Genomic DNA, 144,179 nt, shown 5'->3' with positions numbered 1-144,179 from the left:
CTTAGATTCCTTTCAAGAAGTCAGAGTTGCTGACCTGGCAGTAAGTCTCCTTGGTGGAGTCACTATGTCGATGGCCATGACCTGTTGTGGACGTACATAGAAATGCTGCACCGCAGGTAAGTAGTTGGACTGTAAGCAAACTCTAACCAGACCACATAATAGCATTACTAGTACCACCGCAATATAGATATAGAGCTACAGATACATATAGGCAGATTCAAAGATCAATTTGTCAGCCCTATGCTTGGCATACATTAGAAAAGTCAATTAGCAGAGTTGATGATTTCCTGTCAATGATCCCTCCAGCAATTGTGACTTACTGATTCACTCATCCGGTTCTGCTGACTGGCACATTGACTTTCCCCAAACAGTACAAGGTCATGTTGAGCATACTGCCCTATGTGCACAGCAGCATGTTGTAGAACAGGAGAAGCTGAGCAGATTCATATGTGGTATCCCACCATGGGTGTTATTAGTTTTTACACCCCTCGTGAAAGTCTGTACTTCAAGTAAACGTGGTAATGAAGTAGCACCTAAGTTTTAACACAAGATGTTGCTGTTATCTGTATATGCTCTTATGTATTGCACAGCTGTAGTGAACAAGGGGTTATTGTTTGTTGTGATCTGCACACCAATGAGAGCTGTTTTTTTTTCTTCACCTATGCTCCTTTTCTCTTTACACTTTCTTCTCCACCACTCGCAGGGGACATTACACCTCCTGTAGGAAGTTGTCACATGGGGAGAGGAAGTGCACGCCCACACGTGGCAAGTGTTACCCAAGTCTTGGTGGAGAGAGGACGCACAAGACGGTCCCTGCTGTAGTCCAGCTGGGCCCTGGCTCTGCCGGGTCCCCCCCTCCAGTCAGTCCAGTGTAGTCTAGTCTAGTGGATAGATGCACATGGGAGATGCAGACACCAGTTTCTTGAAAGCAGTACTTCTACTCCCTATGCAGTGTTAAGCTACTCGGGAGAGGACACCAGAGAACACCCCGGCCCATACTGTCAGCACTTCTGGAGGAGCGGGACAGTATCATGAGACAAGAGGAACTGGTCCGCATGGAGCAGGGTTTCTACAAGCCTGCATGCTCTATCTTACAGCGCAGGTGTAACCAGGTAAAATTGGCCACCTTGCTTAACTCAGGTAGCAAGGTCTGACGCTTGTGTCACCCTAATAGGACGGGTCACCCGACACTGTAGGGCAACAGGTGGTACAGCGACAGCAAAGGTCGATACACAGGCACAAGTATCTTTCTACTTTTAAGTATTCTTCAGTATTCTACTTCTTCTTCTTCTAAAGTTCTGGCAGAGCACATTTCTACCCTGGATTGGGACTCTCAGCACAAACTCCTCTCCACTACTCTGAACTTGCAGCACAAGCTCCTTACTACTGTTCTCAGCTCATTCTACTTCTTAGCACACAACCAAGTCCGCTGAGCTCTTCTACTCTAAAGGCTTTTAGCGCAGATTCTGTCCTGTCACGTCTACAGTCTATGATCAGCTATTGTACAAAGTATTCTCACAGTAAAGAAGATTTTATTTATGGTAACAGGACTCAGTGATCATTGTTCCGACATCTACATAGTCACTACTCTATCCTTGGGTCATCTCCCCTTACTGTGGGTACCGGAGTCCGGAGTGGGTCATAACTCCACTCCGGACTCCGCTAGCAGTGTCACAGACTAACTGCAGTGATAGACAGATAAACACAGACTACAGCATGTATAGATTAATAAATGTGCGGTTAGTTTCCCTTTAATGGATTCATTTATGGCTAGTAATGTGTTCATGTTATAAGAACAGCAAAAGCTTCAAGAGAATATCACTGCATTAGAATAAATATAATAATAGGTAAAAATACAAACAAAGCTATCTTTTCAGCCACTTCTAAAGGGGGCCATCCACCTAGAAGGATGTAACCCTACTGCCGTTTGTCCTAACCCTCCAATGGCTTTGCTGAAACACAGAGCACAGTGCTCTCCATGTTCGGGGTCCCTCTCCCTCACAGCAAACAAATTCCGTACAACATAAATGGAGAACTAGACCAAATGCTTTATAGAAATGTTTAGGCAAAACATCCATCAACACTGACACTTTGCATCAGAGAGTAAAAAAGTCTTTCTATGTTCTGGAAGTACAGACAGATATATGAAAGGCGCTGTGTGTCTCCCTGACCTAACAGCAATTACAATAATTTAAGATGACAGATTCCTTTTAACCCCATGCCGCAAAATGACGTCCCTGCATCATGATGTTCCCAGAACACAAGCGCACAGCTGCCCCTTATTAACCCCTACAATGTTGTGAGCTGCGCTATGGTAGCTGTCACTGTGTTTTTGGAGTTCCCGATTAGTTTGTGTGACTGCGGGAGGCCATTTACTTATCTCCCTCTGGTCCGATCAGTGATCTAATAGAGTCTGCCTTGGGCAGACACTATGGGATTACTGATCAATGCTATGCAATGGCAGTATATGCAATCCAATGAATGCAGGTAACAGTCCCCCTTTTTTAGGGCTTCTAAAGTGTAAAAAAACAAACAACGTTTTCAAACATATGACATGGACACTCCCCCAATAAAAGTTAAATCACCCCCCTCCTTTTAAAAAAAAAATAAAACACCTTAAAATAATTAAATAAATATATAAATAAACATATTATATATTGTAACTTGCGTAATTGAGAGATCTAGTAAAATATAACAATATTATTACCAATATTAATACAGCGAACGCTGTAAACAAAAAAAAAGGGGGGGGGGAGGCAAAGATTGCTGATTTATTCTTTTTTTGTCACATCATCCATCAGAAAAAATAAGCGATCAAAAATTCCCATCTACACAAATATGAAATTAATAAAAAACTAGAGATCTTGGTGCAAAAATGAAACCCTGTAGGTTGAAAATGGAAAGGAATGGAGGCGAAGAGGATGAGGCCTGGTCCTTAAGGCCAAAATAGGCGGCAGAGACGAAGGGGTTAAAGTAGCAGGGCAGATTATAATGTAATCCTATAGTAATTGCTGTATAAAAATGATCTTATTTCTATAACACATAATATAAATCGATGATTGTAGTTAATACGAGTTTGTTTTGATGTTGCAGGAAGCAAAAAGGACACTTCAAGCCACCCGGATATTGTTACCTGAGCTATAACATTTCTATAACCTGTTGTCATCCATGTATCTCCTTATAGATTCCATATTTTAAAACATATAAACACTGTGTGCATTTGATCTTTATGTATTTCTTATATTATTATTTTGCTAATAAATGGAAAAAATTGTAATACAAAAATACAAACAATTATAATACAGGATAGTGTTACTGATGTGTGTCTGCATGCACCATTAGGCCAGGTTCACACTATGTAAAAACAACGTCTGTATTTTATAACAATGGGCGTAGTTGTGCAAACAACAGACGTTATTTCACAAATTGATTCACCGTTTTTTTGAAATATGGCCGTTGTTTTTACATAGTGTGAACCTGGCCTTACAGTAAATATCCAGCCATAAAAAAACGGAAGGCTCATTCTCAGGCCAGGTCTACAGTTTTCGTTCATTGGGCTTCCATTCTTGGTACTACCACTGATAAGCCATGTCACTCCTGCTAGTTTATAATTGTCAAGGTGGTTATTATTTTCAGATAAATTTACTGTGGATTATTTCCATAGTTTAGTTTGGATTGTTTAAAAACTTTATGCGCTGGTGGAAAGGATGGGGGGGTGTGTGTGTGTGTAGGGATTGTGCGGCATTAAAATGTGTATAGTTCCCATTGACCTCAGTAATACACCTGTCTTCAATAAGCTTTTACATACCCCCTAGTGGTGGGTGTAGTTGTATTTGCCCCCCCCCCCCTACACTTGGTCTCTTCCTTGCCCCCACCCTCACCCTGGTCAGCACTAGTAATCATAGTGGTATGTCCACAGGTGGAGCTACTTAGCATATAAGGCACCAGGAAGCGTTTTTGGCACCTTTTGACCCTCTGCACTTGGTTCCTGCAGAGCACTTGTTTTCTCATATGTTTTTTGTAGACTATTTATGATTTTTTTTTTAGGTTTAGTGTATTGTTGTTCCAGCTGGCAGAAGGGAGGACCTTGCAGAGAAGGGAGAACATTTGTTGAGCTACTGTACCTTATTGGAACAACTATGACATGCAGGAGCGGTGGCTTTGGCATTCGGGTGACCTCTTGGAGCGGTGGCTTTGGCATTCGGGTGACCTCTTGGAGCGGTGGCTTTGGCATTAGGGTGACCTCTTGGAGTGGTGGCTTTGGCATTCAGGTGACCTCTTGGAGCGGTGGCTTTGGCATTCGGGTGACCTCTTGGAGCGGTGGCTTTGGCATTAGGGTGACCTCTTGGAGTGGTGGCTTTGGCATTCGGGTGACCTCTTGGAGCGGTGGCTTTGGCATTTGGGTGAACTCTTGGAGCGGTGGCTTTGGCATTTGGGTGAACTCTTCAAGAGGATCAAGATGCAGATTAGAATGCAAGGTCCCTCCTCCCCCATTTTGGTTAAAAATTGTTTAAAATAAAAGCGGTGGCCTAGCCCACACATACAAGTTTACATGGTCTTATTTTTATTTACTCAAATTCAATAAAAGTTTACAAGGTCTTGTCTTTATTTACTCAAGTTCAATAAATCTTGTTTAAGAGAAGGGTAATTTTCTGGGAGGTATCGGCAGTCTTGTAAACTACTGTAACTTAATCAGCTTTATCAGATGGATATGACTGGGCTCAGCCGTGCCACCTATGGGGGTTAGAAGTTAATGTGTATGAGAGAGCTGAAAAGCAATGCAGCACCTAGTCTAGTGATTTGATCACAAACAGCAGTGAGTTCAATAAACTTACGCACAGTCTCCCACCCACCCATGGGCTGTCTAGGTCCTGACTAACCAATATTTGCCAGGATTGTGAACACTTTAAAGATCAGTTCTTTTGGAAGGGATCATTCACAAGCTACCCGTCCCTGCACTAGAGCCGCACTGCTATACCCAGAGACTGGAGATCACCACCATGAGGAGCTGTTTACTATCCGGTAACTATATTGAACTATATATATATACGTGACTTGTATATTGGAGGTGAGCCTGTGTCTTATTATGACTGTTATTGTAATCTGGTTACTGCTGTCATATCCTGACTCACAATCACAAGATTAGGAAGTACCAGGCAGCGATCTGTAGAGGTCCAGTTGTGTGGACACTACACACCCCACTACCACTGGTCTTACAACGCCTCAATAGTGTTCCTCTGATACTACTTTCCCTGGATCCTGACTGTCTGCCTTGTTTTCTAACCTTGCCTGCTAAGCTGGACCTGATAGAAACTACTGGCTTGATATTTTTGTTTGTTTATTGCCATAGCTTTTGGAGTCGGATTTTGGACTATTATTGCTCTCCCAGTTATGACCGCCTGGCTTGTTTTCTGACTACAATCTTTGGACTCTGTCAGGGCCGCTTCAACCAGAGGGCACATGGGGCACGTGCACCGGGCCCACTGGTTAAAGGGCCCCCCCAGCAGGCCGGCCGTTGCTATGTGCGACCAATGCGGTCGCACAGGGCTCCAGCCACCAGCCTGTCAGGGGGGAGCGCCATGGATGGGTAATCTACTTACCCCTCCATGGCGCCCCCTGCAGGGCCCCCCCGGCGTTCGCCGCTGCCCCCGCCCTCTGCCCCCGCCCGCTGCCCCCGCCCGCTGCTGCTGCGGCGCTTCAGCGCTGCAGCAGCAGCGACACTGACAGAGAGAGAACTCCCCAAAAAGACAAAAGCATATGCACAAAAAGGTAGCACATCATAATGAAACTTTATTGAGACAGAATATACAGAAAAATACCATAAACTATGCAGGGGTAAAGCAATAAGGGAGACAAACCCCAAACACTACCCTACATTAAAAACACTTAAAATGTCAACATAGGACCCGCCGGCGTACCAGCAAGGTCTAACAACCACTCTGACCCCGGACCATATGGGTTTAACAAAGCTGCCTAAGCAGTATCCCTATGACATATGACATCAAGAAAAATAATTAATATGAACAAAGGGTAGATTAATGAAACGATCACCATGTGTAGTCCAAAAAATAATAAGAAGCGGGTCAGATAGGCAACAGTCACCCCACGCGTTCCGCCGCCCAGCGGCTTCCTCAGGGATGTGGGTAATGAGATAGGGACATATTATATATACATGTGGAACATGTGAAAACAATTCCCAACCTTGATGAGACCATGTGCAGGAGAATCCGGCGTCCTGTAATGAGGGGCGCCATCTTGGGGAGGCCGCGCATGCGCCGTAGGAACAAACAAATAAAGAAAAGAAAAAAAAAATTTTTTTTTTCTTTCCTTTTCTTCTCCTTCCCTTCCCTCTTTTTTCTTTGCGCAATATAGAAATGGGCAACCAAGGACATGTACAGATAGCTGAAGACAATGGTGGGCGCCATCTTGGAGAGGCTGCACACGCGCAGTGGGTATAGACATCTAAGGACAGTGGATATGACCAAATAAAGAATTACAAAGATAAAAAATAATAAAGTGCAAACAGTCAATGAAGACCATATAATAGAAGAACATGTACATATCATGATATGCATATGATAGAATAAGTGCGCATCACAGTATACAGAAATTATAAAGTGGGAAATGCTATTCCCACTTTATAATTTCTGTATATGCATTTCCCACTTTATAATTTCTGTATACTGTGATGCGCACTTATTCTATCATATGCATATCATGATATGTACATGTTCTTCTATTATATGGTCTTCATTGACTGTTTGCACTTTATTATTTTTTATCTTTGTAATTCTTTATTTGGTCATATCCACTGTCCTTAGATGTCTATACCCATTGCGCGTGTGCAGCCTCTCCAAGATGGCGCCCACCATTGTCTTCAGCTATCTGTACATGTCCTTGGTTGCCCATTTCTCTATTGCGCAAAGAAAAAAGAGGGAAGGGAAGGAGAAGAAAAGGAAAGAAAAAAAAAAAAAAGAAAAAAAATTTTTTTTCTTTTTTTTTTCTTTATTTGTTTGTTCCTACGGCGCATGCGCGGCCTCCCCAAGATGGCGCCCGTCATTACAGGACGCCGGATTCTCCTGCACATGGTCTCATCAAGGTTGGGAATTGTTTTCACATGTTCCACATGTATATATAATATGTCCCTATCTCATTACCCACATCCCTGAGGAAGCCGCTGGGCGGCGGAACGCGTGGGGTGACTGTTGCCTATCTGACCCGCTTCTTATTATTTTTTGGACTACACATGGTGATCGTTTCATTAATCTACCCTTTGTTCATATTAATTATTTTTCTTGATGTCATATGTCATAGGGATACTGCTTAGGCAGCTTTGTTAAACCCATATGGTCCGGGGTCAGAGTGGTTGTTAGACCTTGCTGGTACGCCGGCGGGTCCTATGTTGACATTTTAAGTGTTTTTAATGTAGGGTAGTGTTTGGGGTTTGTCTCCCTTATTGCTTTACCCCTGCATAGTTTATGGTATTTTTCTGTATATTCTGTTATTGTCTCAATAAAGTTTCATTATGATGTGCTACCTTTTTGTGCATATGCTTTTGTCTTTTTGGGGAGTTGTCTGTTACTTATATGCATTGGTTTAGCACTCCTTACTTTTAGCGGTGCCCACTATTCCTATATATATTACTGACAGAGAGAGAGCCATTGGCTCCCTCCCTGTCAGTCACTCTTGTGGCCGCACTCTCCCTCTAGCGCCCGACGTCACTGGAGCGTCGGCGCGAGGGTGAGGGGAGTGTAGCCTCTTGTGACCGCAGGAAGTGCGGCCACAAGAGGGAAGAGAAGAGGAACGCGTGGACCTAGGTGAGTAACAGTGTTTGTTTTTTTCAATGTTATATGGGAGGGGGAGCTATATACTATGGGGGGGCACAGGGGGCTATATACTATGGGGGTGCACAGGGGAGCTATATACTATGGGGGAGCACAGGGGGCTATATACTATGGGGGAGCACAGAGGGCTATATACTATGGGGGAGCACATGGGGCTATATACTATTGGGGAGCACAGGGGAGCTATATACTATGGGGGGGGCACAGGGGGCTATATACTATGGGGGGGCACAGGGGGCTATATACTACTGGGGAGCACAGGGAGCTATATACTATGGGGGAGCACAGGGGAGCTATATACTATGGGGGAGCACAGGGGGCTATATACTACTGGGGAGCACAAGGGAGCTATATACTACTGGGGAGCACAGGGGAGCTATATACTACTGGGGAGCACAGGGGGCTATATACTACTGGGGAGCACAGGGGGCTATATACTATGGGGATCACAGGGGAGCTATATACTATTGGGGAGCACAGGGGGCTATATACTATTGGGGAGCACAGGGGGCTATATACTATGGGGGAGCACAGGGGAGCTATATACTATTGGGGAGCACAGGGGGCTATATACTGTTGGGGAGCACAGGGGAGCTATATACTATTGGGGAGCACAGGGAGCTATATACTATTGGGGAGCACAGGGAGCTATATACTATTGAGGAGCACAGGGGTCTATATACTATGGGGGAGAGCACAGGGGGGCTATATATTATGGAGAGCACAGGGGGGCTATATACTATTGGGGAGAGCACAGGGGGCTATATACTATTGGGGGAGAGCACAGGGGGGCTATATACTATTGTGGGAGAGCATAGGGGTCTATATACTATTGGAGAGCACAGGGGGGCTATATACTATTGTGGGAGAGCACAGGGGGGCTATATACTATTGTGGGAGAGCACAGGGGTCTATATACTATGGGGGAGAGCACAGGGGGGCTATATATTATGGAGAGCACAGGGGGGCTATATACTATTGGGGAGAGCACAGGGGGCTATATACTATTGGGGGGAGCACAGGGGGGCTATATACTATTGGGGGAGAGCACAGGGGGGCTATATACTATTGTGGGAGAGCATAGGGGTCTATATACTATTGGAGAGCACAGGGGGGCTATATACTATTGGGGGAGAGCACAGGGGGGCTATATACTATTGTGGGAGAGCACAGGGGGGCTATATACTATTGTGGGAGAGCACAGGGGGGGCTATATACTACTGGGGAGAGTGCACAGGGGGGCTATAAACTAATGGGGGAGCGCACAGGAGGGCTGTATATAACTGGAGGAGCACATGAGGGGCTATATACTACAGGGACACCTTAAAACTATGGAGGCACAGAGGGGTGTAACTATGTAGGGGTACAGAGGGGTGTAACTACTGTATAGGGGTACAAGGGACCTAACTACTGTATGTGTTGGAGCCTAAAATATTTGTCTGGCAGATTCTGGAGAGAAGATTCACAGCCAGGAGAAGACTTCAAGGTGGCCCAGGCTGGATGGAGAGAAAAAGAAAAGGTGACAGACTCTGATCGGAGAAGACGCCTCCGGTGAGTCACTGGATGTAACTGCACTCTGTTATAGGCTTGTACTGATAGGGGTCATGATGTGGCGGTATTATGTAATGGTATCATTGGTGATATCTTTCTGTTTTGTTCAGTGCAGTTTTTATGCAATATGTAATCACTGAATGGTGGAAATAGTGTTATAAGGTAACTACTGTATGTATTGGGGCTCTTGATACAGTGTGGGGGTAAATTTAGTACATTATACCATGTGCCGAAAGGGAAGAGGGGGGCCCACTCTTGAGGGCTGTGCACTGGGCCCACCAATGTATTAAAACGGCTCTGTTAATGGTGTCTGTCTGGTTTGAACTAATTTGTGTGACTCTTATTGTAGTGTAATCCCTGTACACTTGGTCAGTGTAGGGTGCTTCGCCTAGTTGGGAGGGGTGCCAGATGGGGCGGATTGTCAAAGACAGCAATTGGAAAGAGAGCAGGACTGCACTGTTCCCTATGTAACATCCTAACATGACATTGTAAACAGTAAGCCATCAACTTTCAATAGTTCGCTGGCTCTATTATATGGGGGGCAGATACAGTTAGGCTCGAGCATCAAAAATGAGACTTGGGGCCTGAGTGTTGACAGGCTAGCATTATTAGGTTGGGAAGGACCACAATTAATAGCCATACCCAATGTGCTAATACTAGACTGTTGCTTGGTTTTGTACCTGGCTGGTTATGCCATTGCAGAGGGATGCCATGTTTTATTTAATTTTTTTCCTTTGAAATAAAAAAATTAAAACAAAAAAGGTAAGCGTTGTCCCCCTGCTTTTTAGGCAGCCTTCCTCTCTATAAAGTAAGCAGTAGTGTTCTGTGCACTGTGGTTTAATGTATAGCCTGTGGTGATGTTCTTTACACTTTAGGACCCGGGCACCCTGCCCCTGGCCCATGGAATTTAGTGGCAAAACCAAATAGAATCAATGGAGCCGCATCATACAGGGGAAGGAATTCCCTCCCATTGGGGGCGGACCGGCCTGCCTCCAGTGCTTGAGCATCGGCCCGGGACTCGTGGATAGAACGGTGCTGTACATGGGAACCGGGCCGCGGATCGAAAAACGGACAGCGGCACTGGCTTGCCCATGACGGTGCTGTTCTATCCCTGTGTCAGATTAAAGAGGATGTACCTGGTGGTACATCCTCTTTAAGTGACAGGTTTATTCTAATGGAGCCACGTCACGGACGTGGTTTTATCACACTGTGGGCCAGCGGGCCTGTCCCAAAGTACTTCATGACGGGCCAGTGCTCAGGAATAGATCGGCACCATGCGCTGGAACTGTGTGGCGGTTCAAAATCAGGCATCTCAGCACCGGCACCGCTCTGTTCATGTAAAAAACACAAAGCGATGTACCTAGTGGTACATTCGCTTTAAGCGGTTAAAGTGAATGTACCATCATGTACATTCCCTTTAACATGACCCACTGGGATGAATCCCCCGTCGCTCTATGACACGGCTCTGTTAGAACCAATGGAGCCACGTCATAGAGGGGCGGGAGATTCCTCCCACTGGGGGCGGCCCGGCCTGCCTCCAGTGCTTCAGCTCCAGCCCGGTACCCGTGGATAAAACGGCGCCATACACAGGAAGCGGGCCGCGGTTCAAAAAACGGACCGCGGCACTGGCTTCCCTGCACCAGCGCCGATCTATCTGTGGGTCATTTTAAAGCGAATGTATCTTAAGATACATTTGCTTTAAGTCTGCCTAAGGCAAACTTTAGAGAAAGACTAGCTTGGATCCAGCAAACACAAAATCTCCCTTTTAGCAAGAATAACGCGGTTGGCCATATCATGTATTGTCACCTCTACAGCAGAGGTCGTGCAGAAGCCACAATGTTGTTGTTGTTTTCTTTTCAAAGCAAGCCGGATCGGGGAGCAGGTGATGTATGCTCCGGATGGCGGGGAGTTAAGGGGGCTGTCACTTACATACTCACAGCGGGATGTAAATCCTGCTGCGAGTATGTATTCTCATAGGAAAGAACTAGCAATAGATCTGGAGCGGATTTCGCTGTGAATTCGCAGCGTAAAATCAGCTGTGAATCCGGTGTGGGTGAGATCACCCTAAAGGACTTACCCTATTCTTATTGCCTATCATTCCTAAAAACAACCTGCCCCCACAGCAATAATCTAATGTCTTGGGCCTGGCTGCTAAATCCACTAGGGATTGATTGTTGTAGAGGCTTATATCCCTCTATGTGGGCGTAGTATGTCCAACACTGAGCCTGTATATGCCTATGGAGGAGTCTGGGGGTAGGACATGGTCACATGCTCCTCCATGCCAGCCATCTCATGGACAGAATCACCACAGAGCAGGACAGCACAGCCTGGAGGAGGGGAGCCTGCTTTTAGCTCATGAGGTACACAGGGAGCTGCTGTCAGTATATACAGTATACTTACTGTACTAATACTATACACTGAACAATTTTACTATAAAGTGGTCAATCCCTTTAAGATTATAGACAGCCTCAGATTGTGAGCATATCCACCATCCACAATGGTATCTCTGCATAAAACTCACTATAACCATTTCTTTTATTGTGCTTTTCTCATCTGCAGTTCTCGTGGCTTCATGGATGTCTTCAGTCTTAGGAATTTCCATTGAAATCTATCCTCCTAATCCTACGGTAAACCAGACTGTTATTCTAAATGTCCTTGGTATAACCGGAACGGTCAGATACATAGAATGGTACACAGGACAGGACACATACGCTACAAACCAGATTATAAGGATCAATCAGGCTGGGAGGATAACTACAGGAAACAAGTTTTTCCCAGAAGCCAGCCTGTTTCCTAATGGCTCCTTACAGATCAGCAATGCCCAGAGGTCCCGTGCAGGCTATTACACTGTCAGTGTACAAGCCGATCAGCTATTACAGAACACAGTGCTTCTGACGTTATCTGGTAAGTGTGCTCCATGGGCTTCATGCATTAAACTGATTAAGGCTAGGTTCACACTGCGTTTTCAGCATCCGTTTAACGCATCCGTTTTTTGCAAAAAACGCATGAAAAACGGATTGCAAAAAAAGGATTCATTTGTGTGCATCCGTTTTTCCATTGACTTCCATTATAAAAAAAAACGGATCCGTTTTTTTTGGCGGACCAAAACGGACCAAAAAACGTTGCTGACCCTATTTTTCTGGACGTTAAAAAAAACGGATCCGTTAAACGGATGCTGAAAACGCAGTGTGAACCTAGCCTTAAATGAAAGAAAATAGCTCAAGGGTAGGAAACCTTCGCTCTCCAGCTGTTGTAAAACTACAACTCCCAAAGTTAAAAGTTTAAAGTTTTCATGTTTCTAAGGGAATCAAAATCTGATTGGATTATATGGACTCATCCACTGCTTGCCTATGCCAGGTTTTATTAGGCCTTATGGGAGGACATTTTAAAATCCTGTACAAAGGGAGAGTGAAGCAGTTGCCCATAGCAACCAATCAGATTCAAGATTTCAGAGGCCTTTTTAAGAATGAAAGAGGCAATCTGATTGGTTGCTGTGGTCACCTGCTCCTCCTTTGCAAAAGGGTGGATAAATATAAAGTATTTAGGGTGACTGCTCTATTCTCCTGATGAAGCCTAGATATTTTTTTTTTACAGCTAGATCTTATATACGGTGTTGTCTATCATGCCTATACATAAGCACAAAGCTTTCCCCAATGTACACTTCAAATGATGAACAGGGGGTTAAAGTTTGATATGTCAAAAGTTATTGTTCATGACAGGTACTTTTTAAATAGAATAAATACTGTACTGTTCTTTACCCACATGGTTCTGATCACTTCCTGGTTTTCTCTGTGAAAATGGCTGCTTATTATTAAAGCTACACCACAGTGTGAACCCAGCGTCATCCAGGCAGGAGATGATGACCAGCTTTGTCCACCCTTTTATGAACTGATTCTCCACTTGTTTATGTCTCTTCTTAGATTCCTCGAAAAACATGGGTTTTATTGAAAGAGGGTGGAATCTCCTTAACAGATTGGCTGGTTCCATTGAGCTCGCAATCTCACGGAGTTAGTTTCTGTAGAATTGCTGCACAGCAGGTAAGTAGAGGGACTGTAAGAAAACTGAAACTACTAGTCAGGTAAAAGTATTCCTAGTACCGCCACTAAACAGAAGAAGAGATACATAAATCATAGGCAGATTCGGAGATCAGTTTGTCACATGCATAGCATAGATCGGACAAGTGGATTTGCTACGTTCATGATTTAAAGGAGAAGTCTGATAAAAACTAAAAATCCAGTGCGGGCAGGGGGTGGTGTGACATAATAAAGAAGTTATACTTACCTGTCCATGTGCCCCTGCAGCGCCACATTATAACCCTGTTATTCTCCTGGGTTCCAGTGCTGTCATAACCCAGCGGAAAGGGCCCACTCAGCGAGTGTCCTCCCCCAGTCACTGATTGCCCGAGCAGGCATTCCTGAGCTGGGTCATGATGTTACAGAAAAAGAAGCTTCAGGAGGCCGGCGGGGGTCAATGAATGGTGCTGAAGGGGAACAGGGAAAGGTAAGTATAGATTCTTCATTATATTCCTGCATCCCCCTGCCTGCCCTGGATTTTCATTTTTTTTTCTGGTCTTGTCCTTTAACTCCTTAACTCCTTTACGCCCCCGCTGCCTCGGCCTTAACGCAGAAGGGCGTAAATGTACGCCCTGGCGCGGTCCCGGGCTATGAAGTGGGCTCACGAGCTTAGCTCTCCCCATAGCGAGTGAGGACAGGCTGCTATCTGCAGCCAGGCCCTCACCCTCAATGGCCATTAACCCCTTAAACGCCGCGGCGTTTACCTGTAAGTGACCGCAGCATCTTACCGATCGGGACCCCCGCAGCGTGTTTGTGGGAGTCTCGATCGCATAGCCTGACTGCCGGAGGTCCCTTACCTCCCTCCGTGCAGTCAGGTCTTTAATCTTTTGATAGAGTCTGCCACAGGCCACAGGCAGGTTGTATCAGAAGATCACAGATAACACTGATCCCTGCTATGCTATGGCATAGCAGTGATCACTGTTACTGACCTAATGTAGTAATGTAAAAGTCCCCTAAGGGGACTCAAAAAGTGTAAAAAGTAAATCAATAAAAGTTTTAATAAATGTCCCACAGCCCCTCCCCCAATAAAAGTGAAAATGCCCCCCCTTCCCATTTTATACATAAAACACATAAAAATAATAACGTTAATCAACATATAATATATCGTAGCGCGCGTAATCGTCCGATCTATTAAAAAAAAAAATATTGTTCCTGCACAGTGAACAGCGTGAACAAAAAGCGTTAAAAAACGCAAGGATTGCTTTTTTTAAATTACATTTTATGTATAAAAAAATTAACAAAAAGCGATCAATACGTTTGATCTAGAAAAAAATGTTACTAATAAAAGCTAAAGGTCATGACGCAAAAAATGACACCCCACCCCGTAGGTGAAAAAATAAAAGTGCTGTAAAAGTCACAATACAGCCATTTTAAATACACCTATTTGCAAAAAAAAAAGTTTTACTGCTAATAAAAATAGTAAAACGTTAGAAAAACTAGAAAACCTGCATATTGCTGTGTTCAGACTGACCTAAAGAAAAAATGCCAGTTTTACCGTAAAGTGCATTACGTAAACATGGAAGCCCCCCAAAATCTCATTTTTTGACCCAAATTCCCCTTTAATGATATTTTGGGGGTTCCGTTATTTATTTTATGGAAGATTGAAAGAAGCAATTACAAAGTACACCTGTTCCTGAAAAAAAACAAGGCCTCACATAGCCCTGTAGGTGGAAAAATGAAAGAGTTATGGGTCTTAGAAGGGGAGGAGGAAAAAATGAAAATGCAGAAGTGACAATTGGCACGGTCCTTAAGGGGTTAAAGGTAATAATGAATAAACAAACGTTACTTGTACAATGTATGCTAAGCATGTGACTGACAAACTGCTCCATGAATCTGCCTGTGATTTGTGTATGTTTTGGCTGGAATTCCTAAAGTGAATTCTCCAATTCTGATGGCTGACTGACTGCTCATAACATTACAGGGTCATAGTACGCATGCTGCCCTATCTGTGAGCTAAGCAGATTGATATATAGATTCATGGGAGAAGATTCAGTAAAAAGTCCAGTGGGAGTTCCTACTGGTGAGTGACAGCTGTCAGTGAGACCACCCATTTCTTACCCCCACAAACTTTACAGCTTCACTTGCTTTCACATTCTGCTCACATTAAACATGGCAGATGAAATTTACTTTAGAGAACAAATAAAACCAAATCTGATAAAACCAACCAAATCTAAAAGACAGTAAAGGGATGTGCCAACAGGGGAACCCCTTTCCATGTGAATTTAAAGCCTGACTCCCTGTAATCAACTGGTTATCCCCTATCCTATGCTCTATGTAATGCTACGTTTACACGAAACGATAATTCGCCCGATCGTATGATTATAATTATCGATGTCGGAGTAACAATTTTTTTTCATAACGATCAGCATTTAGACGGCACGATAAATCGTACGGAAATTCGTTTTGGGATCGTTTTGCGATCTCTTAAAGCATGGGTCTCCAAACTGCGGCCCTCCAGCTGTTGTAAAACTACATTTCCCATCATGCCTGGACAGCCAAATCCAAAGCTTTAGCTGGCCAGGCATGATGGGAGTTGTGGTTTCGCAACAGCTGGAGGGCCGCAGTTTGGAGACCCATGGCTTAAAGGAGAAGTCCGGCCAAAATAAATTTTTGATATTTTATTACTTATGGAAAGTTATACAAATTTCTAATGTACATTAATTATAGGAAATGCACATATACTGCTATTTCCCTTAATTTAGTGGATCAGGAAGTGTTAGAATTCTCTTAGATACAGTGACGTCACAACGAAAGGTGTAATTCCTATGGAGTGTCCAGCAGGGGGCGCTCTATATGTAGAAGTCTATGGGACTTTATTGTTTCTATGGATGTCTATGTAAAGTAATGTAATGTAGTGTACAGTATGCTTTATTGAATGAATACATCTATGGAATACTTTGGGGAGCAAGTGTCCTTGCTCCCCAAAGTATTGCATAAATGTATTCAATCAGTACATTAGGATATCACAGTAAGCCCGCCAATCCGCCGCACTCCCGCCGCCCGCCGATCCGCCACATGCCAATCCGCCGCACTCCCATCGATCCGGACTATATACACTGAACTACTGCTCCCATCATCTGCTCATAGTATGAGGAGGTGATGGGAGTAGTAGCTGGGTTATGGCTATCACTTGCCTGCCGCCGGGCGCAGGGGGGAGCCGCTTATCACACAGGAGCGCTCCCCCCTCCTCCTCCTTTCGGGATCCGGGGAACCTCCCCCTTATCCCATGGCTGACTCCCCGCCTGGCCTGGCCAGGAGGTGGAGGGTGGAGCACTCCTGTGTGATGAGGGGCTCCCCCCTGCGCCCAGAGGCAGGCAAGTGATAGCCATAACCCAGCTACTACTCCCATCACCTGCTCATGCTATGAGCAGATGATGGGAGCAGTAGTTCAGTCTATATAGTCCGGATCTGTGGGGGTGTGGCAGATCGGCGGGCGGCAGATCGGCGGGCTTACTGTGATATCCTAATGTACTGATTGAATACATTTATGCAATACTTTGGGGAGCAAGGACACTTGCTCCCCAAAGTATTCCATAGATGTATTCATTCAAAAATTCGTTGTGACGTCACTGTTTCTGAGAGAATTCTAACCCTGATCTACTAAATTAAGGGAAATAGCAGTATATGTGCATTTCCCATAATTAATGTACATTAGAAATTTGTATAACTTTCCATAAGTAATAACATATCATAAATTAATTATGGCTGGACTTCTCCTTTAAAGCCTATCTCACACATTGGTTAAATTGGCGAACGACTGTTCACACGGAACGATCTGCAATTTTTTTGCGAACGATCAACAACGATTTGAGAGGTTGTTGAAAGATCAAAATGATTGATTTCTCGCTCGTCGTTTGATCGTTCGCTGCGTTTACACGTACGATTATCATTCGAATTCGATCGTTGACGTGCGAATTTGCACGATAATTGTTCCGTGTAAACGCAGCATTACTCCTACCTACAGTATATAATCATTGCATTGTCCTTAACAGCTAACTGATCACAGCTGGCAGGAAACATCTTTGCCAATCACACCTCTCTGGGAGTGCCAGCTCTCTGCGACGGCCCCTCTGTGACGTGCAGCAGGCTCCCTATAGTAGATTACCCCTGTTTAGTCCTCCATTTAGTAGATGACCCCCAGTGTAGTCACCCCTTTAGTAGATTGCCCCTGTGTAGACCCTCCTTTGGTAGATGGCCCCCTGTGTAGTCCAATTTTAGTAGATGACCCCCCTGTGTAGTCCTCCGTTTAGTAGATGGCCCCTGTGTAGTCCCTCCTTTGGTACATGGCCCCCTGTACAGTCCTATTTTAGTAGATGGCCCCATGTGTAGCCCCCCTTTAGTAGATGGCCCCCTATGTGGTCCCTCCTTAGGTAGATGGACCCCTCCTGTGTAGTCCCCCTTTTGGTAGATGAGGATACTAAAAGATGATAAAAAGGGGAAAAAAAAATCACCTCTAACACACTCCCCCATTGCTGCTGCTGTCCTGGGGTGGGCATGGCTCTCCTCTTCTATCTACCGGCACAGACAGCATGTGTGACAGATGCTGCCTGCGCCAAAAGTCCCAGCCACTCATCAGCATTCGGCGCATGCACAATTCAATAGTGCATGCACTCAGGTAAGGCCATGCAACTGCATATCACTTGGGGACCTTGCAAAATAAGAATATTCTCATTTCTTTACAATACGATATAAAATGATAATTATAATTAATATAGATTTATTTTGACAGGTTTCAGAAGGAACACTTCAAGACACCTGGACATACTTTTACCTGAGCTCTAACATTTGTGTAACCTGTTCATCCATCTCCCACAATATTTCAGATCTGTCATATATTAAACATGAGCTTTTCCTCCCTGGTATCAGCACTGTGTGCATTTTATTCCAATGTGTTTTTTGCATTTTATTTTGTTATTACATGGAAACAATTATTTTATTGTATTGTAGTGTTGCTGATTAGTGATGAGCGAACATCCTAATGTTCAGTTCAGATACCAAACATGAACATAAATAAAAAGATCTTGATTGGTCCGTGTTTACCGAACACTCACGAATGAATAACGAACGCACAGTAGAAGAGTACGTTTCGGTCCTATGCACATGCATACAGATTATCAGGTGCAAAGCACAAAATACATAATATTGGAGCAAATACGAGGTGCGTAGCTTTAGCTTATCTTTTATTTGCCCATGCCTATATACTGGCAATCACTGGCACACAGCAGAGCCAGATAAAAACATTAACCCCTTCCCGCATAAGGACGTGCTGGTGCGTCCTGGTGCAGGTTGGGGAGTTCCGAGGGGGGGGGGGGGGCGGGCGGCGACGCCGCTCTAAACCACTGTGCTGCTGGCTAATTAGCCATTTAGATACAGCTATCAAAGCTGACAGCTGTATTGAAATGGCTGTAAACATCTCCCCGTGATGCTATCGTGGTGGGGAGATGCCTTCTTTTTACTTTGGAAGGGCCTCAACGTCAGAATAACACTAATCCCGCCTCAGTAATCCATAGACCTGGGCTGCTGCAGCCCAGAGTAATACAGCACTGATCTAATCGATCAGTGCTGTATTAAGTATACTGCACTGATCTCTATGAGAGATCAGCGCATTAATAAAAAAAAAAAGGTCCCCAAGGGGAACAAAATTTAAAGTGGGGGGATTTTTTTTTTTTTTTATAAAAAATCTCCTCCCCTAATAAAAGTTTAAATCACCCTCCTTTTCCCATTTTATAAATAAAAATAAATAAATAAACATATTTGGTATCGCCGCGTGTGTAATTGCCCAAACTATTAAATTATCACATTCCTGATCTTGCATGGTAAATGGTGTAAGCGCAAAATGACACCTCACACAGCCTCATAGACTAAACAATAAAAGCGTTATAAGGATAGAAATGGAGTAATTTTAAACACATTTAGTTTTTTTTTTTTTTTTTACAGATAAAATTTTTTTAAAAGCCATCAAATAAAATAAAAGTTATACAAGTTACATATCGTTGTAATCGTAACGACTTGTGAAATGTAGATAAGGTGTCAGTTTTACCACAGGGCAAATGGTGTAAACGCGAACCCCCCCAAAATAAAAACAAATAGCTTTTTTTTTTTTTTTTTCAATTTCACCACGTAAACAAGGTGGTAACAGACTGTTTAGTGAGCAACGGCACCTGTACAGACCTCCATAGACCCGCACTTGCGCGTGAAAGAGTCTGTCACCATCTTGTTTGTCTAGCGTCTGCTATGTCCATTTTATTTTATCTTCTGAGATGAAGAAATAAAGGTCATAAAGACATCTCCGGTAAGTGCAACTCCTTTCTTCTATTAGTGCTCTGTTGTATTGGACGTTGCTTGATGTTCTGAAGTTGGCACCACCTTTGGTCTGTCTCAGTAGCAAGTTGCCACTGGACACCGCACTTGCATATACACCTGAAGTGCCGCTATTCTCTCTTTACGTGCTAGTAAAATGTAAATGTTGGGTAGGCAAATAAGATGGGAATAACTATATCATAACTATATATATACTAACTATATATGTCAGGAGAGTCTCCAAGGCAAATTATATGCTGTGGCTACTTGCGTTTTAACTGCAACAATAGAGGGAATTTTTCACAGTAAAATTTTCTGTATGTTTGTACAACAGCCATAGAAACCATTATTCTTCCGCTAATAAAAACTAATGGAGCTTTAGTAAAGTTTGTCTGACTATCGCACGTGTAACTGTATTAGTGGTTTTGTTGAGTTTGAGCTGTCAATGCTGTGAATACACTCCGTAATACTTACTGATCGCCTTTTACTGGAGATGGCCACAAATCAGCGTGACAGCTAGATGCAGACTGAACTAGTTCTCTAGGAATCCAGCTCCTTCTGCTCTCCCCCCTTAGGAGACAAATATTCCAGGCCTCTGTCTAACATTGTGTGTGTTTGCTGAGCACAGGCTGTTGATGCAGATGGGGGCAGGGCGTGATGTCACAGGAGGCGGGATATATCCCCCAATCCCCTGAGTGATTCATCATCTCTGACCGGCCAGAAGCAGCTGCTGCAACTTCACTGATTGCGCAAAACCCTGCAGTGAAATTCGGGCTATGTTCACACATGTCACACATAAGCCGCACCAGGGCGCAAAGTCTAAGGGGCCGCTGGTCTTTACCAGTGCCCACTGCAAGGCGGGATGGATGCTACCCCTGGCTTGACTTGCTAGCGGCGGCGGCGGGGGAGGTGCAGCTGGAGACACGTAAGCAGGTAGGAACACAACAGGATGCTTGGCTGGAACCACAGGCAGCAGGAACATGGCAAGACTTGCAGCTGGAACCGCAGGCAGGAATCACGGGCAGCTGGAACCACACGCTACGGGAAGCATGCAGAGGCACAAATACTAGGATCAGGGCAGGATGAGATTTATATGTGGGAGCACATTAGCCATTGAAACAGATAGCAGGCGGTATTCAGCGTGGAGTCTGCGGGGGGGGGGGGGGGGGTTCTGATAAAATTTCATCCCCAACTCCATAGTGTGAACTGGCCCTTACACTGGAATTTTACAGTAAAGAACACCGCACGCCAAATATTTACATCTTTATTAAAAATAGTTTAACAAATGACCAAAAACAAATATGTGAACCCAAATATTTAGGAAATAGGAGAATGTCCTGTACTGCGGCCATAGCCTCATACCAGCTTTCTTTATTCCCAGTGATCAGGTCTGCGCAGTAGTTGGGCTCAGTTCACATTTTGTTGCAGTTTGATGTCTGTGTCTGTTATGTGTACTGTTATTCAGTGATACTAAGGCTAGGTTCACACTGCGTTTTCAGCATCCGTTTAACGCATCCGTTTTTTTGAAAAAACGCATGAAAAACGGATTGCAAAAAACGGATTCATTTGTGTGCATCCGTTTTTCCATTGACTTCCATTATAAAAAAAAAACGGATCCGTTTTTTTTTTGGCGGACCAAAACGGACCAAAAAACGTTGCTGACCCTATTTTTCTGGACGTTTAAAAAAAACGGATCCGTTAAACGGATGCTGAAAACGCAGTGTGAACCTAGCCTAAGAAGACTAATACTAATAATAACAATGTGTCCAGCAGGATATTGGACGAGGTAATAATGATTCATAAGTATCCAGAACCAGGCCTGGGTCTGTAACATATAATAACATATTATAGACCTGTGTGATCTCCCCCTGGTATACTGTATTCCTATAGCTTTACTGTACAGGTTATTTCAGCCTAGTGTTATATGCTCTTTACTGCCCGCCCCTATACAACAATTTGGAAGATGCCTATAAATAAGAAGGCTTGTGTATAGAGATGAGCGCAACTGGAGCATGCTGCAGTCTGATTGTTCGGCGTTTGAATCCTATTGGCTTAAGAAGTTGGATGCAGCCTGAAAAACATTGATACAGCCTATGCAGGACTGGCTCTGGGTTTTTGCGGTCCCTTGAGCGACAGAGCCTCAGCGGGCCCCTCATTCATCCATCAATCCATCCATCTACTATGCACAATCACTTGAGACACCACTAACATGCACAAACATACACTTACTGACACAGACACTTTCTGACACACACTGACTGACACACACACACACACTTACTGACACACTGTCACACAGACATTACTGACAGACACTTACTGACACAGACACTGACATTAACAGACACACACAAACACTTACTGACACACAGACATTACTGGCAGACACTGACAAAGACACTAACACACAGTGTCGGACTGGGGTATCTGGGGCCCACCAGGGGAAATGATTCTGGGGGCCCACCAATGAAGAACCAGTAGGAAACGACATGTCAGTGTTTTTACAGGTTCTAAATCTGGGGGCCCACCGGAGGATCCTCTGGTTCTCTGGTGGGCCAGTCCGACACTGCTAACACCACACCTACTGACATAGACACACACACACACACGCACCTACTGACACATTACTGACTGATTCACATAGCACTTACAGATCAGTCTTCTCCCTCTTCCTCTCTCTGATCTCCACACTGTAAAGTTCACGACTTGCAGGTCATGTGATCAGGTGCTTCACCCCCCCCCCTCTCGCTCTCTCTCTCTCTCTCTCTCTCTCTCTCCAGGACGCTCCTTCTCTGTCTTCTGATGTTCAGCGCTCACCCTGCACTACAGTGAGTGGGCTGATCATCGAGCCCCTCTCCCTTGCTGGCCCCCCTTGAAGGAGCTTTTGGCCCCGGCACTTGCCCAGGTAAGCCCTGTGCTGGCCCCAGCCCTAAGTTTATGGGTGTATTGATGTTTTTCCGGACTCCTCTGGGCTGTATCCAGGTTTTGCTGCAAGTTCTCAGTGTTTCAGCAGTAAAATTTACACCTGCAAATTTACAAATACAATATGTATATATATATATATATATATATATATATATATATATATATATATAATATATATATACATATCCCCCCCCCCCCAGGGCAGAAAACTTATGTAGTTGCACTGTGTGTGTCTGAGTATGTTTAAGTAACAGAGCTGTGTGTGCGTGTGTTTTAATGTAGCAGAGCTGGGTGTGCATGTGTTTTGATGTAGCAGAGCTTGGTGTGTATTGTGCATGCTGCAGTACTCCATGTACTGTCATGGAGTGTTAAAGGGCCCTGTAATTTCAATATATTTCGACCCCTTCACTGCCTTAGACCACCAAGGAAATTTAATCAGCATGAAATATGTTTTTCCTGTTTTCAGCTGTCTAAACCAGGGGTGCGTGCGTCTTATGAAGCAAAATATATGGTAGATGTACAAAGAGTGGGGTGTCCAATCATTAGTGAGGAGATAGGGACATTTTGGTGGGCAGCTCTCGTCATCCCATAAATATTCCAATAAATAATATTTCTTCAGGGTCTTCATCCCATTGTTTGGCTTGGTAGGGGGAGATCAGGAATACTTTTTGTTATCGGGTCATGAAGATGAAGCAGAGTTCTGAGTATTTTTCTCACTATAGGAAGTTACTGTTGAAAATAAGAAGCAAATCATTTATTTGGGCGAGGACCGTGCCGACACCCTGCAAATTATAGAGGGAAGACACCTCCTCGCTGTCATTGAGCTCTGCCATATGAATCATTACGTTCCTTAAATCCTGCAAGATATGTCCTGAGGGAAGAAAAGACAATATATCACAATGACATCTATAATTGTATCTGTAATCAGACATTTTCAGGAGATGTAGCAGAGCCAAGAATCATGTAGTGCAACTCGTTGTAGGAGCTTCTATAGCATGAGCCAGGGCTACTACTATTGCATTATCTAACCTCAAAGAGTAACCTCTGGTATACTTTATGTTTAAAGGGTTTATCCAGGCATAAAAAACATGGTTGCTTTCTTCTAGAAACAGCACCACTCTTGTCCCCAGATCAGGTGTGGTTTTGTAGCTCTGTTCCATTGAAGCGAATGGCGCTGAACTGAAATACCACACACAACCTCAGGACCTCAGGTGGTGCTGTTTTGCTGTGCTTTTTGTAATCTTGAATAACCCCTTTAAATTCCTTGCTATTCTCAAGTTCTCTGCTTGCTGTCAGTGATTGCAAGTCTCTCCTTTTAAATTTAAAGTGTAACTGTCATTTTAATATTTAATAGTACAAGCGATCTTAAACTCTGTACTCAAAAAGCTGTTTCACAGACCCCCACCCCCACCCCCCCACACACACACATACACTTACTTCTTATCTGCTCATTATCAGGCAAAGCAGTCTTCATACCATAGAAGCATAGTGAAGGCTTTGCTGTGTTTATTCTAACCTATGGAGGAGGGAGAAGCCGAGGGGGATGAGTGAGCAGGAAGAGGAGACAAGCAGCTGTGCAGTTTGGACACTTTCTGGGCACATAAAACACTGGATTTACAGGTCAGAAAGGTCAATGCAGATTACAGATTAGAGATTACAGGACATAGTGTTGTGCAGGGCTGCCTTTTCTCCTCTCTGTGCTCACTCAACTCCCCTTGGCCCCTTAGCTTGACATGAATGAGAGAAGAACACTTCTTTAAATTTTAGCTAGAAACCCCTCCACAAAACTATGGCTCCCCAATTACAGCAGACTTGAATGCAAGTTTAAAGGCGTCAATTTCATGGGTGTGCAATCCAATAAAGTGTTCGTCTGTCCCTTGTGTCAAGCTTTGACTTTCAACCACAGCTACTTCTGTCTGCAGATATTGTGCCAGTCTTTGTATACTGAGATGTGATCATGGAAAGAGTAGACGTCAAGACACCCGTAAACTCAGTAGCTTGGGTCATAGCCGCCCCTTCAATAACCATTCTCCATGGAACTCTGTCAGGTCTGATATATAATAAGTCCTTTAGAAAATAAATTCCTGCAGGAGTTATAGGGGGAGATTTATCAAACATGGTGTAAAGTGAAACTGGCTCAGTTGCCCCTAGCAACCAATCAGATTCCACTTCTCATTCCTCACAGACTCTTTGGAAAATGAAAGGTGGAATCTGATTGGTTGCTAGGGGCAACTGAGCCAGTTTCACTTTACACCACGTTTGATAAATCTCCCCCATAGAGTTTATCAACAGTAAAATAAGTTACATGACTAAGAGAAAAAGGGGGTGATGGCGGGTGGGTCAGCAAGAGCTCAACTTATATAAAAATACTGCTGGATATTTGGTCTAACCCCTATTGAAAAAGATATAGCAAACAGGCAATGCTCACACACAGTATATGCCTCACTATTATGCTCAGTATTTTTTCAACCACAACCAGGAGTGGGTTAAAAACACAGAAACTGTGCAGATCTTTCCATTATAATTTTTTTTTCAGTTGGTTCCGCGCCTGATCTTGGCCGCAAATACTGACCCTAATACTGACTAAATCTACTGACTAAATATTGACTATCATGTGTGAACATAGCCTCAAAGTAGAAATCTATATAATTGCTATGTTCCCGCACAGTATTTTGCTCAGTATTTCTCAACCAAAACTCAGGAGTGGATTGAAAACACAGAAAGGCCAAAGCTAAAATTATATGGATTAAAAATAAAGACCTATACTTCTACTCCCTACTGGATCCATATCTGGCCTTGACTCAAAACCTGCCGTGCGTGAAAGCAGCTTTAGGGCTCAGTCTTTTTTATTTGAATCTTTATTCTAATGTGTAAACCTTTCGGGTTTTCGAGATGCTGTAGGGTAGATTTGTCACTCACCTCTTGCTGTCTTACTGATGTCTTTCAGAGGAGTCCCAGGGATGAGAACAGGGCTGAGGCCAAGAGGAGGAGACTGAAGGATATTGTTGATGACATGTTGCCTAGAAAAGGATGAAGACCGGATGTTATTCAGATTCCATCAGAACGTGCTCCTAGATGTTCTAACCCCATAGCGGATCATTTGTCAATCATACAATAAATTCACAATTAAAGAAAAGGAAAAAAAGAAGAGGGTTGCTCTCATAAAAGCTTAATGGCATGACCACAACCCCTGTCTGTACGCCTCATTAGGACATACGGACTGAATACAGAGCTCCAAACCCCCTCCATAGACGCACACTGAATGACACCTTTATAATTCTGGACTTGTCTGTATGGAAATAAGACCTGGGGCCCTGGGGTGCAACATAAAATCCAATGATTGATTTTCTGCGGATCAGTCTTGGTATAAATCCACATGTTGATCTGACATACATGGAACGAGACCTGGTTATGGGTATTAGACTAGGTGGGGCTAGGATCTCACTGTCAACCTTGTGAGGTAAAATAGTGTGGAGAGTATATGGAGAATGGTGTGATCAACTGAAAAGAATCAGTAAAAGGTAAAAGTAAGAAAAAGTAAAAGGGGGATCCTGTGCTTAAAGGGGAATATCCAAAATAAGCCTGATGAGCAGGAGGGGTACAATGTAGCGGATTACAGGCGATACACAATGCTGGTGCTCCAACTAATGTGCCAGAATGTACAACTCAGCATTCCTTAGCATGGATTGGCTATAAACGCAAAGGACCAATCCGAATACCATCACTGCCTAAGGAAATCAGAAAAGCAAGGCTCTAATGTGAAAGAGTCCAGGAATGGTAAAACTGAGCAGTATAGAAGCACAACCTACTCAGATGGATCCAGATCTATGTTGCGTCATGGTGATGGTGGGGTCAGGACTCAGCACAAGCAGAGCTATCTCTCCAGTCCGGATTTTTCCTCTCTGCTATCCAGAATCCTAGAATGTCTATCGGCTATTCTGGACATAACAGGATTCATAATCTTTCCCCCATGTCACTCCATCCCCCACCTTACCTGTCAATTACAATAAATGGCTGCCTTCTGTCCCCTGTCCCACAAGTCCGCTGCCTTGGAGGAGTTAGCATTGAGTCTGCCCTTTCATTCAAAACGCACATTCAGACCCCGACCACCTCCTTCTCCCTCCATCTCAAAAATCTCAATTTCCCGAATATTTCTCAACCCTGACTTCACAAAACTGCTGGTCCATGCTCTCAATATCTCACTCTTGGACTACTATAACATCTTCCTCTCTGGCCTTCCATCTAACACCCTCGCTAACCAACAGTCTATCCTCAACTCTGCTTCCCGACTAATCCACCTTTTACCTCGCTCTGCCTCTTCCTTTCCCCTCTGCCGATCCCTTCATTGGCTCTCCATTACCCGAAAAATTCTATGTAAATTGTTATTCGTCACATACAAGGCTGCCTACACCCTGTTTCCTTTATACATCTCTGACTTAAAGAGGTACTCTGGGCTGGGGTCATTTTTATTGTACGGCCGGGGACGGGGTGGATATAGAAGCTGCCGGTCACTTACCTCTCCGGTTCCAGCTCCGGGTCCCGGATCGCTCCGCCCTGTTCTCCCGTCCCGCTTGGCCACTTCCTGGTCTGAGCTGCAGCTTGAGACCTGACATCTCAAGGCAGCTCAGCTTTCAGCGGCCGAGGCGGGACCTTGATACGATCTCTGAATGGCTGAGCTACCTTTAGACGTCAGGTCTCAAGCTGCAGCTCAGACCAGGAAGCGGCCAAGCGGGACAAGAAAACAGGGCGGAGCGATCCGGGACCCGGAGCTGGAACCGGGAAGGTAAGTGACCGGCAGCTTCTATATCCACTCTCTCTAAGGCCGTACAATAAAAATGACCCCAGCCCAGAGTACCTTTTAATATCCCGATACTGTCCCTTACACAACCTCCAATCCTCAAAAGACCTAATTTTTTTGCTCCCTCTTGTTCGTACCTCACACAACCACCTCCAAGATTTTTCCCGAGCCTCCCCCATACTCTGGAACTCGCTACCCAGACACTTTACCTTCTGTCTCCCTCCCCGTACCTTGTAGACTGAAAGCCCTCGCAGGCAGGGTCTTCTATCCCTACATTCCATTTTGTTATCTCTTGATCTTATGTTACGTTCTGCATACGTAAATTCTGTATGTCACCCCTGGACGCAATCTGGAATCAGGGGTGCTTTAAATATACCTAATAATAATGAATCACTGAGCTCTTCCTGTCAGGTGTGAACAGTACAGACAGGTTGGGGTGGCGTAACTGTAAGGGCATTGTCTTCTTGCCACACCCTGGCTCCTCTGATACCTGTGGATGGATATTTGGATTGTAGGCTGCATCTATTCATGGCAGCCATTTACTCTATGGCAGAAGGACAAATCAGTGGGGCAATGTACCATACGCAAAGGTTCTATAGTCATGGATTGGTTCCAAAAATAACAGTGCTTAATGTTCACATTCCTTAGACCCTAATCCTACACAACATCTTTGGGAAGAAGTAGAACAGGCTGTTCACGTGTCAGGAGCTTCGTCTAATGTTAAAGGGTTACCTGGCTATGTTTCTTTGCAGGGTCAGGATGAGTTGAACAGACACTAGTATGTGACAGAGACCAGTAAGTGGGGGGAAGCAGGGCCTGTGGTGGATCAGGCAGATAACTGCCCCCTAGTGGAAGTTTCAAGCAACCAGAATGTTGATTTTCGCTTTGTGTCTATGCAGAGAACTTGCAGCTCTGTACCAGGAAATAAATTTAAAGGGGTAATTCACCACCCCAAATTTTTCTTTCAAATTAATTGGTGTGAGAAAGTGCCAGAGATTTGTATTTTTCTTCTATTGAAAAAAATCTCCAGTCTTCCAGTACTTATCAGCTGCTGTATGTCCTGCAGGAAGTGGTGTATTCTTTTCCAGTCGGACACAGCACTCTCTGCTGCCACCTCTGTCTATGTAAGGAACTCTCAAGAACAGTAGCAAATCATAGAAAACCTCTACTGCTCTCCAAGCTGGAAAGAATACAGCACTTCCTGCAGGACATGCAGCAGCCGATACGTACGGTAAGACTTAAGATTTTAAAATAGAAATAACAAATCTCTGGCACTTTCTTGATCCAGTTGATTTAAAAGATTTTTTTTTTTTGCTAATCTACCATTTTAAACACTAGAATTATAGATAAGGAAATTCAGTCTATATAGAGTATACAGATATAGATAGTGCCCAATGTATAAATCATAAATGCATGACCTCATAGTGACCTATAGTTCTGCATACTCACCAGTCAATATGGTAGTGACTTGTTCCAAGGTGGCGTTTTGCAAGGTTGGCCCGTGTAACAGCAGGAGTGTGTAAAAATCGACTAAATTTCTATTAAATTTGTTGAACGTCAAAGTGCAGTTGTCTAGTATGGTGACATTACCAACATTCAGTGTCCCATTGACTACTTGACTAGTTTGACTAGTATCTCTTAAACGTCCAATAATAAATCTGCTCGAATCGGCGGTTCTTGCTCTGTACCAGTTACAAAAATGAATGGGGAGGTTTGCGCCTGTCACATTTAGTGAAACTGGTCCATTGATGGCAGGTCGAGCTGGATTCTGTGTTATCGATACTGCCTGTTCTGTTGGGGTCACCCAAACATAAAGGAGACCTGAAAAAAAGGAACAATCATATTATGTTATATAGATAACTCTGGATAATCTGTGACGAGACCTGCCCTATTCAATCTCAGTTTACCTTGGGTCATACTTACTGCTGCCCATGCTCTAACAGCTCAATGCAGATTTAAAGGGTTTGTGCCATCTACACCTTTTCAGCTCGGGGATTGTAGCGGTGCCGAGCTGAATCAGCTTGGCACTGCTGTGTCTCCCTCTGACATTAAAGGGGTTATCCAGCGCAAAAAAAAAAAAAAATCTTTTCAATCAACTGGTTTCAGAAAGTTATATAGATTTTTAATTTAGTTCTATTTAAAAATCTCAAGTCTCCCAATACTTATCAGCTGCTGTATGTCCTGAAGGAAGTGGTGTCCTCTTTTCTGTTTGACACAATACTCTCTGCTGCCATCTCTGTCCATGATAGGAACTGTCCAGAACAGGAAAGGTTTTCTATGGGGATTTGTTACTGCTCTGGACAGTTCCTGACACGGACAGAGGTGGCAGCAGAGAGCACTGTGCCAGACTGGAGAGAAAACAACATTTCCTACAGGACATACAGCAGCTGCTAACTATGGGAAAAAATTTAGATTTTTTTCAAAATTGCAAATCTTTATAACTTTTTTAAACCAGTTGATAGGAATACTCCTTTAATGAGGGATAGACAAAATTCATTACTTATTTTTAACCCCTTCATAATGCAGCTAATTTTAGTTCTTTTTTCCTCGTGTTTGAGAAGCCGCAGCTCTCAAATTTTTTCATCTACAGAACCATATAGGCTCTTTTGCTGCAACACCAATTGTACTATGTAATGACCCTTGTAATTTTTCCATATAATATGCTACAAAAATAAAATGTGCTTAAAAATCTAACACTTCGGGTGATTCAGAGTTTTTACATATTTTATTTGGAAAAATAAGAAAAGTTTGGTGACTTATTTTTATCTTAAAAAAAAACAAACAAACATTTTTACACACTTTTGAAATCCTCCTAGGGGACTTCTATAAGCAACGCCTTGGTTGCTCATAGACACCAGTGCAGTAGCTATGTACTGTATTGATCAATGATCTCAGCACTTAAAGTGAATCTGTACCCACAATCTGACTCCCCCCCAAACCACTTGTACCTTCGGATAGCTGCTTTTAATCCAAGATCTGTCCTGGGGTCCGTTCGGCAGGGGATGCAGTTATTGTAATAAAAACATTTTTTAAACTTGCAGCCGGGGCTTACATTAGTATATGCATTAGGCTGGCACAACCTCTCCTTCCCTCCTCCCCACCCTTCACATAATTAGGAATTAGGAATTAGGAATACTCCAGGCAGATTGCTTCCTATTCCCCACCTGTGTGCATAATGAACATCGGCTGGATCATTAAGACACCTGTGCAAAGCTGAAACAGCAGTAAATGTTCCTGGATCATTCCTAATGCTGAGGAGGGAAGGAGAGGTGGTGCCAGCCTAATGCATATACAAGTGTAAGCCCCAGCCGTTAGACACAGCGCTGTAGGATTAAAAATAGTTTTTAAAACAATAACTGCATCCCCTGCCGAACGGACCCCAGGACAGATCTTGGATTAAAAGCAGCTATCTGACGGTACAAGGGGTTTGGGGGGTCAGATTGTGGGTACAGAGTCACTTTAACCCCTTAGCGACCCATGACGTATCTGATACGTCATGGTGCCGCAGGGGGTGTTCAGAGCGTTGCCGCGCCGGCTAATTAAGCCCTTCAATGCAGCTGTCAAACCTGACAGCTGCATTGAAGTGCTTTATGCACACTATCCCTGGTGTCTAGTGGCACGGATCTCCCCCCCCGCGATGCGATCGCGGGGGGGAGATCCGTTCTTCTGCCCGTGCCGGGCCTCAGCGTCGGAATGACGCTGATTCCGGCTCGGCAATAGATTGCTATGGCCTGCAGCAGGCCATAGCAATCTATGACCGATCTCATGGATCTTTGCTGTGTATATACACAGCATTGATCTCTATGAGAGATCAGTGCTGTCTATATACAAGCCCCCCAGGGGGGCTTCTAGTGTATGTAAAAAAGTGTTTTTATTAATAAAAAATCCCCTCCCCTAATAAAAGTCCAAATCACCCCCCTTTTCCCATTTTATAAATATAAATTAATAAATAAATAAACATATTTAGTATCGCCGCGCGCGTAATAGGCCGAACTATTAATTAATCACATTCCTGATCTCGCACGGTAAACGGCGTAAGCACAAAAAAATCCCAAAGTGCAAAATTGCGCATTTTTGGTCGGATCAAATCCAGAAAAAATGTAATAAAAAGCGATCAAAAAGTCGTATATGCGCAATCAAGGTACCGGTAGAAAGAACGCATCATGGCGCAAAAACTGACACCTCACACAGCCCCATAGACCAAAGGATAAAAGCGCTATAAGCCTGGGAATGGAGCGATTTTAAGTGACATATATTTGTTAACAATGGTTTGAATTTTTTACAGGCCATCCGATACAATATAAGTTATACATGTTATATATCATAGTAATCGTAATGACTTGAGGAACATGCATAACAAGTCAGTTTTACCATAGGGCGAACGGCGTAAATGCAAAACTCCCCGAAATCAAAACAAATTCGTTTTTTTTTCAATTTGACAGTGCAAATGATTTTTTTCCGGTTTCACAACATATTTTATGGAAAAATTATGCCTGTCATTACAAAGTACAATTGGTTTCGCAAAAAATAAGTGCTCATATACGTCTCTAGGTGAAAAAATGCAAGCGCTATGGACTTTTAAACATAAAATGGAAAAAGCAAAAGCGCAAAAACGAAAATTGGCTTTGACCTTAAGGGGTTAATGCCTACAGGCTGCGGAAGGGGGCAGAGCTCTTGGGCTGCCTAATCCGACCACTGTGGCCAATTGGCTTAACCGGCCAATGTGCCACCAATGACCGGCATTTATAATGTTTAAAGAGTACCTGCCATTAAAAATTACTTTGGGCATGCCATCAGGCATGTCAAAAGTTATTGATCGCAACGAACCTCACTGCCAAGACCCACTTCAAGCAGGAGATATAGCTGGTGAGAGAGCAACGCCATCCCCTTCCTGTCCGTACCTCCTGATCGGCTAATTCCAACAAAGTCTATGACGCTACATAGACAGAATTAACGAGCAGCAGGGTTATACTTATTTGTTACTTGTATTTAAGAAAAACTCAAGCCTTCTGGTACTTATTAGCTGCTGACATGGACAGAGATGGCAGCATAGAGCACTGTGTCAGACTGGAAAGAATACACCACTTCTTGCAGGACATACAGCAGCTGATAAGTACTGGAAGACTTGAGTTTTTTTTTTTTTGTTTAACAAATCTGTTAAAGTTATTTACAAATCTATATACAGTGGATTAAACTTTTTTTTTTCTCTGGTGTACCCCAGTCAATTGAGAGGGAGTCATCAGTAGAAGAAGCATAGTGGGGTTGGGAAAGGAGTCTGATAAGAGCACGAAGAAGAATATTTGTCTAATAAGTATAGACTAATATAGTCTAATATAATATATTTAAACATTTGAAATCATGGCTTGTTCTAAGTAACAAAAACAATTGTTGCACATTAAATTAGTATTGTGATATTACTGTAGGTATCATGTTTAGGTTCACATCTAGGTGATGCAGTGTCTTCATATTTTACTCACCTAGCAGGACAAATCCTTTGAAGAAAGGCATTTTGGACATTTTGGAGACAGACGTTAATTTGTAGGGGTCTGAAATATCAAACTATAAGCGGGAAAAAAAGAAAAAACATAAATAGTACATGCCCTCACTCATACCTTCTGTCACCATACAGTGCTGAACCCAAAAATACAGTATATCACTAGGACTCTTGAGGACATGGCCTATAATATAGGTTATATAAAGGGTATATCTCACCAAGTTAATGTCTTGTGACAGTTATCCTTCGAATGTGTTGTTCCACCTTTAAAATCTCCTATTCCTAGGATAGGGGATATATGTATGTTTGTTGAAGGTATGTGACCACCTGGACCCCCATAATTTTGGGTATGACATCTCTAGCCTTCCATTGGAATGGAGTGTTGGTCATGTATGTGTGGACTGCCATGTATTGTCTATGGAAGCTTCCAGATAAACTGTAGGTAAGTCTTATTAATAGGTAAGTCTTAATAATAGGAGAATGACTTTAAAGGCATATGGCAGCAGCATTGTCATTTTTAAACAACAGCCGCAAGGGTATTTTAGAAATTCACATCCTATAAATCTCAGATTAAGCCTGTAAAATTAGCTGAGGTTTATTGCGTATTATGTTTCATATGAGAATACTTGTGGTAGGATCCCTTTAAAGAGGATGTACCACCAGGTACATCCTCTTTAACCTGAACCCACTGATCGAACGGTGCCGGCACGGGGAAGCCGATGCCGCGGTCCGTTTTTCGGACCGAGGCCCGGTTCCCGTTCTATGCACCGGAACCGGCCAGTGCTCAAGCACTGGAGGCCGGCCGGGCCGCCCCCAGTGGGCGGGAATTCCCTCCCCTGTATGACGCGGCTCCCTTAGAATGAATGGAGCCGCGTCATAGAGGGGAGGGAATTCACCCCCACTGGGGGCGGCCCGGCTGGCCTCCAGTGCTTGAGCACTGGCCGGTTCCGATGCATAGAACGGCGCCATGCATGGGAACCGGCCCTCGGTCAGAAAAACGGACCGCGGCACCGGCTTTCCCATGCCAGCGCCGTTCGATCAGTGGGTTCAGGTTAAAGAGGATGTACCTGGTGGTACATCCTCTTTGAGTCAGGATGCAGCTATTTTATTGTTTCCTGCATTCCAAAAGTTTTCTTTTTAATGTTGCCATAAAGGGGACTTTTGGCCTACATTTGCAGTCATGTCCTAAGGTTTCTCATCACCGCCAAATGATTAATGTTTACGCTTTTTTTTTTTTGGGGGGGGGGGGGGGGTTAGTTAACACAAAAATAGGGTCTATTATGTTTATGTGCATGGCAGAGCTTACATGGGCTCTTTGTAAAACCAATTAGATGGCACAGTGACTACTGACCAAGGCATCTTAGGGGTAAATCTGCAAATAGGCCGGATTAAAAATCTATAGTTTTAAAGTGAATTTATCACTGGTACATCACTTTTCTGATATTTACACGGATAGAGTGGTGCCGGCGCGGGGATGCTGGTGCTGTGGCCCGTGGCTCAGTTCCCGCATGCGGCGCTGTTCTATTCCTGGGCACTGGCCTGGGCTGTAGCACTGGAGGCCGGCTGGCTTACCCCCAGTGGGAGGAAACCCCAATGGAGCTGCGTCATAGGGGGGGGGGGGGGGTGTAGGTTTTCTCCCACTGAGGGTGAGCCAGCCTGCCTCCAGTGCTTCCACAGGCCACAGCATCAGCATCCCCACACAGGCGCCACTCTATCCATGTAAATATTAAAAACAAACTATGTACCAGTGGTAAATTCGCTTTCATATATGCCTATGCAGATCTGTGTGCCCTTATGGTTACAGACTACAAATAAACCCTATGGGCGAGATTTATCAAACATGGTGTAAAGTGAAACTGGCTCAGTTGCCCCTAGCAACCAATCAGATTCCACCTTTCATTTTCCAAAGAGTCTGTGAGGAATGAAAGGTGGAATCTGATTGGTTGCTAGGGGCAACTGAGCCAGTTTTACTTTACACCATGTTTGATAAATCTTCCCTATGTACTTAAACACAACAGTCCCACCGGACAGCAGTTTATATCACCCCATTGTGTTCGCATCATCAATGTAAATATCCACAGTCTTCCACAAACAATAATTTCACCATAATACCACAATAAAATCAATCAAATTTATTCATATAGCTTAAAAGTAACATAAATTATTGCTAACTAGGTCGAGAATAAGATGCCAAAACAGAGCAAATCCCAGAAACAACTAGATTAGACATAAAGTACAAGACTGAGTAATGATCAGCTAATAGTAATACCACATGTGACCACAAGGGGCTCCCTGTACAGTGATCCTAGCATTCATTACTCCCTTGCCAACCCTCTATTGCACAATGCCCAGTTACGCCTCATAAAAAAGCAATTAGTGCCAACGCAGTCGATGCCCATGTCAATCCACAACAGCAAAAGAAAGCATTGAATCATATACCCATAATGAGAGGTAATTGCCTTTTTATGGGGCATTGTGCAATAGAGGGTTGGTAGGGGAGTGATGAATGCTAGGATGACTATGCAGAGAGCCCCTTGCCCTATTGCTTTTGGGATCTCCACTGATCCTGAGCATAAAGAGATTCTGCTTAGTGCTTCTTCTTTTTCAATGCCTGGCAATGCTCCTGGTCCCTATTTAAATATAGGGATCTACAATACTGTTAGAGTGGGATTCTGGCACATAAAATTTTTTTTATTCAACTTTGCCATATAACTTTATAAAAGAAAATGTAATTTTAGCTTATATACATCGTCAGCAATATAGGGCAAGGCGGCCTCTTTGCTTACACCAATGGCAGTGCTGGAAACTGCAGGGTTGCACAAGCCCTGTATCCCAGCAGTTATATAATCGCTGCAATTAGCATATATAAATTTTTTTTTTTTTACATTTTCCTTAGTGAAGTTATATTACAAACTTACAATTTGAAAAAAAATGTAAAAATAAATAAATAAATTAATTAATGAAAAAAAAATAATTATATTTTATATATATATATACACACACACACACACACACACACACACACACACACACACACACACACACACACACACACACACACACACACACACACACACACACACATATATATAGTATATATATTAGTTCTCCCCTCTAGAATACCTCTTATAATTCAGGTCATTAGAAATGTGATTACCACGGGGCTCAGGGGTGCTCCATATTAGCCTTGTGTGACATTGGCTTCAAGGTGATGTAGCAATTAGTTTGTAGTCTTAAGAGTTAATTGAAGTTTCCAGTAGCTTTACCTGTACTAGTGATACAGCGACAGGTGTCAGATTACAAACTCAGCTCTGCTACATGAACATCCATTCACAGCGGATCAATGATCTCCAATGCTAACAATCCATATCAGACATTGTACTGAGGGATAAAACCACCGCGCCAGTGTCCCAGCATTGCGTATAAGGAGAAATTTAGACTTACCGTGATGAGAAGGCTTGTACGGAGGAGAAGGAAACTGATGTAATGTCACCGGAGATCATCCCACAGGCAGATTTATACCCAGGAAACATCAGTATTGGAGGCTGTACCACTCCGACACCCGAACAGGGCGTAATCGATGATGCCCGTCCTCATCTCTCTACATTCCTGATAAATGATATATAGTAATTACAGCCGCTGAACCATATTATTATAGATGCAAATTTTTTATTAGAATCCTTAACCCTCACTTGTTTTTTTTTGGGAGTTGTAGTTTTTATTGACGCCAAACTTTATTTTCGTGGTAAATAAACTACAATCTGCCATTGTTTACGTGTAAACAAAGTATAAGCAGTCGGTATGATTATCACATGACTTTTATGCTTTAGTACTTTTACTGTATAAAAGCAAATGTAATAATAATAATAATAATAATATTAAGAAGAAGAAGAATTCAGCACTTTTTTTTCCAGTGCTGTATTCTTGTGTCATATGAGGGATTGATTTTTGAGGTTGTAGATTTTAGAGCACCAAACAATTACACGGAGCCACTTTTAACGATTAACGACTAATGATAAACGATCGCTAACCTGAAACATTCACCATATTACACAGAACGATGGTTGTTACTATGATCGTTATTGCGATTGTTACTACTATCGTTTATTCCTTCTAACCCCAGGAAAACAATGAACAATGTGCAATTACACTGAACGATTAGTGAACAAACTTGAGTGAACGAATGTGGAATTACAGCGAACGATTAGCGATAATTTTAGGTTCAGATCTAAATCAACGATTAACGAGATGCAAACGATTTCGCGAATGATCATTGCCTGCAATTACACAGGATGATTATAGTTTAAATTCTTACGATATAACAATTTTTCACACAATAATCGTCTCGTGTAATAGGGCCCTTACATGCATGTTGTTTTTGAGAAGAATAGGAAAGCCCACCATACTCTTTTCAGTTTTTTTCCCCCCTATGTTATACACAAAGCAGCCAATGTTACAATATGTCTATTCTATTAATAGTCCCTCTAAGGGCCCTATTCCATGGGACGATTATTGTTTAGATTATCGTTAAGTCGTTTGAATCTAAGTGATAATTGTACGGTTGAATAGCAGTTAACGATTAACGACCGAACAAGAAGTCGTTGATCGTTTAATAAGACCTGGACCTATTTTTATCGTTGCTAGTTCGCAAATCGTTCGCATTGAATAAGACGTCGATTGGTCGTTCGCAGTAGTGACGAACGCAATAGCGACGACAAGACGACCACAAGAACGATCATAAGTAACGATTATCGTTCCATGTAAATGGATGAACGATTTCAGGTCTTTCGCAATAGCGGCCGTTTGGATTGTTCATCGTTAACGATTATTTGAACGGTAATCGTCCCGTGGAATAGGGCCCTAATAGTTTCTGCAAATAAAGGAAAGGGAAGCGGTTTCTCATCTGTAGGAAATGTTCCTATGTTAACCCTTACAATCTTAAAGGGGAACTATCGGCAAGTTAGACAAATCTAACCTGCTGATATCCCTCTATAGCGTTGGGCCTCTGAGGAGGAACGTATGTGTGTTACTTACCTCCTTGGCGCATGTTCCACGCTATTAGACGGGGTAAACTCTGCTCCAGTGCACCACCGCGTCATCCAGCCTGCCCCCTCCATTGAGATATATCATTAGAATGGGAGGACCTGATGACGAGGCAGTGCTCCCAACAGAGCAGAGTTTGCCCTGACTAACAGCGCAGGACTGGCACCGAGGAGGAAGGTAAGACACATACATTCCTCCTCATCGTCCTCCTCATTCCTCTAACCTGCTGATAGTTCCCCCTTTAAAATGAGAAAAATATAGCTGCCTTCTTCTAGCAAGAGCGCCACTCCTGTCCTCAGGTTTTGTTTAGTATTGCAGCTTATAGTTCCCAATGAACCCAAAGTCTTTGAGACCTGTCATCTCTAAAGGGAAAGTCTCAGCTACAAAAGACGTCCCAGACTACTTACATAGCTAGATAAGCATCATGATTATCCATACTTTGTACTTGCCCAGGGCGGCAATCACACACAAAATGCTTTTATTGCTGTTCTGAGGTGTCAAACGTGGTCACTGCCAGAGCAGTAATAAAAAGCAGCCAACTACAATAAAGATATGGACGGATAGTCCCCCTGCCTATATAGCCATGTAGCAGAGTTTGTGACGTCTTCTCTAGCTGACACTTTCCCTACATTTCATATTGTATCCCCTTCACATTATGTACGCTCTATACCTGGTGATGTATACAGTATATACATTAGGAAAGACAAGGTCCTAGTTTGTCCAGTAAAATTCTTGCCCGCAATATTAATTTTCACTCATCGCATACACGACTGTAATGTAATCAACGTATCATTAGATGACCTGAGAACAAGTACATGATACATTCCTGGAACATGGAATGTTTTATGTGACAGGGTTCATTAATACATTGGTATCTATCTATCTATCTATCTATCTATCTATCTATCTATCTATCTATCTATCTCCTATCTATCTATCTATCTATCTATCTATCTATCTATCTATCTCCTATCTATCTATCTATCTATCTATCTATCTATCTATCTATCTATCTATCTATCTCCTATCTATCTATCTATCTATCTATCTATCTATCTCCTATCTATCTATCTATCTTATCTATCTATCTCCTATCTATCTATCTATCTATCTATCTATCTATCTATCTATCTATCTATCTATCTATCTATCTCCTATCTATCTATCTATCTATCTATCTATCTCCTATTTCCTATCTATCTATCTATCTATCTATCTATCTATCTATCTATCTATCTCCTATCTATCTATCTATCTATCTATCTATCTATCTATCTATCTCCTATCTATCTATCTATCTATCTATCTATCTCCTATCTATCTATCTATCTATCTATCTCCTATCTATCTATCTATCTATCTATCTTATCTATCGCTGCGTTTACACGAAACAATAATTGGCCCGATCATACGAATAACGATGTAGGAGTAACTTTTTTTTTTCATAACGGTCAGCGCTTAGACGGTACGATATATTGTACGGAAAATTAGTTTTGCGATCGTCTTGCGATCGCTTAAGCCTATCTCACACATTGGTTAAATCGGCGAACGACTGTTAACACGGAACGATCTGCGAATTTTTTGCAAACGATCAACAACGATTTGAGAACACGTTCAAAGATCAAAATAAACAATTTCTCGCTCGTCGTTTGATCATTCGCTGCGTTTACACGTACGATTATCGTTTGAATTCGATCGTTATCGCGCAAATTCACACGATAATCGTTTCGTGTAAACGCAGCATATCTCCTATCTATTATCAATCTATCTGTCTGTCTGTCTATCTCAGGGTCTGTGTCAGTCCACTGCAATACCCCTGGAGAAGCTGAGAGTTCTGGCCTGGAAGGAGAAGATGGTTCTGCCCTCCCTCCCTCCCGTGAAAATGAATTTTTATGGTTTGGCCAGGACTTTTTATAGGGTAATGCTATTCAAAGTTGAGTGGACACTTTTATGTGCTGGTATATTGTAATTTACAGTTGTATTTACCTGGAGGTTTGGTGAGGCCAGTTAAAGGGATTTCATTACAATGTTAAAAGTTAATGTTTTATGTGGATAAATAAAGAGCACAATAAGAAATAGATATATAAAACTTAGCTTTTAATATCGCACTAAAAACAACCAGTTGGTCAAAACACTCCCAAACACGAGATAAACAGTAGGAGACTAGAGGATAGGTAAGGGAGGGACGAGCACTCACTAACCTGATGGCTCCTTCCTGGCCCTGCCTTTTGACTTGACCCATCTCCTTAGAAGGGTGGTCCCAACCATGGTGTCGCCCGCCTGTAAACCTGCCTGAGAGAACCATATGTCTATCCAAAGATTACAAGAAAGGAAACAACATAAGGCGGAATAGATGGACCAGGTGGTCTTTTTAAAGTTTTTAAGGCTAAATGGAGAACAGGTTTTGTATAAAGGAAGGACACAAGCCAGGTTCTGGTCTTCAGTTACAGTGCCGGCCAGACCACTGCCACAATAGACAGAGTCTGACCAACTTTATTGACCTTAAAGGGGTCTATTGAGTCTTCCACTTTTTATTTTTAATTTATGTCTGAACTGAGCCACTGACACAGTGTGAACCTGGCCTCGGACTTGGTATGGGGTCCTCCCCACTCTCCTTTGACAGATAATGTCTGGATAAATAACAGGCTTTCCGGATTTTAGCTGCCCGTTTTGTTCGCTGAGATATAGGCTGCCACAAGAGGGGTCTCACAGTAGCAATTTCATCTCTCCCCGTTTAGAACGCATGCGTGCCCGGTCAATCGGAGGATGCAGGTACACGCAAGTAGAAGCCAACAGCTAATTAAAGTCGCCCCCTCTTACTCTATGTGCAGTTCTCTGCACCAGCCACAATTTAAGATATACCTGTATAAAACTTGTCTGGTGTCTTTTTTCTGCTCTAAGGGTGCGTTCACACCTACAGGATCCACAGCAGATCTGCAGCAGATTTGATGGTGCAGATTTGATGCTGTGTTCAGTTATTTAAATGAAATCTGCTGCGGATCCGGTAAGTGTGAATGTACCCTAAAAGCGCTTTATTTTATCAGTGGACAGTGTCACCTAGGCGGGGCTTTCCAGCAGTTGATGAGGCCCAACTGCCATGAAGCCCCGCCTCAAATTAAGCAAGAATAAGTAGGGGGACTGTATCACTTTAAAGGGAATCTGTCACTAGGTTTATGCTTCCTTAAATGAGGGCAGCTTAAACTAGTGATATAAATGCTGAACAGATCGGTGTATTACTTACATCATTCTGTTCAGTTGTTTTCCTAATATGCAGGAGAATAGGATTCTTGACATACCCCTCCCCCCGCCCTCCAGCTGCTGATTGACAGGTGACTGCCTATACACAGCATGGATAGATAACTGCCAATCAGCAGTTGGTGGGCGTTCTTTTTTTTGTGCTCATGAATATCCAGGACTACTGGGCTCATGCACATAATGGAGAGGACTCATTATTGTCCATGTTATTTAGGAGGATATCTCTGAATTAGCTGCACAGAATAATGTAAGTGATACCTCATTCTGTTCAGCCTCTCTGTCACTAGTTTATACTACCCTTAGATAGGACACCAAACCTACTGACAGAGTCTCTTTAATGTATAGCCACCGACCGACCTAATCTAAAGCCAGACATGGCTCACTCAGCTGCAATGTCTTTTAGTTCTAACACCATACCCCCACCCCCACCCACCCAGTAGGGGATATGAGGTGAGCGTACGCTGAGCTTTCCATTAAAAACAGCCAAAACATGAGCCAAGATCAGAGGAGCTGCAGAGCCAGACTCCTGATATACATCCCTTCTAGCATTATTATATAGGTGCAACACTTGTACAAATTACTCTTATCTGCCATCTTTTACTTCGCTTATCTAGTCAGTCAGATAAAGTCAGCGGGAACCATTTATGAAAGCAGCTAATCCCTTGGCAACAAGACAGCAAGTCATTCTCAAAATCCGCTATAAAGAAAACGGTGGACAAATCATTTCAGAGGGAGACCCTGACAGCGTGCACCCTACTGGAGTATTAGCTATCATCAAATGGTGTGATACAGAAAAGTATTATTGAAGGGTTATCCGGAGAGAAGAAAAGGTCCTACCCCTTCTGGTCCCCGGCGCTCCACTTCCTCCATCTGCCCATCTGTCCTGTTAAAGGAAAACAAAGGGTCGAATCTCTGTACCTCCTGCTAATCTCTGTATCGGGCCCCAGCTTCTGTATTATGTATAGAACTTTTCCTGGAATACCCCTTTTAACTTCTGCAGACAAGTTGTGGACAATGACCTATAGCTGTCCGAGTTACCAGTGTTTTGCCGACATCAGGCAGCTACTGGACATTGCTTGTGGGAGTGGTTTTGCCTTCATGCAGTGCCCGCAGCGCCTGAAATATGCTCCTCCTTCCTCTCTTGTCTGTGTACATTATCAGCACAGACGAGCAGAGGGCAAAAGTGGAGCACCGGAGACCAGAAGGGGTAGGACCTGTTCTGCGCTCCGGATAACCCCTGTAACTTTAATTAATTGCAATCAGCCACGTGTTACCCTGTGTAACAATAATGTACGGCCAATAATGTACGAAGATGTCACTAGGGGAAACCGAAAAGTTCACTTTTTAGGCATCTATTGAGTACAGTGGCAGGGACCAGACAGGTGTGCCGTATGTTTTTCCCATGGGACTCTGGTATTTGCCCTGGGACTCTAATCACAGAATTTTTTTGCGCAACTCCACTCAATGAGTGACATACATACCACATGTCAGAAAAATGCAGGAGTGTAATATCAGGGATTACATTTTGGACCTAGTTAAAAAATGTAAATGAGTCGTGGCTGCACAATAAGATTCAGTGTTCACAGTTTCAGGTGTTCTAGTCACACCCATAGCGAAGAGGTGCAAAACATTGACACATAGCGTATCAACACCTAACTATGCCGTCCTCCTAGAAAAACATTGGCAGTAGTATGGGTCATACAGAAAAGCTCGTCTCTGTCCCATTACTCTTTGACACAGGCCAATATGCGGGTAAATGAGTTAGATACATTTAAATTTGATGATATTGCTCTTCTTTATTTTATCATATTCATTATGAACCTTACACGGTTTTGGCTTCTAAAATTTGCCGCAAAAGTGCACTTTGTAAGAGTACCCTAAGGCTATCGTTTTACATAAATCATGTCCGGGTACATAGATACCTTAGATTCCAGCCATTTATCTGCCATGGCAAATAGCAAGAGCCAGACCCCCCCCCCCACCACCACCACCACCAATACCTATAACCTTCTTGTAAGAATATGATCAAGATATTTTACATTCGTAGAGAGACTAACACAGCACCCAACTATGAGAGGCTGACAGTGCCAAGATATGTGCCAATCCAATATATAAAATATATTCCAAATCTAGGGTGGAGCATTGCATTGTGTTCTACCCAGTTTTTGTCTAACCAACCCTATAATTTAAAGGGTTGATTAGTTGTATTTCCTGACACATCACTGACACAGGACATGTCAGAAAATATTATTGTTCAGTGTCTAGAAACTGGGAACCCCTGAGCCCCGATACTCTGAAAAACCGGATCTGCCAGTTAGTGTGGAATCCCTTTAGCTCTTTGGCTCTTTATTCTGGCACTGACTATAAGCTTTACTAAGATTCTAAGATTTCACAAGTAGTCAGGTTCAATAGTGAAGGGATACAGTTCAAGACAACAATAGAATATTATTAAAGATAATAATATCAATACTAATAATATTAATGATACTCAAGGCCATATTCTCCACTAGGTACCCATGGTCCTAGTGGCAAGGGGGGGGGGGGGGGCAGCACCAGGGAGCAGGGGGAAGGAAACAACTTTTTTTTTTTTTTTTTTAAAGTCTCCCACCTCTCATTCAGACTTGTGTGGAATTGTCCATGTCTGGTATGGTGGTGTTATCCAGTCACAGTATGGCGGTATTGGTCAGGTCTGGTATGGTGGTGTTATCCAGTCACAGTATGGTGGTATTGGTCAGGTCTGGTATGATGGTGTTATCCAGTCACAGTATGGTGGTATTGGTCAGGTCTGGTATGGCAGTGTTGTCCAGTAACAGTATGGCGATATTAGTCAGGTCTGGTATGGCGGTGTTATCCAGTCATAGTATGGTGGTATTGGTCAAGTTTGGTGTGGTGGTGTTATCTAGTCACAGTATGGTGGTATTGGTCAGGTCTGGTATGGAAGTGTTATCCAGTCAAGGTATGGGGGTTGTGGTTAAGTCTGGTATGGCAGTGATATCCAGTCAGGTGTGGCGGTGGTAAATGTGACGCCTGGAGCTATTACCTACCAATCTACCAATCCTGTGGTGACGATTCCTTCAGACAATATGCAGACGGCTCCAATCATTGATTCAATTTGGAAATTTATTTATGTTTTTGTGGTGCAGCCCAGGTGTGAGGCTTGACCAGTCACTTGCTAGATGGTAAAGTGTGACTCCACTACAGTGGTGGTTGGTCGTTGGAGTATAGCTCAGCCAGGTGTTAGGTTGTCGTGACGCCAGTGCCGGTTGGGCACACCGGGTATGATGGCGCACCTACTTATATTTTAGGTAGGCTGGCTATACCCACCCGTACTATTGGTACCGCAACCCACAGAAAGGGGAGATAACCCAAGGAAGGTGCCGTTATTATGTAGGTGCTTGGATAACAATCACTGAGTCCTGTTACAATAAATAAACTTTTTTTTACTGTAGAAATACTTGATACAGTGGTATACAATAGACTTCTGACTTGATAATAAACTTTGGACCTGACTGACAAGACTTGAGAGCTTGAGAGGTAGAATAGCCGTGGTGGCTGGGTTGCGTCCCAAGAAGTAGAGTAGGTTCAGAGAAGTAGAGAGGAGAATGTCGAGAGAGTCCCAACCCAATGTAGTACTGTGCTCTGCCGGAACTTTAGAGTTAGAATAAGTAGACTTGAGAGTAAAGAGAATACTTGTGACTGTGGTTTGACTCTTTGGTCTTTGTACCCCTTATTGCCCACCAGTGTTGGGTGACTCGTCCTAGAGGGTGACACAAGCCCCTGACCTTGTTACCTGAGTTGAGCAGAGTGGTCAGAGTTTTCTGGTTACACCCGTGCTGCGAGATAAAGTACGAAGGCTTCTAGCAACTTTGCTCAATCTGGATCAGTTCTTCTTTCTTCAGGATACTGTTCTGCACCTTTAGACTTATTCACAGCGTGGACTGGGGTGATCCCTGACTTGTCCTCTCTGAGTGTTTAATATGGCATAGTGTATAGAAGTGCTGCTTTCAAGAAAAGAGTGTCCTTGCTTCCCACGTCTGCTCAATACCACACCTTTGGCTACACTGGACTCAGGGCCGGCTCCAGGTTTTTGTGGGCCCTTGGGTGAGAAAGCCTCAGCGGGCCCCTTTGTATAGCACACCTCGGGGCACACCTACCAAATAAAGTTTGACAAAATACCGAAAAAAAACGTAATTCCGTAACTCACAGGTGACGTCTTCTTTGATCTGAGGCGATCGCTCTCCGTTTCCTCCCCATCTGGCCCAGACCACCATGATGATTTCTTCCAGCTACAATTCATCTCTTCAGGACCTGTCAGACAAACATATTAGACTCCGCACATTTCCAGCAACTTCCTTCCCTTTTTCCCACCCATAGGCTCTTATACAGTAGTAACTCCACTGTTTGGTGTCATGTGCAGTAAAGTAAGGAGGTTTGTGGGTCCCGTGCTGTGCCCCCATATAGTAATAATGTCCCCATGCTGTGCCCTCCATATAGTAATAATGTTCCCATGCTGTGCCCTCCATATAGTAATAATGTTCCCATGTTGTGCCCTCCATATAGTAATAATGCCCTCTGTCCCCATAGTAATGCCCCCTGCTCTGCCCCATAGGAATGCCCCTGCTCTGCCCCCATAGAAATGCCCCATGCTCTCCCTCAACACAAGAAAATAAAAAAATAAAATCATACTCACTAATCCGGGCGGGGGACGGGTCCACCAGCAGGCGTGATGACGTCATCGCTCTGCGCCTGTTGGTGAGAGCGCATCCATGCTAGAATGGACTAGAATGGAGTTGCTAGAAGGAGGTCCTCCCCCTGGAGTCTGTATTCTAGCTTGTTCGCCATAGAGCAGGCTAGAATGGAGTTACAATCAGGAGGCATTACATGAGGTATACCAGGGGGAACTACAACTCCCAGCATGGACAGCCTGTTATTATGGGAGATCAGAGGACATCACAGGAGGAGATATAATAGGACTACAACTCCCAGCATGTCCAGCCTGTTATTATGGGAGATCAGAGGACATCACAGGAGGAGGTATAAAAGGACTACAACTCCCAGCATGTCCAGCCTGTTATTATGGGAGATCAGAGGACATCACATGAGGAGGTATAATAGGACTACAACTCCCAGCATGTCCAGCCTGTTATTATGGGAGATCAGAGGACATCCCAGGAGGAGGTATAAGAGGAGGACTACAACTCCCAGCATGGCCAGCCTGTTATTATGGGAGATCAGAGGACATTACAGGAGGAGGTATAAGAGGAGTACTACAACTCTTAGCATGTCCAGCCTGTTATTATGGGAGATCAGAGGCCATTACAGGAGGAGATATAAGAGGAGAACTACAACTCCCAGCATGGACAGCCTGTTATTATGGGAGATCAGAGGACATTACAGGAGGAGGTATAAGAGGACTACAACTCCCAGCATGTTCAGCCTGTTATTATGGGAGATCAGAGACCATTACAGAAGGAGGTATAAGAGGAGGACTACAACTCACAGCATACAGAAAGAAGGTATAAGTGAGCCCCAACCCCTCATGTCACATGACAATGATCACAGGTCCTTCATCCACCTGCATCCTCTCCCGTTCTCAGCCCCGCCCCCTTATGACGTCACCACAGGTCCTTTCCCAGTGCAGCAAACACGGCAGGTCCTTCCCCAGCCCCTCCAGCCCTCCCCTGGACTTGGGGTCGGCAGCACCCGCCCCCCCCCCCCCCCGGGTGTCTGGGGGGTCGGTGATACGCGGGCGTCTGACTCACTGCTCGGGCAAGTGTCGGGGGCCCCTTGGGTGGCCGTGGGCCCCGGGACTTGCCCGAGTATGTCGGGTGCTGACGCCGGCACTGACTGGACTTGTCCAATAACAGGGGACCTGGCATAAGGCAGGGCCCAACATGACTACTGCAGGGACCGTTCTGTCTTGCGTCTTCTCTGCTCAACAACGTGACTAAGACTCACTAACACTTCCTCTCCCCATGTGACTATCTCCTACAGGGTCCGTAATACATGCTGTAAGTGTCAGAGAAGAAAGGAGGAAAGAGATTGGTAGAGAAGAGCAAAGAGCTCTCATTGGTGCACAAATCACGAACAACAATAACCCCTGGAGTACTACAGCTGTGCAATACATAGGTACAAGATATACATACTAGTGCCATCTAGTGGCGAAACTACAAAAGTACGACTACATCACCACTTATACTTGGAGTACAGGCTTTTGCAAAGGGTGTATCTACTAGCAACACCCGTGGTGGGACACCACATTTAAAGCAGTTAAAAACCATGAAAAATGTGATTCAGACAAGTTTCTACATGTAGAGAAATGCATGTGGCCGAAAACCACTCTCCCCCATGCTCCCCAAGATGGGGCCACCTCAGGTTTAGTGCCTAGGGCAGCAGCAGCTGTTAATACGGCCCTGATGAAAAAAAAAAAGATCACTGACACATATAGTCAAAATGCCAGAAAAAAAAACGCAAATGCACGTGGGAAAAAAGCATTGGCAATTTTTCTAAAGTTTCTTTTGGAGGCTTGAAAAACATCACGCAAAAAGGATGTGTGAGGGCACCCCCAGTTATCATACCCTGTATAGGCCCACACATGGAAACAGTGGGATCCCCATAAATATAGGCTTGTGCCACTGTCTCTATCTGTTGTGTCCGCTTCTCCGCCCGCTGCCAAAGAAATGGGAACTAAAAACTCTTCTCAGCTGCTGTACAGTATACAGTCTAGTCATTACCTGCAGCAAACATCCACCTCCTATCCTGACAGTATATTGCAATGTATTAGTCTAATGCTGCGTTTACACGGAACGTTTATCGTTCGAATTTTTGCGATAACGATTGCATTTGAGCGATAATCGGCTTGTGTAAACACAGCGAACGATCAACTACCAGCGGGAAATCGTTCATTTTGATCTTTCAACATGTTCTCAAATCGTCGTTCGCTAAAAATTTGCAGATCACTTTGTTTGATCATGGGCGAAAAAAAAAAAAAAAATTTCAATAATTAGATTAGAATTGTTATTTTATTAATATTTTTAATTAGAATTCATTACTTTTATGGCCGCATTTTCGCAATATACACATTTTCTTTTCCTGTCTCGCGCCGCCTCTTTTCAAAAGAGCCGGCGCGCGACAGGAAGCTCCCGGCATGCCGAGCGGTGGGAAGGGCTCCCATGAGCCTTTGCCACCGCTCTGTAAATACACAGTGATCCCACGCTATACAGCACAAAATCGCTGTGTATGTCTATCCTATCTGAGCCTTTTAGTCTGTTCCTGAAGATACAGGCTGCCTGTAGCAGTCTGTATCTTATGCTTTTACCTAATCCTGTATAGCGGAGCAGTAAGGGTGGGGGCGGCAGGGACGCAAGGGACGTAATCAAGATGGCGCCCGGCTTTACTGCACCGCTACAGAGGAGTGGGTAAAGTCTGGCAGTCTGTATCTTCAGAAATAAACTTCATGAAGATACAGACTGTCTTTGCAGTCTGTATCTTATACTTTACCCAGTCCTCTGTAGCGGTGCAGTAAAGCCGGCAGTCTGTATCTTCAGGGACAGACTTAGGGTACAAACACACACGGCATATACGCTGCGTATTTACTAGTGCGATACGCAGCTGATACGCAGCAGATTAGATCTAAATAACTGAACACAGCATCAAATCTGCTGCGTATCTGCTGCGTATCTGCTGCGTATCTGCTGCGTATACGCTGTGTGTGTTTGTACCCTAAGGGAGAGAGAATCTTTTATAATAGGGACAGTTAATTTCAGGTGAATGGTTCTCTTTAAGTTATCAGTGTATCAATGTATTTTTGATGTCTGGATTCAAATCAAAGTTTCTATTCACTTTAAGTTATCAGTGTATCAATGTATTTTTGATGTCTGGATTCAAATCAAAGTTTCTATTCACTGACAGCAAGCAAAGATTCTAAAAACAGTGATAAGTTTAGCTTAAGTATATATATATATATATATATATATATATATGTCACAAAGTATGTCTAAACTTTTGATCAGTCTCGGTGGTTTTCAGATCACCGCTGGTTACTGATACCTCTAATACAGTGGTGCCTTGGATTATGAGCATAATTCGTTCCGGGACGGCGCTTGTAATTCAAATCCACTCTTAAACCAAAGCAAATTTTCCCATAAGAAATCATAGAAATGCAGACAATTGGTTCCACACTCCAATATAATGATTTATTATTCTGAACAACTTGTAAAAGAGATGAAACAAACATTCAGAAACAGAATATGTGATATTATAAGTTACTGTACAGCAGGCATGTCCAAAGTCCGGCCGGAGGGCCATTTGCGGCCCGCGTTCCGAACTTTTACGGCCCCCCAGGTATCCAGCTTGCTATTATCTGCCTGTGTTATAAAGCATATAGCATGTAGCATGTAAAATGGTCGGCCCTCGCACATGTTCACTTCATCAAATTTGGCACTCTTCGAAAAAAGTTTGGACATGCCTGCTGTACAGTAATGGAGAGGATGGGAAACACAAGGACTGACAGAGACTGCAGGGAGCATGAAGCAATGAGCAGGGCAGATGTGGACACATACATGCAGCACTCTCTGTCTGGGGAGAGAGGGGTTACAGCTATGGAGAGATTACCTCCACAGTCCTGTCCCCTGATGCAAGCCCCAGCCTGAAGTGGATCTGCTATGATTTGGAAGGTGAGGGAGACTTCCTGGGTGAGAGTACAGTGCTGTAGACCCCTCTATGCAGGCCATGCCCCTCCCCCACTCCCCCTCCCACCAAGTACAGGGAGCTCTTAAACCAAAGCAATGCTCTTACACCAAGTCACAATTTTGAAAAACTGTGAGCTCTTAAACCAAAACGCTCTTAATCCAAGTTACTCTTAAACCAAGGTACCACTGTACTTCTCTTCTGGGCTCAATTGCCTAAATGAATGAACTCCAGACAGAGCCCCAATGAACCCTATTAGAAACAGTGCGATCTTTTGGGAGGGGATCCGTCACTGTTCACTGTGTAACATCCTGCTCCATTTTTCGGAATGTGTGACAGAAGCTCAAGAAGTGAACGAGGCTCCTTGTCCAACCAACCAAGAGAGTGTGTAACTATCCAACACCATCACCTACATGTAGGAGTACAGGTGGCCCCTGACTGGGTATAACAGCACCCATCGTGTTTATTAGATCACCTAGAATACTCCTCCACCCAGTAGTGGCTTATCATTTCCTCATCATTTATCATAGTCATTCATCATTATAAAAACTTCCCTAGCGAGTGATTACTGTGATCTGCAATGCGGAGCGTCACTGTCATAACAACTGATTGGCAACCTTGTTGTTACAATCCGTACATGGAATGGGTGGATTGCTTATTTTACCTTTATGGAAATCAGTATCGCAACTCTCCTAGTATCTGCTGGCAGGGCTGGAATTCACGATCCTGAATAATTCATATCAATGTGCATTAGATTACTCATTGTTTGCTCGGCTCATACTAGATTGATCCTGGTCAAATATACGCAGAGCTACTTTTAGTCTGTTAATGAAGACAGCGCTATGAAGCTCTATATGGAACCGGCTATGGAGATTTCAGCTCTGTAACCTGCAGTATTATGAATGCTGCTCTGTACTTTATTCTTTTATATATGTCTATTGTTTTTTTTATTTTAAACAATAATGTAACATAGTCGCAGCATGATTCCACTGTTATGTTGGTTAAAGGGGTATTCCCCTCAAACGTAACTTTTGATATGTTGCTGCCCATGGTGGGACTAACAATTCCTTCCATACTTGTTATTATTTATTCAGTCTCCTTCCCCCAGTTCTGAGATGCTGCTTTCTGTTAAAGTGAGGAGGAGGAGGAGCTAGTTAGTTGGGAAACCAGATCCCATTAGTTGGGAAACCAGATCCCATGTGCGCTTTGAAAAAGTTTGGTCCCTTTAGAGGGAGTTTAGAAAGCTACCTTAGGGTATGTGCACACTGAGTAATTTAGACGGAAAGTCCGTCGCGTAATCCGTCCCTTGCGCCCCCCCTTGCGGACAGAGACGTGCGCGCAGCTCTCCGCCTGTGTCATAGACTCCATTCTATGCACTGATGGATTCCTTTCTCTGTCCAAAGAATGATCAAGTTCATTCTATGGATGGAGGAAGGGATCCGATGGATTACGCGACGGACTTTACCCTAACTCCAAATGACAAACTACTCTGTCTTTCATTGGCTCCCCCTCGTATGCTTAGCTTAAAGGGGTATTCCCCTGAAACATAACTTTTGATATGTTGCTGCCCATGATGAGACTAGCAATTCCTTCCATACTTGTTATTATTATCTATTCAGTCTCCTTGTGTCTTCAGCAGAGAGCAGCAGCTCAGAACTGGGGAAAGAAGACTGAATAGATAATAACAAATATGGAATGAATTTTTAGTCTCACCATGGGAAGCAATATATCAAAAGTTATGTTTGAGGGGGAATACCCCTATATTTCTATATTTAAGATGCACTATACTATTGCACCACAAAACACACTAATTCTCACACCTTTTGCAAGCTGTTGCTCTCAGTACATATTTGAGCTTAGCTAAAGTGATTATTGGGTCCATATCAAGGCCTTTCTACTCCAAAAACTTTTTGGTAGGATGAAGAGTCCAGGTTGTTGGAAACTTCTTCCTTTATTTGGAGTCACTGTCATAAAGAATAACATGTTAAAAGATATAAAGATATTGATTGCAATGGGTTTCACTGCTAAGACCAGCTGTGATCAGGAGATGCAGCCACTTCCCAGCTGTATGTCCTGAACGGATAATTCCGACTATGTAAGTAAGTGAAGCTACATTGTTGAAATTAGTAGGGATCGAGCTTCAGGGGCACTTTCTTCCCCGGCATATCTCCTGATCACAGCAGGTTTCAGCAGAGACCCACGGCGAACAATATCTTTTGACATAACTGATGACAAATCAAATCAAGTTATTTTTAATGACAATTACTTTTTAAGAACCATGGAGGCCGCTGTGCTCTGAGGAGCCTTCAAGGCAGCAGAATTATTTCTGTCCCCTACTATGTACCTACACAATGCTGTCTCTGCACTCTACTGGCAGTTCTTTCCTCCTCATGACTAGCTGTTTTCTCTAATATACATAGTCACCTGTGACTCCAATCCAGAAACATCTCAGAGATGATCAAGACAGATATCAAGTGTCATGAACTCTATTGTTCTATTGTTGATAATCGTTCCGTAGAATAGGGCCTTAAGCAGAGCCCATCATAATCCGTTAAGTAATTGCATTGGCCGATTGGTCATTATCATATAAATTGAATTACAGATAATTCCATCTCAATTAGGATTTCACATAAGAATTAGGAAGAACAACTTCTCAGAAATGTCATAATCCTGACCTTCTCTAAAAGTATGATCATGACTGGATGCAAATGTATCTCTAATTCTTCTGAGAAAGTTGAGGAAGTGTGAGTCACATGTTAAAGGGGTAGTTCAGCATAAGAAAAAAAATTCTTTCAAATGAACTGGTGCCAGAAAGTGCCAGAGATTTGTAATTTACTTCTATTAAAAAAAATCTCCAGTCTTCCAGTACTTATCAGCTGCTGTATGTCCTGCAGGAAGTGGTGTATTCTTTTCAGTCTGACACAGTGCTCTCTGCTGACACCTCTGTCCGAGACAGGAACTGTTCAGAGCAGTAGCAAATCCCCCATAGAAAACTGAACTACCCCTTTAATTTTCGCAGTGCAAGTATAGAAATGATGGGATTTTGGGATAAATCTTTTGGATAGGATATTAAAAAAAAAAAAGTGTGTTATTTCTAACAATAATTTTCATCATTTGTAGGATTCTGATGGTTGTAAAGGCAAAATAAAAAATACAAAAATAAACAATTGACGATGAATTAGCATTGATGAAAAATAACCCGTTCTTACAGTAACAGAACACATAATACACATACCCTATTATATCAACAGTGAGTAACAATGATTATCTGTCAAGGAATAAGATATATACTGGGCAGCAGTCCAGTGAGCAGTCACCTCTTCATGTTGATGAGTCGGAAGCAGGGTGTCGCTTTGGCTGTCCAGGCATGATAGGAATTGTAGTTTTGCAACAGCCGAGAGGGACGAAAGGTTCCTGATCCCTGCCTTATACTAAAGTTGGCCAAACCCACTGGTATTATTTCCAGTCTGACATAGTGCTCTCTGCTGCCACCTATGTCCATGTCAGGAACTGTCCAGAGCAGGAGAGGATTTGCTACTGCTCTGTACAGTTCCTGACACGGACAGAGATGGCAGCAGAGAGAACTATGTCAGACTGAAATAAAAAAAAAAAAAAGTTCCTGCAGGACATACAGCAGTTGAAAGGTATGGGAAGACTTAAGATTTTTAAACAGAAATATATTATAAGTCTAAATAACTTTCTTACACCAGCTGATTTAATAGAAAAAGTTTTTCACTAAAGGACCCTTTTAACCTATACCAGCACGAGGGTGTAATTGAACGTCCTCACGCGGGTGGGGGAGTTCGAAGCGGGGCCGTGCTGCATGTAGCCCGGGACCGCGGCTATTAGTGGGCACGGTCCGATCGCCGTGCCAGTTAATCAAGTCTTCAGATGCAGCTGTCAAAGTTGACAGCTGCATCTGAAGACTTACTGCAGCCCATACCTGGTGGTCTATGGCGGAGCGTTCCCCGTGTCTGGTGCTGGCCGGGGTCTGCGCCGTAATGGTGCTGATCCCGGCTCGGCATTCTATTGCTTTTGGCTGCAGCAGCCAAAAGCAATAGAACACTGATCTTATCGATCTATGCAGTATAACTATACAGCATAGATCTCTATGAGAGATCAGTGTGCATATACTAGAAGTCCCCCAGGGGGAATAACCCTAACCGCAGGGGGAATAACCCTAACCCCAGGGGGAATAACCCTAACCCCAGGGGGAATAACCCTAACCCCAGGGGGAATAAACATAACTCCAGGGGAAATAACCCTAACCCCAGGGGGCTTCTAGTATAAGTGTAAAAAATAAAAAGTTGTATTATTATTAATTATTCCCCATCCCTAATAAAAGTTTGAATCACCCCCCTTTTTTAAATATAAATAAATAAAGAAATAAACATGTTTGTTATCGCCGCGTGCGTAATCTCCAAAAATATAGATTAATCCCATTCCTGATTTCGCACAGTAAACGGCCTAAGTTAAAAAAATCCAAGTGCAAAATTGCGCATTTTTGGTCGCATCAAATCCAGAAAAATTGTAATAAAAAGCGATCAAAAAATTGTATATGCGCAATCAAGGTACTGATAAAAAGTAAAGATCATGGCGTAATCACATAGACCTCAAACAGCCCCATAGACCAAAGGATAAAAGCGCTATAAACATGGGAATAAAGCGATTTTAAGGAATGTATATTTGTTAATAATGGTTTGAATTTTTTACAGGCCATCAAATAAAATAAAAGTTATGCATTGCATATCATTTTAATTGTACCGACTTGAGGAACATATATAACATGTCAGTTTTCCCATAGGACACACGGCGTTAAAACGAAGCCCCCCCCCCCCCCCCCCCCAAGAAAAAGAATTGCATTTTTTTTTTCAATTTCACCGCAGATATAATTTTTTTTCTGGTTTCGCAGCATATTTTATGCAAAAATTCAGCCTGTCATTGCAAAGGACAATTAGTGACGCAAAAAATGTGGGTTTCTAGGTGTATATCCAAGGAGGAAAAAACGAAAATTAGCCCGGTCCAGAAGGGGTTAAGGAAGGACAACCAGTAACCTCAAGATAGGGTCATGGACAACCAAGAGTCATTGATGTGTAATGGACTGATCCCAAAGAAGAACTACTTTAGAGAAAACTGCACTCAAATGAAATCACTATCTTACCATTATAGGGGGAAACTATCAGCAGGTTAGACGAATCTATATAGTACCATTATAGGGGGAAACTATCAGCAGGTTAGACAAATCTATATAGTACCATTATAGGGTGAAACTATCAGCAGGCTAGACAAATCTATATAGTACCATTATAGGGGGAAACTATCGGCAGGCTAGACAAATCTATATAATACCATTATAGGGGGAAACTATCAGCAGGCTAGACAAATCTATATAGTACCATTATAGGGGGAAACTACCAGCAGGTTAGACGAATCTTTATAGTACCATTATAGGGAGAAACTATCAGCAGGTTAGACAAATCTATTTAGTACCATTAGAGGGGGAAACTATCAGCAGGTTAGGTGAATCTATCACAAATCTGTCAGGTTATATGAATTCATCCTCTGTGCCATTTCTGTATAGTTTGCGGTTCAGGGAAGAAACAGAGTGCTGCACCTCACACCTATGGCTGATACTAGTGCCGCTAGGCTAAATAAAAAACACATCAGAATTTTGTGTATGAATTGATCAAGCCATACTGCCCCATGTACCTCGTGCCGGTATCTGATACACATGGGTCCCTACACTAAGTCCACACCGTGCCAGTCAGTGGCCACCAACCCCGCAGGCGTGCACAGTCAGGGAACGGGGGCCATGGGACGGCCCTGCGACCCCCATGTCACAGGACCAGACCCAAAAACACCACACCAGAACCCGGCCAGCACCGCCGGCGGAGAAGGTCGCCCCCAAGCAGCACAAGTCTGGATAAGGAATTACACTCACCATAGCTGCAGCAAACAGAATGGGAAAAAACAGGAGGGATTAAAACCATGTGCACTCAGGTGTCTCCTGCTAATTGCGGTCATGTGGGTCTCACCAGGAGGAGTGCAATACACGGAGAAAAGAGAGAAACAAAATGCGGTTCAGGGAAGAAACAGAGTGCTGCACCTCACCCCTATGGCTGATACTAGTGCCGCTAGGCTAAATAAAAAACACATCAGAATTTTGTGTATGAATTGATCAAGCCATACTGCCCCATGTACCTCGTGCCGGTACCTGATACACATGGGTCCCTACACTAAGTCCACACCGTGCCAGTCAGTGGCCACCAACCCCGCAAGACCCACATGACCAAAATTGGCAGGATATGTCTGTGCTCACATGTCTGGACCCTATGTCTTCCCCATTCTGTGAGAGCAGCAATGGTAAGTGTATTACCATATCCATACTTGTGTCGTTTGGGGGCAGCCTTGGGTTTTGGTGGGGCTTTTTGGGTCTGGTCCTGTGACATTGGGGTTGCAGGGCCGTTCCATGGCCTCCCTTCCCAGCACGTGCACGCCTTGCGGGGTTGGCGGTCGCTGACCGACACGGTGTGGAGTTAGCGTAGGGACCCGTGTGGACCAGAGGACCTGCGCGGTGGTACACGGGGCAATATGGCTTGATCAATTCATATACAGACACTCTGGTGTTGATTTTTAATATAGGCCTAGCGGCATTAGTATCAGCCATAGATGGGATGTGCAGCCGTTCCATTCTCTCCAGTTCGTATTTCTGTATAGTTTGTAGTTATATTCACAGGCTATTCGGGAGTTTTGGAATACCGCCCCCAGAGCACTGATTCACCCCGGGTGGCTGGCCGACCCCTCCAACGAATATCGCAGTGTGGGCTGTCCAGAACCGGGCCAGATCGGTGGTGTGGGGGTGGAAGCTTCGCCCCCAGTGCTCCAAACTGCCCAATTATCCTAAGGATATAACTACAAACTACGCAAATACCTTCATCCTCAGCGCTGCACAAAAAGGACATATCAGCAGGTTAAATGTGTCTAACCTGCTGACAGTTTCCCTTTAAAACTCAACCAAAAAGAAATGGAAGAAGGTAGATGGATCTGATGAAATATATGTACACAATGGATGGATGTCCATCACTTACATGGGGGACAGATGGCAGGATGCACTATGGGAAGAAGACAAGCTGGGGGCAGTGTGATGGGTAATGTTCTACTGAGAAGCCTTGGATCCTGGCATCCTGTGGATTTCACACCTGCCTAACCATTCTGCCCCCCCCCCCCCCCCTTATTTTTTTTTAAAGAAATCCGAGTTTATCAGTGTTATAGAGGGGACGGGCCATGGTGATATACTGGTTTAGCTGGATCTATGCACAGAACAAGCATTCAGGGAGATTTCACAATCCGTACAACAAACAGTTAAATGTCTAGATAATTTCTTTCTATATTTGTTCATATTTAGCGAATCTTACAAAGAAACTGAGTCACTAAACAGGAGAGAGTCTAAAAATAGGCAATAACATCCATTGGATAACTCACTCCGACATGTTTTTTTATGGATTTGTTTCATCTGTGCATAATTCCTCTGATAATTCCTACTCAGAACCAACTACTGTAGCACAAGCCAATGTTGGTGTGGCCTGCCTCCCAGTGGCAGAAAGAGGTAATGCACTGCTCTAACAGTTTTACCTGGCTCTTGAAGCTCGATAGTGATACCTGTATCATTATCATTGTATCATTTTGGGAACTGATATCTGCAGGAGGATCTGAGAAAGATAAAAAAAAGTATTAAAAAAACCCCTCTGTCATGGCAAATTGAACGTGTCACTATCATAGAGAAATATCAAACGTTTTGATGGATCAGGGTCTGGGTCTGAGACGCTGCTGAAGATCGGTCCTATAGTCTGAGCCCATCCTCCATGTGCGAGGAGACAAGAGGAAGAAACTGTCTCTATGACATGTCAAAAGTTTGAAAATAACACTTTAAGGCCATGTTCACACTGTGTACGGCCGCTGTTTTTAAAGGTTCCTGCGGCTGATACTGCCATATCGGCCGTAGGAACATCATTTTATTCTATTTGGATTGTGGGACATTAGGGTGTGCCTGCAATCCAATTAACCATAGAATGGCCATAAAGTGTGTGCACAGAGCAGGAACAACGGCCATTGTTGGTGCAATAGTGGCCGCAAATAACTGACAAGTCAATTATTTGTTCAGCTGTAGCCAGCAACGGCCGTTGTTCAATACATTGTGTGAAAACGGGCAAAGGCTATAAAGTCTATGGACAAAGGTCTAAAATAATTGACATTATGCGAAACAACGGCCCTTGTTTGCACTGACTTCAATGCAAATCATTGCATTATGATAAGAATGTCCATTGTGTAAATTGAAATCGACGGCCGTTCTTTTCATAAAGAGTGCGTTGTGTGAACATAGGCTGTGTTTAAACGTCCGTTCCACATTGCATTCCTGACGCAGTATTGCAGTGTTCTTATTAAAATGATGCAGTGTTGTGACAGTAACTGCACAGTGTGAACACAGCTTTATCCTGAGCAGCCACATTCTGTTACACTGCGGTGTACCTGACCTTGCCTCAGTTCATTGCACTGTGTGAAATCTGTGATCTTTGATCTTTAGTTTCAGTATAGTTGGAGGAGGTGCACACCCAGACACCAACTTCCTGATTGCCCAATTTAGTATGAATAGTTCAGTTTAGGTTTATTTTATCTTGTTCACATCCACAAAGGAATAAATATTTTTTTTTTAAGTTTTCACAGAAGCCAATAGAAGCACACAAATACTGACAGATCTCTTCCTTAAAGGGGAACTCCGGACAGCTTTATTCCAAACAGAGTATGGTTCCCCCCCCCCTTTACACTCTTTATGTGATTGTACAGTAGTCTGATGCCCCCACACCAGGGCCGGGACAAGGAGTTTTGGTGCCCTAGGCAGAGAGGGGGGAAAACACTGTAGTTTAATGTGACATGTAAGGACTTTTTAATACTTTATTTTAAAGAAATGTTTGTCTTTTTTTTCTTAGGGATTAAGAGACCTAAATATAGATGTAATATATTTATTATTATTATTATTATTATTATTATTATCACGCTGCGTTTATGCCGTGCATCATAGCTATTCATCAAATCCCACCAAAAGGAGGTTAGGGTATAATGTGACATAGTGCAGCAGGAACCATTAAGTTACCATCAGCTGGTGACTATGCTCACACTGCTTCCTGCTGGTTTACACTATAATTATGGTGCGTTTACACACACAGATTTATCTGACAGATTTTGGAAGCCAAAGCCAGGAATGGATTTGAAAACAGGAGAAATCTCAGTCTTTATGATCTGATCCATGTTTATAGTCTGTTCCTGGCTTTGGCTTCCAAAATCTGTCAGATAAATCTCTCTGTGTAAACACACCATTACACAGGACACAATAATTCAGTATACCACACTAATGAGTCCAGGTAAATGAATTGAAGTGGCTGGGACAATCTCTAGGTGACTGTGCTGCAGTCTATGGGGGATGTCCATGCTGATGGATAGCTGTGAGGTACTGCCCTAGCTGCACTCACATGTGTGGTGTGTGTCAGGGACCCCCAGTACAGATCCCTGTCCCTCCTCTGGCTGCTCCTGTCTCCTTATCTGTGACTTAGATTGCAGCAAGTCAGGTTTAACCCTTTCACTACTTTCCTTCAGATATTCCTCTAACAGTAGCTACAGAAGAGCAGTGTAGGGGTTAAACCTGACTGCTCCAACAAATCAAGATAAGGAGACAGCAAGAAAATGGAGCCCCTCACCCTTCCTATCCCAAGTGTGACAGGACTGCTGCCCCCACCTCAGAGTCCATCTGTCACAGCCCTCACACATGTACAAGGAATGGTGCTGTATAAGAGAAGGTAGCAGAGAGATTACACACACACAGGACGGGTCGGCCGGGGGAGGGGCGCTTCATCTCTGCTCTGGCTGCTGTGTATGTGCACAGAGCAGCTGAGCTCATTGGTGGATCAGACGGCAGGGGGCGCTCCTGTCATCCCACCGATCAGCAGCAACAGATGTACTTCCAGCAGGAGGGAGGGGAGTTCATGGCCCCCCAGCTGAGTGTCAGAGCGGCCTCAATGACATCCGGCCCCTGCAGCCTGCCCCTGTCTGTCTCCGTGGGGAGGGGGGGGTTGCTGGCTGGGAGAGGCTGTGGGGGGCGGGGGATGGTGCCAGGCTACAGGGACTGGAGGATAGGAGCTCACTCCTTGCTGTGTCTAACTCCTTGCAGCGCCCCCTGTAATTAACCACCAGATGGCGCCCTAGGCCATCGCCTATCCCTGCCTACCCTTTGTCCCGGCCCTGCCCCACACCTCGTCCCTTTCCAGGTGTCACATCGATGCCCCACCCCTTTCTGCCCACACCATACCCCCTCTCCGTCGGACGCCTGACCCCTCTCATGTTTCCATCACCAGTCTATGCTCAGCAAACAAACTTAGTGAGGTCACATGATTCCTGTCTCCGGGGGTGGGGGGGGGGCAGGGAGACAGAGTGGATTGCACAGAGGCCAGTTTTCTTCACTTCCTGGATGTCAATCAACTGCTAGTGCGGCAGAACTCGAGGCCGGAGCCGCTCGCTCCATTGTGTGCATTGACAGGGTTTTCTGCGGCCGCTATTCACTGAATAGCGGCCGCAGAAAACTGACATGTCAGTTGTTTTTTGGCAACGTTAAGGGTCCCGGACGGAGTGTATACGATGTGTATACACTCCAGCCTGGATCCCATAGACATCCGGTATATTAGAGCCTGTCTATAGAGTTCATCCCTCTGGGTTTATTTGCCGAAATAATCAGTTGATTTCTCCAGGGGAAACTTCAGATGACTGATCTCTGTAGTGACCTCTATTGGAGAAATGCGGTATTACATGGCATCTATACCAAATTAGGCACCCATGTAGTACATGGTCACCCTGAGTCCTCCAGAGTGGGAGCTGCTCTTTACTCGAATAGTAGGAGCAGAGGTCCCCGATCATATCACTCTGCAGGTAAAGCATGCATTATAGAATAGTGGTTTATACACCTGCCTAATATATAGATCCTTTAATTGTCGTACAGCAATTGTGTTTTTTTTTTTTTTTTTTTTTTTTTTCATAAAAATAACATTGGATAGTTAAATATTTGATCAGGACCTTCCACCTTCCCCCTCCTTAATGGAAGTTTTGGAGTGAGATTATTTGTGTATCGGTGCTGGCTAGTTAAACATTACAGCATGGACTATCAATGCATGACGTACCTGAGATCTATGGCTTTACCTGCGGGAGACGGACACCAGCCAGAACCACTGACATGAGGGGCTTCACTTTAGCAGGTAAGGATGGACCCTCCTTGTGTATTATAATTCCCTATACAATGGAGCTTTTTATTTAACATCTCACTTACTGGACAGAATAAACATATAGTAAAACTCCTATAATACAGAGGAAATGGGAGATAATACATACAGAGGTAATGGGACTTAATAATCAAATAGGAGGAATTTTTACATGAATTTGATTTCACATTATGATTTATTATTATTATTATTATTATTATTATTATACTCTCATACTATTATTTTACTCAGGTGTCTTCTGTCTTTGGATCGATTTGACTATTGGAATCCTCATAGAGCTGATCCCGTCTCTTCCCCTGGTCAACCATTCAGTTCTTCTCAGGGTTTCTCAGATCAATGGCACAGTCTGGAGTTTTTCCTGGTTTAAAGGAGAACTGGCCAGGTCACAGAATCAGATCCTGGCTTATAGTAAAAGGAATGGCCCACCGGAGTCTCCCGGGCCTTTGTATTCTCCTCGATTCGGTAGTTACTCAAATGCATCCTTGGAGATTGTGAATCTTTATTTTGAAGACCAAGGGACTTACACGGTACAGGTCACGACTGATCGCCAAGTGCGCAATGCCACCCAACTCCATGTGTATGGTGAGTATGACAGTGTGTATCAAATGCATTTAAAGGGATTATCCAGCATTAGAAAAAGGGCAACCCTTTCTGTGGGACGTCCCAACCTAGATATGTCCCTTGACTAAAGAATGCTGAATAACTTTCCATAAAGTTTTTTTTTGGTGAGTGCCACTGCTTTTAATCTTCTAATTCAGCAAGTATCTTATGCTTACCTCTCCGCGCTCCACCAGTGTCCCCGCTGGAGGAAGCCACCACCATATTGGAGACAAACTCACCTCAAGAGTGACAGCCCGCTCAGCCAATCAGTGAGTGAGAAGGGACAGTAACACAGCCAGTGATTGGCCGAGCAGGCTGTCACTCCAGACGAGTTTACTTTGGAAGTGGCGGTGACTCCAGTCAACAGGGAACACCGGAGGCGCTGCAGGAGAACACCGGGGGAGCCCGAAAGTAAGCATAAGATGTTTGTTATGTTTTTCAACATGGCAGCGTTATATACAAAAAATTCTAATGCTGGATAACCCCTTTAATAGCAAAGAAATATACACATTCCATAAAAAATGGTTCCAACCCTTTGTTACTAAATGTCACCAAAACTTTTTTATTTAACCCAAAGTTTGTTCACTTTTCCTGACACTTGAAGCTTATGCATTTGCGGATGTTGTGCCTGTGAAATGGGATTGGGACAATCCTAGCTAGCCCCTCATTACCATGAATCTAAAAAGCACCTTCTTAATGGTATGTCATTGTAAAACTGAACAGAAATGCCTTTGTAAAATGTAAAGGCTCTATTATGATTGGTTGCTAGCGCCAACTGAGCCAGTTTCACTTTACACCATGTTTGATAAATCTCTCCCTTGGTGTAATAGGCCATGTTAAAAGGCAACGATTGTCCGACATGCACAATGTTCGGTAGTCGTTTTTTTTTAACATGTTGTAACAGGAGCGTCAACAGCAGACTCTTTAATGGGCCACCTGAACAATCTAAAGATTGTTGGGGCTGCCCCTTCCTCAGCTCCTTGCATTTAATAGAACTGACATCGAGCGGAGAACAAGGAAGCAAGCTCTGACCTGACAGGCCCCATTCCTTATAATTATGTAGCTTTCCCCCCACAGATCCCATAATCCTGTATACAGCTGGATGGCTTCTCCATCTATAGAATTACGCTGAGGAATTCCATCTCTTTTACTCAGTGTGAACATATTCTTACTAATCTGCAAATCCTAACCCAACAGTTTAATGAGCAAGATCCCAACAAGCAAAATGTTCTCTGCAAGATTTAGTCATGTAGACTGTGCTGTATTTTATCCATTTTTTTCTCCTTTTTTCTTCAGCGTTAGTTACAAAGCCCATAATCAGGTCATCCGCTTTGTACGCGGTTGGAAATCAGACTGTCACACTGACTTGTGACACAAAGAATTTTGAGAAAATCCACTGGGGAAGAATCGGAAAAACACTTCCTACTGCGGTGATTTGGTCTTATAATTACTCCGCCATGACTTTCCCCAATATAAAGTCTTTGGATGCGGGGCAGTATTGGTGTGAGGCGGTAAACGCTGTAAGCAAGATGACCAGTGACATCTACACATTCAATGTATATTGTGAGTATCAAGAGACATTTGGCAAAGGGTGGTTGTTATTAGCATTTGTATATATGGGTATACAGGGAGTCCCCTATGCTGCATAAAAAAGACCAGTGTTACAGGCCCCATATAGTAGGTGGGGGGGGGGCACTGTTACAAGTACGGCAGCTACAGGATATACCTTACTTATTACTGTAATCAGCAATGTCACTGCTAATAATTGCCACCAAGCTGTCATACTGTACACTTAACTGATTAACTAATGCCACCATACAGTACACATACATATCACTATTATACTGCACAAATAATGTCACCAAGCTGCCATACCGTACACAGAACTAATGCCACCATACAGTACACATAAATATCACCACTATACTGCACAAATAATGTCACCAAGTTGCCATACCGTACACAGAACTAATGCCACCATACAGTACACATAAATATCACCACTATACTGCACAAATAATGTCACCAAGTTGCCATACCGTACACAGAACTAATGCCACCATACAGTACACATAAATATCACCACTATACTGCACAAATAATGTCACCAAGTTGCCATACCGTACACAGAACTAATGCCACCATACAGTACACATAAATATCACCACTATACTGCACAAATAATTAATGTCACTAACATACTGTACACATAACTAATGCCACCATACAGTACACATAAATATCACTACTCTACTGCACAAATAATTAATGTCACTAAGCTGACATACTGTACATATAAATAACACCACTATGCTGCATAAATAATTTCACAAAGCTGCCATACTGTACACATAACTAATGCCACCATACAGTACACATAAATACCTCTACTATACTGCACAAATAATGTCACCAAGCTGCCATACTGTACACATAACTAATGCCACCATACAGCACACATAAGTAACAACACTATACTGCACAACTAATTCATGTCAGAATTGGGATCATGACTGTGCATATAACAACAGTGGGAATGAGATCGATCATAGCTACCAGCATTGTGCTTCCAGTAAAAAATACTTCCTAAGTGCCGCCTGTATATTACAGTAGAGCAACAGTGCTAGCAGGGAGCCCCCATAAACAGTTCCAACTGAGTGTCATCCATACCCAGTATCAGCCAGAGGCACTATATGGCAGTATAGTGAGTTTATTTTGAGCAATAAACTGGGTAATGGGTACATTCATAGCTATGGGGTAAGGAAGTGGTTATTGCCACTGCCAATTTGTTTATTCAAATAGATCAGCTCAGAAGGAATAAACTATCACATACTAACCAAAGAAGCGTCTCCTTAAAAAAGATGGGTTGCCCAGCTGTAGACAGTTTTTTCAGGGCTCTACCCCTCACCAGGCTAATGGTTATCTAGGGAGACTTGGGTCATAGCCTCAACAGTACCACCATACTGAATAATAACCACTATACAAAGACCAATATTACCACCAAACACATATAGACATATAGTGGTAGACACAAGCTCTACACAGGAACTCTGCAGATTGTATAAGTGCAGTTACATCCAGTGACTCATAATGTATCTTCTCTGATCAGTCCATCAGGCTTAGACCACTCTGGAGATTTCTTCAAACACGACTCATCTCTACAGATATTTCCCCTTAGACTATTCTCTTGCCTCACCTCTACAAAAATTCAACATCCATAGTACCCAATAGTAATATAGGCTGCATAGAGTGATAGGATCCTCTTTGTTCTCTCACAGTAGTTAGGTGTTAGTCCGCTGTAATCAACTCCTCTGTTATGTTTCTGCAGTGTAATCAGGACCCTTTTGTGTCTCTGTTGCTAGGACCCCCTTTGAACCTTCATACTGTAGTTAGCCCTCCCTTTGTCGTCCTATACTGTAGTAAGGGCCCGCTCTCTGCACCCAAACTGTATTAAGGCCTCTCTTTGTGCCTCTACACTGTAGTTAGGTTTTCTTTTGTACCTCCATGGTAAAGTTAGACCCCATTTGTGCCTCCACACTGTAGTTAGGTTTTTATTTGTACCTCCATGGTATAGTTAGACCCCATCTGTGTCTCCACTCTATATTTAGGACCTTCTTTGTGCTTACACACTATAGTTAGGCCCATTATTTGTTACCCCACACTGTATTTAGTTGTGCTCCCACTCCATGCACTCATACAGTAATTAGGACCCCTCTTTGTACCTTTAGGCTATGTTCACACTACGTAAGTTTCCGGCCGTATTGCGTTCCGTGAATAAGCGGCCGGAGACTTACGTAGTTTGCGTATAATGGAAAGTATACGAAGTACGGCTGCACAGTTCACACTACGTACGAACTTACGCCCGGATCGTACGCGGCGGCGTAAAAAATGAACCAGACCATTGTTTGCGGACGAAAATGCCGTAACTTACGCCCGTCTGGACGGAGTTTACCGCGTATATGTCCGGCCGCGAAAATATGCGCCATGGTTTTGGTTAATTCCTTTCTTAGTGCCCACCATGGTTGAGGTTAATTCCTTTCTTAGTGCCCCCATGTCTGTTTCCCAGGCTGTTTCCTCACAATATGACATACAGCAGGTCATTTCCCTGAGGATGAAGGCTCCTGGTACATAACATGTTGCAGTTATAGGTATCTCTCCCTTTTGCAGGAGATTTTAGTTTGGTTAGTATGAGATAGTTTTCTTCCTTAAGAACTATATGACTATATATGCATTTGGCTCCCCTTAGTGATGGCTATGGGCAAATTAGAGACAAGGTATTGTTAGGAATACATCCACCATCTGGACATTGGAAGAGACATTTAACTGATTCTTAATTATATGTATCTGGTGTTTTTTTTTTATACCTCTGCATTGGTAATTTAGGCGTCTGTGGATCTGAATCCGGACTAAGTGCTGGAGAGATAGCTGGAATTATCGTTGGGATTATACTAGGACTTGTCCTACTGGTTGGTGGAGCATTTCTTTATCTTTTCTTAAAAAGACGCAGGCCTCCTGTGATAGAAGAGCCGAGAGGTAAGCGGAGAGCAACGCAAACTATCAATCTAGTGATCCTAATCTGCTGATAGGATTAGCGTTGGAGACAAAGACTGTGATGACTGTATATTGGGCGCTCTGCAGTGACTTCATCTTAGGCTACTGTTAACTGTAATGTGGGCTGCTGCCGAGCCTTGGAGGATGAAAATGTATTAATAATAGAGATGAGCGAACCGGGATCGGGTTTGAGTCGATCCGAACCCAAACGTTCGGCATTTGATTAGCGGTGGCTGCTGAACTTGGATAAAGCTCTAAGGTTGTCTGGAAAACATGGATACAGCCAATGACTATATCCATGATTTCCACATAGCCTTAGGGCTTTATCCAAGTTCAGCAGCCACCGCTAATTAAATGCCGAAAGTTCGGGTTCGGATCGACTCCAGCATGCTCCAGGTTCGCTCATCTCTAATTAATAAGCATTCTGCAAGTAAATTGATGTACTTAGGGCTAAAGTGCACTGAACACCAAAGGGGAACTCTGGTGGCTGGTGCCAATAACCCACAGCTCCGGCCCCTATGTCCACCGGCCACTTTTAGATCTGAGTGATGACCTGGGACATGACGTGTTAGGCCTATTCAGCCAGTCAGCAGCCGTAGTTGAGTCCTGCCTTGCCCGCTAACTGGCTGAGCGGGCCTAACACATCACGTTCCAGGTCCCCACTCAGACCCAAAAACAGCCGTGGGACCGGAGCTGTGGAATACCGGCACCAGGGCTTGAACAGTGGAGTTGAGAACATATATAGACATATACATATGCACATACATATACATATGTATATACATATAATATATTTATATAATATATATTATTAATGATCCGCTTCTCCTATATCTGATCAGATTGTGACACATAGCGTGTTTGGTATTCCAGGAACTCGATTCTATAGAACATTATATTCTATATAAGATCCATGAAGAGGATCTAACCTAACACTGTGTCAAAAGGTTTATTGTTCATAGAAGAAATTAATCTATTTTGTTTTCTGATTAACTTACAGAAGAAACAAGGAAGAGTCATGGCCCTCCGATTGACTATTACAATGTGCAAGCAATGGCGGAGGTAAGGCACCTAATGACCATTATGCTCAATGCACTATTAGCTTACTTCTTCTAGGTTCAGTGTATAGTGTTCCCGCTCTCATTATCGTATTATATTTCGTTTTATTTCCTGTATTCCAGGGGCTGGGTTCATGTGTGGCTTTATATTCTCCAGCATTTGTACTGTAGAGTGTCAAACCAGAGTACTGATAGGAGCAGGGTGTCTGGAAACAGTACATTCTGTAGTGTCCTATGCTTCTTACCATCATATAGGTGCAATATAGACAAATGTACATATGAGATTGGCAATGCATACATAGTACGGTAAGCATTGATGCTCATTACTGTACATTTGCTGGGTGCCCTTCCAGGTGCTATACCGTCCACTCCCTACAGTGCTCTATCTAGTGGAGCATATGCCCCTATATGCCCCTCTCTCTCTCTCTGTCTATCTCTATGTCTCATGGGAATTTAGGCAGATACCTAATCAATACCTAATAATTTTCTTGCAGCCTAACCCTGCCAACCGTGAGCCTGCGTACATGGTAAGAGTCTTTCTGCAGATGACCATCAGAGTCAGCCTCACAAAAATATTTGTTCGCCCTTTTAAAGGTGCCCATACATATTAGGCTGGGTTCACACGTTTTTGCAATCCCTTTTTTGAAAAAAACAGATGCATTTGTGTGCATCCGTTTTGATCCGTTTTTCCATTGACTTCCATTGTAAAAAAAAAACGGATCAAAACGGATCAATTTTTTTTGACGGACACAAAAACGTAGCTGACACTACTTTTGTGTCCGTTTTGATCCGGTTTTTTTTTACAATGGAAGTCAATGGAAAAACGGATAAAAACAGATGCCCCTTAATGCATCCGTTTTTCATCGTTTTTTTTTTGCAAAAGACGGATGAAAAAAAAACGGATTGCAAAAACACAGTGTGAACCTAGCCTTACACTGATGGGCGGGTTGGTGGGGGGGTTGTTCAGCCAAATGATGATGTCGGTGGATATAGGGGTAAGGCGGGATGGTGCATAAGCCAATATAACCTTGTGTAACTCAACCCAACGAGTTTGCACTGACGTGGAGGTGTTGATCTTTAGAGACCACAGTTACAGTAAAAGTTGTCACTCTTTCTTATTGCCTCAATATGTTATTCTTGGTGGACAAGCTTCAAAAAAGAAATGCCCCCACCCTAAGGAGGCTGGGCCCTGTGCTTAGACAATTGTCCTAAAAGAAGCAAGTGCCCCAACACTTTTCTCTACATATTTGCACGGTTCATCAGGGGACTTATTAAATGTAAATAGTATTTGGTATTAAGTATTGACAATGGATTTATAGATTATAGTCCTCCTTATTATAGAATAGTAGCAAAAAATAATGTCCAGATGTAAAAGCTTTATAAGAGAAAAGCAGAGAAGAGAAGTTTTGTGAAAGAAACACAATATTAGTTGTAGACAGAGTGATCTTAGTATACAGGGTAGACTTGTAATACTTAAAGGAAAAGTCAGTTTTTTCAAAACTGCTGGCGAGGAGGTGTGTGAACAAAACAACATGCACTTAGCTCCCCGGCTATAGCGCTGTGGTCCATTGCCCTCCACTCCAGTTCCTGGTCCCCGGCCGCTTCTAGGTCTAGGACGTGACATATAAGGCCTGCTTAGCCAGTCAGCAGCAGAGGCGGGATCCCGCTATGGCTGCTGACTGGCTGATCGGGCTTGGAACGACTCACCCCAAGTGCCCTCTCTAGACCATGAAGTGACCGGGACCGGAGCTGAGGATAGCAGAGGACAATTGACCCCTGCGCTGGAGCCAGGGAGGTAAGTGCATGTTGTTGTGTTCACCCACCTCCTCCCTAGCAGTTTTGAAAAAAAAAAAAAAAGTCAGTGCCCGGACTTCTCCTTTAAGGCAGAAAGCCAGACTAGACACTTTGCTGTAGTCCCTTGCAGCCGCAAGCTACACTCCTAATCTGCTCATAGATGCTAGAAAGATTATAATATATAGGCACACATTAGGAGAGGTGACATATTACTTTTATTCCTCCAGAGGCTATGTTCACACAGCGTATATTTTCGTAAAACCTTGGCCAATGTACCACGACCGTGATTTTTACGTAAATATACGTTACTTTGTTGTCTATGGGATCCCAGCCGGAGCGTATACACATAGTATACGCTCTGGCGGCATCCCTAGGCGCGCTGCAAAGAACTGACATGTCAGTTTTCTGCGGCCACTATTCAGTGAATAGCGGCCGCACAAAAGCCTGTCAGTGCACACTATGGAGCGAGGGGATCCGGCTGCTCGTGGCATAGTGTGCTGTCGGGACCGGACGGGTCACAGAATGGCGGGTCTCTTACAATGTGTGAACATAGCCTGAAAATGTATGACTACATTGACAATAAGGTGTGACCATTCCTTCTATCCAATGACTGGGCAAGTATATACACCGTATACAAAATCATATACTATTCCCGGCATCAGTGTCTCCCCTTTTCCTCTGCCCTCAAACACCTGACACAACTAATTCCTGTGATTTTATGCTTTGTAGGATTTGCAGTATTCCTCCCGAGATATATACAGCAATCTGCAGAACTGACACATATACCTAATGCTTATGTGAGAATCCTCATATCCTGCTTTCAAGATCCTATGTCAGACATGGTGGACAAGGCTGTAGTAATGACCAAGATATTGTTTGTAGGATGAATGGCCAGTTTTGGTCGAAATTACGGAATCTAATCTTTTCAAAGATGATAACTTCTCTTGGTCTGTGTAGCTGAATTTTATGTTATTATTATACTTTTGTTATAAAAGGTAAAATTATACAATAGAAAACAATAAACATATTTATGTATATTATTATCTATTATTATTTATTTATTTATGTTTGTCTTTACAGTTTTTAGACTCAATATTAGGTTTAATTTTTATACTTAAATCCACACAGTTAAAGGAACCACCTCAGCTGATACATGATTCATTATATACATTTTTTTTAAAAAAAATATCCAGTGAAAATCTTTCTTTCAAATAGACTCGTGTCAGAAAGTTATATTGATTTTCAATTCTATTTAAAAATCTCAAGTCTTCCCATACTAAGGAGCTGCTGTATGTTTTGCAGGAAGTGGTGTATTCTTTCCAGTCTGACACAGTGCTCTCTGCTGCCACCTCTGTCCATGTCAGGAACTGTCCAGAGCAGGAGAGGTTTTCTACAGGGATTTGCTGCTGCTCCGGACAGTTCCTGATATGGACAGAGGTGGCAACAGAGAGCACTGTGTCAGACTAGAAAGAATACACAACTTCCTGCAGGACATGCAGCAGCTGATAAGTATGGGAAGACTTTAGATATTTAAATAGAAGTAAGTGACAAATCAATTTATCTTCCTGAAACCAGTTGATTTGAAAGAAAAAGATTTTTTGTTGGACAACCCTTTTAACTTTTTTTTATGGAGAGGGATGACTTTTTTTCCGGGTATTTATAAGCATTCTGGATTTAATTTTTTTCTGTGTTACTTTACTTATTATTATTTTTTTTATTATTATTTATTTTTTTATTATTATTTTTATTATTTATTTTTATTTATTATTTATTATCTATTTATTATTATTACTTATATAACTGGTTCTGGTGGGTAACGGGTCGCACTCTGTTTTGCAGCTGGGTGGGAATATTTGCTTAATGAATTGTTGTATCAACTCCAATTGTGTACCTGCTATGCCCCCACAGCGCATGGGACCCCGGAAGAATTTTTATGAGAAGAGGCAGGCTAATCGGGGTGGATTGGTGATAGTCATCTGTACCTGTACTGCTACACCCCTTATCCACTATACCTCCACTTCTACACCCTACCTAGATGGAGGCACAAAGAAGATCTCCTATACTATATGGGGGCACAGAGTGGCACATACAGTGTTGCCTTGGATTACGAGTATAATCAGTTCGGGGGAGGGGGAAGGGGATTTGTAATCCAAATCCACTCTTAAACCAAAGCAAATTTTTCCATTAGAAATCACTGAAATGCAGACAATTGGTTCCACACCCCCAAAATAATGATTTTTTATTCTGAATAACATGTAAAACAGATGAAACAAACAATGAGAAACAGCTGAATATGTGATATTATAGGTTACTGTACAGTATAGCAATCAGCATGTGGTGTATAATGTATAGTAACTGCATAACCCTGATAACACAGCCGCAGTTTGTAGATACAGGATGGAACTGCAGACCCCCATAATGCAGTAACGTGGTACAACAGGCTAGAATAGGGAAGCAGGGCTGCTGTCAGAGGTCTGTGTGGTCACATGACAGCAATGGAGAAGGGGTGTGCTCAGCATGGACCAATCAGGAAGTGAGAATCACAGAGCTGTGCAGGAGGACAGTGACAGAAACTTTACAGCAGTGTAAATGGCTCAGTGTAAGTGCAGGCACATTATAGCACCAGTGTGTATAGCTGAGTGTGAGTGCAGGCACATTATAGCAGCAGTGTGTATAGCTGAGTGTGAGTGCAGGCACATTATAATAGCAGTGTGTATAGCTGAGTGTAAGTGCAGGCAGATTATAGCAGTAATGGAGAGGATGGGAAACACAAGGACTGACAGAGACTGCAGGGAGCATGAAGGAATGAGCAGGGCAGATGTGGGCACAATATAGCAGCACTCGGTCTGGGGAGAGAGGGGTTACAGCTATGGAGAGATTACCTCCACAGTCCTGTCCCCTGATGTGAGCCCCAGCCTGAAGTGCATCTGCTATGATTTGGAAGGTGAGGAAGACTTCCTGGGTCATTGAACAGGGCTGTAGACTCTGCTATGCAGACCATGCCCCTCCCCCACTCCCCCTCCCAGTACAGGGAGCTCTTAAACCAAAGCAATGCTCTTAAACCAAGTTACAATCTAGAAAAACTGTGAGCTCTTCTTGCAAAACGCTCTTAAACCAAGGTACTCTTAAACCAAGGTACCACTATACCACTGTAGGCAAACCAACTTTTATGGGGCACAGAGGGGGCTTGTCTAAATTGGGGCACAGAAGGGGCTTGACTACTAATTTGGGGCACAGAAGGGGCTTGACTACTACATGGGGGCACATGGGGAGCACTGTTACAGTGGGAAGCAATACTGTTTCTCAAACATCATTAAAACAAGGAGAAAAATGTTCTGTTTATTTAGCAAAAAAGAACAAAAAAATCGAGATTTAAATCGAGAATCGTCCAAAACTTTACAAAACCGAGATTTCTATTTTTGGCCATATTACGCAGCCCTACTCTATCCTGAAGATTTATGTGGCTCTAAAATGCTAAGTGACACACACAGACCTCGGACATGAAGGAGCCCAATGTGGATTTACAGGCTTCCTTTTATTTAGAATATTATGTAACACCATTCAAGTTCACAGACGCCTTGGGGTACTGAAATATTTAGCGAGACAAGTTAGCATTTTTATTGGATCATTCTGGGGTACATGTGACAAAATAGATTATATATCATTGGGGAACAAATGACTATACTCACAGCTTATTGGTATAGCGCCATCACATTCTGTGGCATTGTATATAATAAATATATAAATAGAAAAAAATCTGAATATACAATATCAAATACTGTATGTATGAAGAGAGACAGTCAGAATGGGAAGTAGCTGTCTGTAGAGATCGGCCATAGAGACAGGAGGTGCGGATTGTGCAAGATATACTAAGGATTTCCCTTGAAGTGAAGGTTATGACAGCTAATAAACTTTTCTGAAGAAGTGTTTCCTAGAAGGCTTGGAGATTAGTGTTGAATAGCCTGTGGTAAGAAGTCACAGAAAAGAGAAGTGACATGGGAGCAGTCATAAGAGATAGAGGCACACTTTGCCTTGGGGAGGGGGGGGGGGGGGGATTTGGAGGAGCTGTAGAGAATATTTTCGGAAGTGTAAAATTATTGTGCAAATGTGATTTTATTAGGACAGTAATAAGAAGTCATAAAGAATGAATGCAAACCTGCCAATGGCCCTAGAGTAACTAGTGATGAGCGAACATCCTGATATTCGGATCCCAAACACAAACATAAAAAAAGAATCATTGTGATCGGCTCGGATTTGCCGAACATTCACAAACAAATAACGAACGTACAGTAGAAGCGGACGTTTCAGTCTACGCACATGCACCACATGCGTATTTCGGAGTTGTGTACATTCACAAGTTTGAATTTGTTCAAAAATTATTTTGCATCTCGGGTGTTTTGTGCAAAAATCTGTGCCTTTTCTGTGGTGTATGCCAGAAGCGCAGTTAAAGGGGAACTTCACATAAGGAAAATTTGTTTTCTATTAAAAGTACATTAAAAGTTATATAGATGTGTCTATACAATGTATTACCGTATCTGTACAGTTCTGCTACACTGGTAGCTGATAGAAATCCAGGAAGTGAAGAAAAATGGACTCTGTGCCAATTCACATTGTCTCCTGCTCCCACTGCTCTCCCCCCTTAGGAGACAAATCTTCCATGCCTCTGTCTCACATTGTGTGTGTTTGCTGAGCACAGGCTGATGATGCAGACAGGGGGCAGGGCGTGATGTCACAGGAGGCTTGGCTGGATCCCCCAATCACCATCTCTGACCAGCCAGAAGCAGATGCAGCAAGGACTGTGGACTGTGATGAACAGCTGAGGGAAAGAAGTGCATTCTGGAACCAGTACTGCATTCTGGGAACTGCTCAACCAGGAAGTACAGAAACACAATACAGAAAAAAGATCTCCCAAACAAATGGATTTTTGGTGGTATTAAAACTGGGATATATAGGTAAGTAATGCTATATGCTTCTGCAGAAGTTTCATTTTTTTAACCTCTACCTGGAGTTCCCCTTTAATAAATGTGCCCCAAAATATGATACAACGAACACTAGCTCAAAGCACATTAGTAGAGATAAGTGAATATACAGTTATAACGTAGTTAATCACTTTGTTAGCTTGAAAAAGAAAAAAGGACAGCGCTCAATGGCGAGGATCAACAAAGCAAAAGGTGAGGAAGATATGTATGGCAACCCTCACCTGGCCGAGTTGTGCGGACAAAGGAGGAACAACCCTGGTGTAAGCATGTACAGCAGACCGCAGCCACTCCCGATCTCCAACAAGGAATAAGAGAAAGACGAGCAAACAACCTCCAGGCACCAACATGGGCCTCAGGGCGCAGGTCAGTTCCTTTTTCAAGAGTTTATTAGCTTAGCTGTCAGCTTAGCAGCCTGCTGCCTTCTAACGTATTGCTGCTCCGTTTACTGGAAAAAAATCCTAATCCAATATTTCCATTGAATCTATTGTAGGGAAATTAATTTCTTTGTCCCTTACGGTTTTGTTAATATTGGTATTTTATGAGCAGTTTGATTGCTTGAAATGATCTTAATAAAATACATTAGAAATATCATTATGATTGCAGTGTTCCCATTGCCCACTAGATGTCAGCATCATCTGCATTTACTCTATGTAAGCATACAGCTTTTTTTAGGGGAAAAAAAGAGAGAAAAAAAAAGGTAAATAAAACAGCTATATCGCCTGCTTACAGCTAAATAATGGACAAAAGATATAAATACATAAAAAACATACCATAACGGAATAAAAATGCAAGAACTTTTAATAGAACGATAACGCAGTAAAAAATCAATTTGCCCTTTTACATCCCCTGGTGTTTTTTTTCAGCCAATAAACATGCAGGGGGAGGGACAGGCACTAGGAATAGGCAGGACTTAAAAAAAAAACCTCTAACTGTGATTGGCTGGCTAAACTACGTCACCTCCTGAATATAAGAATAGTGGATTTCAGATTCGTGTCACTTGCTGTTTGGCGCTAGAGAGGGACAGGCTGTATATCAGGGAGAGGAAGGTTTTAGGGTAAGTTAGGTAGGGAGGGACCCCCAAAAGGCATTGTTAGGGCTAAAAGTATAAAAACCAGAGATTTAGAAGTTGTTGTGAGCAGGGGCGGATTAACTTTACCATAGGCCCTGGGCTGTTCACCAAGCCTGGGCCCCCCCACCCCACTGTAACTGTGGCAGCACTAGCCTGGCGTTCATAGTACAGGACAGATAATGTCATGATGTCCTGATTTGTGCAAAATTGGCATTAAAAAACAGTGATTTTTTGCAAATCATGGCTGAAGTATAACCAGGAGACAGTACACCACTGAAAGTATAAGTCTTTTTGGGTGGTCATGGGCCCCCCTGGAGCTCAGGGCCCCGGGCTGCCGCCCGAAAAGCCCCTGTTATAATCCACTACTGGTTGTGAGACAGGCAGTGTGTTCAGACATCTACTGATAGTGTATACGGCTGTATACTGGGATTGCTGGATAATAGCTGTTATCTTGCTACTACTGATTCGCGTAGTCTGCGTCCTGTAAAGGAGTTGAACAACTTTTTCATTTTATTATTATAAAAAACAATTTTATATCCCATATACAGCTGAATAGTGTAATGGCGGGATAATACCTGTTATCTTGCTACTACTGAAACAAACGCAAGTGCGTACCGCTAGACCGAAACATACGCTCTTACTTTACGTTCGTAATTTGTTCATGAATGTTTGGCGAACACAAACATGAACCAATCACAACCGTTTTGTTTTTGTTCATGTTCGGGATCCGAACCGAAAATTGGGATGTTCGCTCATCACTAGTGTTAGATGCAGCCAGGCATGCTTCCCCTGCTGTCCCATATGCATTCCAGAGGTGTTGGCATCATTTCCTGAGGTTTCATTGGGTACTTGGTGACCTCCTAGTGGTCGAATATTGATTTCCAAATCCCAAGTATTTTTCTCCCATAGACTATTATGGGAGTCGATATTCGTTCGAATATACAAATATCTGGAGCTATTCGAATTATTCAAATTTCGAATTATCCAATATTTCACTATTCGCTCATCATTTCTTTATGTTTTGTCTCATTGAAAGGCTGTTAAAAGGAAACTAACAGCAGGTAAGAAGACTCTTACCTTCTGTTATGTTCCCGTAGTTCACTGTAGCGCCTCATTTACATACTGATTAAAGTGAAGATGTAGCGAAAACAGTGCTGGGGATGAAGGTAAGAAAATGACTATTACCTATGGGAAGTGTCCTCTAAACTGCTGTTAGATTCCCTTTAAAAAGAAACCATGCTGGATTCCCTTTTTTTCCCAACCCAACAACCTCCATAAGGAACATAAGAACATTTGGCTATGCTGAACAGTTATGTGTATGGGGAGGCTGGGAGAGGAAAATTGCAGGCCGGCCGCGTCAGCCCTCACCCACCCCGGCCGGGAGCACGGCGCTCCCGGTGCTTCCTGGTGTCCCAGGCCGGGGTGGGTGAGAGCTGATGTGGACGGCCGGCCGGAGAGTCAGCGGCACGGGCGTCGGGGAGTCAGCGGCGCCATAAGGAGGAGGAGGGGGAGCGGAGGAGGAGAAAATTGTATAACTTTCCATAAGTAATAACATATAAAAAATTTATTCTGGCTGGACTTCTCCTTTAAGTCTTTTGGTAGCATATTGGGATATTGTGGTGAAAGGCTGTCACAAAAATTCCTTTCCCTAACTTATCTAATAAAAAGGTAATACTGGACACATCTGCATGTCTGCTCCCCTATCCTGATAGCTCTGTGCTAATTCCTAAAGTCTTATTGGCTAAAAGGGGTATTCCACTCAAACATAGTTTTGCATAAGTTGCTGCCCATGGTGAGACTAACTATTCCTTCTATAGTTGTTATTATCTGTTCAGTCTCCTTCCCCCAGTTCTGAGCTGCTGCTTTCTGCTAAACACAATAATGCCTTTCCCCCACCTCCCCCCTCCATTTTGAGACAGCTGATATAAACAAGTCCCTATCTGCAACTTTGTAGTAACTTTGTAATACTGGGAGAGATTATCACAGTGAGTTCATCAGCAACTTGACCTCAGAATAACCCTATGCAACAGATGGTGTTATACATAGTGTGAGCATAGCCTTAGGCTAAATTCACACGTCAGTATTTTTCATCTGTTTTCCTGGACCAGGAAATACGGAATCCATTACAACCCCTTATTTTCAATAGTGCTATTCATATATCCATTTTTTTTTTTGCGGATCCGCAATCCGTGACAAAAAAAATTGTAATACGGTCCGTAGTTACGGAATGGACACCCCAATAGAAGTCTATGGAGAGCACAAAATTTACAGAGAGTACATTGCAATCCACAAAACCATCCGTATCACAGATCCGTTTTTTGTGACATCACCAAGCTCCTCCTGCCAGAAATATCCAGCCTAATAGAAATGACTGTAAAATGGCCCCCAGACAACCAGGTTACCTTTTTGGGGGGGTTGGGACAGCAAATGACATAATTTTTGCCATCCCCTCTTTTTTCTTCACTACACCTTTTTTTTGCAGATGCGCCAAAAAGGATAAAAATACAGAACACAATACAGATGCAAAACGGATGATTTTTTGCGGATTGCGGATAAAAAATAGAGGATCCAGATTTTCATCCAAGAAAATATACTGACGTGTGAATGTGGCCTTAGAGTGCAATATGTATTGGTATTAGGTGGCTCTTAAATAGGATATATACACCATGTTGTACATAGGAGATGTGTCTATTGTGATAAAAACCTCTTGAAGAAGCATGTCCGACTCTTAAATTCTCCTTGCACCAGTTTTGATCAATCTCAACCTTTGTGCGTAGAGCCTGCGCCACCTGTTCCGTCCCCCTTCCCGCCCACCTGGCGTACCGGGCAGAAAATGGCCATTTGCGAATAAATTTGAGAATCTGCCCATTTTCCGCCAAAAAATACACATTTTTTCATTGATAAATGTCCCCCATAGTGTCTATAGTGTCTGATCCATAAAAGAGGACATGCCCAATTGTAATAATAGCCTACGTTGCAGCGGGTCATGCTTGTCTTATACTGACTACAGCGATATTGTACAATGTCGGTCATTTATACATATAAAGTTTTTGTTATTACAGGGCCATTGTCAGGTTTTTAATGAATTCTTTATGACTTCTTAGTTAGTACTAGCTTAATAAAAGTTACATTTTGCACAATCGCTTTATAGTTTAGAATATATTCTATAGAGATCGTCTCAAATTTCCAGATACCACCCCAAAGGCTAAATGTTCCCTTCTCTATTTTTCTATCTCTAATCTACTTCCCCAGTGTCTCTTCCCTTTTCTTTGACTCCTTCCCACAGGCTATTCAACGCTGCATTAATATTCAAGCCTTCAAAGAAACAGGAAAGTTTAGAAGCTGTCATAACCTTCACTTCAAGGCAAATCCTTAGTTTATCTTCTTTCTATCACTACAGACATCTACTTCTTCTGCCGTTTTTTATTTATATGTACAGTATGTGGATTTGTATATTCAGATAATTTTTGCATTCATATATTTATTATATACAATGTCGTATACCAATAAGCTGTGAGTATAGTCATTGGTGAGAAATAATCGAATGTAGTATGAACTCATAATTAAAACTAGAGATGAGCAAAGCAAATCTGGCGAATCAAGATTGGCTGTAAATCACACTGTCAATTCGCTTTGTTCTGCGAAGCAAATTCCCGCCGATTTATTAAAAAACAAAATGGTGGCCTCACATGCTGTATGGAGCGTCACTGGGCAGGAGAAAGGGATAAACCATAATCCCTAGCGCCCGTCCAATCAGCTGCAGGCTCTTCTGTGATGTCAGCATCTCCCCATCTATATAAGGAGGTTCGGTAACAGAGGTGGCCAGTCCGCTGTGTGCGGAGGAACGAGCAGGATGGCAGCAGGCAGTTACAGCAGAGCAGGGAGAGACTAACAGAGGGATATAAGGACAGAGAAAAGAGGAGTGGCAGAAATTGGATGATTGACTTTTTTAAAATTGTGATTTTCTGATTGTTGACATTTTTACTACAACATGCTTTAACAAATTCAACCTTCTGTAATAGTCCCAGTATTGTAGCTACTAGAGTTTTGGCTGATTTAATGACATTCATTAAAGAAGTAGTCCAGGAAATTTTTTTTATTAAATTATTTTCCCACAAAAAATATACAAATCACCAATATACACTTATTACAGGAAATGTTTATAAAGTGCTTTTTTTTTACCTGCACTTACTACTGCATCAAGGTTGATGGCAGAGGGACACAGGGCACTGGGGGGACACTGAGGGACACAGGGCACTGGGGGGACACTGAGCATCCCTCTGCCATCATCCTCTCCAGCAGCCACAGCCTGCATAACTGTGGGAGTCGGGGCGTGACATTACCATGTTATCCAGGAAGTGACATCACCATGTTATCCAGGAAGTGACATCACCATGTTATCCAGGAAGTGAAGCCTTGATGCAGTAGCAAGTGCAGAAAAAAAAACTTAATAAGCATTTCCTGTAATAAGTGTACAGTGTTAATTTGTATAACTTTTGGGGGGCAATTCAATACTTTCATAAAAATTCTCCTTTAAGATTCAAATTGCAAATCTTAACAAGTTTGATCGAAAATTCCTGAAGCTCACTAAACAAATTTCCAGCTGCTTCGCTCATCTCTAATTAAAACATTAAAAAAGGCAGAATTTATTTTTTGAATTTGTTTCATGTCACATATAAACCAGAATGATACCAATAAAAATGTCAACTTGCTTGTGCGCGTCTTGCAAACATTTTTTTCGCCATCTCAAAGCCTCAATGAACCTAAATGATGCCTACATAATATCCTAAATAAAAAAAGCCATAAAATCCACATGGTGTAACTTCATATCTATGTGTCATGTAGCACTCTGGGGCCACATATGGAATATTTCCAAAAACTTAAAAAATAGGTGAATCTATATTTAGTTGCATTAATTAATCACCACCTGCGGAGTTTGTAAAAACAAGGTAATTAAATAGAATATCTGCAAAATAAAAGGGAATTTTTAACCTTGTCACTGCTTTGTGTTAATTACTGTGAAACTAGGGTTAAAAAAACATTCTAAGGGTAGAAACTAGGGATGGTCCAAACAGAGTTCGGTTCGGGTTTGTACGAACCCGAACTCTCGGCAATGATTCCTGCTGTCTGCCCTCTCCGTGGAGAGGATAGTTACAGCGGGAGGACCGCCTGGAAGACTGGGATACAGCCATAGCCATAGGCTGTATCCCAGTTTTCCAGGCGGTCCTCCCGGTGTATCCACCCACTGCATGGAGCGGGCAGACAGCGGGAATCTGATGCCGAGCGTTCGGGTTCATACGAACCAGAACCTCGGCAGTTTCGGACAATCCCTAGTAGAAACCCACTTGCTGGATCCCCATTGAGTCCCCTCACTGCATATTTGCAGCGAGCCTCGCTGCGGGTCCTGTCCCTATACTTTCAATGGCAGATAAACACGCAGCAGGGATGTACATCCCTGCTGTGAGTTTGTCCACAGCCCACCCCGTTAACCCCCCGGGGCTGCGGTTGGGGCTGCGGCGGGCAATCGGGCGGCCGCGGCTGTGGGAGGTGTTAAAGGGGCTGCAGGCGGGCGGCTGGCTGGAGCATATACTTCACCTGGTCCCCGCTCCAGCTTGCTGAAGACACCAGGAACCACCGAAGCAAGCCGGGGACGGGATCAGGTAAAGTATCAGCTCCAGAGGCCAGGGGGTTAACGGGGCGGGCTGCGGACAAACTCGCAGCAGGGATGTACATCCCTGCTGCGTGTTTATCTGCCATTGAAAGTATAGGGACAGGATCCGCAGCGAGACTTGCTGCAAATACGCAGCGAGGGGACTCGCTGCAGATCCGGCAAGTGGGTTTCTATTATGCTGCGTTTACACGGAACGATTATCGTTCGAATTTGCACAATAACGATCGAATTCAAACCATAATCGTACGTGTAAATGCAGCAAACGATCAAACGACGAGCGAGAAATCGTTCATTTCGATCTTACAACATGTTCTTAAATCGTCGTTCTTCGTTTGCAAAAAATTTGCAGATCGTTCCGTGTAAACAGTCCTTCATTGATTTAACCTGTGTGCGAGATAGGCTTAAGCGATCACAAAACGATCGCAAAACTATTTTTCCGTACAATATATCATTTCGTCTAAACGCTGATCGTTATAAAAAAAAATCGTTACTTCGAAATCGGTAATCGCATGATCGGGCGAATTATCGCTCCGTGTAAACGCTGCATTAGGGATGGTCCAAAACTGCCGAGGTTCGGGTTCGTATGAACCCGAACTCTCGGCAATGATTCCCGCTGTCTGGCCACTCCGTGGAGCGGGTGGATACAGAGGGAGGACCGCCTGGAAAACCAGGATACAGCCTATGGCTATGGCTGTATCCCAGTTTTCCAGGAGGTCCTCCCGCTGTATCCACCCTCTCCACAAAGAGGGCAGACAGCGGGAATCATTGCCGAGAGTTCGGGTTCGTACGAACCCGAACCGAACTCGATTCGGACCATCCCTAGTTTCTATCCTAAATGCCATTTTGGAAAGTGAACTTTTACAAATGGGGAGATTGATAGATGTTTCTAACATACAGGCCCCTTAAATCCACTTCCTATCTGAACAAGTCTTTAAAGGGGAACTCCAGTGGAAAAAAATATGTTTTTAAATCAACAGATGTCAGAAAGTTATACAGATTTATTATATATATATATATATATATATATATATATAGAGAGAGAGAGAGAGAGAGAGAGAGAGAGAGAGAGAAACCTCCGAGCAGATCACTTCTTTGAGAAGAGCACTCCTCTTTAAGACCGATTTTTTTTGTGACAGATTTTTTTTAACCAATTATATCCTATGGATAAGACCACACCCTTATCTGACCTAAGACAACTTTTTTGTGCAGATTTTGTAGCTGAAAACCCCCATAAAAAGACCAGAAGCAAAAGGGGAGCAGCTTCAGCAGCCACCGGGACCCCCCAGACTGCCCCCCCTCCTTCTCTGGAAATTAGTGTCCTCTGGATGACACAGGCACAGAGAAGCTTTGCCTTTGTCATCCCTGGTGGGTCCCAGCTTTTCAGGACTGGAGCCATTGTGATGTTATCACAGAGTCCTAAGGGTAGCCATGGACAAAGAAGGTCTGGTGTTCTAGCTGCCTATGGAGGAAGACGGGGAGAAAGGAGAGGACAGGAAGAGAGGGGAGGCTGACAGGGCGAGAGGGGAGGATTGGAAGAGTGCACAGCTGCAATTCCTGCCCCCTCCCCTCTCTTCCTTGCCACTGGCAACTGATACAAGTGATGTACTGTAATAGAATGGTGTATAGATCTTGATATTAGTGATGTAATAGAATAGTGTACACGGCTATTACAAGTTATGTAATATAATGGTGTATACAGCTGATCCAAATGATGCAATAGAATGGTGTATAGAGCTTCTGATACTAGTGATATAATAGAATGGTGTAAAGAGCTGATACCAGTGAAGTAATAGAATGGTGTAAAGAGCTGATACTGTACATATGTTATACTATATTCAGTTCCAAGAATAGTTTTACAGCTGGGCAATACTTCCCATATGTAGGGATGTACAAAAAGTTAATATTAAACACATGATAAAATATGTGACTGTGAGCTCTTTCACCATTATTTATGTACATATGTATGCTGTACATGTTCCTTCTTTAATTAGACTCTTAATTCTGCATTTCCTATACTTTGTTCTTTGACCAGACCACCCCCATAAAAGACCATTGTTTTGTGCAAAATTGGGTGGTTGGCTCATAGAGGTTTTACTATATACACTACCGTTCAAAAGTTTGGGGTCACCCAAACAATTTTGTGTTTTCCATGAAAAGTCACACTTCTTCACCACCATACGTTGTGAAATGAATAGAAAATAGAGTCAAGACATTGACGAGGTTAGAAATAATGATTTGTATTTGAAATAACATTGTTTTTACATCACACTTTGCTTTCGTCATAGAATCCTCCTTTTGCAGCAATTCCAGCATTGCACACCTTTGGCATTCTAGCTATTAATCTGTTGAGGTAAGCTGAAGAAATTGCACCCCGCGCTTCTAGAAGCAGTTCCCACAAGTTGGATTGGTTGGATGGGCACTTCTGGCGTACCATACGGTCCAGCTGCTCCCACAACAGCTCAATAGGGTTCAGATCTGGTGACTGCGCTGGCCACTCCATTACCTATGATAGAATACCAGCTTCCTGCTTCTGCTGTAAATAGTTCTTGCACAATTTGGAGGTGTGTTTAGGGTCATTGTCCTGTTGTAGGATGAAATTGGCTCCAATCAAGCGCTGTCCACTGGGTATGGCATGGCGGTGCAGAGTGATGGCCTTCCTTATTCAGAATCCATTTTACCCTGTACAAATCTCCCACCTTACCAGCACCAAAGCAACCCCAGACCATCACATTACCTCCACCATGCTTAACAGATGGCGTCAGGCATTCTTCCAGCATCTTTTCATTTGTTCTGCGTCTCACAAACGTTCTTCTATGTGATCCAAACACCTCAAACTTGGATTCATCCGTCCACAACACTTTTTTCTAGTCTTCCTCTGTCCAATGTCTGTGTTCTTTTGTCCATCTTAATCTTTTTCTTTTATTGGCCAGTCTCAGATATGGCTTTTTCTTTACCACTCTGCCCTGAAGCCCAAAATCCTGCAGCCGCCTCTTCACTGTAGATGTTGACACTGGTGTTTTGCGGGTACTATTTAATGAAGATGCCAGTTGGGGACCTGTGAGGCGTCTGTTTCTCAAACTAGAGACTCTAATGTGCTTATCTTCTTGCTTAGTTGTGCAACACGGCCTCCCACTTCTTTTTCTACTCTGGTTAGAGCCTGTTTGTGCTGTCCTCTGAAGGGAGTAGTACACACTGTTGTAGGAAATCTTCAATTTCTTAGCAATTTCTCGCATGGAATACCCTTTATTTCTAAGAACAAGAATAGACTGTGGAGTTTCAGATGAAAGTTCTCTTTTTCTGGCCATTTTGAGCGTTTAATTGACCCCACAAATGTGATGCTCCAGAAACACAATCTGCTCAAAGGAAGGTCAGTTTTGTAGCTTCTGTAACGAGCTAGACTGTTTTCAGATGTGTGAACATGATTGCACAAGGGTTTTCTAATCATCAATTAGCCTTCTGAGCCAATGAGCAAACACATTGTACCATTAGAACACTGGAGTGATAGTTGCTCGAAATGGGCCTCTATACACCTATGTAGATATTGCACCAAAAACCAGACATTTGCAGCTAGAATAGTCATTTACCACATTAGCAATGTATAGACTGTATTTGTTTAAAGTTAGGACTAGTTTAAAGTTATCTTCATTGAAAAGTACAGTGCTTTTCCTTCAAAAATAAGGACATTTCAATGTGACCCCAAACTTTTGAACGGTAGTGTATATGTATATATATATATATATTTCAGTACTAGAAAGTCTCACATTACTTAATAGCTGCTGTATGTCCTGCAGGAAGTGGTGTATTCTTCCCAGTCTGACACAGTGCTCTCTGCTGCCACCTCTGTCCATGTCAGGAACTATCCAGAGCAGTAGCAAATCCCCATAGAAAACCTCTCCTGCTCTGGACAGTTCCTGACATGGACAGAGGTGGCAGCAGAGAGCACTGTGTCAAAATGAAAAGAATACATCACTTCCTGCAGGGCATACAACAGCTAATAAGTACTGGAAGATTTCAGATGTTCAAATAGAAGTCATTTACAAATTTCTGACTTTAATATGTGGGAAATTTATACTTTTATTTAAAAAAGTAAAACATATGATATCACCTACAACTATTGTGACGATGCTAAATATAGTAATAACTTTTTCTCCTTATATACTGGTGCTATAATGATATATATATATAATTTTTTTTTGTAACATAAGTTTAGGACTACACTTCACAGCTTGGTGGTCAGCTGGTTATTCTAGTTACGCCCCTGGTTAGCATTCTGCTAAGTTCATCAGGGGCATTGCACAAAAATAACTGTGCAGCAGTCAGACCCTGGTGTAGCCATACCCCCCCCCCCCCCAAAAAAAAAAAAGTTTAAAATTTGATACATTTTGCTCAAGGACCAATGATAAATATTCTGCCAAATGATACATACAACCTAAGGGGGAGATTTATCAAACATGGTGTAAAGTGAAACTGGCTCAGTTGCCCCTAGCAACCAATCAGATTCCACCTTTCATTTTCCAAAGAGTCTGTGAGGAATGAAAGGTGGAATCTGATTGGCTGCTAGGGGCAACTGGGCCAGTTTCACTTTACACCATGTTTGATAAATCTCCCTCTAAATGTTTACACAATTGTAATTTCTTGTTTAAAAAAAACACATTGTAAGAGGTAAGCTGAAGAACCCTTTTTATTTTTTTTGCATATTCTAATATGCTAATGTTTATGCGCACACATTCTGGTTGCAGACATTTAGGGGCTTTAGAAACACAGAGTATGAGAGCAAATGTAGCACTGGAAAAGGAGGAGTTAAAAAACCCCATAAAGCTCGAATAGTTACAGACAGGATACCGATTTGTTTAAAGCTTTATTACCACCTATATAACCATAATGGACGGGGAATTCACTGCTTCTCTCTCACATAAGACTTCCTCTATCTGAAAATCATATAGACCAATTCTTCATCAGCAATGAGGCGATTCCTAATAACAGGTACGGCTCCTATACACACAATACTATAATTATAGCATCACTTTTTTTATACTTGTATTGTTCACAAAGGATTCTGCTGCCGGTGGAGTTTAATGAGGTAATTGTAAGGATAACCATCAATTTTGTGTTCTTAAAACCACCATTAGGGGGAGCTCACTGTATACAGATTTATACAACTTCTAAATCGACATGCACTTAGCTCCCCTTGATGTTAATTTTCAAAGGTAGGTGTCTAATTCACGTGTGCATCCTCATTCTCCATGTGCAATATGAAAGTATGTTGGTAAGGAAAGCTTACCGACACATTAGAGCAATGTAAACTGTATCTGAAAACTTTGGTGAGGATGGTCAACCATCTATTGTGTCTATGGGCCCCCATGAGTCTCTCTTTCCCATTTCGAAACACATGCCCATTGTGTATATGTATGGTGGATCACGAGATATAGCTGTTGACTATATAAGCATGCTCAACCGACAGCTATCTAATGTGTATGGTGGATCAGGTGATATAGCAGTTGACTATATAAGCATGCTCAACCGACAGCTATCTAATGTGTATGGCCAGACTCAATACTGTAAGTTTTTATGACTCAAGACTTTTGTCTTTTAGTTCTCCTCAGTCTCAGATGGGATGAGATCAGTGGAAATTTCACAGTTGTTCAGTTTCCTACATATCCATTTACTGGAGGATCTGTCACTCTGAAAGTTCCTGGGATTACTGAGAAAACCACATCTGTTACCTGGTATAAAGGACCAGATACAAGTGAAGAGAACCACATCCTCACATATTTTCCTGGTAATGGGACCAACATCTCTGCCCCTCTGTATAATTCTAAGGTTACATCTTTACCTAATGGTTCATTACAGATCTCAGATCTTCAGATCGTGGATTCCGGGAATTACTCAGTGATCGTATACAACACATCGGAAATAGCAGAACAGGGCTTTGTTAGTCTGATCGTCTATAGTAAGTAACATCTATCTATCTATCTATCTATCTATCTATCTATCTATCTATCTATCTATCTTCTATCTATCTATCTATCTATCTATCTATCTATCTATCTATCTATCTCTATCTATCTATCTATCTCCTATCTATCTATCTCCTATCTATCTATCTATCTATCTATCTTCTATCTATCTATCTATCTATCTATCTATCTATCTATCTATTTATCTTCTATCTATCTATCTATCTATCTATCTATCTATCTATCTATCTATCTATCTCCTATCTATCTTCTTTCTATCTATCTCCTATCTATCTCTTATCTATCTATCTATCTATCTATCTATCTATCTATCTATCTATCTATCTATCTATCTATCTCCTATCTATCTATCTATCTATCTCCTATCTATCTCCTATCTATCTATCTATCTATCTATCTCCTATCTATCTATCTATCTATCTATCTATCTATCTATTTATCTTCTATCTATCTATCTATCTATCTATCTATCTATCTATCTATCTCCTATCTATCTCCTATCTATCTATCTATCTATCTCCTATCTATCTATCTATCTATCTATCTATCTCCTATCTATCTATCTATCTATCTATCTATCTATCTATCTATCTATCTCCTATCTATCTATCTATCTATCTATCTCTTATCTATCTATCTATCTCCTATCTATCTCTTATCTATCTATCTATCTATCTATCTATCTATCTATCTATCTATCTATCTCCTATCTATCTATCTATCTATCTATCTATCTATCTATCTATCTCCTATCTATCTCTTATCTATCTATCTATCTATCTATCTCCTATCTATCTATCTATCTCCTATCTATCTCCTATCTATCTATCTATCTATCTATCTATCTATCTATCTATCTATCTATCTATTTATCTTCTATCTATCTATCTATCTATCTATCTATCTATCTATCTATCTATCTCCTATCTATCTCCTATCTATCTATCTATCTATCTATCTATCTATCTATCTCCTATCTATCTATCTATCTATCTATCTATCTATCTATCTATCTCCTATCTATCTATCTATCTATCTATCTATCTATCTATCTCCTATCTATCTATCTATCTATCTATCTATCTATCTATCTCCTATCTATCTATCTATCTATCTATCTATCTATCTATCTATCTATCTCTTATCTATCTATCTATCTATCTATCTCCTATCTATCTCCTATCTATCTCTTATCTATCTATCTATCTATCTATCTATCTATCTATCTATCTATCTATCTCCTATCTATCTCCTATCTATCTATCTATCTATCTATCTATCTATCTATCTATCTATCTATCTCCTATCTATCTATCTATCTATCTATCTATCTATCTATCATATGTATATTTTCATGTGTTTTTGTAGTAACAGGAATATAAATCAAACATTGTATTTTTACATTTAATACTTCAAGCATTTGCACTTAGGAGTGACACCAAATATGTTGGGGTTAACTTTTATTTTTATTTATATTTTTATTTTTTTAAATTCCTGACCTTTTTTAGGCCATGTTCACATGGTGTAAGAGACCGGCTGTGGATTGGCCGGTCTCTGCAAAGATCCTCCCTGCAGTACCGGCCGGATGATCTTTCCTGCTGCAGAGTTCTGATGCGGGCTCATCAGTGCGCGCCCGCATCAGAACTCCCCACAGCACACTATGAAGCAAGTGGCTGGAGCCGCTCGCTCCAAGGTGTGCACTGACATGGTTTCCTACGGCCGCAATTTACTGAATAGCAGCCGCAGAAAAATCACATGTCAGTTGTTTGCGGCGAGGGGTCCGGGCCAGAGCGTATACTATGTGTCAAAAAGACATGTCAAAAGTTTTGATCTATGACATGTCAAAAGTTTTTTCCTGTTATGTTGAAATAAACTCAGATTTTTGTGTCCCCATAGAGGACTTTTACGAGAAATCTTTTGGTTCGGTATACAATTCAATAAAATGTTATTGCATTAAATCAACTGATTGATGATCTGCTAATACTAAGCAAATCATTGATGATAGCCATGGAGGCCAAGTAAAGGGCTCCCCGTGATCACATTGTGGGGAGCTGATCTGATCCCTTAAATCACCAGGCAAATTGTTTAAATGCTGCTGCCAGCCCTGACAATGGCATATAAAGAGTTAAAAAAGCAGAGTGGACTTAACTCTCAGTTTCATCGGTTGATTGTTTCATCGGTTGATCGTTGTTTCTTACACAGAGCTATAATCGGCCAAACTGGCCCAATTTGGCTGATTATCGCTCCACGTAATAGGGCCCTAAGTCATGCTTTTACTCCATCAAAAAACTAAACAAAACATAATAATGTTTGGATGTACTTAAAAAATTATAGTGGTTGGGCTCTCTACTTGAGGTTAAGAATGTGAATTCTCACCATTTTACTTCATTTACAGATTCAGTACCCTACCCAAATCTCACAGCCTCAGGCCTCACACCCAAGGAGAATGACAATCTCACCCTCTTCTGTCAGGCCGAAAATTACACACTTTTGTCATTTATGGGACCTGGTATCAAATTCCTCAATGGAAGTGCCAGATTGAAAGGTATCAGCAATCTCACCTTACCCAGGGTCACACGGAAATACACAGGATATTATTATTGTGAAGCAAAGGCACCTCCTGTTTCTTTTATGAGTAACATACTGTACATTGAAGTGGCCTGTAAGTAACACAATTTAGTGTTCTTTATATGTATACTATAGGCTATTAAGGTTCATACCCTGATCTCATCTCCCCCGTCTATTCCTGCGGTCCCCGTACCTAATCGATTTACCTGTTATCTGACCTCCCGCCTGACCTTTGACTATCCGACTGTTTACTGATTTTGTACTGCGTTGTGCGTTTGGTTTGGACTTTGGCTTGTTTGACTCTCCCTTTGTGCTTGTTCGTTTGTCTCGTTCTGTGTTACACTATTACCAGAGCAGGGACCGCCTTCGTGGTTGTCCATGGCTACCTAGGACCGTTTGAGGTAGTAGGTAGGGACAGTGGGTGGGCTCAGTTGTAGGGCTCACTGTCGTGTCTTGTCCCTACCTTCCCTGTCCTTAAACTTATTTTATGTTTTAATAAATCTTTCTACCAATTTATGAATGCTATTGTTAGTTTATAGGGGGTTTAGAGGACTAAATATTTTCTTTCTTTTTTTTTTTTTTTTTCAAGATCGTCCTTGAAGGTAGCAACATTTCAATTCCTTATCAATACGTACTAAATACTAAATAGTCTGAAATTGAACGTTTAAGTCAATGACCGTGTTTACTTTATCAAGGGCTTGTGCTTGAGGAACAGTTCTTGGGATTTCTGATTTTCATTTATAAATTTACCGATAGAGTTCGCTGAAAAGTTAATTGCCAGCAAATTTATTAATGAAATCATATATTTGTAGCATATTTTCATTTCAGCTTTGCTATTGTAAATGGAATATAGCAACATTAGATTGAAAATATGCTGTATTTAGTAACAAATATATAGTAAAATAGCTGGCAGCTTTATTGCATTAGACAATCCTCTTACATCAAACCTGCCAGCTATTTTACTATATATTTACTTAATAAAGCATATTTTTGTTCTAATTTTGCTTTTAGCTTTTTGCTTTAGCTAACACTGTAGAGTAGGGATCAGTCACTGATTTAACAAGGGGTCACATAGGTTCAAGCAGACAACGACTCCATTTACATGTGACATAGGAGTCAATATGGATAGAGAGTGGTCCTCAAAATAATTTCCTCTGGTGAGCCTAAAAAAGCTAGTCCCACAGTCAAGTAAAATGTATTAGCCTAGGGGACAGATTTATTTTTTTTTTAATATGGCCCGGACAGTACGGTTGGCACTAGAAAAGGGCTGGTAGGACATGTGCCATGCTGCTGGGTAATAGAGGGAAAGATACCAGGGGGATATTCGCCCTCAACCTGGGTAGTTTGATACAGGGTTAGTGTACACTGAAAACTTGCAGCTAAAGCCAGCCATACACATTACTTGGGGACAGTAAATCCTGTGCTGATGTCCACCACCAATTCCACCACATACATAGTAAAGACACTTGGCAATGAGAAATGGTGGTAAAAGACCACAGCAGCCAACTTATTATACAAACTTATCAAATAAACATCTTTACAATAAAATTGGTCTGAAATAAATAATTATAGCAACATAGTCTATAATAACATAATATACGTCAGTATATACCATTTAAAAGTGCACCCATTTAGGGCCAAACCCTCAAATTTTGGTTCTATTGGCTAAACTTGTATGCAGACCTCACACCTAGATGATTGAAAACTGACAAGGTATATTAGAAAGCTGCAGAACTATTCAGTGTATTATTCATTAAGGAACCTGTTACCGGGGATACTTACCCTTTCCAACAAGTCCCGTTCCTGGAGCCGGTCCCGGGACAAAGATATCAGAACCCGAAGCTGTGCATGTGCGCCACTGAGATGAGTCCGATGCCCATAGAGAATGACAGCTCCATTCATTCTCTATGGGCGCTGGACTCTTCTCAGCCGCTTGCGCACGGCTTCGGGCTCTGATATCTTTGTCCCTGGACCGGCTCCAGGAACAGGACTCGTCGGAAAGGGTAAGTATCCAGGGGCTGCACTGGGGGCTGGGGCGGGCTGTGTGCCCGCACCCCCAGTCACAGGTTCCCTTTAAGGGGAACTATTAGCAGGTTATACAACTCTAACCTGCTGATAGCTCCCCCGTGGTATGAAGGTACTGTATGTGTTACATTCATCCTCAGCACTGTTCCCAAGCTGTTTATTCTGAATTCCTCTGCCTGATAAGCTATTAGCACCCCTAAATCCTTCAAGCACCAATCCGGCCCATCCCCTCTACTGATGATCTGATGATCATTGGGTGGCAGGCCGGATCAGTGCTAGGGCAATAGCCCCGCCACCAGTGCTTCTAACGGCTTAATGGGTAGAGGATTTCAGAATAAACAGCACAGGAACAGTGCAGAAGATGAGCACCCCATGCCCACTAAGGAGCTATCTGCAGGTGAGATTCAAGTTAAACTTTACTTAAGCTGGAAACCCCTTTTAATCAAGAGAGTGTTGTTTTTCTTCTTGTTACCTAGATAACTTATCTTATGTTTTATTATTACAGATGGCCCAGTCAATGCAGAAATAAGAGGCAAACTTACTGTGAACTATGGTTCTCGCCTCCTATTAATATGTACAGCTGAATCTTTCCCATTGGCCGCCTTTCAGTGGAAACATAATAATAAACATTTAAAGACTCAAAACACAAACAGACTCAGAATTGACTATGTCACACTGAGTGACCGAGGAGCCTACACCTGCGAGGCCAGAAATTCAATTACCAAAATTAATTCTACTGATACAGTCACTGTGGATGTGTCGGCAGGTACGTTTCTATGTTATCTTAACCCCTTTAGGACGCAGCAAATTTTGGCCTTTAAGTGAATCTTTCATCCCCTGACTAAATATGCAGAGACGGGCATACAGAAAAGTGAGACGTAGCGATGCTAGGGCCCAGAAAATAATAAGCCCCGCCTCCTTGATAATATTTACAGATTAAATGTGTTTTTAATTAAAATATAAGCACAGACCCAGGCAACAAAGCTATATTCTAAATGCTTCTACTGATATCTATCCAGTGGTGCCACAAGCTTGGTAAGTGGTTGGGGGCTGAGAGAGTCACTTTAAGGACTAAGTCCCATTTTTTATATCCGACCTGTCTCACTTTACGCATAATTTAGAGATAATAAGAATTTAGAATACGCTCATGTGAAATCATTATTGAGTTGACATCACAAGGTGCTTATTTAGCCTCTTTATACTTGCCCATATTCCGGATGCAAGTCTTAGCCTGGCCATGGGTCTTTTAAACAAAACTGACACCTGTCAATTTTGTTATCCGTCTTGCAGTCCTGAGGACAGGGGTGGTGCTGTTTTTGTAAGAAAGTTACTGTGATTTTTTTCTTATCCTGGATAACTTCTTTAAGTTGGCTTCATTTGTTTAACATACTACTTTTTAACATACCACAATTTTAAAAATATTTTTAGAGACCAGTTCAATTCTGAAATGGATTTGAGGGGCCAGTATGTTGGAAATTCCCATCAATCACCCCATTTATAGAACCCTCTAAAATAGCATTAAATATGTTTATAAACCCTTTAGGTGCTTTACAGAAATTAAAGGGGGAGTCTTTAAAATGTGGCAGCCGTCAGGGGTGAATTTATCAATCATGAGTTGTGATGACGTGATGAGAAAAAGGCCTGTCCCGGCTGACTGACTGGCTGCTTAGCCAATCAGTGACTGGAGCAGAGTCCCACCCTAGTCACTAACTAGCTGAGTGGCCAGTCCATCAGCCGGGTTGTGACATGTCCAGATCCAGGAGTCTAAATTTATACTCCTGATCAAATTCTCCCCTGCCCCTGTCAGCTGCCAGATTTTAAAACTGACCAGACTGCATTACAGCGTAATTTTTTTTTGCAGATATTCCATTTTGATTAAAATGTTCAGCAACACAGAAGGCACTGATATATTAAATGGGTACTGTGATTACCAAGAAATAATGTAATTTTTTTTTGCCTGTTTTCTTTATAAAATATAATGCTATAAAATAAAAAAACTGCAGTCGAGGTTCCAAATATAAGGCCATTTGGTCTTTAGTAAAAAGAAAAAAAGAGACCAATTGCAGGAAGTGATGTCAATTGTCCTTCTGCTATTCATAGATGCTGATTGGCCAGCAGCCAGGCACACCTCTGTACACGCCCCCTGTACACGCCCCCAGTCCACTTCTGTAGCTGAGGAGACTAACTGATCTAAGGGCCCATCCACGAGAGTAAAATACAGAGACATAAATAGTACAATTGGGCAGTAATTGAGCAGGAATGTGTGAATAAAGCCTTAGAGCGCTATGGTTCACAGACAGGCCTTAGACATGTAGGAGCGCCATATGGATTTCAGGGTTTCTGTTTATATAGGATATTTATTTGCATTAAATACAGCAAGAGATAAGTTTTATTGATATCATCCTCAGGTAGATGTGACACTCTGATCACTTAAGATTAAAATTTGTATGAGATGAAACACATAAAAACAAGGTTATTTTACCCCATTCCAACATTTCATGTGCTATTATATCATGATGTTGGGAAGGAAATATGGAGCAAGCACTGGGGGGGGGGGGGTATTATGGCTGCTACCTACCAGCGGTGGCCGAGATCAGTGATAACTCCCATCCTAGCTATTAAACACCCTGTTCGCTATGGTCTATGGTCAATAGTGATTATGGCATCTGGGCAAATGGCGAGCAGATGGGGGCGAACTCTGTCATAGAATTTAGGGGTGCTGAACTGTTTAAGTTGGTAGCTGGTGATCAAAGTATGGGCCCCAATACTTGACAATGCAGAATGTACTAATGTACTAAAGAGCAATATACTGCCAAACTTTAATATATTGCACAAGCAATTGACTTGTCCAGCTCTACACACACAGGATGAGATGGAGTAAAACTGGTGCCAAAGAAAAGTGGAGAGGTTGGCCATGCTTTTACCACAATAGGCACATCTTCTATTTATAACATGGGGGAAGGGGGACATTTATCAAGACTGGCGTATGTGTATGCTAATCTTAGATAACGCCCCACCCCCATTCACCCTGCCGGATTTACTAGACGTGGGCTTCTTAGCGAATATAGCTGGACCTGCACCTGGCATAGGCATTGCGCAAAAATTACACCTGCTCTATGGAAGATTTACATTTTTGCCCTGTTATACACCTGTTTTCAGTCATAAACCTTAATAAATGAAGTGTAGGGGGAAGCGCCATGCCCCCCCCCCATCTTGTTGCACCACTCCTGCCCGCCCATCAGGCGAGCAGGGGATAGAGTCTGCGCAGTGTCTATGGCGTACGCCGGGGGGTATAAGTGTCTGATTAGGATGTGTGAGGGGGGTCTGACTACCAGGATCTTCTGTTATTTTAATAAGATGACATCCAAATAGGACTCTTTCTTAATCTCCATTTTGTGTGTATCATAGTGTCCAGGATAGCTGCTGTCAGACCCTTGAGGATTCCACCTTGTGGATTGAGGATTTTTTTTTTTTTTTTTTTTTTTTTTACTAATTATCATTGTTTTTTTCAGCAACTCTCATTGGAGTGACAACCACCTGTGTCATCATTGTGATTATTATTGGGGCTCTATTACTGATCAGGAAATATATGTTCCCTAAGATGGGTTTGGATTGTGGTAAGAAATGAATCATGACTTACAGTACTAATATAAACCTACCAGTCACTAGTGGAGATGTTGGAATCTAAGGCTAGGTTCACCCTGCGTTTTTGCAATGCGTTTTTTTCATCCATTTTTTGCAAAAAACGGATGAAAAACTGATGAAAAAATCGGATGCATTTGTGTGCATCTGTTTTGATCAGTTTTTCCATTGACTTCCATTGTAAAAAAACGGATCAAAACGGATCCGTTTTTTTTTTACGGACACAAAAATAGTGTCAGCTACGTTTTTGTGTCCGATGCAAAAAAACGGATGAAAAAAACGGATTGCAAAAACGCAGTGTGAACCCAGCCTAATCTAAGGTTCTTCTGTTCTGTACACTGTGTAATGACCTAGTTACTTTTCCTGTTCACTTGAATGGAAGTTGAGCTGCACATTTGCATCACTACCACTACACAATGGAGCCAAAAAGTGACTGGTTGCTTTAAAAAATTAAATACATCTGAAATTTTTTTTTACAATTTTTCATATGGTCTCAAATTTAAAATTCTCCTACGCGTCTCTATGGTAACAGACTACAAACAAGGTGCAGTCTGATCCTGCTGTCATCTGAAGCTTGGTCGAATACCCTTTTCTTGCCATCCCACAGTCAATAGTGCAGATGGGAGAATAGATCACACAATAGATCACAGAGGTTGGGATTGGCTAACAAATTGGACTCCCTTACACAGCCTTACAATTATAGATACAGTTAGGGCCAGAAATATTTGGACAGTGACAAAATTTTCGCGAGTTGGTCTCTGCATGCCACCGCATTTGATTTGAAATGAAACCTCTACAACAGAATTCAAGTGCTGATTGTAACGTTTAATTTGAAGGGTTGAACAAAAATATCTGATAGAAAATGTAGGAATTGTACACATGTCTTTACAAACACTCCACATTTTAGTAGCTCAAAAATAATTGGCCATATTATATATATAATTGTATTTCTGAACATGTTTTTGTAAACAGCTAAAATAACAAAACTTGTGTCACTGTCCAAATATTTCTGGCCCTAACTGTAGTATTAGACTCATTGGATTCTATGAGTCAATACACATGTGGACTCTGTGAACCATGTATTTGCCTGACCAGTCTGGATTTTGGTCTGAGCTTATAGACTTTTGGCCTCCTTCACATGAACACTGTCTGTGATTGTGATGGCCTATGGATTATACTCTGTTGTTCAACTGTGCTCTATGGATCTTTGTTTTTTTTCATACAGCAAAACCACTATGGCCAGGAAGTCCTAGGCCTGTTGGATTTAAAGGGGTTGTCCAGCGAAAATTTTTTTCTTTCAAATCAACTGGTGTCAGAAAAATATATAGATTTGTAATTTACTTCTAATTAAAAATCTCAAGTCTTCCCATACTTAAAAACTGCTGTATGTCCTGCAGGAAGTGTTGTTTTATTTACATTCAGAAACAGTGCTCTCTGCTGACATCTCTGGCCGAATCAGGAACTGTCCAGAGCAGCAGCAAATCCAGAAAACCTCTCCTGCTCCTCTCCTCTCCTGAGATTTTTAAATAGAAGTAAATTACAAATTTATTAGAGATGAGCGAATACAAATCGATCGAGATGGTATTCAATCGAGTAGTGTGACGAATACGCGGGAAACATTCGAAAGCCCTCCCATCGCAGTTGGCGCTTTTTTTAATCCAATCACCATGCACGGAGGCCGTAAGGGACCCTGGGAGAACGCACGCAGCACGAAAACTACGTCTACCCTTATTAGATAGTTGAACCACATGACCTCGAATATTTAATAATTGACTTCCGCCTCTCGACCGCAGATGAGCTTTCAACCTAGACAGGGAGAGATCTTGCAGCAGGGAGAGATAGGTTTTAGTAGCGTTTTGGTTAGGCAGGATTACTACTGAACCCAAAAGTCCTTTTGTGCCAGTGCCCAGTAAAGGGCAAGTGATACCTATTGTGCCAGTTGCCCAGTAAAAGGCACGTGATACCTATTGTTCTAGTAGCCTAGTAAATAGCACATGTAGCTATTGTTCCAGTAGCCTAGTAAAAGGCACGTCGTACATACTGTTCCAGTAATGTTCGTACAGCATGATGCGCGATACGCGCAAATAACGTGACGCTCTACGAACGCACATTGGAATCATGTAACGCTGCGCAAGAAATACGAAGGAAATGTGTGAACATTGACGTAAACATTCGTAAAGCGTTCGCAAATATTTTTCATCCGCAACTGCTGACAGTGGCATTATACTGCGATTTTGGGGTGTTGGGTGCACCCAGGCATGCTCCCCCTGATGTCACAGTGTCATTCCGGAGGTGTTGGCATAGTTTAGGGAGGTTTCATGGGGGACTTGGTGACCTCCAAGTGGTCGAATTTGGATTTCCAAGTGCCGAGAATTTTTTTCCCATATACTATAATGGGAATGTCGAATTTCGGTGCCTATTCGATTCGAATTCTCGAAAGTCAAATATTTCACTACTCGCCATAAGCGAAATTAGGGGGGGGGCATGGGGGCAGTGGCTCCTGGGCCCACACTGGCAGGGGCCCACTGAGGTCTCAGAGGCTTAATGCTGTCTGCAAAAGCTATTTATTTTGCAGACAGCCTGCAGAGTGATGAGGAAGGACCTGTGGTGACGTCATAAGGGGGCGGGGCTGAAACTGGAGGATTCTTGTGGATGAAGGACCTGTGGTGATGTCATGAGGGGGAGGGGCTGAGAACGGGAGAAGATGCTGGTGCATGAAGGACATGTGATTATTGTCCTCATATCTCCTCCTGTAATTAGATAGATAGATAGAAGGTAGATAGATAGATAGATACATAGGAGATAGATAGATAGATACATAGGAGATAGATAGATAGATAGATAGATAGATAGATAGGAGATGGATAGATAGATAGATGATAGATAGATAGATAGATAGATAGATAGATAGATAGATAGATAGATAGATAGGAGATGGATATCTAGCAGCTCATCACATATCTTGGATTGTACATGTATGATCACAACCAGCTCACCCCTTTTAATGTCTAAAAGCGTATTACCTATACCACTATTATTTTTAGGCAAATATAATCTGGTTAAAAGGGTTCTCCAGAATTAAGAAAAAAAGTTGAATATTCCCTTTATTATTCAGAAAGACTTGTCACCTGCTGAGGTTCCCTATGGGTAAGGTTGGTTGGGGGCCCACTTAGACTCACTTGCCCCCCCTAGGCTGAACCCCTAGCTACGCCCCTGCTACTCGCTCATCTCTAAAATCTATATAAGTTTCTGACACCAGTTGATTTGAAAGAATTTTTTTTCTCTGGAAACCCCTTTAAGCTTACCTAATTCTTTTGCCCTCTGGGAGATAAGCCACCAGAAGTGACTGTCAGTGACTTTTTCCCTAATAGTCACCTCTATCTGTAATAGATACATACTCAGCCTAGCCCAATATGTAGGGGATTGGGGATGGAGATAGATCACCGTTAAATATTGGTTGATATCTATGTACAGTATCTGAACTGCATGTATATCCTGTAAATGAATCTCATAGTAACAGCTTCTCATTTTTAAGGTCCATCTGCAGAAGATTCTGACAACGAGGCTGAGAAACAGGATTCTGTGCCTGGTGATACACAGGACAATGCTGAGGTACAGTACACTCCGCCTCTGTACAACCGTCTCTCCATTCACTGAGCAGGGCTGCTAGGCCGGAGCCACATTTCCATTTTTTTTTTTTTTGCATATAATGACATTGATGTAAAGGCAAATTTTTCTTAGGCCCTTATAAATCTCTGGGGAGAACAATAAATATGTCCATTGTTCTGAAAGAAACCAATTTTAATTTGCTAATTTCGTTCTTTAATCCTTTCCTGACTCGATTCCTATTTTTTGACACATAGAATTATTATTAATTATTATATATACACAAATAAATTATTATTAATTTCTTATTATTATTTATCATATACATTAAATTGAATGTCAAGTCATTTTGAAGAACATAATTGGGGAACAACTGATACAGAAATAATTTTTTTTTCTCTTCATTTTATTTATATTCTTCATTTAAAGGGGTAATCCAACAAAATCTTTTTTCTTTCAAAACAACTGGTTTCCGAAAGTTATAAGATTTGTAATTTACTTCTATTTGAAAATCTCCAGTCTTCCAGTACGTATTAGCTGCTGTATGTCCTGCAGGAAGTGGTGTATTCTTTCCAGTCTGACACAGCGCTCTCTGCTGCCACCTTTGTCCATGTCAGGAACTGTCCAGAACAGGAGCAAATCCCTATAGAAAACCTATCCTGCTCTGGACAGTTCCTGTCTTGGACAGAGATGGCAGCAGAGAGCGCTGTGTCAGACTGGGAAGAATACACCACTTCCTGCAGGACATATAGCTGCTGATAAGTATGGGAAAACTTGAGATTTTTAAATAGAAGTAAATTACAAATATATATAAGTTCCTGAAACCAGTTGATTAAAAGATTTTTGCCGAAGTAACCCTTAAGGGTTGATTCATGCATACACGGGGTCCGGCCCGGCCAATCAGTGACTGCGGCAGGGCCGTGCACTGATTGGCTGAGTGGAACTGACGGGAGCTGGGAGCCTCAGATGCAGCTGGAGCACAGAGCAGGTAATGTATATTCCGGGCGGCGGCGGGTTAAAGGGGCCTGCATTGACATATTCACATTAGCATGAAATCCTGCGACCTCGCAGTGCAAAATCCGCTGCAGTTACGGTACATGTAAACCCCCCCTAAAGGTAAATTATTTACTCAATAATATTTGTCTCCAAAATGAATCCTCTAAGGCACCTTTTACACACCCGTTAAACTTGTGTGCATTTGCGGACCCTTTCATTTCTATGGCCCTGTATACACGTCCATATGTGTTATAGATGTTTGTTGTGCAGAGGCGTGCCCTTCTTTTTGGAGAGGATGCTTTTTATATGGAGGGGGCTTTTGTATTTTTTCATCTTCCAGGTTCTGTCACTGGGACATACAAGCTTAGAGGAATGTATGCTTATTTTAGAGAAACAGCACAGCTTTTGTCTTTAAATTGAGCCTAGAATCGCACCTCAGCCATGTACACTTAAAGGTTTTTTTTCAGTCATATGGTGATCCTCTGTTAAGGCTTGCTTCTTGTCCTGTTGAGATTGACATGTGATCTCTGCAGCCAATCAGCGACCTCTGGGGTCACATGCCATACTCCAGGCTCCAGGTTCAGTCATGGCAGCCATTATGCTCAGAGTACAGCATGTGACTGCTCAGGCCGTCCATTGGCTGCAGCGGTTATGAGATTTCCGCTCCAAAAGAAAAATCAAGGTGCTGACGGAAGCCTCAATAGGGATCAACATGAGATCAGAGAAGTGTGATAGTGCTGGCTTGTTATTTGAGTGCAATTGGGGCCCATTGTGAAGAAAATATTAAAACCAGGACAATCCTTTTAAAGGGAATGTGTCATCAGAAAATGACTTGTTTTTATGTTACACATTATTTTGATGACATTTTTTCTAATTTTCTATTTTTCTATCTATGTTCTAAAATAATTCTAAGGTCTTGCAGTTTTAATCTTTACTGCTGGGACTAAAACTAATCTGAGACTTCCTGTGTGTCTGTGGTGATAAGAGGAGGCTGCTGTAAAAGGATCTGTACAGTATTATAGCGACATGTGACACCAGTAGATAGAGGAGACAATAGCAGCTCCCTGTGGAATGACCTTTTCACAGGTCACAGAGCACACACAGTAATGTCTTACATTCATCTCAGGGGGACAGAGTCTGTAGGGTCTGTCTATTGTCATCTTTTGTCTCTTTACTGTATGTCCATGAGTCTTGCTGTAAAGCATGTCACTAATTGCTGTTAAGAACAGCCCAGGCAATATGGAAGCTCCCATAATAATGTACAAAAAAAAAAAATTAAGTCAGAAAATAGAAACAACTATCAGTATCTGACTCTAATCAGTAAAAGAAAATTTATGTGACACGTTCCCTTTAAGCAGATATGATGTTCTGCAATAACAGACACAGTCTATTGACAGAAGTGGTGCTTTTTCAATAAATCCAACACTTGTAAAGTTGAAAAATTGAAGATATTTTTTGCAATGCCTGCGCCAGGTACAGGGCCGGACAACTTTACTGATACACCGGCCAGAAAAATAGGGGATGGGGCTTTATTTAAGACACCAGTCTTGATAAACGTCCCCCTTAAAATCAATCCCACCTCTTCATTTCTTTTTATTTTCTTCTTCAGGATCAACAAGAAGAATAATAATTTTAGTACATGGTAAATGAAAAGGTATCACATCCATGTGTATAACTATATGTATATAAGCTATAATGTATATGCTATATATGATAGATCAAAGTTCACGAGCTCCAAAGAACTTGAGGCAAATGCAATAATGTAAATGAACATGGTGGAATCATATATCATTGTCATTTACATTTTATAATCTGGAAAACACAAATTACTGTATATTTTATGATGTGTTTTATTACATCGGACATGTAAACCACATGGAACACATACAAAACCCGTCTCTTCTATTGCAGGGTGAATGAGATCAACAATCACCTGATTCCACCAGAAGACGGGGAGAAATGGATTCTGTTTATGAGCGACTACAGTGGAATAATTCATCATTCACAGCTCCCTCATGTCTAGAAATGCAGTATTTATATGTAGGCACAGTAAAAATGATCTGTGATACGTTACGTTAGTGAGGCACGCTACATTGTTGGCTTACCCCACCACAGAATATATGTGCCGGAGCAGGAACTCCTGTCAGATTCCCTGCTCCTGTTCACTGACTTTATAAAGCTTAATCTCGGATTTAATCTCTTTTTCTTAAAATCTAAATTAAATGAAAATTCACAAATTTAAAACGTTTTCCATTATTCATAGGATAACAAGCTGTTTCCTCCACTTTCCTCTACTATGGTGCTGCAGGGGATGGGGAAACACAATGGGCCAGATTTTTCCAACTGCTACACGAGTATGCCTGTCTAATAAAAATCACTGACCCATGTGCCATTGACCCAGTTAGTAAATCCCACTAGTCTAAGGGTCCTATTCCACGGGCCGAGCAGGGCCCAATCAACGATCTGCGATCTGCTAGATCGGCGCTCGTTTACTGGGCCCATTCCATGGCCCCGATGATTGTTTAGCTAGGGCTGCAGGGACATCGTTACCGATGTCCTTGCAGCCCTTGTTTCATACATTACCTGTCGGGGCTGCAGGTCTTCTCCTTCTCTCCCGATCCCGCGCCGCAGCAGCTTCGGAGCGGGGCTGTATGAACTGACAGACCGCTCAGCCAATCACTGGCCGCGGTGGTTCCCGCCAGTGATTGGCTGAGCAGTCTGTCAGTTTAGACAGCCCCGCTCCGAAGCTGCTGCGGCGCGGGACCGGGAGAGAAGGAGAAGACCTGCAGCCTGGACAGGTAATGTATGATGTTTTGAAATCGTCGGTCACCGTGCACCGCTATTCCACCACAGGGATGCGCTAGTGGCGAACAATGATTTAAGGTTTGAACCTAAATAAAGGATCAGCCGATGACAAGATCATCGGCTGATCGTTCTCTCTATTCCACGGAACGGTAATTAGCGCTCCAATTCGGCCGATTATCGCTCCGTGGAATAGGCCCCTAAGATGGGTGCAAAATTTTTTGCCTACTCTGGAGCAGATAATAGATTTTTAGCTAATTGAAAATCAGGTACAGGAGAAGTAGGTATCGCTTCCTTGCCACATCTTCTTGCCCATCCTTTAGGTGAACAGGGCTTAAAATAATCAGAGAATTTTGCGCAGAGCAGGTGCTTCGTGTAAAAAAATTAGATCATTTTCCTGTATTCGCCCGGTGCAGCGTTATAAATCCGAGCCAATGTGATTAGGTTATTTTCAGGGGACCTTGTTAGTAAAAATAGGATTGTTTAATGCGTAAATCTCCTTTAAAAAAAAAAGGCTAAAAATCTGAGTTAGTTATTTATCGTAGAAGTGTTTTGTAGACTTTATAGATATCCAGTGCAGGTAATGTATATTATATTCCTAAATATTGTTCATACTGATAAATGCCATTGTGTAATCGGCTGCCCCATAGTTATATTTAGGTGCTGTATCCCTATCATATAAAACAACCATGTAAAATAAAAAAATATAAAAACAGGCCTGCATTGTCTCATTTTACTTTCTGGTACTGTACCTTCCAATTCAGTGAAGTTTACAGTGTGATCTCAGCTTCCCAACATTCTTTGCTTAAAGGGGTTGTCCGGCGATAAAAAATTATTCACAGAATAACACACATTACAAAGTTATACAACTTTGTAATGTATGTTATGTCTGTGAATGGCCCCCTTCCCCGTGTTTCCCCCCACCCCCCACTCCGCCGGCCTCCCGAAGAAGACGTCACTGCTGAGAATCGGAGACCGTGGTCGGCACGTGACAGGTAATGTATAGCGCACCACACTTCCGGGTACACGGGTGGGGGTGGTGGGACACGGGGAAGGGGGCCATTCACAGACATAACATACATTACAAAGTTGTATAACTTTGTAATGTGTGTTATTCTGTGAATAATTTTTTATCGCCGGACAACCCCTTTAAATCTAGAACCTGAAAACCTGTCCTGCTTCCATAGCTGCTGAGTTTGTTACAGTGTATCCATATAAACTGTAGAGTCGTAGTCTGCACAAGAGTTATTGTATCGGTTTCATACAACATACATAAAATCAGGGCAAAATATGGCTGTCTTGATAAACCATGATAAATTAGGCATGGAGACATAAATATTCCTAGCTTTGCCTCACTCTGCCTTGCCTGCCCAACAGGGAAGCGGGACTTATGCCTTGTGTACTCCAAGGAAAAAACTAAATCCACGCCTTTTCCACAGCATACGCTCGCTTCACTGTGTGCTATGGGAAGCTCTGATGCGGGCGCATGCAGAGCTCTTGGGCCGGAAAGATCATGTGGCCGGTACTTAAGTACCGGCCGAGATGATCTGGCCAGAGACAGGCCGTTCCGGGACCCGGCCAGGGTCACGGGACGGCCGGTCACATACGTAGTATGAACATAGCCATAAAATGCAAATGCTAATGCAAAATGCAAATATGTGTCAAAATCGATATAGTACTATACAATGTAGATGCAACAAAATAAACCAAAAAATACAAAGCATGAAAAATAGGGACAGGATAGAATATCACCAGTAAATAAATGGGGATAATAGTGAATGGGGTCGACAAATCCCCATGTTTCCTATCCACTTCCTCAAGCATAGTGCATAGAAAAATAATAAAAGAATATAAACACATGTTATAAGGTAAATATAAAGGCATAAAAAGAGGGATACCTTGCCCTGCAGTTCAAAACATGGCTGCTGCGGCATGAAGATATCTCTGAATGCGCAAAAATAGGAAACTCCCTCACCTCATATAACACAGAGGACAGTGTGATCCACTCATCAAATGATGAAAAAACCTTGGAGCAGATAGCTAAGCCCCTATGCCATGAGTAAGCTGCCTATGTAAATTAACTCTTCCATAGCCAACATTTGGGGAAAGTGCACCAGCATCCTTTTCCTCTCTTATTCACCGCTGTGGAAGACAAAAGGCTGGTTTACTAATTGCAAATGTGCCGCAGATAATACAGAGTCGAGAGCATGAGGTTTCTCTGGATAAAGCACTGGAGAACACACTTGACAATAGTTCCAAATAAATGCTTGACAGTATAGCAACTTGATCTATAGTGAAAGTACAACATAGGATATAGTTGCGTTAACTGAGTAGTGCTGAGTGGTACAAAGAAGCAGAGTAGTAGAGAAGAGGATGCCGTGAGAGTCTCAACCCATGTAGTACTGTGCTCTGCCGGGATGTTGGAGGATAAGGTAGAATACTTAGAAGAAGAAAAAGAAGAAGAAGAACACCTGTGCCAGTGTGTTGACTTTGAGTTAGTCTTCACACCACCTTATGCCCACTAGACTCAGCTGAACCTTCCTAATGGGTGACACAGGCCCAAGACCTTGTAACCTGGAATGAGTGGAATGCTGAGTGTTGTCTGCTGACACCCTCGTTGCGAGACAGAATTCATAGGCTTACTTCAACTTTGCTCTGTCCGGATCAGTTCCTAGCTCTTTGGCTGTTTTGTGGATACTGTCCTGCTCTGTGACTTCTCCTTGTCCTCTGCGCGGGTTGAGGTTGTCTCTGGCTTGTCCTCTCCTAAGAGGTTTTAACAGTCCATAGTGCTGTGTAGCGTTACTTGTAGGAAAGTTGTGAGAGGTGTGCTGTCTTGTGTCCTTCCCACACAGGGTTCTGACTAAGACTGAACTGAGGTACGGGGATCTGGCAGAGGGCCAGGGCCCAGATAGGAACACTGTGGGGAGCTATCTGGCTTGTGTCCTTTCTCCACAATTCCTCCAACACGAAAAGACCTATGCTCCTTCTCCACCCATGTGACTTACTTCCTCCCAGCATGTAAAGTGCGCTGTGAGTGAGTGAAGAGTGCAAAAGAAGAAACAATAACAGAGGTGATAGGAAAGAAGAGAACAAGACTCCTACTGGACTATAGATTCAGGTGACAAACAGAGAAACAATAACCCTTTACATCCTTCAGCTCTGCGGCTTCCAAATAGACATACATAATACAGTGACATCTAGTGGCGAACTTTAGTACTACTTTCATCACCACACAAGTACAATAAGTATAGACTTTTGCGAAGGGTGTACATACACGTAACACCCGTTGTAGGACACCGCACATGTTCTATCACCCCTCCCTCTCCTCTTCTGCACCAACAGCAGAGGAGAGCAAGGAGACTGTGAAGTCAGTGAGAGTATGATGGACCTTCACACCGCACAGAGGGAGGGAGCAGCCCCCAGACTGCAGCTTGGTGAGAAGAACAGATCTTCAAGAGTTTGTTGTTCTCATCAAAGGAAGAAGGGATAAGCAAAATAGCTCTAACACCTCTTGAGCAAAGAGATGTCCCTACAACATTGACTGGGGATTTTATGCCAAGTCAAACAATCTCCAAAAGGAAATATTTTCAATCTCCAGGCAGTTGTTTCAGGGTTGTTGCCCCTCTTCAGTGCAAAGCAGGCTGTTGGCTGGCTAGTGAAGAGGTCTATCGAAGTGGTTCAAAGGGGTACTAGCTCTCATTAAGGAGAGTTTGTCATAAAGGCATATGGAGATTTACAGACCATTGCTGCTCCATTGAGGAAATGCAAACTAGCTCTCATAGTTCTTGAACAAAGAGATCTCATCAAGCAATACACTGTACTGCCAACAGCAATGGGTCCCTCTCTGTGTGAGACCTTGCCCGGGCCCCTTACAGAACGACCGGAATTACTGCCCTCATGGTGGCAGTCTCTGCCACTAAATTTAGCCATTAAAATTAAATCTCAACAGGACTTGGCACCTGACAACACACCAGTCACCAAAATTTTCTTGTCTTCTTAGTTCTGATTGTGTTTTATAAAGGATCTTTGTGATTCTGTATTATTTAGGTGTTCTGAAGTGCCTGTCAGAAAGAGATTGGTTGCCTGAAACTATTGGTGGCCAACACTTTCCATAGACATGGGATCCTATGTAGCCACTTGTGAGATATGTGCTTGTGTTAAAGCTCTCAGAACTTATCCTGCAGGGGATCTTTGTCCTCTGACCATACTTAAACATCCTTGGACCCACATCGATATGGACCTCATGGATCTTCCTGTCTGGTAAAATGGTCATTTGGATAGTGGTGGATCACTGTAGCAAGATGTGTCAAGTTCGCCATTGGAGATCAGGTTTGATTTTTAACCAAAAATCTTAATTTAAAGGTTTCCTTTGGTAAATTGGCCTCAATGGTTTATTGGCTTGGCACCTGAAACTTACTAGGTGCCTCCGTATTCAAAATATTTTTCACAGATCTTTGTTGAAAAAGTACCTACCCGTTCTCACATCGTCTTTGAAACTCCCTTTTTTTATTAATGTTAAGGGAAAAATACAATATGAGGTATCTTAAATTCAAATGTAACAGCCATGGGCTGTATCCATGTTTTCCAGGCAGCCTTAGGGCTTTATACAACTTCAGCAGCCACTGCTAATGAAGTGCCACACATTGGGGTTCGGACAAACTCAAGCATGCTCAAAGTTCGCTCAGCTAAAAGACCCAGGTCTACAGATGCTTGTGTCACTTGTGGTCTGTTGGCTGACAAAGAGATTTGCTGGAGCAGAGAAGGAGGTAGTGTAGTATTAGTGTGGTTGGTCAGGCAGGGGATTAGGTTCACCAAACACCCAACAGTCCTTTTAAGGACTAGTAGTCTGTCTGTATACGTGAAAAAAAAGCTAATTCCATACAATATACTAGTATTATATGGAAAAGCGTACTGATATATAGCTAGTAGAGATGAGCTAACCGGGTTCGAGTCGATCCGAACCCGAACATTCGGTATTTGATTAGCGGGGGCTGCTGAACGTGGATAAAGCTCTAAGGTTGTCTGGAAAATATGGATACAGCCAATGACTATATCCATGTTTTCCGCATAGCCTTAGGGCTTTATCCAACTTCAGCAGCCACTGCTAATCAAATGCCAAAAGTTCGGGTTCGGATCGACTCGAGCATGCTCCAGGTTCGCTCATCTTTAACAGCTAGTCATAGTCAGTTATATCCAACATTATCCAAAACCCCATGCCCTGACCACTGTGGTTTCCGGGAAGCTCCGCTTAACTACCGACACGTGTACCAGTGCTTGTGGCCAGGGTTGCTACATTTCCCTGATGGCACACTCGGTGAACATCGTGGAGGCCAAGACTGATTTAGACCCAGGGTCAGCACACTTCCTACAAATCTTAAGAATTGCAAGACCCTACCTCGTTCATGGTTTTCCCAGTAGATTATTCCACTTCCATTAGCCTCTCCACCTCCTCCTCCATTTCCCAATTGTCATCTGTGAGCATGTCGCTATTAGTTGCAAGCTGGAAGTGCTGCCATTATTAATGCTGTTATATGTACGTATTATTACATTGGGGGAACATAACCTAAGAGAGCAAATGTAGCGCTGGAAAAGGAGGAGTAAAAAACCCATAAAGCTTATATAGTTATAGACGGTATACTAATTTGTTTAAAGTTTTATTACTACTTATATAATCATGAGGAACAAGGAATTCACTGCTATTCTGTCATAGAAGACTTCCTCTATCTGTTAAGATATAGACACCAGCCCTTCATCTGCAATGAGAAGATTCCTAATAACAGGTAAGGCTCCTATACACTCTATACTACAATTATAGGATCGCCTTTGCTGCCAATGGAGTCCATTGTAAGGATAATCGTTTTCTATTCAGCACAAATATTGGCAATTTATTGTTTAGATTATAATGTAGATTAAGATATTGTAGTTTATAATGTGCTAAGGTATTGAAAAGTTCAGGAGCACAAGCCCGAAGACATATGTCCTCTCCCACATAAAATGTATTGAAGAGAATAAAAAGTTATGCTCCCACAATGTCTTTTTTGGGTGAAAAAATGCCATTGTTTGATAATTACGGCCCTTAAAGTGTCAATGTAGTTATAACTTTCAAAATCAGTTTATGTGATATAAAGCAAGTTTGCAATATACATTTTTTTTATTATTATTATTATTATTATTATTATTATTATTATTATTATTATTATTATTATTATTTTTTTTTTTTCTTATCATGCTGTAACACAAAGCTATACTTACTTGTATCCAGGTCCAGTCTCCTGAGCTTTTTAGTCTTGTGCTGGTTGAAAAAGAGACTAAAACACATGTAGTCTGGCTAATACAGAGAGTCACAGCTCAATGACCTGGGAAACACTGGACTTCCTGTCTAAACACAGGAAGTGCCATGTTTTCTGGTTTGTAAATTGCAAACTTGCTTCATTTCTACTATTTACTATTGATTTGAAAGATTTTGAAAGTTATAACCACAGTGACACTTTAAATGTATGATTAAATACAGCAGCCATTATAAATTAACGGCCATTCTTTTAAAAACAACAGCCATTATTTTACCTAAAAAGACGTAGTGGGAGCATAGCCTAACTGTGATTTTTAGAACATTTGATAGGCTTAACCACATTTTCTCACACAATTACTGCATACTACTTTAGGCTTTGTTCACACATAGTACTTCCGTCAGTCTTTTTTTCAATCAAAACCAGGAGTGGGTTGAAAACACTGAAACTGTGCAAATCTTTCCATTATAATTTTGCCCTGTCAGTTCCACTCCTGATTTTGGTTGGGGAAAAAAAAAAACCTGACCAAAAGACTCATGGAAATACTGTGTGTGAACATAGCCTTATAATGAAAACCTCATCCTGAAATCTGTATCTATAATGCATCAGTCTTACCCTCAAATAATTTGACCCATCACAAGCAGTGGTCCTACTAAAGACCTTTCCCTTCTTAACAGGCTATGAATGTTTATTATTATTATTATTATTATTAATTTATTCTAAGGCTCTGTTCCCACAAAGTATTTTTGCTCAGTATTTTGAAACCAAAACCAGGAGTAGATTGAAAACACAGAAAGGCTATGTTCACGCACTGTTAAAGGGAACCTGTCACCCGGGCAGCCCGTCCCCCATAACCCACCCCACCCCTGCATATCTCGCTCCTGGTGCCAGTCCCACCAAGGAGATCTGGCCATCGGCTCATCTGGTGCTCAATATGCAAATGAGTGGAGATGAGTCCGATGGCCATAGGAAATCACTGCCTCATCTACCTAATGTGTATGGTTAGCCTTAGAACTTAGTTTTTTTGACTCAACCTTTTTGTCTTTTAGTTGTCCTCATTCTTGGATGGGATGAGATCAGTGGAAGAATCCCAGTGAGTCTGCTTCCCCCATATCCAGTTACTGGAAAATCTGTCTTTCTGCAAGTGTTTGGGGTTACTATGACACCCACATATTTTACCTGGTATAAAGGACCAGATACAAGTGAAGAGAACCACATCCTCACATATTTTCCTGGTAATGGGACCAACATCTCTGCCCCTCTGTATAATTCTAAGCTCAACCCCTTTCCTAAAGGTTCATTACAGATCTCAGATCTTCAGATCACAGATTCGGGGAATTACTCAGTGATCGTATACAACACATGGGAAATAGCAGATCAGGGCTTTGTTAGCCTTATTGTCTATGGTAAGTAATCTATCTATCCATCTATCTATCTATCTATCTATCTATCTATCTATCTATCTCCTATCTATCTATCTATCTATCTATCTATCTATCTATCTATCTATCTATCTCCTATCTATCTATCTCCTATCTATCTATCTATCTATCTATCTATCTATCTATCTATCTCCTATCTATCTATCTATCTATCTATCTATCTATCTATCTATCTATCTATCTCCTATCTATTTATCTATCTATCTATCTATCTATCTATCTATCTATCTATCTATCTACTATCTATCTATCTCCTATCTATCTATCTATCTCCTATCTATCTATCTATCTATCTATCTATCTATCTATCTATCTATCATCTATCCATCTATCTATCTATCTATCTATCTATCTATCTATCTATCTCCTATCTATCTATCTATCTATCTATCTATCTATCTATCTATCTGTCTATCTATCTTTTAGCATGTTAGTCTAAGCAATAAAAATTACTGTTACTAAAAGTAATTTTTTCATGGGGCTGCCTGCCTCCAGAAGACTGAAGAAACAGAATGCTGAGTTAAAGGGGCTGTCCAGCTGGGACGTCTTTTATGGCAACGTCCAGGGCAGGGCCTTCCTTTTAATTTCTTAGCACCCCGGAAGTGACAACAGGGATGGGAGCAGCAGCGCTGGAGCCATGGAGCTAAGTAGATTGAATTGTTTTTACCCACCCCCCTCCCTAGGCATTACCAAAAAAGTTCAATGAATACCAATGAGGTATGTTAACACCATTGAAATGCAGCTGTCAGTTTAGACAGCTGTATCTAAATGGTTAAAGGACCAGCACGGGCGATTGCTATTAGGGATGGCCTCCAGCTGCTGATAGAAGCTTGGAGTTGTATGGAGCGTACTCTGTACCCCCTTAATGGTCCTGTGACAAATATACATGCCATAAGATGTTAACGGGATCCAACTAAGAGCAGGTGTAGATTTCTGTGCCCGCCATGAGACAGGTGCAGGTCCTGCTAGATTTAGCTAAGAGGTGTGTGCCTCCGACGGGCTGAATGGTGGCAGGGCCTAATGTAACCTGCATACAAGTATGTCTCTTTAATAAATGTCCCCGTATATTTTGATATGCTGGGGCATTAGAAATTTTCTTAGGACAGATTTTTTAACTTTTGTTGGTGCTAACTGCTAGTAGGAAGCAGCGATGGAGGCCTAGTAAAGGCCTCAGGGTACTTTGACATTCATCATTTCCACATGATTATGTTGTGTGGAGTCAATCTGATCCCTTAAGCCACCAAAACCACTAATAATTTTTTTTTTTTTTTTTTAATGCTGATGTCAGATTTGACAATAAAATTTAAACAGTGATATGGTGGCCTCCACTCCCAGGGTGCAGCTCCGAAGGTCCCATTGACTTCAAAGGAACTTCAGTACATCTCACCGAAACCATAGTTAAAAGCTTTGTAAATGCGCCCATAGTGTAAATCTTTACCATGGGAACAAACTACAATAGTGTGTGGATATACTCGAAGGCATTATCACAGCTGGACTTTCCAATTCTGCTTGAGGTTAACAATTCCAATTCTCCCCATTTTCCTTCATTTACAGATTTAATACCTGACCTAACCCTCACGGCCTCCGACCTCACACCCAGAGAGTATGACACACTAACCCTGTTCTGTCAGGCTGAAAATGATAAACTTTTAGGATTTGTGGGACCTGGTGTCAGATTCAAGAATGAAAGTATCATGTCTGATGATATGAAGAATCTCACTTTCCCCAGAATTACACGGAAATACACAGGATATTATAATTGTTATGCAAATGTATTTCCTGTTTCCTCTACTAGTAATTACCTGTACATTGAAGTGGCCTGTAAGTAACACATCTTAGTTTTCTTTATATATATACTATAGAATGGCTTTTCTGTTATAGATCACGTTGTTATTATTACGGTTCATAGATAAATAATCTATCAATAGCTGTGAGATAGATAGATAGATAGATAGGTAGATAGATAGATAAATAGATAGATAGATAGATAGATAGATAGATAGATAGATAGACAAAAAGATAGATAGATAGATAGAAAGATAGATAGATAGATAGGAGATAGATAGATAGGAGATAGATAGGAGATAGATAGATAGATAGATAGATAGATAGATAGATAGATAGATAGATAGGAGATAGATGATAGATAGATAGATAGGAGATAGATAGGAGATAGATAGATAGGAGATAGATAGATAGATAGATAGATAGATAGATAGATAGGAGATAGATAGATTATAGATAGGAGATAGATAGATAGATAGATAGATAGATAGATAGATAGATAGATAGATTAATAGGTAGGTAGATAAATAATAGATAGATAGATAGATAGATAGATAGACAGATAGATAGACAGACAATAGATAGATAGATGATAGATAGGAGATAGATAGATGATAGATAGGAGATAGATAGATAGATAGACAGGAGATAGATAGATAGATAGATAGATAGATAGATAGATAGGAGATAGATAGGAGAGAGATAGATAAGATAGATAGATAGATAGATAGGAGATAGATAGATAGATAGATAGATAATAGATGGATAGATAGGAGATAGATAGATAGGAGATAGATAGATAGATAGGAGATAGATAGATAGGAGATAGATAGATAGATAGATAGATAGATAGATAGATAGATAGATAGATAGATAGATAGATAATAGATGATAGATAGGAGATAGATATATAGATAGACAGATAGACAGATAGATAGATAGATAGATAGATAGATAGGAGATAGATAGATAGATAGATAGATAGATAGATAGATGATAGATAGATGATAGATAGGAGATAGATAGATGATAGATAGGAGATAGATAGATAGATAGATAGATAGGAGATAGATAGATAGATAGATAGATAGATAGATAATAGATAGATAGGAGATAGATAGATAGATAATAGATGGATAGATAGATAATAGATAGATAGATAGATAGATAGATAGATAGATAGATAGATAGATAGATAGATACACAATAGGTACATAGACAGATAGATAAATAAATAGATGATTTATAGAAGACCCCATATGGCTCAGGGGAAAACGCCCTTCCTAGGGTAAAAGCTTTAGAACTATTCAGTGTTTTATGAATAAATGTTTTTGGAAACTGGAACCGGCTTTTCATCACCAATAGTTGTTTTTCTTCTTGTAACCTAGATAACTTACCTTATGTTTTATCATTACAGATGGCCCAGACAATGTGGAAATAAAAGGCGCACTCACTGTGAATTATGGTTCTCGCCTCTTATTATTATGTGAAGTTGATTCTGTCCCACAGGCCGATTTCCAATGGAAACACAATAATAAAATATTAGAGACTCAAAATGCAAACAACCTCGGCATTGACTATGTCAGATTCAGTGACCAAGGAACCTACACATGTGAGGCGAGAAATTCGAGGACCCAAATTGTTGCTACTGATACGGTTACAGTGGATGTGTCGGCAAGTAAGTTATCTTAACCTCTTAAGGATACAGCCAATATTGGTGTTAAAGTGGTTCTCCAGCATTAGAAAAAACATTTTTTGGAGAGAACACCACTCTTGTCTCCAGTTCATGTGTGGTTGGCAACCAAACCAAAGTGTAAGAAAGTGGCCCTTTTTTTTATAATGCTGGATAACCCCTTTAAGGTCTAAAACCCATTTTTCATACAAAACCTTTCTCACTTAATGCATAACTTAGACACAACACGGATTTAGTATAGGCTCGTGTGAACTCGGTCTTAGGTTGAATTCACTCGGATGTATACATGCTCATATTATGGAACTAAGAATTTTCGGGGGCAAAACTTTTCCACATTTTCAGATATTTTTAGGGACCAGTTCAGTTCTGAAGTGGATTTGAGGGGCCTTTATGTTAGACAGTGTCAGACTGGGGTATGGTGGGCCCACCAGGGAATTTCAATCTAGGGGCCCACCCTAGGTACACTAGATATAACCAGTGACTGGCTTAAACAATCAGTGACTGGGGCTGGACACAGACTGGATGAGCGGGCAATCCATCAGCCGGTCCGCTCCTGCTCAGGGACCCACCAAGGGGTAGGGCCCACCGGGGGATTCCCCTGTGGGCTGGTCCGAGACTGATGTTAGACATCCCCATCGATCACCCCATTCATAAAACTTCACCCTCCAAAATGGCATTTAGGGTGTTCATTAACCCTTACGGTGTTTTACTGAAATTAATTCAAAGCAGAGGTAGATTTTTTTTATTTTATTTTTTATAATGTTTTGCGTCAGCACAGCAGGCACTGATTAAGTTATGCAAGTAAATATGGATTCCCCTTATTCAGCTGATATTATAAACATCCCATATGTGGCTCTAGAGCGCTAAGTGACACATGGGCCTCAGACAAGGAGCACCAACTGGATTTTGGGGCTTCCTTTTATTTAGGATATTTTGCAGGCAAAATTCAAGTTCACAGAGGCCTTAGGTTTCTAAAATATTTTTGCAACAATTGCCATTTTTATTGGTACCATTCTGGGGTACATGTAACACTCTGGTCACTTTGAATTAATTTTTTTCAATGAAATGAAACAAACAAACAAAATATTTTTGACACTTTAAATATAGGTATGAGTTCTGGTTACCTTACAGTATATCTCATTGGGGAACCTTGAAGTGAAGGTGTTTAAAGCTTCTAAAGCTTTATGAAGAAGTGTTTCTTTAAAGACTTGAAGAGTAGTTCAGTGATTACTAGCTTGGAGTAAGGAACCTGAAAATGGTCGTGTAGTGACACTAACTACATGTATAAATGACCAATATTGTACAATTTAGCAGTAGTCAGCATGAGACCAGCGTGCCCCACTGCACTGTAGACTATTATTAGAATTTTGCATGTCCTCTTTTAAGGCTCCAACATTTGGTTTACTGGGATTTTCTTGGATTTCGCGAATGAAACATCAAAATAGGACTTTGAATAGATCCCCAACTACTCCATTTTTTGCCCACGATAGCTCAGTGCTGCAGTCAGAAACGTATCCACTTCCTTGTGGACTAGGTAGAAGTTTTTAAGGTGGTAAAACCCCTTTAAATTCCTTTAAGGAACAGTGGTGTTATGTGATTGGCTTATATGGACATTTGCTCTTTTTTCCTTTGTACCAGTTTAGATGGGCCGCTCTTTTCTATATGTTGCCCTCTCTCTTATTCTACTCATACATCTTTACCTAATTTTTTTCTTATTTTTCAGCAATTTTTATTGCCGTGATAATCCCCTTTGTCATTATTGGCTTTATTATTGGAGCTGTCTTAGTGTGCAGGAAACGTATCCCTGAGATGCACGTGGAGTGTGGTAAGAAACGAATCACGACTTATTAATATTAACTTACATTTACTAAGAAATGCTCTGAAAATGTATAACTACTAGTCACTAGTGGAGATGGTGGAATCTTTGACAGGTTCTTTTATTCCGCCTGTCCCATAGAGTCAATAATATTTGCCAGCGGATTCTGGCGTCCGACCAAAGAATTGACATGTCTATGGGGTGGGCGGAACTTGAAGCAGAGGCTGCCTGGCTTGAAGTCTTGGCTCGGATTCTGCAGTGTGAACATATCCTAATGGCCGGACTTGGTTACTGCAGCTCAGTTCCTATTCCCTGAGCTAAGCTGCAGTTTTCCATCACTGTCGCTACCTAGTAAATGGAGCTAACAAGTGACAGGTTTCTATAAAAAAATGAAATACATCTAAAAAATATTTTATATAGTCTCAAATATAAAAATCTTCTGCATGTCTCTATGGTAACAGACTACAAATAGTGTGCAGTCAGATCCTGCAGTCATGTGCAGCTTAGTTCAATCCCCTTTTCTTGCTATCTCACAGTCAATAGGGCAAATGGCAGAGAGTAAAGCTGGCCATAGATACTAGATTACTAGGTGGGATTGGCTGAAAATCTAATGTGTATGGGGACCTTTTAGGTTTGGGATTCACACAGCCTCATAATATGGTCCATTTACAATTGCTGGTCCACGATTTTAGTTAGTATTTAGAGCTGAACGAATATGCTCGTTCAAACTCAATATTCGCTGAAGTATTGGTGTACTCGAAAGTACTTAATAATTTAACGAATACCGAATAAGATGCTCGAATAAAATTTTTCAAATAAAATGCTTGAATAAAATTGATGGTATACTCTCTGCATGTTTGGCTGCTTTATTCAGCTAATAAACATGCAGGGAAGGGACTGGGAGATCAATTACATGAGCTTATTACATTGGCCCAATCAATAATGTAAACAAGCGCCTTCCCATCTGACAACACTACTAGCAGAGATATGTCAGTGGGACAAGTTCTGTAAGACGGTGAGGAAGTATGTAGCGGACCTCACCATCTTCCTACCACATCACTCTGCGTAATTCAACTATTGGGTGTCAAAGCTGGACACATGGCATGAAGTGGCGCTGTAGGCCTTGGAGGTACTGGCCTTCCCTGCCACTAGCGTCATGTCAGTGAGGATATGAGGATATTTAGTGATGCTGGAGATATAATTACTGTACCAATAGCTTTACCCGCTTGTCAACTGAGAATGCTGGCAGGCTAATGCTTATCCAGATGATTACCATCTTCCTCCTCCCCCTCAATAGGAATCTCAATGCACAGAAGAGATACATTTTTATGGGGGTCACAGGAGGCTCTCACCCACAATTATAATGATCAGGGTCACATTAGGCTCTTACCCACAATTATAAGGAAGGTCAAAACAGGCTCGCGACCTCAATTTTTGACAGCGTCACACCAGTCTCTCACCAACACCAGGCTCTCACTCACAATTATAAAGGTGGTCTTAACAGGCTCACGTCTATGATTTTTGAGAGGGTCACAACAGGTTCTTGTCCACAATTTGTAACAGGGTCACACTAGACCCTTACTCAAAATTGTAAGGAGGGTCACCACCAAGCTCTCACCCACAATTGTTACCGTGGTCACCACCAAATTTCTCTTAAGAATTTTAGTTTTTTTGTCACTGTCGGAAGTAAAAATTTGTGTGCTTACAGCCCTTCATTTGCCATGCCCGAATTAATATGCACCTTCCATACATGCATTGGTCCGAATCCACAATCCAGTAGGCCCCAATCACAGGTTAACCCCAAGTAGGTCCCAATCACAGGTTAACCATACGTGATTGTGGTCGGCCTATGATTCATGCGCCATGGTCCAACTGTGCCCTGCAAACCTGTGGCTTTCGCATTCAAAAAATTCACTATAGCAAGGAGGCTCTAGGCATGTTGGATTTCAGCTTGCCAAATCCTTTTGTTCTCTTGAAGATAGGCTATCAGAGGTGACTGACAGCATACCTCCCAACTTTTGCAAAAAGCAAAGAGGGACATGTGCGCCGTGGTCCCCATAGCCACGCCCCCATAGCGACCCTCAATAGCCACGCCCCATAGTGACCCTCCATGGCCACGCCCCCATAGCAACCCTCCATAGCCACTCCCCTACAGTCACCACATGCTGCTGACTGAATAGTGCCCTATCCAGTATCCAATCCCCCCCAAAATGCCCTATATAGTATCCAATCCCCATATAGCGCCCCACATAGTATCCAATCCCCATTATAGTGCCCCACATAGTATCCAATCCCCCATATAGTGCCCCACATAGTATCCAATCCCCCATATAGTGCCCCACATAGTAGCCAATGCCCCCATATAGTGCCCCACATAGTAGCCAATGCCCCCATATAGTGCCCCACATAGTAGCCAATGCCCCCATAGTAGCCAATGCCCCCATATAGTGCCCCACATAGTAGCCAATCCCCCATATAGTGCCCCACATAGTAGCCAATACCCCCATATAGTGCCCCACATAGTAGCCAATCCCCCATATAGTGCCCCACATAGTAGCTAATGCCCCCATATAGTGCCCCACATAGTAGCCAATCCCCATATAGTGCCCCACATTGTAGCCAATCCCCCATATAGTACCCACATAGTAGCCAATGCCCCCATATATGCCCCATATATTAGCCAATCCCCATATAGTGCCCCACATAGTAGCCAATGCCCCCCATATAGTGCCCCACATAGTAGCCAATGCCCCCATATAGTGCCCCACATAGTAGCCAATGCCCCCATATAGTGCCCCACATAGTAGCCAATCCCCATATAGTGCCCCACATAGTAGCCAATGCCCCCATATAGTGCCCCACATAGTAGCCAATGCCCCCATATAGTGCCCCACATAGAAGCCAATGCCCCCATATAGTGCCCCACATAGTAGCCAATGCCCCATATAGTGCCCCACATAGTAGCCAATGCCCCCACATAGTGCCCCACATAGTAGCCAATCCCCTCATATAGTGCCCCACATAGTAGCCAATCCCCCATATAGTGCCCCACATAGTAGCCAATCCCCCCATATAGTGCCCCACATAGTAGCCAATCCCCCATATAGTGCCCCACATAGTAGCTAATGCCCCCATATAGTGCCCCACATAGTAGCCAATCCCCCCATATAGTGCCCCACATAGTAGCCAATCCCCCATATAGTGCCCCACATAGTAGCTAATGCCCCCATATAGTGCCCCGCATAGTAGCCAATCCCCATATAGTGCCCCACATAGTAGCCAATCCCCATATAGTGCCCCACATAGAAGCCAATGCCCCCATATAGTGCCCCACATACAGTAGTAGCCAATCCCCATATAGTGCCCCACATAGTAGCCAATCCCCATATAGTGCCCCACATAGTAGCCAATGCCCCCCATATAGTGCCCCACATAGTAGCCAATGCCCCCATATAGTGCCCCACATAGTAGCCAATCCCCATATAGTGCCCCACATAGTAGCCAATCCCCCCATATAGTGCCCCACATAGTAGCCAATCCCCCCCATATAGTGCCCACATAGTAGCCAATGCCCCCATATATGCCCCACATAGTAGCCAATCCCCATATAGTGCCCCACATAGTAGCCAATGCCCCCCATATAGTGCCCCACATAGTAGCCAATGCCCCCATATAGTGCCCCACATAGTAGCCAATCCCCATATAGTGCCCCACATAGTAGCCAATCCCCCCATATAGTGCCCCACATAGTAGCCAATCCCCCCCATATAGTGCCACACATAGTAGCCAATCCCCCATATAGTGCCCCACATAGTAGCCAATCCCCATATAGTGCCCCACATAGTAGCCAATCCCCCCATATAGTGCCCCACATAGTAGCCAATCCCCCCATATAGCGCCCCACATAGTAGCCAATTCTCCCCTTTGTGTGGCCCGACCAGAAAAACAATAAACCAGTAACTCACCTGTCCGCCGCTCCCAGCAGCTCCTCTCCCGGCAGAGCGCGCACTCCCGTTATCCTCCGGGACGGGCAGCGGGGTATACAGACACTGACTGTACCGGAAGTAATTCATGATAGAGGCTTCTGGCACAGTCAGTGTCTGTATACCCCGCTGCCCACCCCGGAGGATGACGGGAGTGCGCGCTCTGCCGGGACAGGAGTTGTTGGGGCCGGCGGACAGCTGAGTTACTGGTTTATTGTTTTTTTCGGTGGGGCCACATATAATGCGGGACACTGGGTGCCGTTCCGGGACCGCGGGACATGGAATCTGGGACATTTGGGAGGTATGCACTGACAGTGACTTTTTTTCTGTTAGACACCACTATCTGTAATAGATGCATGCTCAGCCAAGCCAAAAATGTATGGGTATTGGGAATCAGGAGAGATAACTCTCAAGTGTTGGCTGACAGCTATCTGTAATGTGTGACCAGCTACTACAGTAGTAGATGTCAATGACAGAAGGTTGACAGTCACACAGCCTGTCAACTGGGTACATATAAAAAATACTTTGTATATAAGTCAGAAGGTTCTATGTTCCTCATGAGTTTGTGTTGTAGCAATGTATATACTCTAAATAAACCTCATAGTAACAGCTTCTCGTGAATTTTTTATGGTCCATCTCCAGAGGATTCTGACAACGAGGATGACATACAGAATTCTGTGCCTGATGTCACGCTGGACAATGCTAAGGTACAGTACTCTACTACTCTGTACAATTGTCTTTCCATTCTCCATGTTGGACTGATAGGCAGGAACGTACATTTCCTTATTAGTTTTGCATTAGATTACATTGCTGCAACGGCAAAGCTTTCTTTCTCCAGGTAGGACATTAGATTTTTCCATTGGTCTCGAAAGCAAATTTTAATTTATTACTATTTTTCTGTAACCCTTTCTTTACTAACTTCCCCTTTTTTGACACACAAGATATTCTTATTTTTTTCGTTATCAAAGATATTAGACCTAATATCAAGTAATTTGGTAGGACTTAGGCTTCATCCACACATCAATTTTTCTTCTGGGAGCTCAGAAACCTGGATCAGTGATGTCTATTGTGAAACCATCTGTTTTGCATTTGTTTTTACGGATCCACAAAAAAGGATGGGAGCAGCCTGCCTAGAAGTTGCCGTGCTATGCATCACTAAAAGCCGACAGCAAACGAATGGTGCATTTATATTTCATCTGTTTAAAACTCATCCAAGGTCCAATTTTTACGGCTATCAAAAATGGGTGTGGGTGACCACATTAAAGTCAACTGGTTCAGAGGATCAAACAGGAAAGAGAAGTTCTCCTTTTATATTTTCCATTCCATTTGAATCCACTTCTGGTTTTGGCACAAAAACTGCAATGGCAGTTTTTCTTAAGCCCCTTCCTTGCTGGCACAGGTGTAGTGCCAGGGGGTTAAGTGGGGATGCAGTGCATCCTCACTTAACTCCCTTGTGCCCAGACTGTTCTGTCTGGCACCCAAGTGTTTAAGTGGGGATGCATTTTTATACTCATATCCAACCATCTTCACCAGACCCGGCACACTGAGCTTGATGTGTGATGTGTGGCCTCTGGCTCCTGTAATGTCAGCTGAGCCAATCAGTGGTTGAGGAAGGAGGCGCCCTCAGCCGCTGACTGGCTCAGCGGATACTGCGGAAAAGCCAATTCGGCACACAGAAAACTCAGTGTGCCAGGTCTGGCACTCGTTCCAGCAAAGAAGGGGGGAACGGGGGGGACACACTAAACACTTTCCTTTCAGACAATGGTGTCCTCGGGTCCAAACACCAAGTACCAAAAAACTCACCACACATAAAGTCAAAAACACCAGAAAAAAATACAAAAAAGGCAAATTCGCAAAAAAAAACAACAACACCAAAATCATCTTCAACCTTTTTTTCTGCCATTTTTTTTGAGGCCAGAAAGACACCACAAAAATGTGTGTGATGCCAACTCTAAGGTAATTTTACTTATTTAAAAATATTTATTCCAAAAAGTAATCCTCTGAATCTCCCATGTGGTCCTACAATGTGTAATGTAGGGCATTGCTATAGCGCACAGATCAAAATCCTTTCTAGTTTTATATGTGTCTCCTTAGCCTTTGAACACGAATATTCATGCAGATCCACACACTTTATGGCGCAAAGCAGATTGGTCTGGGGTAGAATGCTGATCACCATGTTTAGGGTTGCATCAGTCCTCCAATCTCTGGGCATCACCTCTCAGTCATGGGAGCCATGATGCCCAGAGTACTGCTAGGGACATTCAGTGGCTGCTGCCGTCATGTTAGCCTTAGCGTTGGATCAGCACATGATCAGAGAGGTGAGTAAATGCTGGTTTGTTATTTTAATACTGGACCCCAATATGTATTTAAATAATATAGTGTTTCAAATACCCTTTTGGGGAAAACTGACCTAATAGAGGGGTGTCCCACATTATTAACAGGAGCCTCTCTTGCTCAGGAGGACCAAGCACTTCTATACATTCCACAGAAAGCCCATTAATTTGAATGAAAACTGTGTAATGCTTTATTTGTCCTGTGGTGGCGCTGCAGCGAAATGGAACACTGAATTACTGGATAAAATACGGCTGATTGTTGGCGGCAACAGGGATTGTTATTGTGGACATTTTATAGATGTCATCACTTAGTATCAAGTACACTTTTGAACATTTTTTTTTTTTCCTTTTTCTTCTTTAGGATAAACAAGAAGAACAATTTTAACACATGGTCACTGAAAAGGTATCATAGCCACGGGTATAACTAAATATAGGTATATACACTATAAACTCTATACAGAACACTAGCTTAAAGTGCCCGAGCTGCGAAGAACTACGAAGAACAATAATGTAAATGAACACGGTGGAATCATATATCATTGTCATTTACATTTTATAATCTGGAAAACACAAATTACTGTATGTTTTATGATGTGTTTTATTACATCGGACATGTAAACTACACAGAACACATACAAAACCCGTCTCTTCTACTGCAGGGTGAATGAGATCAACAATCACCTGATTCCACCGGAAGACGGGGAGAAATGGATTCTGTTTATGAGCGACTACAATGGAATAATTCACTATTCGCAGCTCCCTCATGTCTAGAATTTCAGTTTACCGATCTAGGCACAACAAAAATGATCCGTGATGTGTTACTCCTTTAGTGAGGCACGCTACATTGTTGGCTTACCGCACCACTCCTGTCAAAAACCCGACTCCCTGCTCCTGTACACTGAGTTTATAAAACTTAAAGGGGTAGTTCACAAAAAAAAAAGAAAGGAATCTTTCAAATAAACTGGTGCCAAAACATGCCAGAGATTTGTAATTTACTTCTATTAAAAAAAAATCTCAAGTCTTCCAGTACTTATCAGCTACTGTATGTCCTGCAGGAAGTAGTGTATTCTCCCCAGTCTGACACAGTGCTCCCTAACTCTGTAGAGTCTTGAGAGAAAAGAGCAACATGATAAAGAGGGATCATGTTTGTAACATGCATGAGAGGCATGGCATCAGAGGCGTACTTGTGCAGGGGGCATATATCCCCACTAGTACACTCAAGGGCTGCAGAGGCCAGATGACACTGAGACCACTTTGCCCCTTTAATGGTAGCTATCAGGGGTATGTTTTTAAATGCACTGTTTTTGGTAGCTGACGTGCCGCATGTGGGCATATCTGGTACCAAAAGCCAGGCTTTTGAAGACATGGCCCTGAGTGCTGATGAACAGAGCAACAGGCACCGTCATGCTGGACCAGAGAACTTCTGGTGCTGGCAGCTGTGTGTCAGGCTGTCAGCACCAGAAGCTCTATGAATAGCTGCTGACCAGCGTTCCAGGAGGAGAGAGATGCTGCAGGTAGGTGATGTGTGACATGAGTATGATTTTGTTTCTTTTCCCTTACTATATAGGGACTGCATAGGGGAGGGGAGCTATACTAAATGGGGCAGCTGTACAGGGGGGATTATACCATATGTGCGATGCTGCAAAGAGGGGAGGGCTATACTGTATGGGAGGTGCTGCATAGTGGGGACCTTGAGTATATAATGATTGCTGCACAGCAGGACTTTATACTATATGGGGGACCTATACTATATGGAGGCTGCTGCGCTGAGGTAGCCTATACTATATAAAGGCTGCTGCTTAGAGATGGCCCACACTTTATGGGTACTGCTGCAATTAGGGAGTACAGGGTGTGTGTGTGTGTGTGTGTGTGTGTGCGCGCTATACTATATGCTGATACAATACAGGCTAGGAGCAAAGACACAATACTGTATAGGAGCAAAGAGATAGTACACGAGGCACAGAGGTGGATAAACTAAAATATAGGGCACAGAGGGGCCCACTTCCTATTTTGGAGCATAGTAGAGTGGTGTAATATACTATCGGGACACTGTACAGAGGAGGCCTATTACTATATGGGGGTACAGAGGGGGCCTAATACTATATGGGGCCACAGAGGTGCCTAACTACTATTTGAAGGCACAAACTGTGCCTAACTGCTTATATAGGAGTACAGAGGGAGTACTCTTACTGTGTGAAGAAAAACACATGGTGAGTTTTTATAGACGATAAAGCTGGAGCGAATCATTGGCAAATTCTGGAGAAGTCTTCATGATGGGCTGAGCCAGATGGAGAAAAAAAGGAAACGAGAACAAATTTTAATAATGTTTCTTTATGTTTCTGCATTTCTATTGGCTGGAATGACCTGATATCTTCAGTACATCACTTAGGTGAATGTAGTCTCACTTACGGCCATGGAATACGTCTCCACTATTTGCAAGTATCTTATTTAGCACAAATATTAACTTTTGTTTCCTATTTTTAGCACTGACCGGGTGGATTTCCAACCCCATCATTCTCTTTCTGAAACAATAACGCATTTTAAAGAGCCAAAAAAAATTTGAGTACAACCTTATTGACAGTCATGTAAACAGGAACCTAGTAATGGAAACTTTGATATCAATGGTACAAGTCCTCTATAATTACATCCAGAATTTGAATAACTTGCTACTCTGCTTTTTCCGCCTATTTATCCAAGGATTGAGGATTGTTAAAGGGGTTATCCAGCGCTACAAAAACATGGCCACTTTTCCAGAGACAGCACCGCTCTTGTCTCCAGTTTGGGTGGAGTTCTGTTACTCAGTTCCATTGAAGTGAATGGAACTAAATTGCAAACCACACCTGAACTGGAGTCAAGAGCGTTGCTGTCTCTGGAAGAAAGTGGCCATGTTTTTGTAGCGGTGGATAACCCCTTTAGGCTATGTTAGGCTATGTTCACACTATGTAAATTAACGGCCATTGTCTGATACGTAGTGTGTATTGTACGACCGTAGTTCATATATATTGCAGCCATGGCATAAACCTCAAAACAACGGCTGTAGTTTTGCGGCGAGGAGGAGTACGGGCGTAGTTTTATGTAGTGTGAACATAGCCTTAAGATGGGACTTTCCCATTTCTGAGCATTTGTGTTTTTTAACCTTAGATGCCTTTTGCCTATCTAAAAAGATCAGTCCTGGCCCCTTGTTTTGTTAGCAGCTGCTCCCGGCTGACAATTCTGCATCCTGTCTGTACAATTCATCCTTGGATAAATAGACGGATGAAGCAGATTGACGGTGCAAACAAATTATTCAAATCCTAAAGATGTAATTATAGAGGACCTGTCACATCAATGACAAAGTTTCCATTACAAGGTTCTTGTTTAAATGACTGTCGATAAGGTTGTACTCTAATTTTGTTAGCACTTTACAAGACCTTATTGTTACCAAGGAGAATGATGGGTTTGGAATCCATCCAGTTACTGCTGAAAATAGAAAAAGGTTTCATGTTTCACCCAGAACTGAATTACCCCGGACACCACTTATATAACCAAAGGTCATAGATAGAGATGAGTGATTAGAACCAGCAGGACCCCGGTCCGGCCCAAGCTTTACTAAGGGGTCCTATTACACGGAGAAGATTAACGACTAACGATAAACGATCGCAAACGAGATTGTTTATCGTTAACCTGAAATCGTTTACCATATTACACAGAACGATGGTCGTTAGTTACGATCGTTATTGCGTTTGTTACTATGATCGTTTATTCCTTTTGATCCCAGCAAAACAATGAAGAATGTGCAATTACACTGAACGATTAGTGAAAAAATGCGGAACTTGAGCGAACGAACGTGGAATTAAAGCGAACGATTAACTAAGATTTTAGGTTGAGATCTAAATAAATGATCAACGACACATGAACGATTTTTCGATCGCTGCCTGCAATTACACAGGACTGTTATCATTTAAATTCAAACGATATAACAACTTTTCGCATGATAATCGTCCCGTGTAATAGGGCCCTAAAAGTTACGTTTGGCACAAATTTGAATCATCAGTTAGTAGTATAGGGGTGATGTCGGAGCCAGTATATAAGCCTACCATTTTAGGGATAGGCTCCAGATGCCTGGAAAAGCTGGATCCAGTCCTGAAAAACTTCTCCTAGTTTCCCAGGACTGGATCCAGCTTTTTCTGGCACCTGGAGAGGAGCGGTATGGAGTTCAAAGGCAACTGGCTGAAAAGCCAACTGCTAAGCTAACAAAGCGCTTTGTTTCATTATAGGAGTAGTTCACCAACATTTTTTTTCTTTCAAATCAACTGGTGCCATAAAATGTCAGAGATCTGTAATTTACTTCCATTAAAACATCTCCAGTCTTCCAGTACTTAACAGCTGCAGTTTGTCCTGCAGGAGATAGTGTATTCTTTCCAGTCTAGAGAGCAGTAGATGATTTCTATGTGAATTTACTCCTGCTCTGGACATTTCCTGACATGGACAGAGGTGGCAGCAGAGAGCACTGTGTCAGACTGGAAAGACTTGAGAGATTTTTTTTATAGAAGTATATTACAAATCTCTGGCACTTTCTTGCACCAGTTGATTTGAAAGAATTTTTTTGCTTGGCATCTGATGAAGAGACCAGTCCGTTCTAGAAACGCGTAATGCTGAACCTTTTATACATGTTTTTATTATTTTAATAAAGTAGTTTTTTTTACATCATCTGTTGGGAGTAGCTGCGCCTATTCATCCTGCTGGAATTTGGAGAGGAGGTCTGCAACTTCACACAGGAGAGCTGTGGACAGGGTTTACTGGCACACAAACTGACAGGACAGGAGCCATTTCACAGCGACACTGCTTACACTACTAACAAAATGAAAAGGGAAGGCCTGTCATATGTACACACTGGCACACCAAACAAATAAAGAAGAAAATAGGTATCTTTATTTCACATAATAACAAACATCACACTGGGACATAAACAGTTAAAAACATCTAAAAAACACAAAATAAATCAAGGGGGCCCCACTACATATAGGGAAAAGCCCACAGGACACTCCGACAAGCAGAAATGGCAAGGACCATATCTAACCAATGAATCTGGTGTGATAACGTTGCCCCACTACTGGAAGCAAAGATGATGAGGTAGAAAAACTACCGAAAGATGTGCAAAACAAGCAAGGGCGAGTATAATAAAAAAATTACCAAAATATCACCAAATTATCAGAATGTCAGGGTCCACTGCTCCCACATATTTTTGTCATACACCACTTACACTACTGCCATCACACTTTTCCTCCATCTGTCCTTGATACCTAATAAACCTTCAATAACCCTCTCAAAGCCTGCCTCTACCTATCTGTGGTGATCCCCCGGAAAGTGTGACGCCACTCCCGAGATAAAGCCGGACCTTAAGGTTTTGTCACGTGACGTCAGTGCCTGGTGGGCACACAGGTGTGACGGCACGCCTGCTTTTAAGGTGTAAGGCCAGTTGTACCCTTTTCCCCTGTGGTCAGTGTCTTATCGGGTTGCTACCGGGTCCCTTGGGATAGTGTAGTCACAGATGATATAGTCACAGATGGCCAGAGAGGTATAATGACCCTCCTGGATAATAGGACCTGCCACCCACAGAAAGGGGAAATGTCCCAAGCTTGCAGTGTATATGCTGTGTAGTAAATAATCACAGACTCAGACGTGGATAACGTTGACTCAATTTTCTATCGACAAATGTGCAACAGGTAATACAGATGGGCTTAGATATACACTTGACAAAGTTCCAATAAATGCTTGAACGCAGGACCACCAGATCTGTGTGATAAGTGCTGAGTAGGATATAGTAGAGTTGGTAGAATTGTACTGAGGTAGCGTAGTAGAGAGGCGGATGCCGTGAGAGTCTCAACCCAAGTAGTAATGTGCTCTGCCGGGATGTTGGAGTGTATAGAAGAATACTTTTAGAAGAAGTATAAGAAACCTGTGCCTGTGTATTGACCTTTCTAGAGTCTTCACACCACCTTATGCCCACTAGCATTGCTGAACCGTACTAATGGGTGACACAGGCCCCAGACCTTGTTACCTGGGATGAGCAGAGTGCTGAGGGTTCCCTGGCTGACACTTGCACTGCGAGATGGAGTTCATAGACTTTTCTAGTAACTTTACTCCACCCGGATCAGTTCCTAGCTCTTTAGCTCTTTAGTGGATACTGTCCTGCACTGTGGTTGTTCTGAGTCCACGGCGTGGGTTGAGGTGATCTGTTGACTAATCCTCTCCTGAGAGGTTTAACACTGCATCATGCAGGGTATAAGCACTAATTAAGAAGTTTGTAAGAGAGCACTGTCCTGTGTCCTACCCATGCGGAGTACTGACTAAGACTAGACTACTCCTTTTCTTCTCCTCCTCTGGCAGAGGGCCAGGGCCCAGGTAAGACCACTGTGGAGAGCTATCTGGCCTGTGTCCTTCCTCCACAGAATCTCGTCTAAGTTTCCTCCTTCACCCAAGGGACTAACTTCCTATCCAGCATGTAAGGTGCGCTGTGGTTGGGTGGAAAGAGTGCAACAGAAGAGCAGAAAGAGAAGAGGTGATGGGACAGAAGAAAGTAAAGATCCTACTGGCTCACAGATTCTGGTACACATAAACACAATAACCCTTTGAGACACTTAAGCTGTGCAGCTTCCACGCTTCTAAAATGTTAGGATAAGTGTCATTATTAAAGACAGCTATTCTGTTGCCAGACACGATTTTACAACAGGCCACCTGAGTTAACTTCCCAGGTGACTCACTGGGTTAACTTCACACAGGAGAGCTGTGGACTGGGTTTACTGGAACACAAATTGACAGGACAGGAGCCATTTCACAGCGACACCGCGTACATTACTAACAAAACGAAAAGGGAAGGCCTGTCATATGTACTCACCGGCACACCAAACAAATAAAGAAGAAAATATGTATCTTAGATCAAAATAAAAAACATCACACTGGGACATAAACAGTTAAAAACATCTTAAAAACACAAAATAAATCAAGGGGGCCCCACTACATATAGGGAAAAGCCCACAGGACACTCCGACAAGCAGAAATGGCAAGGACCATATCTAACCAATGAATCTGGTGTGATAACGATGCCCCACTACTGTAAGCAATGATGATGAGGTAGAAAAACTACCGAAAGATGTGCAAAACAAGCAAGGGCAAGTATAATAAAAATATTACCAAAATATCACCAAATTATCAGAATGTCAGGGTCCACTGCTCCCACATATTTTTTTATACACCACTTGCACTACTGCCATCACACTTTTCCTCCATCTGTCCTTGATACCTAATAAACCTTCAATAACCCTCTCAAAGCCTGCCTCTACCTATCTGTGGTGATCCCCCGGAAAGTGTTAGAGCGGTGGGATGGCTGGTCACTTGCTAGATGGAAGTGTGACGCCACTCCCGAGATAAAGCCGGACCTTAAGGTTTTGTCACGTGACGTCAGTGCCTGGTGGGCACACAGGTGTGACGGCACGCCTGCTTTTAAGGTGTAAGGCCAGTTGTACCCTTTTCCCCTGTGGTCAGTGTCTTATCGGGTTGCTACCGGGTCCCTTGGGATAGTGTAGTCACAGATGATATAGTCACAGATGGCCAGAGAGGTATAATGACCCTCCTGGATAATAGGACCTGCCACCCACAGAAAGGCGAAATGTCTCAAGGTTGCAGTGTATATGCTGTGTAGTAAATAATCACAGACTCAGACGTGGATAACATTGACTCAATTTTCTATCAGCAAATGTGCAACAGGTAATACAGATGGGCTTAGATATACACTTGACAAAGTTCCAATAAATGCTTGAACGCAGGACCACCAGATCTGTGTGATAAGTGCTGAGTAGGATATAGTAGAGTTGGTAGAATTGTACTGAGGTAGCGTAGTAGAGAGGCGGATGCCGTGAGAGTCTCAACCCAAGTAGTAATGTGCTCTGGGATGTTGGAGTGTATAGAAGAATACTTTTAGAAGAAGAATAAGAAACCTGTGCCTGTGTATTGACCTTTCTAGAGTCTTCACACCACCTTATGCCCACTAGCATTGCTGAACCGTACTAATGGGTGACACAGGCCCCAGACCTTGTTACCTGGGATGAGCAGAGTGCTGAGGGTTCCCTGGCTGACACTTGCACTGCGAGATGGAGTTCATAGACTTTTCTAGTAACTTTACTCCACCCGGATCAGTTCCTAGCTCTTTGGCTCTTTAGTGGATACTGTCCTGCACTGTGGTTTCTCTGAGTCCACGGCGTGGGTTGAGGTGATCTGTTTACTAATCCTCTCCTGAGAGGTTTAACACTGCATCATGCAGGGTATAAGCACTAATTAAGAAGTTTGTAAGAGAGCACTGTCCTGTGTCCTACCCATGCGGAGTACTGACTAAGACTAGACTACTCCTTTTCTTCTCCTCCTCTGGCAGAGAGCCAGGGCCCAGGTAAGACCACTGTGGAGAGCTATCTGGCCTGTGTCCTTCCTCCACAGAATCTCGTCTAAGACCCCTCCTTCACCCAAGGGACTAACTTCCTATCCAGCATGTAAGGTGCGCTGTGGTTGGGTGGAAAGAGTGCAACAGAAGAGCAGAAAGAGAAGAGGTGATGGGACAGAAGAAAGTAAAGATCCTACTGGTTCACAGATTCTGGTATACATAAACACAATAACTTTTTGAGACACTTCAGCTGTGCAGCTTCCACACTTCAATACATAACACAGTGACCTCTAGTGGTCATCTCTTAATGCTACTTTGGCTGCAATAAGACCACATAAAGTACAGACTTTTGCGAAGAGTGTGAACAACAGTAATACCCCTAGTGGGACACCACATATCTCTCTCTATCTTTGTAAATGTTCAGTTCACTGTACAGGGCGGACTTGCTCCAATATACAGTCAAGGAGAAAGTGTGACATTGCAGGGGGAGGGGGGTTTGTGCCCATTGTACGGCTACATGAGATAATGGATAACCCCTTGCACCCACGCTTTTGCTGTAATGTAATATACTATGTGTGGCTGCCATTTTGTACAAACGTTCGAAAAAATTCATTTTCTTCGTGAATTTAATTTTTTGCAAAGTTCGTAACGAATTTAGTTTCGAAAAGTTCGCTTCTCTCATCTCCATCTGCTATTTATTTGGCAGACAGCTCACCTTAGTCATAGGTTAATACACGTGACAAGTCTTCATAACTTAATTGGACTTCAAATAGAGCGTGCTGAGGATTATATGTAACTTCCTTATTCTGTCATACATATACTGGAGTCGCACGTCGGTCCATCATCTGCAATGAGGGGATTTATAATAACAGGTAAGATTCCTATACACACAATGTTACATTTATATATTAGTGACTATTCTGATATTAGTTATGTATCTTTCCTATCTGCAAGACCATGTACATGGTGCTCTATGCCCAGTGGTTGCTATGCCTTGACAACATAGCCCCTCTGTATATAGGTACTCAAATATTCCAAAACATCTTAGGGCTAAGATCACATACTGTAAAATCAATAATTAATAATAAGTACTATCAAATATAGCAAACATAATTCTATATTTTGTCATAGAAGGTAATAAACCTTAATCTTATGCATATACAGAGATCATTTACATAGTCCTCTGGCATTAGTCCTCTATTAGTCTATTCCCATATTTTTGGGTGGTTGCATTGGTGGTAATAGTCAGATCATGTTCAAGAGCTATACATCTGTTTCAGCGGGATTAGAATGTTTTTTTCAGCCTTTAATTATAAACTAATGTTTTCATTTACTCATAGCAGAAATGTTAATTTAACAGCAAAATATTAGAATACAAAACCGGCATGTCCCAATTTGAACCCCTTATGGTCTTAAAGGGGTACTCCAGTGAGAATCTTTTTCTTTCAAATCAACTGGTTTCAGAAAGTTATATAGATTTGTAATTTACTTCCATTTTAAAATTTCAAGTCTTCCCATACTTATCAGCTGCTGTATGTCCTGCAGGAAATATTGTTTTCTTTTTAGTCTGACACAGTGCCCTCTGCTGCCACCTCTGTCCGAGACAGGAACTTCCCAAAGCAGTAGCCAATACCCATAGAAAACCTCTTTTGCTCTGGACAGTTTCTGCCTCAGAAAGAGGTGGAAAGAGACTGGAAAGAAAACAACATTTACTGTTAGACATACAGCAGCTGATAAGTATGGGAAGAATGGAGATTTTTAAATTTCAAATCTATATAACTTTCTGAAACCAGTTGATTTGAAAGAAAAAGATTTACTCTGGACAACCCCTTTAATGGTCAATCTGATCATTTTAACATTTCTGCATGTTTCCAGTAGCATTTTAGTCATTCTTATTATTATTTATCTGCATAAACGGTACAAAATAATGTCCAGAAAAATGATACAGCAGCCAGAAAAAGTAGATACATAGTAAGAAAAAAGGAGGATACGTTGCTCAAATAAGTACTAGACACAGGGCAAAGAATCCAAAAAATTGTTCATAAAATCGTGTTGCTGGGTACCGATTGGACACCTGACCGGAGCGGCACCTGTCATTCAACCCATTGAATGCTGTGTTTACATTACATGACAGCATTGAAAGGGTTAAATGACTGGCACCGGCGGGATTGCTGGTGTCAGTCATTAGCTCCTGAGGTCTGTTACACATAATAGCTGAGCCCTGATGTCTAAGGGTGGGTTCATACTGAGGAATTCTCGCAAATAATGTCCGCGGAATTCTGCAGTATGTCGTAATACGCCGGCCCATAGAATGGAGCCGGCGGAAAGGCGCGGCCGTGCGTGCGGACATACTGCGGAATTCCGCTGACATTATCCGTGACAATTCCTCAGTATGAACCCGCCCTAAGGAGTGGGCTCAGCTCCTGATTCCACTTAATTCAGCCCTTTATGTCCGCTGACATATATATTACATACTGTTGAAACAAAGGGGTTAAAAAATCCTCCCCATAGAGTCCTAATTGATAGTTGATAGAACTGATGCACATCATCCAGATTAAGTCTATTCACAAAGAGTGTTTTTTTTTTTTAAGGCAAGAACAGCCGCTGTTGACAATTAAAACAACGTCCTTTCTTGCCTTAAAACAATGCACTGCTTTGAAGCCCATGGGGGACAATGACCGTTGTTTACACACTGTTTTGAACAACCATTGTTGTTCAAAAGCGGTCTCGGAAATAATTGACATGTCAATTATTTCCTGTTGCTAGAGTGTGAACAACGGCCATTGTTCACACTCTGTTCACACAATGTATGGCGGTTCTAATGGCCGTACTTTGCATTGAACTTTATGGTTAATTGGGTTGCGGGCACACCCAAATGTGATGTCAGGACTTTTCTCTCTCAGTTCTCCTCGGCCTCACAGTGGATGTGACCCGTGGAACGATCGATATCCAGCTGATCCCTCAGTATCCGGTTATTAATGGATCCGTCACCCTCAGTATAACTGGGATTATTGGGACAGTTAAGAATGTCGTCTGGTATAAGCACCCGAAACCAGAACCTCCGCGTGAAATCCTGACATATGCCCCTCGTAATAAGACGTCAGCATCTGAGCCTGGAGGTATGGTTATTCGGGCTAAGATTACAGCTTTTGATAATGGCTCAATACATATCAATGATCTAGACACCTCAGATGAAGGAAAATATGAAGTGCAGATACAAACAGAAAAATCGGAACTAAATACGTCTGTCACTCTGACCGTCTATGGTGAGTAACACTTCTTCACTCCTCCTCCCTGCCTCCACCTCTCCATGTTGCGCCCCACCCCCTGCCCACCCATCAGGCAAGCAGGGATTACGGCTGGCGGGACGGAACGTTAATAAATCTCCCCCTAAGTGTTTGGTAAGCAGTTCTGCGCTGAAAAGTAACTACTAGCATATGTTAGTAAAAGGGAACCAATCACTAAGATTCAGTGTTGTGAGGCAAAATACTGATGTTATAAAGCATTCTGCTGTGTTCCTTACCCTATAAGCTGTTCGTCTGCCGTTGTCTCTGTCTCCCTGAAAACTGAGTTTTTATTTCTCCCCACTGTGATGTCCCACAGTGGGTGTTGCTTTTCCTTACACCCCTTGTAAAAGTCTGTACTTGTTTGTGGTCTTGTTATAGCTGTAGTGTTGCCAGTGTTGCATCTAGATGTCGCTGTATGGTATAACTAAAGTCCAGAAGCTGCACGGCTGAAGTATCTCAAAAGTTATCTGTATGTGTATGTACCAGATTCTGTTAGCCAGTAGGATTTCTCCTCTCTTCTATCATATCCTCTCTTTCTCTCCCTCTTCTCTATTGCACTCTTTCCACCCAGCTACAGCCTTAACCCTTGGGTGGAGGAGGAGTTTTAGCTGAGCTTTGGTGGTTTTACCTGGGCCGTGGCCCTCTGCCAGGTTCCCTCTACAAGTTAGTTCTTATTCAGTACCCCGTATGGGTTGGACACAGGACAATCAGCTCTTACAAAACTTTTTCTTGAAGCACCAAACAAGCTGTATGATGCGCTGCTAAGCCCTTCAGGAGAAGACTAGCCTACAGATAACCTCAACCCAAGCCGAGGACTAGGAGTTACAACAGTGCAAGACAAAAAGAGCTAGGGACTGATCTGGGTGGAGCGAAGTTACTAAAAGTCGATGAACTCCATCCTGCAGCACGGGTGTACTTAGAAAACCCTAACCATTCTGCTCATCCCAAGTAACAGGGTCTGGGGCCTGTGTCACCCATCAGTACGGTTCAGCCAAAGCTAGTGGCATCAGGTGTGAGAAGACGATAGGAAAGGTCAAAATGCAGGCACAGGTTGTTGTTTCTTCTTCTTCTTCTACAAGTATCCTTCTATGCACTCCAACCTCCCGGCAGAGCACATTACTAATTGGGTTGAGACTCTCACGGCACCATCCTCTCTACTACCTCAGTACAACCTTATCAACTCTACTACATCCTACTCAGCACTTATCTCATAGATCTGGTGGTTCTTAAGGTCCGGCTGTATCTCGCCCATCCACCACAAGAAGTGGCGTCACACTTCCTCCTATCTAGTGACCAGCCGTCCTACCGCTACAACATCATCCGGGGGTCACCATACCCACGCTATATGCAAATAAGAACTAACTAGTCATGTGGGCGGTGTCTCTCCCTGAACAAGTTACGGCTCCCGGTACGTACACACTGCTCATTTCACCGGAACTGGGAAACTGTCAGCACAGATATATGCATACAGTATCTGTGTTGTCAGTTTTCTTTAACTCTCCCATGTGTCTTCATTTACAGAGTCAATCACTGAACCCGAAATCACTGCGTCTACCTCTCAACCCAAGGAAAGTGACCCCTTCACCTTAACTTGTGACACCCTACATGCTATGACGATATCATGGAGCAGACGAGGAGCCAACATCTCCTCAGAAGCCAAATTATCTGCAGATAACAAGACTCTCACCTTCTCCAGTATAAAACGGGGAGACGCAGGACAATACCAGTGTGAGGCCCAGAACATCGCCAGTAAGGATTCCAGTGATCCCTACACAGTATCTGTGACCTGTGAGTAACTGTAATAGTTATACTGGTGGGATGACCATAGACTGTAGCTCCTGTATGTGTCCTTGCTGATATTCTCATTGACCTTGACATGATGCCATAGTACATATACTGTAAATTACCTAGTCGTCCATTAAGTTCAGTCTATAACCTTATTATATAGACAATAATCTCTTTTAGGGTGCCTTCACACCTACCGGATCCACAGCGGATCTCACTTCTGCGGATTCGAAGCGAGAACCGCTGCGGATCCGGTACCATTCACCCCTATGATAGCACATATTCGTAGCGGGATTAACATCCCGCTCTGAATATGTGCTTTAACCCCTCGCTGTCCGCAGCCCCGCCGCCGCATTAGCCCATCCTCGGCCGCATCCCCCATCTCCGGCCGCATCCCCTCATCCCCCGCCGCATCCAGCAGCCCGCATCCCCTATCCCCGGCCGCATCCTGCAGCCCGTACCTGCTCGGCGGCGCGGCTGCAGTGAGGCTCCCGGCTCCGGTCCCGCTCATTAGCCGAGCAGGTACTTTATGCTCTCGGCGGCGGGCTGCAGGATGCGGCTGGGGATGCGGGCTGCTGGATGCGGCGGGGGATACTTGTACCTCCCTGTCATAGAAACAGAGGGTTGTCTGTAGAAAAAGACCACCTGGTCCATCTAGTCTGCCCTATTAGTAATTTCTTTCTTTTTATCCTAGGATTGATATATGTTTATCCCAGACAGGTTTAAATTATGTTACTGTAGATTTACCAACCACATCTGCTGGAAGTTTGTTCCAAGCATCTACTACTTTTTCAGTAAAGTCTTCTGTTTTGCAGATGGCCCAGATGAGGCACATATAGAAGGTCCATTATCTGTGAGGTCTGGTTCGCCCATCACATTGTCATGTTCTACTGACTGTTTCCCAACTCCTGAATACCAATGGAAACTCAATGGCAATGTCTCTGAGGAAAGGACAAGCAACTTTAACATTAGTTATGCAAAAACTGAGGATCAGGGTCTGTACACGTGTGTGGTGAAGAACCCAGCGACTCTACGGTCTACTAATGCCTCTGTGTATGTGACTGTGACTACAGGTAAGGTTATAGACAGTCTTTCTTGGTAGAAAGACATGTTTGTTTAACGCAACCTATTTAAATAAGCAAAAAAAAGCCGGTGGTGTCAAAACACAGGACTAGCCAGATATCCCTCCACGAAGGGCCCGCCCAGGTGGTGGCTCCTGTAGGGAAACCACCAACACCACCATACCAAGTGGCCCTTGGTCAATGTCAACCAATTTTACAGTTCCTGTAATTTTCTTGTTTTTGTTTCTAAAAAGGTATTGTTTAAATGGGCAATGTCATTTAAAAAAAAACAACAACAAAAAAAAACTTTTGACATGTACCACATTGCCCACACAACCACCCCTTGGTGTTTGTCTGTCTTAGTTCCATGTAAACACCTCAGCCTCAGGTGAGGGACTGTCACCATGGTGCCAGCAGTTGGCTAGGGCTGTCTTAAGGCAAGTAGGCAGGGACAGCTAGGGGGGACACAAGCCCTTCCTGGTCATTCCTTTTGAGCCTAGCCAACATCAACTTTATCAGGCTCCTTTTTTGGTCCACCCTACTTCTTAATTTAATTCAGTCTGCAAACAAGCTAGTACATCTCAAGACAGATTGACGTACCAGGTTAAAGCTTCCAATAGAAGTCTATGGAGAGGGGAAGAGTGAGAAAGGGGCATAGCTGGAGAAAGAGAGACATACAGACAGACAGGCAGCAGTAGCTTGTGGTGAGTGTTTTATCTTACCCCAGTGTTGGATTTGCAGCTTACACTGTTCAGCACTGCTCTGTAATGTACTCCATGCTATTGCTGCTGCTTCTGAGTGTGTGCTATGGAAGTACGGGCAATAAAAATGCCTCTGATCCAAAAACATTGGGTATGTCAGGTGCAGGTTTAAGTAGGCAGATAATAAAATGCTAAAAATATGTATTTGAAACGACAACTGATATTTTTAGCATTTTATTATCTGCCTACTTTGACCTGCACCTGACATACCCAATGTTTTTGGATCAGAGGTAGATTTATTGCATGAATCCTGTAGTGGTACCTGGGAGTGGCTGTGGTTCTAATATATGCTGTTTCTGAGTGTTGTGCCTTGCATTTGCACAACTATATCAGGTAAGAGTCCCCCATTTACAGTACTTTCCTTGGTAACTTTTCTCCTTCTCAGACATCACACCATGGAGCGCTGTTCACATTTGTATTCCTATTGAGATACAGGGAAGTGTTCGGTAGATATCATAGCACATAGCCTACACTTGCTGAGGAACAACCAGCTGAAAAGACCATATAAAAATTGTATAATAGCAAAAAAACAAATGAAAAAAAACCCAAAACAAATGAAAACCTATCTTATATAGTTACCTGATACAAGATTTCTGCTTTAAGTGTTTAGTAAACTTTAGTGCGACAAAGTAACTTCATTGGTTCCTCTATATTCCTCTACTTACAGAGTCGGTCACTCGACCCAAAATCACAGCGTCTACCTCCCAATCTAAGGAAAACGACACATTCACCCTGACATGTGACACCCTACATGCAACGACAATAAGATGGAGCAGACGTGGTACCAGCATCTCCTCCGACACCATATTATCTGGAGATAGCAAGACTCTCACCTTCTCCAGTATAAAACGGGGAGACGCAGGACAATACCAGTGTGAGGCCCAGAACATCGCCAGTAAGGATTCCAGTGATCCCTACACAGTATCTGTGACCTGTGAGTAACTATAATAGTTATACTGGTGGGATCACCATAGACTGTATCTCCAATATGTAAATCTGTGTCCTCGTTCATATCGTCGCTAACTGAATTTAAAGGGCACCTGTCACCTCTCCTACCCTTTTCAGTTTTAGCAAATACATGCAATGCCTATGAAATAATAATTCTGGGTCACCTATTCTTATAGCCCTGTGATGAGCCGCTCCTCTATTATTCTTACTAGAAGTGCATGATTTAATAATTAACTGAATTATAATATATCAGGCAGACTTTAATTTCTCAAAAAAAAAAAAAAAAAAGTGATGTCACGACCTGGTCTATACCTAAAGGGTCCAGCAGGGGGCGCAGTATATGTAGAAATTACAGGTAAAAAATGTGACATATTAAAAAATACATTTTGGCCGGATTGTCCTTTAAGGCATACATTTCCAGTAAGAATAGCAGAGGAATGGCACATCATAGAGCCATAAGATAAGTGGTTGCAGAATTGTTATTTCATGGGGAACACAATATTTACTAATAGACACAGGTCAAGAGTGGTGACAGGCTCTTTATAGTAGTTGTTAGACCTGCTTCTCTCCTGTTTTGCAGATGGTCCAGATGAGGTTCACATAGAAGGTCCAGTATCTGTAGAACCTGGTTCTTCCATATCATTATCATGTTCTGCTGATTCTTTCCCATCTCCAGTATATCATTGGAAAGTGAACGACACAGTCTTAGAGGAAAAGACGATCAGATATAATATTAGCAATGCTAAAAGTGAAGATCAAGGACTGTATATGTGTGTTGCGAGCAACCCAGTGACTCTCCACAATGCAACTGCCTCTGTATATGTGAATGTGACTGCAGGTAAGGTTATAAAGAGTCTTTGTAATCAAAAAATTACTTATTTTTTTTAATTGTAATTAGTATTTCATTATGATAAATCCTTTGCATAATGCTTATTTTATGTTTATCTTAAAGGGGTATTCCGCTCAAACATAACTTTTCATGTGTTGCTGCTTGTGGTGAGACTAAGAATTCCTTCCATACTTGTTATTGTCTGTTCAGTCTCCCTCGCCAGTGCTCAGTTGCTGCTTTCTGCTGAAGATACAAAAAACTGTGTATGAGCTTTTCTCTCCGTACCCCCTCCTCCCCTGCCCTTCCGAGACGGCCAATGTAAACCAGTCCTTGGCAGGCTTTATCTGCAACTTTGTAGCTTCTTTGTAATGCTGAGAGGGTTAAATTGAGGTCAAGTTGCTGATGAACTCACTGTGATGATCCCTTCTGGCATTACAAAGTTGCAGATAGGGACTTGTTTACATCAGCTGTCTCGGAAGGTAGAGGGGAGGAGGGGTAGATGGAGAAAAAAGCTCATACACAGTTTATTGTGTCTTGAGTAGAAAGCAGCAGCTAAGAACTGGGAGAAGGAGACTGAATATATAATTACAAGTATGGAAAGAATTGTTAGTCTCACCATGTGCAGCAACATATAAAAAGTTTTGTTTGAGCGAACTACCCCTTTAATTCATTGCATTTATTTTGTTTTGTAAAAGTCCAAACTTATGAAGCGTGGCTTGAAACAAAGTATAAAATCATCCTGCTCCTTCTTGTTGTTGTCTCGGGATTTGCAAGTATTCTTGGCTGTATCTTCCTCCACCGGAAATGTAGGAAAAGGAGCGGGAATGGTAAGTGTGTAACAGTGCTTGGACGGTGGGATTTAAATTTTTGTCATTAGGTCTAATGGAAAAAGGGCTATAGGTGACACTTAGAGGGATTAGATGTCAGCCTTTAAAGTGTATACGGCAGATTGACGAACGTTTATAAGGTCTAGAGCAGGGCTGCCAAAAATTGTAGCTTTGTAATAGCTGGAGGACCTGAGTTTGACACCTGCAACTCAAGTTAACCCCTTAACAATAGCGGGTGTTCATGTACACCCCCGCCCCGTGTGCCTTAACAAAAACAAACTGGGGTACCACACTATGAAGCGAGCTCAGGAGCAGAGCTTGCTCTATACCAAGTACCAGCCTAGCCATCAATGGTGGGCAGCCAGTCAGTAACCCCATAAACGTCACACCGCGACCACAGCGTTTAAGTGTAAGTGACAGGAGCAGCTCCTGTCACTTACCGATCGAGACTCCCGCTGCAGGGGTCCCAATCGCATGGCCTTACTGCTAGAGGTATACAGCTTACCTCTGTTTAGGCTGGGCTCACACTGCGTTTTTGCAATCCGTTTTTTTCGCAAAAAACGGATGGAAAAAACGGATGCATTTGTGTGCATCCGTTTCGATCCGTTCTTCCATTGACTTCCATTGTAAAAAAAAAAACGGATCAAAACGGATCCATTTTTTTTTGACGGACACAAAAACGTAGCTGACACTACTTTTGTGTCCGTTAAAAAAAACGGATCCACACAAATGCATCCGTTTTTTTCATCCGTTTTTTGCAAAAAAAGGATAAATAAAACGGATTGCAAAAACGCAGTGTGAACCCAGCCTTAGTTAGATCTTTAGCGTTCTGATAGAGTCTGCCACAGTCTGTGTACGTAAAATTCCCCTAGGGAGACTTAAAAAATGTGAATAAATAAATAAATGTTTAAAAATGTGCCAAAGCCCCAGGATGTGCCAAAGACGCCAGGCTTGCAGATTTTTAAGTACATTTTATAAAAAAAATTATAATAATAATAATAAAAAGTGATACCAATTAATAAAAATATGATACTAACAGAAACTAGAGATCATGGTGCAAAAAACGATGCCCCATACAGCCATGTAGGTGGAAAAATAAAACGAGTCACAGTAGGGCCATTGTAATCACACCTATTTGGAAAGAAACATTTTACACTTAATAAAAATAGTAAAATATTAGAAAAGCTGTAAACATGCATATCGCTGTATTCAGACTGACCTATAGAATAAAGATTATGGGGGAGATTTATCAAACATGGTGTAAAGTGAGACTGGCTCAGTTGCCCCTAGCAACCAATCAGATTCCACCTTTCATTTTCCAAAGAGTCTGTGAGGACTGAAAGGTGGAATCTAATTGGTTGCTAGGGGCAACTGATAAACTTTTGATAAATCTTCCCCATTATGTCAATTTTAATGTAAAAACCATTACGTAAACACACAAAAAAAAGTGCAGAATTGCATTTTTTTGTCCCAAATTTACCCCATAATTTACTCCATAGATTTGGGAGATCTATCAGGGGAATCTATACCCCCTCATTGTTTGTTCAGTATAAAAATGCCCTGATCCATATAATATATGACGTGCGATCATGTGATCCATCTTTAGAGGCAACAGGGAACGAACAGGAAGACAACCCAGTTTATGACAATGTGTTGGACACAATGAAGGTACGTGAAATAGGATTACACCAAATTTTATTTGAAAATCTATATTGTTTCTCTTGTCCAGCACCAGACAACTAAAAGAGATAACGAAATCCCGGGGTAAGTGTTCTAGAAAATATAATGTATAGCAGCTTAAAGAAATAATATGTTCATATATATTTAACATAAAATTATAAAAAATATTAATACCATATTTCCCGGCATATAAGGCGACTTTTTAAAACCGAAAAATCTTCTAAGAAGTTGGGGGTTATCTTATACGCCGGGTATGGTTGCCCCATACAGTTGGGACGGGGGGGGCATAAATGGCCCCATCCCCACCGTATGGGGCAACCATTATAAAAAAAACAAAAAAAGTTAACTCACCTGGGGCCTGTAACCAGCGTCTGCACGTCTCCTGGCCCGTTCCCTGGCAGGGCTGCGGTCAGGCAGGGGTTAACATTTTCCAGCATATAAGGCGAACCCCTGACAATTTTCTTAAAAGTCAGGGGTCGTCTTATAGGCCTAGTCACCTTATATGCCAAAAAATACGGTAATAATAATAATAATAATGATAATAATATTCTTCCTCTTTTTTATTTACCTTGCAGGCAGAGCAACCAAAGGAAAATCCATTATATATGGTTAGTGCCGTAGTGTACCTAACAAACAGCTGTTATGGGTGTTCACATTGCACATAAGTAGCATCTGCAAGGTTCAAGGCTCAAGCATGGGGCTTTACGAAAATAAATATTCAGTGACTTAAATTGTCTCATTTATCAATACGTACTGTTTAATGTGACGAGTATGTACTGATAAGTACTCTTATTCCGTCAAAACTTTTTCTTTTTCAAATGAACTGGTGTCAAAAATTTTTACAGATTTGTAAACTACTTCTATTTAAAAATCTCAAGCCTTCTAGTACTTATCAGCTGCTGTATGTCCTGCAGGAAGTGGTGTTTTCTTTTAAGTCTGACACAGTGCTCTCTGCTGCCACCTCTGTCCGTGACAGGAACTGTCCAGAAAATCCCTATAGAAACCTCTATAGCTCTGCACTTTTCCTGACATGGACAGAGGTGGCAGCAAAGAGCAGCGTGTCCAACAAGAAAGAATACGCCACTTCCTGTAGGATATACAGCAGCTGATAAGTACTGGAAGACTGGTGATTTTTAAATAGAAGTAATTTACAAATCGCTGTAATGTTCTGACACCAGTTGATTTGAAAGCTTTTTTTTCCCTTGGAGTACCCTTTTCACGTTAGCCTTAAACAAACAGCAAAAACGCATTGTGAAACCAGCTAACTTGTTCACTGATAAGTCCTGGAAGGCTTGTGAATTTTAAATTTAATTCATTTACAGATCTGTATAACTTTCTGGTACCAGTTGATTAAAAAATAACATTTTTCTCCGGAGTACTCCTTTAATATTACTGTACAGTATCTGTGATGCACATACATGGGGGAGATTTATCAAACATGGTGTAAAGTGAAACTGGCTCAGTTGCCCCTAGCAACCAATCAGATTCCACCTTTCATTTTCCAAAGAGTCTGTGAGGAAAGAAAGCTGGAATCTGATTGGTTGCTAGGGGCAACTGAGCTAGTTTCACTTTACACCATGTTTGATAAATCTCTGTTTTAGGGTTCAAACCCACTTGCCGGGTCTGCAGCGAGTCTCCTTGCTGCGTTTTTGCAGCGAAACTCGCTCCAGATCCCAGCCCTATACTTTCATTAGCAGAGAAACTCGCAGCAGGGATGTACATCCCTGCTGCGATTTTGTCTGCAGCCCTCCCCATTAACCCCCTAGCCGCCGGACATTATACATTACCGGGTCCCCGTTCCTGCTTGCTTCGGGGCTCCCGGTGTCTTCACGGCCCGCCCGGCCAATCAGTGCGCTGCGGCGGGGCAGCGCACTGATTGGCCGGGCGGAACGTGCTGGGAGCCGCCGAAGCAAGCAGGAGCCGGGATCAGGTAATGTATATCCTGCCCGCCCCCCTGCAGCTCCGATCGCCCCCAGCCCCCGGCCGCACGATCGCCACCTTCCCGCCCCCCCCCCAGCACTGATTGCTCCCCTGCAGCTGCGATCACGCGGCCGGGAGCTGCGGAGGGCGATCGTGCGGCCGGGGGCCGTGGGGGGCGATCGTGTGGCTGGGGGCTGCGGGGGGCGATCGTGCGGCCGGGGCTGGGGAATTTTGTGCGGCCGGGGGCTGCGATCAGTGCTGCTGAGGGGGTGATCGGGGCAGCAGGGGGGCGGCCAGACTATACATTACCGGGTCCCGAAGCAAGCAGGAGCGGGGACCCGGTAATGTATAATGTCCGGCGGCTGGGGAGTTAATGGGGCGGGCTGCAGACAAAATCGCAGCAGGGATGTTCATCCCTGCTGCGAGTTTCTCTGCTAATGAAAGTATAGGGCTGGGATCTGCAGCGAGTCTCCCTGCAAAAACGCAGCAAGGAGACTCGCTGCAGATATGGCAAGTGGATTTGAACCCTTATAGAGATAATAATAAAATAAAATATTTTCTTCCAGGGTTTGCACTTGAAATGTGAGGAGACCTATGTGGAGCTGAAATCATAGAGAAGGAAATCCAGTCACACCTAAGGACACTAGAAGGACGAATGTTTATTTCATTGTTTGTCTAAACTTTTCCAAGCTCCTTTATCT

The 144,179-nt window shown here is 42.6% G+C and overlaps 3 protein-coding genes and 1 long non-coding RNA gene across 4 annotated transcripts; 3 read left to right on the top strand and 1 right to left on the bottom strand.

Moving 5' to 3' along the window:
- Nucleotides 1-22,361: 22,361 nt before the first annotated feature.
- LOC138769135 (uncharacterized) lies at nucleotides 22,362-32,996 on the bottom strand. The gene is made up of 4 exons (XR_011359213.1): nucleotides 32,969-32,996; nucleotides 28,941-29,312; nucleotides 25,613-25,713; nucleotides 22,362-23,564 (listed from the first exon to the last, which is right to left on the bottom strand). It is a non-coding gene; the product is annotated as an uncharacterized lncRNA (long non-coding RNA).
- A 28,150-nt stretch (nucleotides 32,997-61,146) lies between these two features.
- LOC138769134 (carcinoembryonic antigen-related cell adhesion molecule 7-like) lies at nucleotides 61,147-70,298 on the top strand. The gene is made up of 7 exons (XM_069947378.1): nucleotides 61,147-61,265; nucleotides 61,521-61,871; nucleotides 63,186-63,452; nucleotides 66,273-66,422; nucleotides 67,441-67,502; nucleotides 67,993-68,025; nucleotides 70,022-70,298. Exons 1-7 carry the CDS (start codon nucleotides 61,178-61,180, stop codon nucleotides 70,067-70,069), a joined length of 999 nt encoding a protein of 332 aa, XP_069803479.1. The 5' UTR covers nucleotides 61,147-61,177; the 3' UTR covers nucleotides 70,070-70,298.
- Nucleotides 70,299-86,400: 16,102 nt separating this feature from the next.
- Nucleotides 86,401-102,070, top strand: LOC138768755 (pregnancy-specific beta-1-glycoprotein 5-like). The gene is made up of 8 exons (XM_069946710.1): nucleotides 86,401-86,497; nucleotides 86,605-86,961; nucleotides 89,385-89,651; nucleotides 92,088-92,348; nucleotides 95,095-95,199; nucleotides 98,760-98,836; nucleotides 101,436-101,480; nucleotides 101,738-102,070. Exons 1-7 carry the CDS (start codon nucleotides 86,401-86,403, stop codon nucleotides 101,451-101,453), a joined length of 1,182 nt encoding a protein of 393 aa, XP_069802811.1. The 3' UTR covers nucleotides 101,454-101,480; nucleotides 101,738-102,070.
- A 5,224-nt stretch (nucleotides 102,071-107,294) lies between these two features.
- On the top strand, nucleotides 107,295-122,768 carry LOC138768754 (pregnancy-specific beta-1-glycoprotein 5-like). Its single transcript, XM_069946709.1, has 8 exons — nucleotides 107,295-107,394; nucleotides 109,965-110,321; nucleotides 111,912-112,178; nucleotides 113,560-113,820; nucleotides 115,559-115,660; nucleotides 120,277-120,341; nucleotides 122,329-122,370; nucleotides 122,627-122,768. The coding sequence occupies exons 1-7, from the start codon at nucleotides 107,295-107,297 to the stop codon at nucleotides 122,350-122,352; spliced, it is 1,176 nt and encodes a 391-aa protein (XP_069802810.1). The 3' UTR covers nucleotides 122,353-122,370; nucleotides 122,627-122,768.
- Nucleotides 122,769-144,179: the final 21,411 nt, after the last annotated feature.

This window comes from Dendropsophus ebraccatus, chromosome 12, assembly GCF_027789765.1.
Source record: "Dendropsophus ebraccatus isolate aDenEbr1 chromosome 12, aDenEbr1.pat, whole genome shotgun sequence".
Taxonomy (NCBI): domain Eukaryota; kingdom Metazoa; phylum Chordata; class Amphibia; order Anura; family Hylidae; genus Dendropsophus; species Dendropsophus ebraccatus.
The sequence above is the reverse complement of the archived record's forward strand: the minus strand, read 5'-3'. Positions and strand labels throughout refer to the sequence as shown.

Excerpts from the sequence above, each read along its gene's own strand:
- LOC138768755 (XM_069946710.1), top strand. The coding sequence starts at position 86,401 with ATGCCCATTGTGTATATGTATGGTGGATCACGAGATATAGCTGTTGAC. Across the intron at positions 89,652-92,087 it reads ACTGTACATTGAAGTGGCCT|ATGGCCCAGTCAATGCAGAA; the intron begins GTAAGTAACACA and ends TTATTATTACAG. Across the intron at positions 95,200-98,759 it reads TAAGATGGGTTTGGATTGTG|GTCCATCTGCAGAAGATTCT; the intron begins GTAAGAAATGAA and ends CTCATTTTTAAG.
- LOC138768754 (XM_069946709.1), top strand. The coding sequence starts at position 107,295 with ATGCTCAAAGTTCGCTCAGCTAAAAGACCCAGGTCTACAGATGCTTGT. Across the intron at positions 107,395-109,964 it reads TTGCTGGAGCAGAGAAGGAG|TTGTCCTCATTCTTGGATGG; the intron begins GTAGTGTAGTAT and ends TTTGTCTTTTAG. Across the intron at positions 113,821-115,558 it reads TACAGTGGATGTGTCGGCAA|CAATTTTTATTGCCGTGATA; the intron begins GTAAGTTATCTT and ends CTTATTTTTCAG.
- LOC138769134 (XM_069947378.1), top strand. The coding sequence starts at position 61,178 with ATGCATGACGTACCTGAGATCTATGGCTTTACCTGCGGGAGACGGACA. Across the intron at positions 67,503-67,992 it reads ATGTGCAAGCAATGGCGGAG|CCTAACCCTGCCAACCGTGA; the intron begins GTAAGGCACCTA and ends ATTTTCTTGCAG. Across the intron at positions 68,026-70,021 it reads ACCGTGAGCCTGCGTACATG|GATTTGCAGTATTCCTCCCG; the intron begins GTAAGAGTCTTT and ends TATGCTTTGTAG.